The sequence below is a fragment of the Muntiacus reevesi genome, chromosome 5 (assembly GCF_963930625.1).
Source record: "Muntiacus reevesi chromosome 5, mMunRee1.1, whole genome shotgun sequence".
Taxonomy (NCBI): Eukaryota; Metazoa; Chordata; class Mammalia; order Artiodactyla; family Cervidae; genus Muntiacus; species Muntiacus reevesi.
The window spans coordinates 53,337,230-53,479,085 of NC_089253.1; the positions used below are offsets into that span (position 1 = coordinate 53,337,230).

The window sequence follows — 141,856 nt, forward strand, 5'->3', positions numbered from 1 at the left end:
TGTAATTCAGACCGAAGATAGTTCTCTTGATTGAGAGTTCAAGAGGCTGGGCTATGGTTCAGAGTATGGGCCTGAAGGAAAAGAAGGTGAAAGTGAAGTCACTCTGTCATGTCTGATTCTTTGCGACCCCATGGACTGTAGCTCACCAGGCTCCTCTGTCCATGGGATTTTCCAGGCAAGAGTACTGGAGTGGGTTGACATTTCCTTCTCTGAAGGAAAAGAGGAGGCATGCAAAGGAGACATTAAGGAAGCAGCCAGAAGGCACAGGCTGCCTGTCTCAGGGCTACTGAGGAAGGCCTGGGTGACAGGACGGACTACGCACCTAGAGAAGTGTGCAACCGAGGGAGAGGATGTTCTCGAGAGGGACTAGTAAAAGCCTAAGAGTAACCAGCAGAGTGAAGGCTGGAAACAACCAGGGCTGAAAGCAGGGCATCTAGTCAGCCAGTCACTGGGATATTCTAGGTGAGGGAAAGCTAGGGCAGTGGCAGGGGAGATGGAGAAGAGGCGGGATACAGGAGGCCTCGCTGAGATAGAAGCAGCAAGGACTGCCAACCAACAGGATGTGGGATGTAAGCAGAGGGGAGAATAAAAGGACAGATCTAATACAGCGTCAGGAGAGTCCTTAAAAATCAATTAGATCCATGGTCCCCAGTGTTTTTCGCACCAGGGACTGGTTTCATGGAAGACAGTTTTTTTCCATGGTCTCAGGGAATGGGGAGGATGGTTTCAGGATGACTCCTAAAGGAGATCAGTCCTGGGTGTTCATTGAAAGGACTGATGTTGAAGCCGAAACTCCAATACTTTGGCCACCTGATGCGAAGAGCTGACTCATTGGAAAAGACCGTAAGGCTGGGAGGGATTGGGGGCAGGAGGAGAAGGGGACGACAGAGGATGAGATGGCTGGATGGCATCACCGACTCAATGGACATGAGCTTGAGTAAACTCCGGGAGTTGGTGATGGACAGGGAGGCCTGGGTGCTGTAGTTCATGGAGTCGCAAAGAGTCGGACACGACTGAGCGACTGAACTGAACTGACTTGTAAGGCGTGACCAGCTGAGATCCCTCGCCTGTGCAGTCCACAGGAGGGTTCCTGCTCCGACGGGAGTCCAATCCACTGCTGATCTGACAGGATGAGGAGCTCGGGGGACGGTGTGCGGAACAGGGAGCAGCTGCACATACAGGAGAGGTTTCGCTCGCTCACCCTGCCGCTCACCTCTCACTGTGCGGCCCGGTTCCTAACAGGCCACGAACTGGTGAGGGACCCCTGAGCCGGGTCAGGTTTGCAAACCAAGCTTGGGATACCTTCTTCAGCAAAGCCATACGATGTACGTGGGAGGCAATGTGTTTTTCTCACTCTCTTTCCTTGTTCAGGACTAGGGCACAAACCGGAGTTGTATCACAGAAGACAGCACAACTGTTCTATGCAAGGATTTGGGGGCGGGGGGCGGGGGTGGATCTCTGCAGGGCCAGCTTCAGGGGTGTGTGACTCGTGTGTTCACACAGGGACCCCTGTGTGCTTTCGGAACCCAATATTTGGTTTAATGCTCTGCGGTTGCTCTCTTGAAATTCTTCATAATTTCTGGATAGTTTCCTGAGGACAGCCAGGGTTAAAATGAGTGTGAATGAGAAGCATGTGGATCATAAGAGCTGCAGCCTATCTCACAGGCTTGCTACAAGTGTTAAATGAGCAAATATATATAAAGAGCTTGGAAACAGTGTCTGGCACGTAGTGATCACCATGTTCGTGTTTAGTGTTAGTATTATTCCCTCCCCAGGTGGATTCCTCACCTGACAGCCTCAGGTTGATTATTCACAGGATCGCAGTTAACTTCTCATATTCACATTGTTAGACTGGCACTCACCATCCAGCCCCAGGCTTATGATTGTCTTTGGGGGAAAAATAAACCCCACAATAATAAATACCACAGTAAATAAATGCATGATCTCACATCCTCTCATCCCTAGTGTAGCTAAATAGTGCTTCGGGGTGCATCTGTGTGGGATGTGTGTCTGTGTGTGTCTTTGCATCTGAGCGGAAGCTTTTTTTTTTTTATCTTAACTCAAAATTAGAGGTTCTCTCTGGTGGTTTAATTTTCTTCTTTACCTGCCTTCTTTTTTGTTCATATGGAAAAGACTCTTGAGCCACCTGCTTCCTCCCTCCCTCTGCGTGTCCTCAGATCCCCAAGGGGAGGGAGGGATGAAAGGAAGGACAAGTCAGTACTGTCATCAGGGTAATGGCTCCCTCCCCCGCTTCCCTCCACTCCCATCTGAGTCCCCAGAGCCTCTCAAGTGTCCAACCTTTGTCCTTGGTGCACAGCTCCTTTGACTGGTGATAAAAAATTAAAATACTGGCCTGACACTTCTATTCCATGAACCTCTGTAATGATCAAAGTTTGGAAGCTGTTCCCCCCTGCCCCATCCTAATCTTGGATGGTCCAACCCATTCCCTGTAAGTGGAGCTCTCTCTTACTGTCCTGGGGTTTCAGGTCTGCGGAGGACTGCATATTTTTTCCTTAGCAGAAATAGTTGTGGTTTTTCCTAACAACTTTGCAAGTTCCCCATAGAGTTGGAAATTCCCTTCTTGGTTATGGCTTTTAGTGGATGGGCAAGAAACCTGATCCGGTCCTATCTTTCCTTCTGTGTGACTCTAGGAAGTCAGCTGAAGGTCTCTGGGCCTTGGATCACAAGAATTTCCTAGACTGGAACAGATTGGGGGCTGAGAAGGGAGGGATTGATTTTTGGAGGACCCTGGGAGAAGGGATTTACAAACATCCCTGTGGTGAGAATAACCATTTGGGGAACTACCAACCCATTTAAGATTCCTCTTCTTGGGGGGAAAAAAAAAAAGAGTTTAATAATTTCTGTTGGTAATTCCTATCCCCTACCCTTGCCTCCACGCCTGCCTCCACCCCCAGCTGTTGACCGATAGAGCAGATAAGCTGTGCCCTCCCCCTCCCACTTACACACGCACTTCTGGGAGGCCCTAGATAAATAGGAGGCAGTGGCAAGCCTGAGGAACTATTATTATCATTATGATGATTATTATGTTTTCTGCATGAGAAACAGGAAGTGAAACTGACTAAAATGACCAGTGATACATGCCTAGCCCTGTCTTCCCAGCCAGACCTAAAGGCCAAGAAGCCAAGAAAACTGGCTCTGCCGCAGGCTCTATCAGCCTCCAGTGCGTGTGTGTGCAGGTGTGTGTGCGCGCGCGTGTGTGAGTGAGACAAGGAGTGTCTTTAAATAACTGGTTTCCAGGACTTGCAATCTTTCAACCTTATTCTAATGCCCATGCTTCCCACTTCATGTGATATCCTCAGGATCCTTTCTTACGACTTCCTTCCTCATTTCCTAGACAGAGCTTCCCACAACTGTCGGGTGGTAAAGGACACGTCCCTAATTGGTGATTAATTGGTCCCTCTGCACACACACCTTATCTGCTGAGGCCAGGTCGGAGCTGGGTGCCTTCCCCGGGAGCCCGTTTCGTCCCCAGAGCAGATGTTCCCTGAGCCAGAGGTCTTTCTGAAGGGAGAGCGTCTCCCTTCAGGGGAGCTCTGTCTCCTCCTCTGGCCTGGCTGCCCCACACTCCATCCCACGGCTGATTATTCACATCCTCTGTCGTTCTCAGGAATCGACTGAGGATAAAAGGTAGTCATAGAACAGGGCATTGGGAGAGGTACTGGCCCCACGTTGACATTTCCATTGGCAGCACCAGTGCCCCTGGAAACTCTGAGTAACAGTAGAAATGACCCGATTCTCTGACTGCCTTGGTAACTCCACTTCCCAGGGAGAAAAGAGCCGGCAGCTGCGTGGGGCGAATATGAAGCAAGCTGGTGTTTCGGAAATACCCCCGCACCTGGACAGTGTTTCCCAAAACGCAGAGGGAGCAGCAGAGAAAAAGCGTCAGGATGGGGAGCAGAGGAAGGAAGAGAGAGCAGCATGCTGGGCTCTGCTTCTCCTCCCAACACCTTTAATGGACCAAGATCTTGATCCAAATGAATGGACTGTTGGAATTGCGGTGTGGGAAAAGCGTAACTGTCTTATCGTGACTTTTTCCAAGTCCAGGACAGGGTCCAGTGGCGCCCACTCGGGTCTGGGGTGGGGGTGAGGTCAGAGCCAGGCTCCTGATCGGAGAGGAAACTCTAGCAAAGAGTCTCATGCCCCAGGCTCATCTGCCTTTGGGTGGCCCCTCTCCCCACTCCCTGTCTTGGGTTGGGTCCCAGCTTCCTGCCTTCAGATCCCGACTCCAGGCCTTACTTCAAGGCACTTAGGTACACTGGGCCCCTGAAAGGGTATTAGTAATACTCACCTTGTAGGGCTCTTGTGAGAACTGATTGAGTCAACACACGGTGGGCACTTAGAACCACTGGGCGTGATCGTTACGACGTTGGTCTTTCTCTGAGTGGCAGGCACCATCCTGCATTCCGTCTGCCCAGCACGAGTGACTGTTGTGTTCCGGGGCCGACAGTGGGCACATCACTGGGGGTGGATCCGAGCCTGTGGAATACGCGTCTCTGCGAAGGCTGCACTTTCCCCCGGGTCTCTGACCCTAACACGGAGCGGCACGCGAAACAGGGGGTGTCACCTTGCCTCCAGTTCCTCCTGGCTCCTCGCCCCGGGTCCCCCCTGTGTGCCTTCATTCGCTTCTCGCCCGCTCTCTTTTTCCCAGCTCTGCAGAAGACGGTCCCCTGTGTCCCAGCGCAGGCCGCCCTGGAGTCCTGCTGGGCCCACCCCTGACGCGTCCCAGTGAGGACACCCACCGGTCTCCCCACGCAGCCCCTGTCTCCTTCCAGGCCCCAGGTCCCCCCACACTCCCTGGGGGCGCTGCAGGAGAGCCCTGTGGCTCCATCGGCACACTGCTCGGTGTGAACGAGAACCGGATTCCCCCGGGAGTGACGCCGGCCGGGGCTGGAAGAAACACCTCTGCTTGGCCCGGCCTGTCTGGGGCAGGCCCAGGGGATGGCAGCCCGCACGACTGGGCTCTGTCTGAGTGACCGGGGCCTTGGCCCCAGATGGCTCTGCTGAAAACAGGGGAGCAGCCGGGGGCCAGCCTCAGAGGCTTCTCCTCTTGGGACCAGAGCTCAGCCCATCTCTCCTCTTAAGGGCCTGGCCTCACTCTGCCCGTCCCCCTGCTGTATATCCACTTCCGCCCAGGCCGTCCCCGCCTTCTTCCTATCCCTTCCCTACAGAAGCTAGGAGAAGCTCAGAGGGAAAAGGATGACCTGGTCCCAGGAAGCTCCAAGTGAAGGCTCTGCACCGTCCAGGCCTCTGAACTTGGGTGACACGGTGGGTCCAGGGCTGCCTGCTTGACTTTGGAGTTTAGGATCTGATGTACCGGGATTCAGGCCAAACCTAATCCATGCCAGTTCCTAAGTGAAAGGTTGGCCTGGCTCAGATACCGCTGGAAGGATGCACCAACGAACGGGGCGGACAGTTGAGTGACTGAGGGCTTCGAGTAGGATGGAGCTGTTTATTGCATGGCCTTCAGGGTCCCTGCACTGGGTACCATGCGGATGTGTTAAAGTTTCCAAAAGAGAGAGAGAGAGTATTCTGTACTTTTGTAAATCTTCTACGTGTTGAATATAGAGAAGAGCCCTTTGGTCCTCTCTTCAGGGCAGAAGGGATACTGATGCTGTCGCACTGGGGAGGCCACATCTGGACCCGACTTCAGGCTCAGAAGGAGCTGTCAGAGGCAGATGGCTGCTTGGGGAGATTTTCTGAGCGTGTGAACCACTTGGAATCTTGAACTATGATGCGACACATTGCTAAATGCAGTGGTCCATCCTGGCCTGGAAGGCCACTCTCCTATCTAATGGACTAGTGGACGGTTGAGAGGAGAGGAGAGGGCGACAGAGGGGAGCCATTTGGGTGCCTTTGCACTCAGAGCCAACGTGGTGGGGTTGGCCAGAGCTAGCACCCTGGGGACCCATCCTGGTAGATGCCAGAAGCTGCCTCTAATTTCCAGGTGGGACTTCCCTGGTGGCTCAGATGGTAAAGCGTCAGCCTGCAATGTGGAAGACTTGTGTTCGACCCTTGGGTTGGGAAGATCCCCTGGAGAAGGAAATGGCAATCCACTCTAGTACTCTTGCCTGGAAAATCCCATGGACAGAGGAGCCTGGTGGGCTACAGTCCATGGGGTCGCAAAGAGTTGGACATGACTGAGTGACTTCACTTAGTACATTTGTTTCTTTAAAAACATTTCTTTCTTTTTCATCCCAGACTCTTGCATTTATATCCTGTGTTGAAGCTTGTACAGCACTTTCACATAATATCACTTATGGATCCTGTCGTCCAAAGTCCAAAGCCTTAGTGGAGTGTTAGCCCCTAAGCCTGCCTGTCACCTCACACCTTGGCACCCTCCCCTACACACCCCATGCTGACCACCTGATGCTTCGGAAGAGGCTGTGCAATTTCTTCTCTCCCTTTGCTCCATTGTTAGATGTTTTCCTTTTCTCCTTTGCCTGGAGAATTCTCGCCCTTCTTTAGATTCCTAGGTCAAATGCCATTTCTTTGGTGAGAACTTTCAGATGATTCTCTCTTGTTAGTGAGTCCAGAAGACTCATGCTTAAACCCTCTCAATGCCACACCAATTAGAATGGCTATTACCAAAATGCAAAAACAAAACACCAAGAAAATAACAAGTGTTAGCTAAGTAGAGAAATTGGAACTCTTATGCATTGCTGATGGGAACGTAAAATGATGCAACTGCTATGGAAAATAGCTTGACAGTTCTTAAAGAATTTCATGTAGAATTACCACATAACCTAGCAATTCAACTTCTGGGTATATACCTAAAAGAACTGTAAGCAGGGACTCAAACAGATATTTGTACACCCGTGTTCGTAGCTAGCAAGGTAATGCTCAAAATCCTTCAAGCTAGGCTTCAACAGTATGTGAACTGAAAACTTCCAGATGTACAAATTGGATTTAGAATAGGCAGAGGAACCAGAGATCAAATTGTCAACATCCATTGTGTGTGTGTGCTGAGTCACTCAGTTGTGTCCGACTCTTGCAACCCCATAGACTGTAGCCCGCCGGGTTCCTCTGTCTATGGAATTCTCCAGGCAAGAATACTGGAGTGGCAATGGTGAAAAATTGAAAGCATTTCCCCTGAAATCAGGAACAAGACAAGGGCGCCCACTCTCACCACTACTATTCAACATAGTTTTGGAAGTTTTGGCCACAGCAATCAGAGCAGAAAAAGAAGTAAAAGGAATCCAGATAGGAAAAGAAGAAGTGAAACTCTCGCTGTTCACAGATGACATGATCCTCTACATAGAAAACCCCAAAGACTCTACCAGAAAATTACTAGAGCTAATCAACGAATATAGCAAAGTTGCAGGATATAAAATTAACACACAGAAATCCCTTGCATTCCTATACACTAACAGTGAGAAAACAGAAAGAGAAATTAAGGAAACAATACCATTCACCATTGCAACAAAAAGAATAAAATACTTAGGAGTGTATCTACCTAAAGAAACGAAAGACCTATACATAGAAAACTATAAAGCACTGATGAAAGAAATCAAAGAGGACAGAAACAGATGGAGAAATATACCGTGTTCATGGATTGGAGGAATCAATATTGTCAAAATGGCTATACTACCCAAAGCAATCCATAGATTCAATGCAATCCCTATCAAGCTACCAATGCTTTTTTCACAGAACTAGACCAAATAATTTCACAATTATTTTTTTATTTGTATGAAAATACAAAAAACCTTGAAAAGCCAAAGTAATCTTGAGAAAAAAGAATGGAACTGGAGGAATCAACCTGCCTGGCTTCAGACTATACTACAAAGCCACAGTCATCAAGACAGTATGGTACTGGCACAAAGACAGAAATATAGATCAATGGAACAGAATAGAAAGCCCAGAGATAAATCCACGAACCTATGGACACCTTATCTTCGACAAAGGAGGCAAGAATATACAATGGAAAAAAGACAACCTCTTTAACAAGTGGTGCTGCGAAAACTGGTCAATCACTTGTAAAAGAATGAAACTAGAACACTCTATAACACCATACACAAAAATAAACTCAAAATGGATTAAAGATCTAAATGTAAGACCAGAAACTATAAAACTCCTAGAGGAGAACATAGGCAAAACACTCTCTGACATAAATCACAGCAGGATCCTCTATGATCCACCTCCCAGAATATTGGAAATAAAACCAAAAATAAACAAATGGGACCTAATGAAACTTAAAAGCTTTTGCACAACAAAGGAAACTATAAGCAAGGTGAAAAGACAGCCCTCAGAATGGGACAAAATAATAGCAAATGAAGAAACAGACAAATGATTAATCTCAAAAATATACAAGCAACTCCTGAAGCTCAATTCCAGAAAAATAAATGACCCAATCAAAAAATGGGCCAAAGAACTAAACAGACATTTCTCCAAAGAAGACATACAGATGGCTAACAAACACATGAAAAGATGCTCAACATTACTCATCATAGAAATGCAAATCAAAACCACAATGAGGTTCCATTACACGCCAGTCAGGATGGCTGCTATCCAAAAGTCTACAAGCAATAAATGCTGGAGAGGGTGTGGAGAAAAGGGAACCCTCTTACACTGTTGGTGGGAATGCAAACTAGTACAGCCACTATAGAGAACCGTGTGGAGATTCCTTAAAAAACTGGAAATAGAACTGCCATATGACCCAGCAATCCCACTTCTGGGCATACATACCGAGGAAACCAGATCTGAAAGAGACACGTGCACCCCAATGTTCATCGCAGCACTGTTTATAATAGCCAGGACATGGAAGCAACCTAGATGCCCATCAGCAGATGAATGGATAAGGAAGCTATGGCACATATACACCATGGAATATTTCTCAGCCATTAAAAAGAATTCATTTGAATTAGTTCTAATGAGATGGATGAAACTGGAGTCCATTATACAGAGTGAAGTAAGCCAGAAAGATAAAGACCAATACAGTATATTAACACATATATATGGAATTTAGAAAAATGGTAGCAATAACCCTATATGCAAAACAGAAAAAGAGACACAGATGTACAGAACAGAATTTTGGACTCTGTGGGAGAAGGCGAGGGTGGGATGTTTTGAGAGAATAGCATCGAAACATGTATATTATCTAGGGTGAAACAGATCACCAGCCCAGGCTGGATGCATGAGTCAAGTGCTCGGGCCTGGTGCACTGGGAGGACCCAGAGGAATCGGGTGGAGAGGGAGGGGGGAGGGGGGATCGGGATGGGGAATACATGTAAATCCATGGCTGATTCATGTCAATGTATGACAAAAACCACTACAATATTGTAAAGTAATTAGCCTCCAACTAATAAAAATGAATGAAAAAAAAAAAAAAAAGAATACTGGAGTGGGTTGCCACTTCCTTATCCATTGGATCATAGAAAAAGCAAGAGAATTTCAGAAAAACATCTACTTCTGCTTCATTGACTACGCTAAAGCCTTCAACTGTGTGGATCACAACAAACTATGGAAAATTGTTAAAGAGATGGGAATACCAGACCACCTTACCTGCCTCTTGAGAAACCTGTAGGTAGGTCAGGAAGCAACAGTCAGAACCAGACATGATACAATGGACAGGTTCCAAACAGGGAAAGGAGTACGTCAAGGCTGTATATTGTCAACCTGCTTATTTAACTTATATGCAGAGTACATCATAGAAGTGCCAGGCTGGATGAAACACAAGATGGAATCAAGGTTGCCTAGAGAAATATCAATAACCTCAGATATGCAGATGACACCACCCTTATGGCAGAAAGCAAAGAGGAACTAAAGAGCTTCTTGATGAAAGTAAAAGAGGAGGGTGAAAAAACTGGCTTAAAGCTCAACATTCAGAAAACTAAGATCATGGCATCCAGTCCCATCACTTCATGGCAAATAGATGGGGAAACAATGGAAATAGTGACAGACTTTATTTTCTTAGGCTCCAAAATCACTGTGAACAGTGACTGCAGTCATGAAATTAAAAGATGCTTGCTCCTTGGAAGAAAAACTATGACAAATCTAGACAATGTATTAAAAAGCAGTGATGTTACTTTGCTGACAAAGGTCCATACAGTTAGAGCTATAGTTTTCCAGTGGTCATGTATGGATGTGAGAGTTGGACTATAAAGAAGCCTGAGCGCCAAGGAACTGATGTTTTTGAACTGGGATGTTGGAGAAGACTCTTGAGAGTCCCTCGGACTGCAAGGAGATCCAACCAGTCTATCCTAAAGGAAATCAGTCCTGAATATTCACTGGAAGGACTGATGCTAAGCTGAAGCGCCAATACTTTGGCCACCCGGGGTGAAGAGCCAACTCACTGGAAAAGACCTTGATGCTGGGCAAGATTGAAGGTAAGAGGAGAAGGGACGACAGAAGATGAGATGGTGGATGGCATCCTGGACTCAATGGACATGAGTTCAAGCAGGCTCTGGGAATTGGTGATAGACAGGGAGGGCTGGCGGGCTGTGGTCCACGGGGTCACAGAGAATCAGACACAACTGAGCGAATGAGTGGTGATGTTGATGTTCATCGCATCATTGTTCACGCTATCCAAAGGGTGAAAGCAAACCGAGTGTCTATCAAGAGGGATGAACAAATAAATAAAAGTTGGTATATATATATATACAGTCAAATCATCTAGTCACTCAGTCGTGTCTGACTCTTTGTGACCCCAGGATCCACAAAGTTCCTCTGTCCATGGGATTCTCCAGGCAAGAATACTGGAGTGGGTTGATAGTTCCTTCTCTGGGGGATCTTCCCAACTTAGGAATCGAAACCGGGTCTCCCACATTGCAGGCAGATTCTTCACCACCTGAGCCACCAGGGAAGCCCAATATATATGATGGTACAGCCCTGCCAAAAAAAAAAAAAAAAAAAAAGACATTCTGGCACATGCTACAACATGAATTTAAATACTTTGTGGTAAGTAAAACAAGCCAGTCAAGAAGAGAAATACTATATGATTTCACACATATGAGTTTCCTAGAATAGTCAAATCCATAGAGACAGCAAGTAGAGTAGCGGTTGCCAGGGGCCGGGAGGAGGATGGGAGTGGGGAGTTATTATTTAATCGGAACAGAGAAACAACTTGGGAAGCTGAAAAGTTCTAGAGGTGGATGACAGTGATGGCTGCACAACGTGAATGTACTTAATGCCTCTGAACTAGTTAAAATGACAAATTTTACGTTACGTATGTATAACCATCTATGTATATACACGTGTGTATATACATGTAACTTTTCAAGGCACTCAAGGTCTGTCAGGGCCCCCTGGGCATTCCTACGCCTAGTACAACACTTGGTCCTGAGTGGTGCTCTGTCAGTGTTTGTGGCTATGAAAGGGGCTGCAGAACTGATGGTGAGGGCAGGGGCAGGTGTCAGGACGGCCCACACGCCAACTTCTCTCTTTCAGCATATCCAATTTTCTCTTGCGCTCACCGCTCCAAAGAAGGGGCGGGGGCTCTGGACCTCTATCCAGAGGTGTAGGGAGACCCCTCACCAGCATCAATGAGTGAGCTTCCAGGAATGAGAGGGACTTGCCCACAATGTGTACTATATAGGTCATGCAAAAGAAAGAACTTCCTCTTGCGGTACAGAGAGGCACCGGAAGTTCTGAGCCTAGAGTTTCTCGGGTCACACACCTACTTGTCTACACACAGGTGCAGACAATCTGAAAGCTGACAGATCAGGTCCTTTTCCTCTCTACAATATTATAGTTTTTGTAACCTAAAGAGAAATGTGGGGGAAAAGGTTAGCTCCTACCTCTGTCACTTAAGAAGCAAAAAACAAAATGAAATGTGGGATATACCACATACTTCATATATTTAGGTCCTTTCTCAAAAGCTTGTACATCCCAAGACCCCAAATTCATTGCTGTTTAAATGACTTTCTTCATTGCCTTTAATTCTTGGTCTTGGAGGCAGAGGGTCTCTGGAATCTGATGATTGCAGACTGTTTCCTTCTTGTGAGCCATGAACACAGCCTGGGATGATTTCCCCAGAGTGGCCTTGCAGGTATCAGGGGCTGGACCACCTATGGGAGCATTTAGTAACATGGACCCTGACATGTGGAAACAGCAAGGGCCTGAACTCCAGCTTTTCTGTCTTGTGTGGTGACTTCAGTTTTCAGTGACTGAAATAGCGGAAACAATCCTAAGTACAGCCTTGTTGAGAGGACTGAAGGAGATGATGGGTGTTGAAGGCACCCGCTGCATAATAACAGGTCCCATTTATAGAGGCCAATTAGTGAGTGTCAGTAACAGCTCAAAATGTTGCCTGGGTATTTAATCTAGGGGATATTCTCACCCCTGGCATTATACAAAAAGAATGCAGAGCCACAGTTACTGTAGTGGTAAGTGGTGGAGGTAGAATTTGAACCCAGACTTCATTCTACCATGCTCCACCACTTCAAAATTATGGTCTCGTGGGAAGCTGCTTATTTTTATACCTTTTGAAGATCACTACCCAATACACACACACACACACACACACACACACACACACTCACATCTCTTCCTACCTTTCCTCCTTGCCCACCTGCATTTACTCATCTTAAGTGAGGGATGGAGAAAAATCCCAAGGGTCAGCAGGTCACCAGACGAAGACCAGTGACCCTTTGGGTTGACACACCCTGGTTGTGTCCCTGGATGACAAATCCCCTTTACCCCTCTCCCTTCCCCATTTCACTCTCCAGGCTGAATGAGCATCTGAATTGCAACTGACACGCCAGACATAGACTAGACTGGAGGGGCACAGCTTTTAATACGGGACAACAGCCTTGGACTGTCTTGACTATGGTGGAAGAATTCCCTCTTTCCTCTTCATTTCCTATACTAAGGCACAGAATTTACAATTAGGCGTCCTGTAGTCTTAAGTAGTCCCATCTGCAGTCCCCTTGGACCAGGTTTTGCCTGCTGATGTGCAGAAGCCAAGTTTCTATTCCCCCTTGGGTACTTCCTTCTTTCTCTTCCCGTTCCCATTCCCCCCCTCGGCTTCTGCTGCTCCCTGCTGTGGCATGAAACACTCAAAGGATGGGGTGCAGATAAGGGCATTGGGGTGGGGGAGCAGAGCATTTCTTCCCATCTGAGATGTCCTCACACAGGGCAATGCCCACAACATTTGCTTTGGGTAAAATTTCTGTGGGTCAGTCCCTAGCATTTTCAGAGAGTTCGGAAATTTTTGTGACTAATGATTCTTATATATCTGTCATTTTTGCTTTGGAGAATTTCTCAGTTTCTCAAAGAACGACTGGACTACAACATGAAGACTGCTTTCTCTCTCCCTGGCCTCAAGTCATTTTCTTTTCCAAGAGAGAGTTTTCAATGAAGAGACCTTTTCCCGTGAATCATGCTCCCTTCTGCAGTAGTTTCTGTGTCCCAGCAGTAGACACAAAGATCCATATCTGTGTGCATATATCTGTCCAACAGCTTGTGGATAATCCTATCTCATCAAAAGCGTGTCATCTGAAAATCTGCAGGAAGTTCACGTCCATAGATTTTCATCCCCTGTCATCCATTCATAATGCCACATCACAGTAAAATAGGAAATTTTTACTCTCTGATGGTGCGAAAGCATGGCAGGGGAAGCTGGAGAAGACAGATTGTCACAGAATCATGATTAATCCTATGATAATAATCCAGCCATGCAAATTAACACAGACCTACACTCTGTAACAGATTAGGCCAACATTGAAGGAAATTGAGGTGTGGGAGATTTAAAGTTAATCTAAAATGGAAAGTATAGGTCATGCCTCTTTAGTCCATTTCTGCCCGGAAATGGCAGATATCATATTTCTGAGATGGAGAAGGATGTGTGGGTGTATGTCTTCTCAGGATTTACAGTGGGGGCTGTGAAAATGGACTTTGGGTTAGAAAAACCCTTGGAAAATTATTCAATTTCTCAAGGACTCAATTTCCTCATTTTAAAACAGATACATGAGGACAACAGCACATACCTCAGAGAGCCATGTAATAGAATGGGATTAGAATGTCAGTGGAAGAAGACCTAGAACACCAGTTGCTGTGATCAGAAGGACACTTACTTCTATCTCCTGTGAGGGCTGGGTGAGTTGTTCAGGGTTGATACAACAGATCCAGACTCCATCTTCCAGCCAGGCCCCTTCTATCCTTTTACTCTGTCATCCTCAACTGTAGCCTCCACTTTGTGATTCAAGGCGGCTGCTCAAACTCCAGCAATTACTTTAGAAAATTATTTACTATTTATTTATTTTTGGCTGTGCTTGGTCTTCATCGAGACAAGCAGGCTTTGTCTAGTTGCAGTGCGTGGGGTTTCAGGGGCTTCTCTTGTTGCAGAGCACCCAGCTCTAGGCACACAGGCTCAGCAGTTATGATGCATGGGCTTAGTTGCTCCAAGTCATGTTGGAGCTTCCTGGACTGGGGATCAAACCTGTGTCCCCTGCACTGGCAGGTGAATTCTTAACCACTGGGCCACCAGGGAAGCCCCAGCCATTACATTTTTATTCTAGCCACCAGGAAGGAGGAAAGAGGAGGAGAAGGAGGAAAGGAGGCTGCTGCTTCCCTTAATAGCTTTCATTTACAAATCATGAACACAACCAGCTGTAATGGAGGCTAGGAAGTGTAGTTTTTATTCCAGGCAGTCATGTACTTCACTAATTATTCAAGATTCTTTACTATCAAAGAGGGGGAAATGGATACTGGCAGAGACAACCAGCAGTCTCTACCACATATCCTCCTGAGATTTAAATGAAACGCTGGAGGGTTGAGCACAGTCTTGGACATACAGTATGCACTCATTAATCACCATCGCCATCACCATCTCATCAGGAGGAGGTGGGGAATACTCTGGAACTATGACAAGATGTTTCCTTATTTTAACCTCATCTTTCTGATAAAGTCACCATATCCATCTCCCTTTTAAGACACAATGAGCTTCACCTTTTTTGAAGGTCAGACACCTGTTCTGAATATTCACCAGAAGGAGTGATGCTAAAACTGAAGCGCCAATACTCTGGTCACCTGATGCAAAGAGCTGACTCATTGGAAAAGACCCTGATGCTGGGAAAGATTGAAGGAGGGAGGAGAAGGGAATGACAGAGGATGAGATGGCTGCATGGCATCAACCACTCGATGAGTTTGAGCAAGCTCCGGGAGTTGGTGATGGACAGGGAGGCTTGGGTGCTGCAGTCCATGGGGTCACAAGGAGTCGGACACGACTGAGCTGAACAGATGAAGCAAAACTACATAAATGGAAAGCCAAAGAATGACGAACATTGGATTCAAGATAATGGTTATCTTGGCCAGAGAAAACAGAGTTGGGTTGGGGGTGAATAGAGCAACCACCTAGTTAGATGCATGCTTTTTGTCAAAGTCCTAGTTTTCACTTTGGGTAGTGGATTCACAGGTGCCGACTGCATTGTTAAAAATAACTAGGGAATTACCTGGTGGTCTAGTGGGTAGGATTTGACACTTTCACCACCATGGCCTGGATTCAATTTCTGGTCAAGGAACTAAGGTCCTGTAAGCCACAAGACGAGGCCCCAACCGCACCCCCCCCACCTCCAAAACCAAAAAGACAAAAACCTAATAACTAATTAAATAAAAGCAGAGATTCAAGGAACAATGATTCAATGATGAGGATGTGCCATGAATCAAGGATTATATTTAACCCAATTCTTTGTACCTGAGGTCTTTAAATGGTCTTTGTGTATACAGTATTGCATGGCATATGTGTTTGTATGTCAACAGAAGTAGTACTTTCTATTTGCAGAGACTTTTAACATTTGAAGTGCTTCTACATAGCCATAAAAATTGTCTAAGTAGTTCATTACAGATGGTTGAACTCTGGGTTTCTATGTCCTAAAAAAAATTTTATTCTTCCAGTAGCTCTAAAGGGAGGCAGGGCAGATCTTATAGTCACTGTTTGACAGATGAGAAAGACAGAACTGAGAGGCATGGGACCTGCATGAGATTACACAACTGGTTAGGACTGGACTGGAACTTAATGCACTGCATCTCTTGCGCATCTAAGGTTCTTCTCTTAGCCCATCTCTTTCCCTAGTTACTCTTCATCCATCAGACATTTTTTCTGTTTCCGCTACATGCCAGGCACGTTGCACTTATGTGTCTGCGTTCATACATGTGTGTGTTTTCTGCGTGCTGTGTGTGCGCTTTATGTAATCTCTATGCACTGAGTCCTTGTGTGCCCCTTATGCCTAACTGGTCTTTGTAATTCCAGGAGGAAGCCCCAGCTGGGGTTTCAGTTGTCTAGTTACTCCTAGGTCACTGGGCTGCAGCATCTCCCTAGAGTCCCAGCTAGATAGGAAGGCAGCTCTGGTATCAGGGACAGATCCCCAGGTAGTGGGCATAGAGCAGAAGAGTAAGTCAACAAAGCTTCAGCTGCGATAAGATTCACTATTTCACCATCATTTCTAGTTTATGGGGAGTTTTCATGAACACTATCTCATTTAATTCTCACTCAACCTTGATACTCGAATGTATTATTTTTCTCTCTCTCTTTTTTTTCCAGATACAAAGAGGAGAGACTTGAATTTAGGTCATTTGTCTCTAAATTCTATTCTCTTTCCACTGTGCCTCTGTCTCTGAAAGAGCATAAAGAGCTTATCCTCTTTCTAGCTTTGTGGAGAGAAGCAGGTGAAAACTCAGTGACAGGCAGTAGGAAGGACCCAGTGACTCTCTGCAGAGGGAGAAAGACCAACTCCCAGCCCTGCACAGCCCCAGCCCCAGCTGAGATGAGACGAAGAAGCTGGTGTTTCCGCCTCCCCATGCCTGCATCCTTCTCTCGGTCTGTGGGCATCTTCCTCGTGTGCCCCAGGGAGGGGACAGCGGTACTGCAGAACGGGTGAGGTGTCTTCCAACCTCTGCGCCCGTCTTTGAGGAGTTAGAGGAATGGGGAACTGTCTAACCTGTCTGCCCTCCAGCACGAGAGGAGGCTCCCAGTCTTGTAGACAGAGGAGGATCCCTCAGTCTTCCTCTCCAAGACTTGTGTGAGTGCCACTCTCTTGATGCTGTCTGCTTGTACCTGTCTTCTTCCCCACAGCTCAACACCATCCACCACTGCAGGTCTGAGCATGGCATCTTGCCCAAAGTCAAGGTGTTCACTAAATTAACTGCTGAGAAAGAGCGGGTACTGGTGTTAGGGGAACCGTACTTCTCCTTGACCCTGGAGTGAGCCCTGGAGGGGACTGTGCTCCTGTCCCAGCTACCCTTCGTGCCTTCCCTGCCTGGGCTCAGGCCCCAGGGCACCTGTCCTTAGGGTGTTCCCCCTCTGCTTCTCCCTGACCTGGGTCGCCCTGGACAAGAGGACTCCAGAATGTTGGGGGCACACATGAGGAGCCACGTGTGGCCTAGGTCAAGTCACTCTCTCTAATTCAGCCCTCTCAGCTGAGGTTTTGTCTTCACCTGTGTGGTTCCTTTATCTTATTTCTGAACTGTTTTACCAGTCAGTGGGGAGGAGGTCAGCAGGGATGTATTTCATGATCATCCTCAAACCTCCATCAGAATATGTACAGAGACCCTCTGTCAATGTATATTTAGGGCCTCTCCAACCTCCTCCCCTAATGTGGGCCACGTGTTTAGGTCTAGCTAGACCCTTGGTGGGCTTCCCTAGTGGCTCAGCTGGTAAAGAATCCGCCTGCAATGCCAGAGACCTGAGTTGGATCCCTGGGTTGGGAAGATAGTCTATGGGGTCCCAAAGAGTTGGACACGACTGAGTGAGTGACTTTCACTTTCCTTGGTGTCTTCCTCAGACATGAGGCTAAACTGGACCAGAATTTGGCTTCTTCAAAAACACCCATTTCTTTTTTTTTTCTTTTTCCGTGCAATTCTTTTTTTTTTTTTTTTTTTTTTTTTGAGTTGGAGGCTAATTACTTTACAATATTGTAGTAGTTTTTGCCATACATTGACATGAATCAGCCATGGATTTACATGTGTTCCCCATCCGGATCCCCGCTCCCACCTCCCTCCCCATCCCATCCCTCTGGGTCTTCCCAGTGCACCAGCCCTGAGCACTTGTCTCATGCATCCAACCTGGGTTGGCGATCTGTTTCACACTTGATAATATACATGTTTGGATGCTATTCTCTCAGATCATCCCCCCCTCGCCTTCTCCCATAGAGTCAAAAAGTCTGTTCTATACATCTGTGTCTCTTTTTCTGTCTAAAAACACCCATTTCTTACGGCTCTAGGTTCAGGGGCTAACTTTTCCATGTTGGAGATGAGGTACATTGTCTCTTTTCGGTACACTGTCTCAGGGAATTCTCTTCACACCCTGTTCTTGCCGCTGGGAGCGGTGCACCGACTAGCCAAAGGAAAAGGCCGCCTGAATTCAGGCAGTCTGAACTCCGTCCTCTTCCTGCTCTGTATCCCCTTTTATCTAATTGACCTGGAAAAAAAAAAAAGTTCAAAAGCATAATTACCAGTGTTCATACAGTAACAGATCTTTACTGAAAAACAAACTTGTGGGAAAAGAAATGTAAAACTCAGAGGAAAGTGTTCAAGTTAAGAAAATAGTCCGTGTTTGCCTCACCCTATTCCGGGGACGAACGGCTTCTGTAATTCCAGCTCACCCCCGGCGGTCTCACCCCCGCTCATACTCACGAGTCATGCCTCGCCTTGAAAAGACACCCGCAGCGGCTGCTATCTTGAGGTAGACAATTGGAGAAGGTGGATTTTCTATCTGATAATGCACTTTCATGCACCTCCGTTTCCCTTTGCGCGGCCCTCACTAATGGACAACTAGAGTTTTGGATGAGATGGTTGGATGGCATCCCCGACTCGATGGACATGAGTTTGAGTAAACTCCGGGAGTTGGTGATGGACTGGGAGGCTTGGCGTGCTGCGTTCCATGGGGTCGCAAAGAGTCGGACACGACTGCGCGACTGAACTGAATTGAACTGAGGGATTCTCGGTGCGGCGGTCCTCACTAATGGACAACTAGGACTTCTCGGTGAGGCGGTCCTCACGCCCGGTTCCCAGCTCCCGGCGGCCCTCGGCTCTCGGGACGCCGCCGCCCTCCCCTTTAAGGCCAGCCCCGCCCCCACGCCCCCACAGCCCCGGCCCCACCCCCTCGGCCCTCCCCTTTAAGGCCCGGCCCCGGACGCAGACGCGGCTGTGACGCGGCCGCCGGCCCCCGGGCTGGGTACTCTGTTGCGCGGCCGCTTCCCCCCGGCCGGGCCCCGCGCGCCGTCCCCCGCGTCCCGCCGAGCGCCCGGCCCCCGGGGGGAGGGCGGCAGGCAGGCAGGCAGGCAGCAGGGCCGGCGGGCGCCAGCGGCGCGCAGCGGGGACCCACGGAGCCGCGCGACCCGCCGAGCCTGGAGCCGGGCCGGGGCGGGGAAGCCGGCTCCCGCCCGGAGCAAACTTCGCGGCCGGGCGGGGGGCGGCGGGGCCCGCGTCCGGAGCCGGAGGCGGGGCCGGCCGCCGCGCCCGCGCCCGCGGGCACCATGCTGTCCGGCGCGGGCGCCGCGCCCCCGCCCGCCGCTGCCGCCGCCGCGGCCGCCGCGCCGTGCTGTCCGCCGCCCGCGCCGTGCCCCGGCCCGCCGCCCGCGCTGTGCCCCGGCCCGCCGCCGCCCCCCGCCCCGGCGCAGCCGCCGCCGCCGCAGTTCCCCCAGTTCCACGTCAGGTCGAGCCTGCAGATCAAGAAGAACGCCATCATCGACGACTACAAGGTCACCACGCAGGTCCTGGGGCTGGGCATCAACGGCAAAGTTCTGCAGATCTTCAGCAAGAGGACGCAGGAGAAATTCGCCCTGAAAGTAGGTGGCGCGGGGCGGGTGGGGGGCTCCCAGGGCGGCGCTGGCGCGCTCCCCGGACCCGCGTCCGGGCGGCCGAGCAGTGGCCGCGGCCGGGCCGCCCTCCCCGCCCCGCTCGCCCCGCGTGTGCCCCGCGGGCGGCGGGGGCTGCGGGCGCCGCGGGAGGGTTTCCGGTCACCTGCAGGGACTCCCGGGGACTTGTGAGGACTCGGGCGTTTGGAGTTTGAGCGCCCTTCGTCCAAGTCGCCCCGGTTGGCTTCTGGGACCACTTGGGCTCGTCTCCCCGTCTCAGGAAGCGGTTTTCGGGGGGCTTGTGGTTCCCGGTCCTCTCCTCCCGCCTCTCTCTTCTTTCCGCGGGCACAAAAGGCCCATTACTCATTGAGCTGGTTGGTGGGTTGGTTTGGAGAAGTCGGATCTCAAGAGGTTTATTTAGCCTCGCTCCTTATTTGGGAGCCGGAATGTGTGATTTCACTTCCCTGGGCCTTGTGAGAGCGGCTGTGCCGCCTCGGGGCGCGCGCCGGCCGGGGAGGTGCAAGGCTGGAGATTCCGGGCGCGGGGGCAGGGATTGTTTTGATCGGGAGCTGGCCCCCTCCTACCTTCAGTGCCCGCGAAGCTCCAGATGGGAGGCCAGCAGGCTCCAGCTCGGTGTCTGCTGTTTCCATAGTTCCATTGATCATTGTAAACAGGATCTGGAAAACCACGGCGTGGATCTGAGCTGATTCCACAAATCGGAGATGGCCACTTGAGTCTTGGACTTGAACGATTGGTGGACAGTAGGAGGGAGCGTTTTCCTGGAGCTGGGAAAAGCCAACCTCTTTTTATTGTGTTTTTTTTTTTTTTTTTTAAGGAGCCTGGTGTGGGGAGAAGAGGGATTTCAGTGGGAATATCTACTTCGAAGTTAAAAATAATGAACTTGGAGGTCTGATGAGTCCCTAGTGCAGTGTGAGCAAGTGTCTAGGGTCACTGAAAAGGTTTTCCCCTAAGAGGGGTTTCAGATCAAACCGTATCTCTAAAGGTGACACATAATGCCTGTTTCCCTTGAGGTGTCTTTAATGATTGGAGGAGGAGAAAAATACTTCCTGTGTTATATTTTCTCTTCCTCCTCAACCCCTATGGCTAGCTGTGTTTCAGCTATTCATGCACAACTCAGATATGTGTCATGGGTGGGGCTGTTGGAATATATAATTAGATATAATAAAACTCTGGTACTTGAGGTTGTAGAAGGCAAGCATGTTTGATTTACAGATTTTAAGGTCTCTAAAACTGATTTCTTGCAGCTTTCATTCTTCCTTTCCCAGGAGAACTTCAGCTAGCCTCAACACTGTCAGATTTCTTTGGTTTTTTACTACAAGCTATTGCTTTGGACTTTTGGAGAAGGAATGCATCAGTATCCTGAATCCTTTAATATTTGTGCCTTAGACTGTTCTTCCCATACTCAAAACTGGGGAAGGGAGGGGAGAGTGGTGGTTTGACCGTTGCTCTGACCTTGGAGAGTGGAGTTGAGTGAACACTGGTGGACCACAGTTAACCTGTACCATTGATGAAGTGACAGATGTTCTTTCCAGGAGAGTTTTCTGTCCCCTCTGAGACGCCATCTGCCTTCACCCACCAGCAGTTTGGGGACACTGGCTGCTCATTTTCTTGGATAGTTGGAATATGGTATAAAGACTCAGAACAAAAGCTCTCAACTTCTTTTCCTTACTCTATTTGATAGACACACAAAACTACCCCCTAAAATGCTTTTGGGTGGCAATTCAGATTTCTCTTGTAATTAATAGGAGAGAGATTTGGAATTTTTTCCCCTTTAAATAATTTTGAAAGGGAAGATCCGGCAGTATTTTAAGTAACACTCCTAGTTTGCCCTTCTCAGGTTAGAAGCAGGTGACGATTGAAGTCAGAGTGTGTTTTGACAGGCAGCCTGCTCCCAGATCTCACAAGTTGACTCAACTGTTAAATTGTAGATTTCCCACACATCTTTGTGTAAAAACTTAATAATAGAGGAAGAAAGAAGGGATGAGGCATTCAGAGACTGACAGCGGTATCAACAGTGCCTCCACGTCCAATGCTGGGTAAGACGTAATTACAGCTGTGGGGGACGCCTGCCTCAAACAGCTGTTCCAGAGACACGCCAAAGAGATTTCCAGATCTTGAATCTTGACTAACCTAACCGTAGGTGCTGAGTAGTGAAATGATTTTCAAAACCAGGAGTGTTTTGATTATGAAGCAAGGGAGGAAGATGTGGGGATTGCCTCATCGGAAAGGTGCCTGAAGAGAAAGGGAGGAGGCCTCTGCTCCCTGTAGAGCGTGAGGCCATCCCTGGGGTTTAGGGCAGAGAGCTGCAGGGCCTCTGACGGGGTTCTAGTCACTGCTATCTCACAGCCCTGCGACTTGATGAGAGGTGGCAGCTGCCGTGGTGGCCTGCTCCTCTCTCTGTGGTCTGGTGACCCCTTAGTCCTATTAAATGTAATCAGTGCTTTTAAAAATAGCCTCAACCCACCCTGCTGTTTCTCTCCATCCACCTGAGAGATGCAGCATTTAAATGCTTCTTGGTTGGTGTGATGACCGTGGCTCATGGTCTCTCCTGGCTGCTTTTGCTAAGGCCTGAGTCACACTGATACTTCACTCAGAGTTGGAAGGACAGTAGAGGTCATCTCATCTATCTCTCTCATTTTGCAGATGAGAAAGCCAAGGCCCAGAGCAAAGGCTTTCTTGAGGTGAGACAGCCATGCCCTTGGCTGAATCAGGATCAGAACCCGGGATGTCTGACCTCTTCCCACTTGATAACTGCAGTGACATCAGCGGGCTTGGTCCTAGGACTGGCTGCTGCTCCAGAGCCCCTCAAGCCCCAGGAACTACTCCCACTGCAGGCCCCTCCTTGACTGTTGGGTCAGGAGTTGCTGGGTGGGGTTATAAACCAACTCAGCAGCTCAGTAAGTTTTAAATCTGGAGTAACAAATTTTTTTTTTTTTAAACCACCCCCTCTTTTTGGAAGTGTTTGCTAGAAATCTTATTTACTATTATTATTTTTGTGTGTGCAAGAACATGAGAGTTCTGTTCACTATTTCTTTGGTAGGGACACCTAGTCTCAACCCACTCGTGCATTAATTGATCCTGTTCCCTGCTGCTTCCTGCTTCATTGTGTCATGGTGACTCCTAGGTATTAGCTGAACAAATTTAATTAAAGCTAGCACCCGTTGTCCCCCTCTGCTGTGTGACTGATTTGGCGAAGCATGTTATTGCTTTACAGAGTGTAGAATGTTGTCGTCACTTATCGCTGTTTGTCTTTCCATTGTGTGAATTAGAGGAAGCAAAGTCCTGTTCCTTCTCCTTCCCTTTCTCCAATCCTCCCTCCCCAGGTGACTCGTGTCGCTGCCATGAGGCTTCCTTGGTGTCTGCTGATACCAAGGGCCGCTGATCAGAACCTCTCAGGGTTGGTCTGGACACTGTTAGAGAGAAAGCAGGGCTGCCTCATCCCCGCACGGCAGGCAGCATCCTCTGCTGTGTGCCTGTCAAGGAGCAAGCGAGTTAGTGTAGCTGAGTGAGGGGCAGTGTTCCAGATGGGGGTTTGCTGGATGCAATCACAAGGTGATGCAAGGTTCACTGACCGGCCAGCCTCTTTTATCTCCACTGTCATTACAGGTAGTTAACAGTTCTCTGAGCATTCTACCATATGCTTTGTGTTGTATGGAGGATTGCAAGTGACCTTAAAGTTTGGAGGTCCAGAAACTTTTTTGGAGAAAGTGAAATTATGCAATTAACAAATGTAATCTTAAGGCTGTACTGTCCACTATGGTAGCCAGTGCCCATGCAGAGCTGTTTAAATTAAAATTAGTTAAAATTGATGAATTAAATTAAGCTAAGTTAAATTTAAAAGCCAGCTGCTAGCCACATGTCAAGTGTCAGCAGCTAGATGTGGTTAATGGCTACTGCAGTGAACAGTGGAGAGGAACGTCTTTGAACTGGTAAAATATTCTACCGGGCTTTGCTGGTCTGGGCTAAGCTGTGTGATTGGAACTAGAGGAATTTGGGAGAGGGCATCGGTGAGTACTGAAGGCGCCGAGGACAGTGTGTTGCCTGGCCCCTGAGGGGTGCACGCAGCTACCTGCGGGAGGAGATGGTGGTCGTGCTGGTGAGGAGCACGCGGGGCTGGGGGCTCAGTGTGGCGCCTAAGGGATCTTTGTGTTAAAAGCGGATGTTAAAGTGTTTGAGGAGCATGAGGTAAACTAACAGGATGTTATAAAGAAAAGTTGCAAATTTCTGAGGTTGGGGCCTGTGGTTTTTTGGGGGGAAGGTCTGGCTTCTGGGTTCAGAGACCCTGCGCCTTTGGGCTCTGCCTGTTGCAGCAGGGCTCTTGATGCCCACTGTCGCAGGGTCAGAGCTGGGCCAGCACGTGGTTTTTTTCACTTAAGAGTTCTGGGCTCTGACAGAGCTTGAAAATGATCTCCAGCTAAGATGTGGGGTCAGCGGCTGACAGAACTGGGGAGAAGGGCAGCCTTAGGACCAAATATTGATGGGTGTCTGGGAAATAACGGGGCTCCCCCCACCTTTTTAAAAAAATCAATTTAATGTCGGATGGACTAGAATACAACCAGATTCTTTTTTCAGTTTGTATCATGGTTGTGGCTTTTATTTATTTATTTTTATGATCTTGTTTACTTTTTATTTTCGACTGATTCTCTCTTGCTGAGCACGGGCTCTCCTCCGTTGTTGGGTGGGGGGCTGCGCTCTGGTTGACCTGCGCGGACTCTCATCGTGGCCTCTCTTGCTGAGCACGGGCTCTAAGGCACAGACTCAGCAACTGCGGCCCCGGCTTAGTTGCTCCACGGCATGTGGCGTCTTCCCAGACCAGGGAGCAAACCTGTGTCTCCTGCATTAACAGGTGGATTCTTTACCACTGAGCCTCCAAGGAAGCCCTTAGGGGCTCCTTTTTAGGGGATGAGGGTATTGGTGTTCCTGATTAAGGTGTTTGGTTGCTTGGAATCTGAGTTGGGCCATCATCAGTTGATGATTTTATTGGGAGAGGCCTGGAGGAGCCAAGCTCCAGGACTTCTGGAGGCGGACTAAATCCCTGGAGTTGAATGAAATCCCTGGATGTCCTGGGGCTGGGGGAGGTCCCCCTCCCCACCCACAGAGCCCGGGGATATGTGGATTCTGTGCCCAGAGGAAGGTCAGGGCGTCAGCCTCTGCGTCTGAGTTCTTTCATGATTCCCAAGTGGCCCTTCTGTGCCCTGGTGCAGGACGCGCCTGGTGGTTTGGTGTCTGCGGCACAGGATTTGTACTTCACTGCCTGCTCCTCCTCTGCTTCAGGCCTTCTCCAGTCTCCTGTGGAGGCTCTTCTTTCCCCTCTGCCCTGTGCTGCACCTTTCTCAGAGCTGCCGTGACCTGGGCAGAGCTGCTCTTCGTGTCTGAAGAGGCGTCAGCTACTCTTGGTCATGATGAAAGGCTCAGGGACCCACCTTGAAGGGACCCACAATTTGTAGCTTAGAGTACACAACACTCCCTATTCCTCTTTCTTGACCACCTCACCGAGGAAGAGGCTGGGCCGTTCTGGAAAGGTTCAACCACACATCCAAGATCTTACCTGGTGTCAGCATCAGAGCCATGTCTTGGGACCCAGTTCCCCGGGACCTTCTCTGGGTCTGGGTTCCTGTGTTGTTTGGTTGCTGGAGGGAATGTGGGGACTGTGGACCTCGCAGTGCCAACCTCAGTCTCCATTAACCAGTCACTGGGCCCTTTCTTCATCAGGCGGCTTCGAAATGGGGACTCTGGTAAGGAGATAAGGTCATGCCGCTGAGTATCTTGATGTGTACCAGATATGAAACCAAAATTAGATTTTGTATCTTTTCTAGTCTTTCGGGAAATAACTGATACTTTGTGTTTTAAGATATGTATGGATACAAATACCTAGGGATGACCCCATTACCATGGGTTATGTGCTAGATTAGAAAGAAAAGAGAAAGAAAGATGGATTTAGTGTTGGTGCGCTGCTAACTAGTTGCGTGATGTTGAATAGGTTAGTTAAGCTTCCCAGGCCTCAGGGTACATGTCGGAGGGTCAGGCTACCGGTGACTCCTGGGCACAGCAGTGCGGGGTAGGCGGGCCGTGCTGGAGGCAAGAGGCAGGAGAGCTGGCGGCCGTGCTCCACGTCTGACCATCAGCAGTACCATCCAGCGTGGATGCCCTTTTGACAGGCTCCCTGTTGGGTTCCAGGGCGGGCCCGTCCAGTTAATTAATAACCATCACGGACCGGCTGTTCCTTCTCTCGTGTGGAGACTTGGTCTGTGTTCCAGTCAGAGCCTCAGCGGAGAGGATGGGCTTTGTAACTCCGTGGGCTGTGAATCCTCTCCTTCCTTGGAAATCGGAAGAACCAGTGCTGTGTGGCTCTGGGTAGAGCTGGGAACTCTCCCTCTGAACCTCCTTCCCGTCCGACGCTGTGGGGCCTGACGCGGCCGCTGAAGTCGGCCGTGCCTGCAGTTGGCAGGCTCTGCCATGGTGTGTGTCTGCGTCCATCCAGATGGGCACCTTCTAGTTCACCTGAAGGGGTGGTGTGGGTTTGGGGCTGTTCCGAGGTGAGAACTGGGAACTGATTCCCAGAGCTGATGGGAAGTTAGGGTACATACCAGGTACGCCTGGGTACCCCTTCTTACCCGTGGGAATGTGAGGGGCTGAGGAGGCAACTGGAGAGGGAGATGCCTGGTGATACGAGTTTTCTCTTCGCTTCTTCAGGCCCGCTCAGGGCTACTGCAGTGGTTTCAGCCCTGAACTTTGGACCAGGGTCCTCAGTGCCAGGCCAGGCGATTCGGCTGAAGGAAGGGAAGACTCAGCGCCAAGGGGGCTACGGTTGTGCTCATTCTCTGGCAGTGTAGAGTTCTCGAGGGTCTCTCTTCTCTGACCTGGTAAACACCTTTGTGTGCTATCTGGCAAGGAGGAGAGGCTGGGACGTGGCCCCAAGGTCACCCTTTATCGGAAGCAATGTTCCCTTCTAGGACCAGCCAGGCTGTGTGTGTGTTCTGCCCGGAACCTGAGCTGTCCAGAAGGGTCATATGAAAGGGCACCTACCTCTTGAGGGATGTTCACAGGGCCCTCCGTGGTCAGTGGCCTTCCAGCACTCTTGCTGGGAGGTGACGAGCAGTGAGCAAAGGCAGAAGCGGGAACATCTCTGGGTGGCTTATCTCTGGGGTGGTTCTTTCGAACGTGAAACAAAAGCAAAATCTCTCTAGTCCCAGGTACGGGGACCTGGGAGGGGACCTCTTGATGCACCCCCACCAGCTCCTACCCCCTCATGTTCCTGGGGGGCTTCTCCCCGCTTCCCCCAACATCCCCCCCACCACCAGGCAGGTCTCATCGAGTTGACCGCTTTGCTGCCATTTTGATTCTTCATGTTGTCGTGAGGCTCCCAGCCCGCACTGGATGTTTGTCACCTGGCATCCCGCCTGGGGCCCAGAACTGTCACTCAGCCCCTCTTGTCTCAGCCGCTAAAAATAAACCTGCCCTGCTGCCGTCTCCCATCACAGCTCGGCCCGCCGCTGGTGCAGGTCCTCCTGCCGCACTGCCGAGCTGTTTCTCACACTCACTGGTACCCCCTCCCCATTTGCTCTCTTCCAGCCCAAGCTTGGTGGGTGGCACAGGCTGGCCGTCTTTTCCGAGTGAGCTGCGGATGCTGGTCTCCAGGTGTTGAGATATGTGTCCGGAGGTTCTGTGGGGCCAGGGGGAGGGTTCGTCAGCCGGGGCAGGGGCTGAGGTGCCGTGTGCCGGCCTCCAGCTCCGCCTTCCTCCAGCCCTGTCTCAGGGGGCTTCCCTGGGTGGGGGTGTGCAGAGACCAGGGCAGCTGCCAGGCCCTCACCCCAGCCGCCCTGGCACTGAGCAGCTACCTGCCCCTGCAGGGCTTGGCAGCCCGGGGCTTCGGGTTACCGCATCCACAGTGTGACCTCATCCCCTTGGCTTCCAAGAACAGCCTCTGTCTTGAGTCAGGCACACCCCCCCGGCCGCCCCCTGGGCCACCTGCAGGGTGTCACCGAGAGCTGGGTCTCTCTTCCCTCCTGACTGGGGGTCAGGGGTCTTGGTGATCTGTGTCACTTGAGGCCCATCGAGGCCCCCTCTTCTGCTGCCCGTGGGTCCTGGTACCCCAGGTGGTCCTGGTACCCCGGTGTCATAGAACCGCGTGAGGACATGGGCTCAGGTAGCTGACGTTCCTGGTTACAGGATAGATACTGGGCAGAGTGTTCTCTTTAGCTGGCTTCGACATTTTCTTCTTTTTCCGAATTTCTGGAGGGTGTCGGTACCGACCGCATCGGACAGGGGGCTTCTGTGTCTGTTTTCTGGTGTGGGGGCTTATTTGGGAGAAGGGGTGCCTTGGGGGACCCTCCGCCTGCAGCTGGAGTCCGATCCCGAGCCTGTCTCCGTGACCGCCTGCTCCTGGCTGTCCTCTGGGGCCAGGTTTGCTCCATAGGGAGGGATTTCTCTGCCAAGGCCCACTGGCCTCTGGAGGGGAGGAGCTGGGTGTAGATTGCTAAGGGTTTATTTTTAACTCTGACAGGAGTCCCTGTCCTTGGGGGAGCCGTGCCCTCCCTCTCCTCCCCCGATCCTGGGCCTCCGGGCCTGGCTTCTGTAATTCTTAGGGGAATGGCTTCTGTAATTCTTAGAGAAAGATGAGGAAGAATTTTAAAGGCAGGCTTCCAGGAGCCTTAGGTGAGGGAGGTCTTTCCGAGGGAAGAATCTGTAGATTACTTGTCCTGTCTGATTTCTGCAGAGTTCAAAGGGTGGAGGGTGAGGCAGGGAGGAAGATGGGGAGTCCAGGGCACTTAAAGCCACATGTATGGAACTCAGAGCATCTGAGGAATGCAGGTGGACAGGGGAAGAGCTCGTGTGCCCTGGAGCTCGCTGCAGTCTGGCCGTGAGTCTGTATCTTTTCTGTGCTTCGCTCTTCACAGACACCCGGCTCTGAGGAAGGGCATCACCTCTCAGGCTTACAGAAGCATCGTTTTGTTCCTCCGATTGGCTGCCGCTCCCCAGCACCGTATCCCTCCTGCTGGACCCCAGCGGGGCCCTCAGGACTCCCGCCTCTGTGTGCGCCCCCGTGGTCCTCGGCCACTGGTGCTCTCAGGGAGGAGGAGGGACCACGAGCGCCCTTCGCCTGTGCTCAGCTCTGCTGCTGTCACGGGCACGTTTGGTTTCCTTGCTTTAGATGCTTAAAAGGAAAATAAAAATGAGTTTGAGGTGTAGTTAGAGGGCTGGCCGTGGAGTGAAGTCTTGGCCCCTCGGTTCCTTGGTGTGCGTGGGGATTAGTTTGCCTGAAGCACAGATCTGATCATGTCGATTCCCGGCTTAAACGGTGGATTCGTTTTGACTGCAGAGCTCAGGAGGTTTCCACATCCTTCTCAGATCTGACCTCAGTTTGTTTTTTTCTGAATGTATGCTGTGCTTCAGCCTGAGGGACGTATGTCTCCTGTTTGCTCACGGGACCCTGCTTTCCAGCCCCTGCTCCTTTACCCAGGGTCTGTCTCCCGCTGGTCCTGGCTGTCCTGGCCCCCGCCTCGCCCCAGCCCTTGTCTGGGTCTGCCTCTTCCGCCCTGTGCACGCGCTGCTCCTTCCTTTCTGACCCCTCTCAGGCCAGAAGCAGGTCTTCCCGTTCCTCCCCGGCACACTTGCCAAGATGCTCTTACCTTTTATTTCCAGTTTTAAGTGTAATTCTCCATGTGCAAAGTGCAGATGTTGGATTGTAAGTTCTTTGAAGATCTACATCTCCATTATTTTCGTATTCTCTTATTTCTACATAGTGACTGTACACCATCATTAAAAAAGTCTCAGAGTGTTTTGGCCTTGTACATTATGCCCAGCTGCCTCACGGAGATGTGATTACTGAGGAATAGCAGATGCTGCCTCTGCAGCTGTAACGTGCTAGCGGTGGTCCTCAGGGTTGCAGGGGGTGACTGGGTGAGGGACAGGGTTGGCCTGGACTCTGAGAATGAGTTGGGGCTCTAGTGAGGGTCTCCCTAAGGGTCTCTCCCCGCTCTCCCTCCTGTCTGCTAACAGGCCATTCAGGACAGCCTTCTGGGACGCCTTCCCCTCACCCACTGGGGTCTGCTGACTCAAGCTGGAGCCTGGTGTTTCTGCTAACGGAGTTCTCTTTCTTGTAAGGGCCCTGACCACAGTTTCCCATTGATGCCTCTCCTCCTTGTTTCAGAGCTCCTCCGTTTCCTGTTGCGCTGTGGAGATGACCCTCCTGCCCTTTGGAGACCTTTAGCTGAGGGAGGGACAGGTGTGGAGCTTGCCAGCTCCCCCACAGTTCCTGGCGTTTTCAAGTCAGCCCCGGACGCACAGAGACACCTGGATGCAGTCCGAGGTGATCTGCTGTCTCCTGGCCTCGCCCTGTGTGTTGCAAGGGGACCAGCACTGGGCACCATGCTGCCGGGACTGGGGCTAGAGGTTTGAGCCTCAGGGAACCCCTGAGTTCCACCTGGCCTCTGCGGCACCCACCTGGCCGTGTGGGTCTCAGCAAGTTCCTAAGCCTGTTGGGGCCTCACTTAGCTTCTTCATCGTAAATCCAGGCGCTCCTGTACTGGGGGTCTCTCTTTGTCACTGCTGCTAACACCCCTCTGCTGGGAAAGAGGTGGTCAGCCCAGGCTCCAGGGATTGGGAGCCACCCTCTCTGCCCTCACGTTCTGTAGGCCAGTGTTCTTTCACCCCTCCCTGGGCTGTAGTAGTTTTACTCGTTCAACCGTTCTGCTTATGTTTGTAAATGTGAATTCTCTCTGTGCCTGCCTCCTGTCTTCCCTGCTGAGTGGCCATCAGGAGGCCCAGATGGCAGGACTAGCCTGGAGGGGCCACCACTCTGGGTCATCCTCTTGGGTTTAGACTCCTTTAATACCTCTGCTATGTGAGAAGAGAGGGGTGTAGAACAAGGAGGGTTGATTCTTTTTTAGCAACTTAGACTGGACCCCTTCCTTTCTAAGTGGAATTTGCCCCAGGGTACCTTCTAGCCCTCTGAGATCCAAAGCAACTCACTACTCAAGAAAATGAGCACTGCCAAGGATGACTTTTGCCATCCCGCTAAGGATAGATCAGAACAGAAGAATGAGTGATACATACAACAGTATTCTGTCTCCTTCAGATCACTGTCCAAAGCTTAGCAACACTGTGAAGGTTTTCCAGATTAATAGCAAGTCTTTATGGAGCAGATATTATGTATCAGGCATTGTATTAAGTGTTTCACTTACATTCTGGTTAATCCTTAATATTGCACAGTAGGAGTCCCTGTTTTACAGAAGAGGAAACATGTTCAGAACCATTCAGTCCCTAGCAGTTATTATTGAGCACTTACTAAGTGCTAAGTGTTATTTCAGGCTCTAGGGATACCTCAGTGTACCAAAAAGACCAAAGGGAAAAAAAGAGGCAAAATCCTGCTTGTGTGGAGCTTGCATTCTGGCATGGGGAGGCAGACAAAATACAGTGAGATAAATGACACAGCTTGTCAGATGGCAGTAAGGAGAAAATAAAGGAGGGGAGGAGACCCTGGAATGCTGGGAATGCGTGTGTGGTGTTGAAATTTCAAATAGGGGCTCAGAGAAGGCTTCACTGCAAAAGTGACATTTGAGTGAGTCCTAGAAATATTTGGGGGAGAGGAAGACAGAAGGAATACAAGTGTGGAGCCCTTAGGCTACTAATGCTGGGTGCGTCTGGCCTTCAGACCTGGCTCTGTAGAGTTTCCAGTACTGCCTTAGTAGTTCTCCCCTGACTTCACTGTGATTCAGTACTTAGTTGATTCAGCTCTGTTTCTTCATCAAATGTTTATGGAATGCTTACTGTGTGAAAACTGCTACAGTGATCAGACGGGAGCCCCGCCTTTGGGAACTTAGAGTCTAGAGGAGGAGCGGACGCCTACGTGTATAAAGGCATGGGGATAGCCTGACCCCGCACTCTGTACTGTGCACGTTCACAGGTATTCCCTCTCGATGCTTTCCAACAGAAGCAGTGCCTCCAGGTGGTGCGATTCCAGGTTTTACACAGAAGAGGTTCAGGGAGCTGGCTGGGGGGAGAGTGGTAGGATCCGAGCCTCAAAGGAAACAGAGTCGGGTGGGCTCCTCCAGGACGGGGGGGGGGGGGGCGATGGTCCTTTGTGCCTGGTGCGGACTTGCACCTGTGACCCTCCCAGGGACCAGTGCACACAGGCGGCGGGGCAGCAGGAGGGCGAGTGCGAGGCTGCAGGCGGGACTCCCCTGGGGCTCCCATCTTCCGCTGGCCGAGGTCTCCCGTGGGCTGTTTCTGTAACAGGAGGTGCTTGGGATCACGCTGGCCGGCCATCCATGGAGCTGGGAGGATGGGGTGATGAGAACGGGCCGCGGTCCTCTGGGCCCTCACAGGGCTCCTCCCTTCCCCGGAGGAGTCACGTCCTTCCTACAGGGGCCTCTAGGTGGACCGGGGTGCCGGGAGGCTCTCTGTGCCCTTGGTCTGGCCGCCTTGCCTCCTGCCTCTCGGGCGCTGGGTGAGCGGAAGTCCGGGCCCAGGATGGAACAGGCCGTTGGTGCGGATGGGAAAGTGAAGCAATGGTCTCGGTCGCTTCTTCCTGAGCATGTGCTGTGACAAAGGAAGTTGCAACATTTTTTTTTCCTTTCTTTCTTTCTTTTTATAGAACAAGAAGGGGAAAAAAAACAGTCTTCCAGTAAACTTCAGAAAAAGATCTAGCCTTTGCTGGATGGTTCTCCCTCCCCCACGGTGCTTTTTTAGTCTGTGGTCTTTCTCCCATCCTGCCTCCATCCCTGCTGGCCTCCCTCTTCTCTGAGGGCCCCTGTCCCTGAAGCAGGATAGGTACCTCTCCCAAGATGAGACAGTCAGCAACTTGGTCTGTGGGAGCCTTGAGGGAGCGTCATGTCCATTGTCCTCTCCACATGCTGGGAATTACTTAAATACAACAGGTGTTTGCAGACGCCCACCTGGCCTCTCTCACTGCAGCTGTGGTCTGTGTTCACTTAGTGCCCCAGAAGGTTGAGGTGATACCTGTTTCTTGGCTCAGATAACCACCCCCTTTGATAGAGTGTATGTCCAGTCAGATGCTGGGGAAAGAGGCCCAAACGTGGGAGCAAGAAGCAAGCTGAAAGACCGCATGTGTGAAGCTGGAGTCCTTGGTCAGGTTGAATCTGGCCTTTGTGCTGCGCCTAGGTGGGGCTTTCTAGGTGGGTCAGTTGTAAAGAATCTGCCTGCCAATGCCGAAGTTGCAGGTTCGACCTCTGGGTCGGGAAGATCCCCTGGAGAAGGTAATGGCAACCCTTTCCAGTGTTCTTGCCTGGGAAATCCTATGGACAGAGGAGCCTGGCGGACTACAACCATGGGGTCACAAGGAGTTGGACTCAACTTAGTGATTAAACAGCAGCAGCAGCTGTACTTGGGCAGGAATCCAGTTGTCTTTTTAGTATGCAGTTGATACATATTCCTGATGAAGACTATTGAGGTCTGGAAAAGTAGTGCAACTTTTTGGTGAGGTTTATTTCTTCTCCCTTGGATTTCTGTGGGGCTTCCCTGATAGCTCAGATGCGAAAGTATCTGCCTGCAATGCAGAAGACCCCAGTTCAGTTCCTGGGTCAGGAAGATCCTCTGGAGAACCGATAGGCTTCCCACTCCAGTATTCTTGGACTTTCCTTGTGGCTCAACTGGTAAAGAATCTGCCTGCAAAGTGGGAGACCTGGGCTCAATCCCTGGGTTGGGAAGATCCCCTGGAGAAGGGAAGGGCTCCAGTGTTCTGGCCTGGAGAATTCCACAGTCCACGGGGTCACGAAGAGGTGGACATGACTGAGTTGGACACGACTGAGCCACTGGACTGAACTGTACTGAGCATGTGTATAGATGCCCAATATCTACACTCCAGGTATACTATCCTGTATACCTGTGGTATACTGCAGATACACTACAGGGTATCTGTACTCTAGAACAGCCAAGAAGCTCCAATACAGATCAGATCAGAGACTTGAGCTTCGGACAGCTGAGGGACGTTCCAGGTCCTCCCTGAGCCCGGGGTCCGCTTGCTCTGGGGGAGCTGGGGGCTTGCAGGGCCGATAGGCCCCGCTGTCTTGGATGGGGTGATGGCTGCTAGTGTTAATTGCTCTCTTGGGCAGAGAAGGGCACAGCCCTGCAGGGTGAGGATTGTTGTTCAGACTTTTTGTTCTTTGTACCTGTTGTCTGCGGTGCAGCTTTCGCAGGGCTCCTCCTTTCCTGCCGTTTTCTCTGAATTTCATCTCCCCGTCACAGGTCGGTCTCTTCGGGCTGGAGCTGAGCTCCACGAGGTGGTGGTGAAAGGAGTGGTCAGAACTGACTTCTTTGTGTGGATCTCAGAGTGAATGCGTAAGCCCTGTTTCACAGCTCATTGTAGTGCTGGTGCAGTAGCCACATGTGACTGTTTAAATTTAAATACTTAAATAAAGTTAAAAATTAGTTTCTCCGTACCGCAGCAGCAGGCACATGTCAAGTGCTCCAAAGTCACACAGGGCTAGTGGCTGCCGTGTTGGGCAGTGCAGACAGAGGACGTTGCATCATTGCGGATGCTCTTGTACAGTGCCAGACTCTGAGGTCATTGTTCTGCACCCCGGCAAAGACTTAGCAGAGCTGGGAGGGAATTTGTGTAAGAACATGAGGAGAGGTTTTGGGGTCCAGGGGAGAGAGTACAGAGAAGGTGATCTTTAGAAAGGGAGCTGCTGTTTGTCTTGTTTAGGACTGCCTCCCCGCAAATGGTTGTCTAGCTCAGTGGCTCCCAACCAAGTCGACTGTCAAAGTCACCTGTGTGGGTAATATCTGAAAATACAGATTCCTGGGCCCCACTCTGTGTGTTTTACTGAGTCCAAGATTGTGGGGGGGTGTTCAGGAATGTGTGTTTTTGTCTATGATCAATACCTCTGTTTGGCATCCTGTTGAACCTCTTCTTAAATTCCTCCAGTGATGGGGAGCTTACCTCATTTGAAGAAAATCTTACTCTTAAAAACATTCTGGTTTTATGTTTTTTTAAAGTTTTATGAAAGTTTGGTGCCCTGAAGGTGCATTATCTCTTGGCGCTAGCGGCGTTTTCCAGAGCCGCATGGAACATGTCAGCCCATCCCCACCCGGCCTTCTGCAGACACTTGTGCACGGCTGTGTCTGCCACCCCCTCGGCATGGCGGGTTTCCGATCACCCAACCTGCCGAGGGCCCCCGAGAGATGCAGGCCGTGATGTCATTCCTAGGATCCTGCTGATTGTCAGGCCTTGCTGAGAGACCGTGGCGAGGTGCGCATCCCGGGGGACCCTGATGGTGGAGGGTCCCAAGGGCCATGGAGCTGGCCATCCCCCCTCTCCATCCTGCTCCATGTTTCTCGGCATGGTTCACACCTGCTTTTTGAGGCCACTGTTCTGTGTTCTTCAGAGGCTTTCAGGGACAGCCATCTAGCCAGGTAGGACCGCAATTACGTCTGTTTAGAGACCTCTAGTGTGACACTTAAACTCCTAAATATGGTGTTCAGGCAACCTTTCTTCCCCTGCTCCTACCCCCAACACACCTGTGTGAGCGTGTGTGCACACACACACACACACACACTCTCCCTCTCTCTCTCTCTCTCTCTCTCTCTCCCCTCCTCCCAGGACAGGACTCCATCCCACCCTGCAGCGTGTTTCTTCTGCTTCCTGGTCGTCTCTGCCTTTCTCTTCTTCACCCTTGCACTCCTGGTAGAAGTTTGTTTCTACTTGGAAGCTGAGATTTCACCTGCCCCCCACCCCCAGTTCTGACCCTGTGTTAGTGGTAGTTCACACCCGCTCCTGCTCTGGATTTGAGTGATGGTCACTCGCGTGTCCTGGCCTCTGAGTGCCTTAGGACAAGGTGCGTGTCATCTGCTCGGTGCCCCCCAGGGTAAGCGCCGTGCTCGGCACTTGGCTGAGCTGCGTCAGACCCTGGGGACGGCTGAGCCTCTCGCCTGTTTGTCCTCATTTGGATTCTGAAGAGACGGCCACTGGGGAGTTGGGGCCCCTTTTCTAATGCCCGAGTTTTTACCACTGGTGTCCTCACACCACATCAGCTTCGGTGAAGAAACTACTGCTTAACAGCTGATAATTAACAAGCTGAGCGGAGCCTTAAACTGGTATTTAAACAATAAAGTTGCTAAAATCAAGAATTAAAGTGTCAGCTTCAGAAGAGCTACATCCAAACACAAACCCGCCCAGTTAGAGAAGATAAGTGGAATAATGGAGCCAAGGAGTTCTCTGTAGCATTGAGCAGGAGTCCAGGGGCAGGAAGCCCGGCGGGGAGGTTGGGGGGCTGGCAGGAGCTGGGAAGGCGCTTTCCTGCCTCTCTTCTCGAGGAATGGGGGCCTGGGGCCGCTCGGGGAGATTGGGGGTGCTTCACGGGAGAGGACTGTCAGTGTGCCCTTCACCCCCACTGTCCAGAGGTTGAGCTAGTTTTGCTGGGTGGGCAAGAAGAGGAATTTGGGGAAATAGGGTAGGAATAAACTGAACTTTTTTCTAAGGTGATAAAACATGCACATTTGTATTTGGTTATGAATGGAGACTGTTCAGTGTTACCTCGTGGGATCTTACCTTATTTTTCCTTCTGATGTTTCCAGGGTTGGCAGGGGAGAGCTGACATAGGGCCTCACCCCATCTCAGGTCAGAACCAGAGTCCTCGGAGTTCCCCAACCTCTTCGTGTTGCCCAGAGAAGAACCACAATCTCCATCTCCGCCGAAGGTGTTCTCAGAAATGTGCACGGCGGGAATAGCCTGTGGCTTCAGAACAAGGGCAGAGGCCGTGAGAGGCAGAGGTTTCCTGGGTGCGGGGTGGGGGGCTAAGGGCACCGCCTGATGCTCCGCTGCGGAGGTCAGCGGGAGGCACCCCTCCAGGGTGCGCCTTACTGTGAGTGAAGCAGGAAGCCTGCACCAGGGTACCAGAGGGGCTCCTGAAGGGGCTTTTCTACAAAACTACCCCAACACACACAGCCTCTAATTTTCCCAGCCCAAGGAAGGGTCTGTCTGAAAAACGAGGTTTTTTTTTTAGTAGGGGGACTACTTCCAGATCGAAGAGACAACATGAAATACATAGTTTGAATATTAAAGTATTGAAGTTTCTGGGAGATGTTGACGGTTCCTGTCATTTCTGAGTGTCTTTCTCCCCCCTGATGGGAGGAAGGCTGGGTGAGAACCTTTCTGGTCCAGCCTGGTTAGCCCGCTGTCCCTTCCCGTTGTCTTCATTGGGATCGGTGGTGCCAGCGGCTGAGGTTCCCCCGACCACGTGCGATACGCGCGGTGGTGGCATCTCACTGACCACCGGTGTGTATTCAGTGCAGTCACCCAGTTACTTTTATGGCCAACTGCAAAACAGCGGAGGAAGGCTAGGGAGAGATTTGGTCCGGGAGTAAAACCAGCCGGTTCATCCGCAACTGAACTCTGGTCCTTGGTGGCATGAGCACAGGTGATTCGGAGCCAATGCTGGCTTGAGCGGATGCAGAGGTTCAGTCTTTTGAATGAAGTTTTAGTGGTCTTTGCGGAAGCTTCGTCACTGGTTGAAGCGAACTGTGAAGGTCCCACAGCACGCTCGTGGATCTCTTCATCTGCTCACTGGCAGCTTACTGAGAAGGAGGCACGTAGCAGAATGTTTCTCGTATTTCACGTAGTAGAAGCGCTGCACGAGGGGACCGAGCATGGAGCAGAGTCGCCCGTCTCCTCAGACACCAGCCATCTTGGGTTGTGGTGGTGGACGCAGTCCTGAGACGCCCGTCTCCCCAGACACCAGACAGCCTGGGTTGTGGTGGTGGACGCTGGTCCTGAGACGCCCGTTTTCTCAGCCACCAGACATCTTGGGTTGTGGTGGTGGACGCCAGCCCTGAGACGCCCATTTCCCCAGACACCAGACATCTTGGGTTGTGGTGGTGGACGCCAGCCCTGAGACGCCCGTTTCCCCAGACACCAGACAGCCTTGGATTGTGGTGGTGGATGCCAGGCCTGAGACACCTGTGATCAAGTGAAGCTGGAGACAGTCTTCAGCACACATTAATGTTCTAAAGGCGCTGAGAAGTCCTGTGGTAGAAGACTCTGTTCTGCTTTGTATAAGCTGGTGCTTCTGACGTATGTTGGGTCCCTTTTTCTTGATACCTGTCCCTTATTAACATCCTGCAGAATACTATTTGAGAAACGGCGGTGAGGTCTCCGTGCTCCGGGAGAAGTGTCCAGTGATTCAGAGAAAAATTCACCTGACTGTATGTTAACACACGTTTGAGAGGCTTAAGAAATTGTCTGTGTGCATGCCGGGGGTGTGGCAGAGAAGGGCCCCCTGGCAGGTGGCTTCCATTGACGTTGGCCTTTCTGCATTCCTGCTGGCTTTCTGCTTCTGGAGAAGGCTTTTGTCCTGTCTTGAACACAGTGAATAGCAGTTACATCTGTCATGCCTGGGAAGCGGCAGTGTGCAGCGTAGCGGGGTGGGGAGCAAGCAGTGGGCGGTCACCCCCGCTCGAGCCGCAGGCTACTGAGAGCTCCTCGCCCTTGGAGAAAGGGCCTGGTGATTCAGAGGCGGCTGCTTGCCAGGTCTGAAGTGCAGGGGTGCAAGAGTTAGCTCCCTTACCTCTGCATGGCCTCCTGGTCTGATGGAGTCTCTGCACCCTGAGGTGGCCGTGGGAGAGGCTCCCTTACCTCTGCGCACCCTCCTGGTCTGATGAGAGTCTCTGCACCTTGAGGGGACCGTGGGAGAGGCTCCCTTACCTCTGCGCGCCCTCCTGGTTTCATGGGGTCTCTGCACCTTGAGGGGGCTGTGGGAGAGGCACCCTTACCTCTGCGCGCCCTCCTGGTCTGATGGGGTCTCTGCACCTTGAGGGGGCCGTGGGAGAGGCAGATGGACTGTTTCCTCCCCTCCTCACGGCCAGGTTGGAAAGGCACTAGGCAACCTCTGTCACCTGGGGGAACTGAGATGTGAAGGCATTTTGGCTTTAAGTAAGGATTCAGAATTGGGAAGTGGACTTCCTAAAGTCTGTGGAATTTTAAAATTCAGGAGTCCCAGCTAGAGTTGTTGTCAGACCATTGGTGACTGGAGGCGGATGTGAAGGTCGGTCCCCTTGGCGGCGGCTCCTGAGGAAGGCCTCGGTGGCCCCGCCGGGCTCTTCTTGCAGAAGAGCCTCACTCCACACCAGAGCCTGCTGCGTGCCTCTGCGCTCTCCCGGGGCATCTTGCTAGGGGGCCATGGTTGTTTACGAGGAGGCTAGCGGCTGAGGGACAAAGGAAATGTTGGTGGGAGTTGGTGACGCTTCTGGCCAATGTAGGTAGACCTCTGTGTCACGAAGGCAGGCCCTGGACTTCCTCCCTGTTTGTGTATTTGTATTTTTGAGTCACGTCTCCTCTTTTGACCTTCCCAGAGGGAAGGGAGGTAGTCTGTCCTCAGGAGCTAGTGTGCCTGTCCCTTGTCTCCCAGCTTCCCAGGCGTCTCCCTGCCTTTCCTCGCTGCTCAGGTGGGGAGGGGCAGCCCAGCCCCCGGCCGTGTGAGTGGGGGAGGTGAAGGGCAGTTGCCCCCCCCCCCCCCCCCCCCCCCCGCCCCCGCAGCCCCAAGAAGCCAGGAGCATTCCGCCAGCCAGGGCTGTGTTCGCAGACTCCCAGGCTCCAGTGTCCCTAGAGAGACCAGTAACTCTGAGCCCCCAGGACTGGTGGCCCTTAGGAAGGAAGCCCTTGCCAGGAAGCTCTGAGCTTACTCGAGGTGGGCGTCCATCAGGGCCACAGAGAGCTGGGCAGCCAGGGAGAAGGGGTGACTCCTCCCTCCCCCTCTCGTCAGCTGGAATGCATCACCACTGCTGCTGGGAATGCTCTCAGGCCACTTGTAGGCAAATCGGTCATTATGGAAATTCTTTCTGACCCCGGGGTGGAGCTTTCCTTATTTAGAAGAACCTTCAGCTGTGCTCTTTCCGGGTCCTGGCACTGTAGGACAGAGCTGTTGACCCCCTCAAGGCTAGAAGGCAGGGCGGGGTCTGAGTCCCACCCTGTGGTCTCTTTCTCTGGTTCCCCTTCTGCCCGGTCGTCCCCTGTCCCGTCGCCCCCTCTCCTGTCACCCCCCGCCCCGTCGTCCCCTCTCCAGTCGCTCCCTCTCCCGTCGCCCCCTGCCCCGTCGCCCCCCACCCCGTCGTCCCCTCTCCCGTCGCCCCCTCTCCCGTCGTCCCCTCTCCAGTCGCTCCCTCTCCAGTCGCTCCCTCTCCCGTCGCCCCCCGCCCCGTCGTCCCCCGCCCTGTCGTCCCCTGCCCCGTCGTCCCTCCCGTCGTCCCTTCTCCCGTCGTCCCTCTCCCGTCGTCCCCTCTCCAGTCGCTCCCTCTCCCGTCGCCCCCCGCCCCGTCGTCCCCCGCCCCGTCGTCCCCTCCCGTCGTCCCCTCTCCCGTCGCCCCCTCTCCCGTCGTCCCCTCTCCCGTCGCCCCCTCTCCTGTCGTCCCCCGCCCCGTCGTCCCCAGCCCTGTCGTCCCCTCTCCCGTTGCCCCCTCTCCCGTCGTCCCCTGCCCCGTTGCCCACCCCCGCCCCATTGTCCCCTGTCCCATCGCTGCCTGATTCTGGCCTGGTGGAGTAGGCAGGGGTTGGGGGCAGCTGGCCCCATGCCCCCATGTCCTCTCTCCCACGCTGGCCTTGTTGGGTCTGCATCTCCTGCACTGCCCTCTTTGTAGCTGGGGCACTTCTGGACCTTGACTGGGTGTCCTGTTGTCCGGCCTGATGAGGATTCCAGATTCCCCCTAGGAGACCGAGCAGTTATTCCAGGAGAGGAGTGGGATTTCCCCACCTGCAGGCACTCCGTCTCCCTGGAGAGTCTTGACCTCTAAGCGGCCTGCCCTCACGCCCCACCTCAGGAGAACGGCAGGAAGGAAGTCCTGCCCGAAGTTGTTTTTGGTTTGTGAGGTAACCTTGGTTTGAGAAGCATGGAACATACACCTCTCCCTTTGAAGATCGGAGGCCAGAAGCTCTAGCTTCTCTGGTTTTCAGAGAAACCAGATAGGTCAGGCAGGGAAAGAAGGGACGGGTTATGGGAACTGAAACTCCTGAGAGGTTCCCGGGCTCTCCTGTACTTTTCTGGGAATGTGAGTGGTCTCCTCAGGGCGCCCTAGGTCGTAGCCCTCACTCGGTCAGCAGCCGGCTGTGGACCCTGATGGATGTGCTCAGCTCTCTGCACCCTAGTTTTTCTGCACCCGAGTTTCCACGCATTTGAAATGAAGATCATGTTGCTGCACATGGTTTATGACTTTAAAGGGCTATGGAATATATAAAAATTAAACGCGTTTTCGGGTTGTGTTTCCTAACTTAGAAGAGAATCATGTTGAAGAATTTAGCATCAGAAGAAACCTTGGTCTCAGGTAGTCTAGGCGTATCCTAGAGGAGGAGGCTGAGCGCAGGTGCCTCGAGTTCAGGTTCCCAGCAAGGTGACTGCAGAGCTGGGCCGAGGACCAGGAGGACCAGGCCGCCCAGCTTTCCGGCGTCTCCTTTCTCTTGGCCAGCCCCAGGACGTGTGTCCTCGGTGCGGAGAGCCACAGTGGGTAAATCACACCACAGAAAATCTGCCAGTCTTGTGTACTGTTGGTTTACATGGTCTGTGCTGTTGCAGGTAGGGCAACAGGGATAGTCAAGTAGGTAATTTTCAAATTGTTGAAATTTGACTTTTCAAAATATCTGTTAATCTTTTTTTTTTTTTTGCTCCAGCAAATCTGTCTTCTTAATTCTCTTGAATTTCCCTAATATTCTGTGTCCCAGAAACCTGCGTGTGTTGTGGGCAGGGTACAGTGGTTCCTGTATTGGTTGAGTGTTGGCCGTGGATAATCTACAAAGTGGATAACTCACATGCAGACAGAGCTAGTTAGTTGCACCAGTCCCTTTTTTAAGGACATGCTGGTTTGATAGCCATCTCTGTGCTGTAGGAAACTGGCTGGTGCTTGCTGCACCTGTAACTGCATCTCTGCCTTCCTTGGCTCCTGTCTGGAAACATGGTTTGCACAGATGGGGTGAATAGTTGGCTGTCAGACTGCTTCCTTCACTGTCCAGGGGAAAGGACTGCAGCCAGAGAGGGGCAGGGCTAGGGTCAGAGAGCGATGGAGCCGGCCCCATGGGAACAAGAACTTAACGCCAGCGAATGTCTGAGCACGCTTACATATGCTCCATCTTGGCTAAGATGTCCTACCCCCAGGTTGGCTGGGTCTTTTGCAGTTCTGCCCTTGAGAGGCCCCTGTGTTGACTGAAGCAGTCCCTGTCCTTCCCCTTGCTGCTGTCCTGCCATGACCTCCTGGCCACTCTTCTTTCCCCCATGCTTCTTACTGGCTGTTGCTTCCTGCATTCTCCCTCCATTAGGAAACACTTCAATAGGCCGTGAACTTGAGAGAATTGTGCAGCGAGCACCCATGTACCCAGCGACCTAGATTCTACCCTTAACATTGAACTCTACTTGCTTTCTCTGTCTTTCCTTTCGTCTGTCTCTCTACTCATTTATCAGCCTGTCTTATTTTGGAATGCATTTTATAGGAAGTGGCAGACATTAGTACCCTTTTCCCTTAAACATTTTAGCATGTATGAGCACTGGAGTTCAGTATTTGTTCATGCATTTAACTAATTATTTTGTGGTAAAATTTATATAGCAGTGAAGTGCTCAGGTTTTAAGTGTATCATTTGATGACTTTCATCCATGTAATCCAAACCTCCTTCAAGACAGAGAACAAGCATTTTTATTACCCTATAAGTTCCCTCATGCTCCTTCCCAGGCCATCACAATTCTGGTATTTTTAGCACTAGGGATTTGTTTTGCCTGTTTCACAATGTCATGTAAAAGACGATTAATCATGATGACCTCTCATGTAAAGTTCATCCACCTGGTTACCTGTATTGGTAGCTTATTCCTTTTTGTGATACTACAGTCCTCCGCTCTACCAGCTGAGCTGTCGAAGGGTGCATAGCTTATTCCTTTTTATATGGAGTAGTTTTCCATTGTATGGATGTGATACAGCTTGCTTACCCGTCCTCCTTTGGAGCGTTTCCAGTTTTTGGCTGTGAATGTTCCTGCACAAGCCTTTTTGTGGACATAATGTCTTCATTTCTCTTGGGTCAGTACCTAGGAGTGGGATTGCTGGGTCAAAGGAGGCAGTTACTTCTTGTTCTTGAAATGATGCCCTGTGTTGCTGGTCAAAGGAGGCAGTTACTTCTTGTTCTTGAAATGATGCCCTGTGTTCTGTAGTCAAGATAGTGAGTATTAGACAACCCCTTGTTGCTCATCTACATTGTTCTTTCACTCTGTCGATTCCCCCGAGAGCCTCTGCATGAGTGTTTCCGGGGTAAGGAGCTTACCACCTTACAAGCCCCTACTGTTGGGGGACGGCTCCTTGTAATTTCTGCCATGGGGAGTCACATAGCCCTCTTCTCTGTGACAGCCCTACAGAATTTTGGGACTGTTATCACATCCAGTCTCTCAACTGCTCAGAATAATTGTCCCAGTTTATTGATCCATTTGTCCTGTGACTTTGTTCCCAGACCTTTTATGCCCTGGTCATTATTTTTTGGAAGTTTAATAGTTTCCTTTTGCTTAGACATGACAGTGGATTCGTGTGATGTGAGAAGTGCCGAGTGTGGCTGGGTCTGGATGCCTGTCTTGATCTAGGTACTTTATCTGCCAGGGAGCTGAAGGTGATGCTCACTCTTGGCAGCTGCATCATGACCACATCATGGCATTGGATCAGATATTTGTAAAAAAAAAAAAATTACCACAAATCTAAGGTGATGTTAAGGTACTCCTGTAGCTTGAAGTCATTTAGAACCTTTTATAGTTAACAGCATCTTGTGTATCTTCTACTTGCCATCTTCTCATTTTATCTTTGCCACCACTTTATGAGACAGATGCTATTAAAACGAACTTAATAAAAACTGGTTTAAAACAGCATTTGTCAGCTTGGGTACTGCTGACTCTTTGGACCAGATAAGCCTGTTGTGGAAATTGTCTGGTGCTGCTTAGGAATTAGCATCCTGGTGCTCTGCCTGCCAGATCCCAGATGCAGCCCTCCCTGCCATTACAAGCTGCAGCAGTCAGAAATGTCTCCAGAAGTTTTCAGATGTCTCTTGGGGAAAGTCATGTCAGGCTGAGAACCATTCCCACAGTGTAGAACTTAGTAATTGAAAAAAATTTAAATAATGGAGCTCTTCCTGAAAGGTAACCACTGTTACTCTTTACATGTATACTTCCCTATTATGTTCATTCATTGTGCAGGCAGTCCTTGCTTTTCACAGTTCCAGTATACATGAATTTCATTTACTACAGCTTAGTTAAATAGCATCAGTCCCAAAACAGCACAGTTCCAGCCCGAGTTGTTGTGACCTGTGAGCTCTGAGTAATTGTATAGAGTACAAGCTTTGCTGCTAGCTCTTCAGTTCACAGATCCCTGTGTACCTAGCAGATGTGTGTTAGGCTCACTGACCAGTCACAGCCCTTCTTTGCGTCTGTTGGTGGAGTTCACTGCCCGTCTGTTGTTGAGTTCACATGGGCAAGTGTGCAGCTGTTGTGTTGCTTCCTTGTCTCCTAGCAATAAACTCATGTGATGTTTTACAAAAATGGATAATCAAAAGAGGAAATTGCCCAACATTGATGAAATTTCAGCAAAGAAATGAAAAATGGTAGTGCTGAAAGTGAAATTCCATAACTGAACGTAAGTGGAATTATAGAATAAACAGCTGACTGCAGAAATGTTGACATTGCCACTGTTTGAGACTCTGCGTATGCAGCCGGAGGAGTTAAGTGAAGGCAAATTCCCTGACCCAGCAATTGTGACGCAGAGGACGAAATGCCAGAGGAAGTGACACTGGGAAAAAGTTTCACATGGAAGGGACTCTTGGAGGTATTTTGCAACATTAAAAGCCCAAAGGATAAAATGTTGGAAACATTCAAATTTACAAAGAGTGTGACAATTTGTAAAGGCTTGGAAAAGATGTTTGCTCTGTCTTGTGTGTTAAACCTTGAGAAGGCAAGCCCTGTTCAGCCTGCTCTGCATGAGTTTTTACAAAGAAACAAAACACTCATTCTCAGTGTCTCTATTTTTTAGTTACAGTGTGCTAAATCAGTATTAGTTTTATACTAGTTTCTTCTTTATTCATTTATAACTGACAGTAAAAGAGTTTTTAATGTTTTGACAAAAATTTCTAAAGGTCATGGAGCAATCAGTTTTTCCCACTGATGATGAAGATTATTTTGTATGGTCATTTGTATGGTTCCATGTTACTTCCCAGGTGGCCCTAGTGCTAAGAATCCGCCTGCCAGTTCAGGAGACACCAGAGATGCAGGTTGAATCCCTGGGTCTGTAAGATCCCCTGGAGGAGGGCATGTCAACCCATTTCAATATTCTTGCCTGGAAAATTCCATAGAGGAGTCTGGCAGGCTGCAGTTCATGGGGTTGCAAAGAGTTGGACATGACTTGAGCGTACACACACACTACTAAGCAAAGGCTGTCTATATTTACAATAAAGTGGGTAAACACACACATACACACACACATCTGCCTTTTCTTTTTCAAAACATTTTGCAAAACTGGGACCAGACTGTATGTATCAATCTACAGCTTGCCTTTTTTCATGGAAGAATATTTTTTTTGGAGAAATTTTGATCTCAGTTTATCTAGATCTACCTCCTGTTTTATAATCGCCTATTATTTAATGTACCATTATGGGTATACCATAATTTATTTGACCAGTTTCTATTAGTGGGCATTTAGTTTATATCATTTTTTTTAACCTACTTGAAACATACACTAAGACACTTGACTCTTGAATAGTGTGAGGGTTCGGGGCACTGACCCCCGTGCAGTTAAAAGTCCACATATAACTTTGCAGTCGGTCCTCCGCACCTGCAGTTCTGTATCCTTGGAATCCGCCAACTGGGGATGCTGTTGTCCTGTAGTATGTATTTATTAATAAAACCCCGCATGTAAGTGGGCCTGTGCAGTTTAAACCTGTGTTGTTCAAGAATTAACTGTAATGCTAAAGTGAATCTCTCTGACAGATAACTACCACTAGCCCCATTTAATGGATGGAAACATTGGAGATTAGAAAGTAAGGGAATTCCCTGGCAGTCCAGTGGTTAGGACTCTGCACTTCATTGCTGGGGACCTAGGTTCTATCCTTGGTCAGGGAGCTCATAAAAAAAAAAGGAAGTGAGATAACTGCCTAAGGTCAGGCAGCTATTAATACTAAACTTAGAGCTGGTTTGAATTTAGGGCAGTCTAATTGTAAGGCCCTTGCTTTTAACAACGATGCTTTATAGTTTCTCTTAGAAGTAATTTTTAACAACAGTAACAGCAGTGTCATCAAGAAACAATAGTAGAGTTTAATGAATTGCCCTATGAAGTAGGGACTGTTATTATCCCTGCATTGCAATGAAAGAAACTGGAGGTGTAAGTTAGGAAACTTCCAGAATCTCACGGTTAGTTGGTGAAAGAACTGAGACTCATACAGGCAACCCGCCTTCAGAGCCTTCACTCTCACTCATCGAGTTCTGTGGATCTGACTTCAGAAAGGTCTCTCATCACGTGCTATTATTTTAGTAGATGTTTTTTGAGCCCCTACATATGACATTTTCAGGGAGTTACTTTGGCCCGTATTTTCACTTACTGTGATCTTTAAAACAATCTGTTACCTAGCACGTGCCCAATATTTGAGTCACCTGCAAGTTTGATGAACTTCCTGTCTCCTATGTCTTTAGCCAGCGTATTGGTAAAATTGTAGGCAAAGCCAAGGATGGCATTCTGTGGTTTGTCACTGGAGGTGTTCTCTGGGTTTAGTCAACAAGCAAGTATTTATTGAGTACGTCCATGAATCCATGTATTAGGCCCAGGATTAGGAATCAAAAAGTGAACAAAACATGGTCCTAGTCTCCAAAAGGCACCTGGTCTGTATAGCAGAAGGAGGACCAGTCTTATAAATAGCAGCAGTGTGTGTGTTGAAGTAGGAACTTAACAAGAATCTTGTGGGAGCAGAGAGAAAAGAGGGGCTGACTGTGCCTGGAAGTCACTAGCGAGGCTTCACAGAGGAGGTGACACTGCAGTGGTGCTGGAAGGATGCGAAGATGTGGCATCCTGACAAGGCGTGGCGTGTTTGAGGACAGTGGGGTTCAGCGTAGCTTACGTAGGATGAAGGCAGAGGTATTATGGGCAGGAGCTAGGAAGGACCAAGCTAAGGAACTGGGATTTTATCCTCTTAGCCAGTGGTGATGTTTAAGGAAGAACATGTGTCTTCTCAGGTTTGCCTCTTAGAGGTTGATGTGGGATGTGTTGGAGAGCAGACTAAGTCTAGAAGCTAGTTAGAAAGCATGGAAGGGCAGAGGGGCCCAAGCAAGTGGCAGGCAGACTGGAAAAGAGAAGATTGGGGAGATCTTTGCGTAGACAGAGGTGGATTGGCTCTGCTGGGGGCGGGTGGAGAGATGCTGCAGATGACTGAGTCAAGATTGATATTCGGGAGCCTGGCTACATGTGAATGCATTGTCATTTACCGAGACCGGGCAACAAGTCAGAGTGAGTGCCAAGTTCAGTTTGGTGCATGTTCAGCTTGTCCCCAGTGGCTCAGCAGTAAAGAATCTGCCTGCTAAAGCGGGAAGGACGGGTTCGATCCTTGGGTCAGGAAGATCCCCTGGAGGAGGAAATGGCAACCCACTCCAGAGGAGCCTGGAGGGCTATAGTCCATGGGGTCGCAGAGTCGGACACGACTTAGCGACTGAACAACAACACTTAGCCTGTCCTAGATCCATTAAATAACACTTTAGTGTTGGTCATTGACAACAATCACAAATAAACTCAAAGTATTCTGTCATCTCACTGCCTCTTTCTTTATCATCCCAAAGTTCTGGAAGGAGACTTTGTCTGCGTCCTTTGTAGAAGCCCAGGGCCCATGCATTAGTATCTGTTGTTTGTTTGGCCTGTAACTTAGTGAGCCTGCTGGGAAAGGTAACGTGATGAGTGTGCCGTGACGTCTCCGGGAGCTAGCCCGGGTTGTGACGGCCTAGTTCACCACCTGCTCTAGAGCTTTGCCAGAGACAGATGTGAAGTCATATGGTCCTTATTAGCAATTCTGTGTGCATATTGTTTCTTTCTCCTTGACTCTGTTTCCTTCACCAGACTGAACTCCTTGACCCCCCCCCCCCGGTGCAGGGCGGGCACTGGGGGAATGCCAGCTGCCAAAAAGCCGGGCACTGCGCGTTTTCCCCACGGCCCCTCGGTGATTGCCACTGGTGGTTTGGGCATCGCGCCTGCAGGCTCCTTCTGATTGTGGGGGGTGATTCTTCTGAGATTGGGACGTGTCTTTTAGCTCAGTCATCTTTGGGTGCTTATAAGTTGGTTCTTGGGCGAGGTTGGATTTGAGGTTTGCCTTAAATATGGTCCAGTTTGAAGAGCTTTCTCCTTGACAGAAAAGAGGGGGCACAGCCGCTATCACCTGGGTAGATGAGAGCCTCTGTCCCTCCCCACGAGGGGCTCACTTCCTCCCTGGTTCTTCCAGCTTTGTCTGTAGGTTTAAGACTTATTTCAAGTAGCTCTTGCATTTTCATCAGTTCTGCTCATCTGTTCTTTGAGCTCATCTCACTCTCGTTGGGACTGTCCTGGGTTCGGGCAGTTGCTCGTGTCTTTGGACACCTCCTCAGCCCCCTGTGCTGTGACCTTGCCTTTGGCAGCTGGGGATTATCATGCCTTAGATGCTCAGAATCCACTTGTTGGAGACCAGGACTCGTCTTTCCAACTGAATTCCCTTTTGGGATCTCTGCTTATACTGTTCCTTTGTCTCAACTTCTAAACATTGATTTTTCAGGAAGTCTAGACTAAACAATTGTTTCTGTCTCCAGGCTTTTTGTTCCCTCCTTTGAACTCCAGACTGATGAGGTTATCCCCCAATGTGGTATTCTTGTTGTTGTTATTTTGTTGTTATTGTTTTTGCTAATTGAGGTTTTTTTTGTTTTGTTTTGTTTTGTTTTTAAATGTAATTTAGTAGCCTTTGCTTTCTGGTTAGAATCGAGTTCTGGGTAACAGTTCCTTTCTTGCATCTTCAGCTGTGTGAGAAGTGAACTCCTAATGAGGTAAGATAGGAATGTGTCAGGGAACCCTGCTCTTGGCAGAAAAGGACTTCATCTCTCTCTCAGATGTCCAGGTACTCGTGGTGGGTGGCTGGAGCTCTGTCTTGCGTCTGTCCATTTTCATCAGCTGTGTAGCGAAGAGCAGTTCACATCTCTTACCGCGTCGTGCCCCACATGTTACCACAGTGCCCACTTCTTGTTCTTTTTTGTTCTGCCTTCACCCAGCTGTCTCACAAGACCCTTCTCTTCTACTTTCTCTCTCAACTCCCTCCACGTCTCCCCAGATCTGTTGGTTAGGGCACACATTCCTTGAATCTCATTCCGCTGAACTAGCACGATGAAGATGAGCGGCATTTATCGCTTCCAACTCAAGGTTTATATTTGCTTTCTAAGCTGTGTAGGGTCAGACGGATGGGGATCATGTGTGGACCAGAAGTGGTGTTCACGACCTCCTCTTGTCTTATTTTCTCTTGATGGTTTGCCCATCTCTGGATTTCGTAAAATCATACCTACATACTACAAAGAACAGGGCGTTTCTCTCCCCGCCACTCGGACTTTAGCTTACAGCAGACTTGAATAGTCCCGTGTGTTGCCTCCCTGCCCCATCCACCTGTGTCCGGGGAAGCATGCCGTGCCTCGTGCAGGAAGCCTCAGCCTGTGCTCCGTCCGGACCCGCGATCCCTGTTTGGTCGGTGCGTGAGTGTTGCAGCTCCTTGGCATCGAGCTCTGTGCTGGGCCTGGGGGACGCAGAGGTGACTGGTGCCGACCCCAGACGAGCTGGGAGGGGAGGCCTTTGGGAGGAAGGAGACAGGGGAACAGGCGCCAGTGTCCGCAGCCCAGGGTTTGTTGTCAAAGCCTCAAGTGTCGGGAACACTGGGACCTGGAGGTTAGGCTCTGAATGGGGTTGCATTCTGGCTGTCGTCACTGGCTGTGTGACCTGGGGCAAGTTGCCTTACCTGCCCGGTCGTCACACCTGTAAATGTAATCAGCAATTGACTGTTTCCAAAGGCCTGTGCGGAGAAGGCAATGGCACCCCACTCCAGTACTCTTGCCTGGAAAACCCCATGGACGGAGGAGCCTGGTAGGCTGCAGCCCATGGGGTGGCTAAGAGTCTGACAAGACTGACTGAGCGACTTCACTTTCACTTTTCACCTTCCTGCATTGGAGAAGGAGATGGCAACCCACTCCAGTGTTCTTGCTTGGAGAATCCCAGGGACGGGGGAGCCTGGTGGGCTGCCGTCTATGGGGTCACACACAGTCGGACACGACTGAAGTGACTTAGCAGCAGCAGCAGCAGCAGAGGCCTGTGAGGAGGCTTAAATACAGCGTATTTTCTGTATATAGAGTACACCTGATGCCTGGTTGGTGTGGTGCATGTGAAGATTCATCTTTCTCTTTCTGTCTGCTGGAAGAAACAGAACTCTGTGTCCCGTGACTTTTCTGTTCCTTCCCAAGATTCCCTCGTGGTTGACGTCCACGCTGCGTGCAGGACTTTTTTCCAGATGAGTCAGAAGTGGTCAGCAGTGGTGGTCTGGGGCCTCGGCCTGCTATTTATCATATTCGGGTTATTGTTGTTGTTCTCCAGTCGCTAAGTCAGGTTCGACTCTTTGCGACCCTATGGACTGTAGCCCACCAGGCTCCTCTGTTCATGGGCTTGTCCAGGCAAGAATACTGCAGTGGTTTGCCATTTCCTCTTCCAGGGATTGAACCCATGTCTCCTGTACTGGCAAGCGGACTCTTCACCGCTGAGCCACCAGGAGGGCCATATTCGGGTTATGTGCTCTCCAAGAGGACGGCAAGTCTCATTACCTGGGCTCCCGTCTGTGTACCCTCATACTCTGCGTACCAGCAGGGCTCCCCCCGCCGGCTGTGGTCCATGAGGGCTCCCCATCTCCGCTCCTCTGCTCTAACAAGAGGGTGGACTTGCTTCTGGGGGACTCAGGCTGGTGGTCCAATGTAGGACCAAAGCATACGGCACCTGTTGAGAGTGCCTAGACTTAATTTTTAAGAACTACATGTGGATGATAGAGATCCAAACAATACAGAAAAATATAAAATGAAAAGGGGGGAAGATGGAAAAATATAAGCTTCTCTCTAGTAACCTGTTCCTTTTGGTCAGCACTGTGGATGTTTGTGGGGGAGGTAATTTAGCCTCCAGAAAGGTGTTAAACATCCACGGGTCTGTATCTCGTCTCCCTCTGCCTTAATCAAAACAACCACCCACCGTGGTATATTTTACATTCTGTTTAGTACTTTTTTTATTTTTGGAAATTTAAAAACCGCAAAAAAGAAAATGTTGCCTGTGGCACCACCATGTATGCTTATGGCTTGCGGGCCATCGGTGGCGGGCACGGCATCCACCCTGCTCAGGACGGCTCCTCTGCCCGCCACTGATGGACCTTTCGGTGTGGTTGCTGCTTGTGTTTGTGAACATACGTTAAAAGTCACCTAAGCAATGTGAATTCAGCTCCATTAGAAAAAATAGACCATAAATGAAAACACAGGATCCTCCCTTTCTCCTCTGCTTTCCGGCTCATTAACGCCCGGTCCCCTCCCAGCGGTGAACGCGGCCCTGCCATCCCTGCAGCAGGCTGTGCCCGCCTCGGTCCTGTGTGCTACCTCTCTGATCAGTTCCTTAGTGGTAGACGTTTAAGTTATGACCAATTTTTTTGCCATTAAGATGCTTTGGGAACATATTTGTTGATTGATTTCCTAGCTAAGTAGTTACTGGGCCTAAGGTTTGAACATTATGATTTTGATAGACATAGCCAAAAATATACTGGTTTATATCCCTGTTGTGTGTACGAGAGAGTGCCTTTTCCTCAAGAATCTTTGCACATGCTCAGGAGTTTGTTTTTTTTGGTTGGATGGCTTGCAGGGTTTTAGTTCCCTGACCAGCCATGGATCCTACGCCCTCCGCAGTGGAAGCTCAGAGTCCTAACCACTGGATTGCCAGAGAATTCCTCCTTTTGTTTTGTTATTGGTCAAACATTAAAAAAAGAAAATTTGCCATTCTGGTGAAATTATTGTTATATTTTATAAACATTTCTCTTTTAATGAGTTGCAGCAACCTTCTTTCGTTTGATATTCTCTTCTTTTGAGCTGTCTATTCTTTGGCCAGTTTTATGTTGGATTGTTAATCTTTTACAATTGATTTGCAGAGTTAAGTTAACCTTTGGCTAGCACATGTTGCAAATATTTTTTAAAATGTGTCATTTATAAGCATAACTTGTAAGCCTTTTGCCTTTTGATTGGAGGCTGGTTCTTTCTGTCTGCCCAGGAAGGCGAGAGCGAGGCTGAGGCTGAACCGCAGGGAAGGTCACGTCCTCCCGGGCAGAGTGGCTCGGGGCTGTGAAGCCTTTGGGTCCTGGGTTCCCCGCCGTAAGTTTTAGCTTTGCTTTGGGTTGGGATATTCCGCTATTACATTAATGAAAATCAGTAAACAATATAGAAAATCACTTTTACCTCCCAACCAAATGTTTGGGAATATGTGTGCCAACATGTAGGACCCTGATGGTGTCCTTCCATGTGCCTTTTATTTCAGTGACTTTCTCGCCTTCAAAGATTGAAAAAAAATGTGCTGTTCGATTTCTGTTTTGATCAGTTCCTAGGGGAGGTCCATCAGTTTCTCCTCTCTGAGCTGGGCAGAGGTTCTAGACGGGGATCCTTCTCTTTCTGCCTCTGTGGATGTAGCGGAAGACCATCATTTCACCCAAGACTTGTCCATGTCTGCTGTCTCCTGTCCTGAGCTGAGCTGAGTGAAGAGAGACTAGAGACACCTCTGCAGCCTTTCATCTCTCTCAAATCTGGGGAAAAGAGGTTCCTGGTCAGCAGCACTGCTGCTTCTGTGACAGCACATGACTTATGTCCTTTATAGCACAAATCATGATGTGTAATTTTAAAAAAATAAAACATTTGTTCGTCACGTGCTTCCTGCACTAGGTGTAAGCCCCGTGGGGTGCAGGCTCGCACTGTCGTGTTCTCCGTTGTGTCCAGCAGCTTCCACGCGGCACGTGACGCATGCCGGGCGTTCCACGTGCGCCCGGTGACAACCGCCGGGGGAGAGGCGGTCAGGGGATGCAAGGGCCGTGTGTCTCCCGCCCCCGTGATGGCCGCAGACCCAGGGAGGGGGACCCCGCTCTTCAGGGAGATCGCACGTGGTACCAGGACAGCGTGCAGCCTTGTGACTCCGCAGGCCTCCTTGTTCGCCGTCCAGGGCTGTGGGGGCCGTTCCCCCGGTTTCAGGCTGAATGAGAGGAGCGGTCCCGTGATCTTTCAGCCGGACACGAATGCCCCGCTCCCAGCTGGGGCACTGGGGAGGCGAGGGGGTGCCGGGTGCCCTGGAGCGGGTAGAGCGTGGTCGGGTGGCTCGCACTGCAGGCCTGCTGTCTCCTCTCCGCGGGAGCCTGCGCGGCAGCGGGTGCCTGCCGAGCACAAGCCACTGCCTTGCTTACGACTCCAGAGCGCAGCCCCTGTCAGAGCCGCCTGGGCGCCCACAGCCGCTGTTCCCCGGCCACCGGGCCCCAGGGGTTTGAGGGACAGCCTCCAAGTCAAATGCAGAGAACTCAGCTTCTCTGGCTCCTTAAAAAGTATACATGCTAATTATGAGTCACTTAGAGAATAAAGATACAGTGAAGAAAATTAAGGCACCTGTTGTCATATCTTTCAGATACATCGTTACTAACGTTTTACTGAGTGTGACTGCCTTTCCATGTATATGTGTGTATATACACACATATGCATGCTAATTTATACATTTGGTTATGTACACATACAAATATAAATAAATATACATATGTATACATATGCAAATATACATATAAGACTGCACTTAAAAAAGTTTTTTTAGAGGATCATTTTAAGGCTTTTAGTTGGAGGAGCACCGCCCTACAGTGTCGTGTTGATTTCTGTGTACAGCACACTGAGTCAGCTGTAAGCGCACAGGTGCCCCTCCCTCTGAGCGCCCCCCCCAGCTCACTGTGGGGGCCTAGGCTGGGCGCCCTGTGCTGCAGCCCCCACCGGCTCTGACCTCACGTGGAGCCCAGGCTGGGCGCCCTGTGCTGCAGCCCCCACCGGCTCTGACCCACACGCGGAGCCCAGGCTGGGCGCCCTGTGCTGCAGCCCCCCACCGGCTCTGACCCACATGCGGAGCCCAGGCTGGGCGCCCTGTGCTGCAGCCCCCCACCGGCTCTGACCCACACGCGGAGCCCAGGCTGGGCGCCCTGTGCTGCAGCCCCCCACCGGCTCTGACCCACACGTGGAGCCCAGGCTGGGCGCCCTGTGCTGCAGCCCCCCACCGGCTCTGTCCCTCATGCGGAGCCCAGGCTGGGCGCCCTATGCTGCAGCCCCCCACCGGCCGTGAACCTCCACCCGTCCCGCCTTCCCCTTCCTGCCGTGGCCACAGGTCCACTCTCACGTCTGCGACTCCGTTCCTGTCCTGCAGGGTTCATCGGTATCGTTTTTCTGGATCTCATATATATGGTTTACTAGGTGATATTTGTTGTTCTTTTTCTGACTTAACTTCACTCTGTATAACAGGCTGTAGGTTCACCCATCTCGTCGTTGCTTTTTTCACTGACTATCAGACTTAAGGAAACTTCAGATGGAGATGTGTGCTGCAAAAGAAAAAATAAAGTGCTACTGTTGGTAGTGTCAAGGTGACTAAAACTCTTAGAGACCCATTTCCCCTTAAATATTCTTCTGAAACATTATTTTAATGATTGAAGATCATGTAGATAAACTCCTGAAAAAGCATCTCTGTTGCGTGTTGCTGGGCATTCAGTTTGTTACTCATTTCTGGTTAAAGTAAGCAACTCTTAAGAATATATATAGTGTTAAAGCTCCTATGATTAGTGCCATAGGGTAAGATTCTTGAATTCTGGGATTTCGGGGTTAAAGAGTTGCTTTGTGCTTTCAGGCTTGTGTAGTTTTCAGCCCCTGATGGTGGCTGTTGGTATCATGGATACTCTTGGGCAGATGTTTTGCTTACCCTTCCTCAGGGTGGTGGGAAAGGGCCTCTGGGCGCATTGAGAGTGGGGCTCAGAATCCAGCGCTGCTGGGAGCAGCCAGCTCAGAGACTGCGACCTGGAGCTTTTTCTCTCTGCTCGCGTGTTTTCTCACTCAGAGAACAGGATGCGTCCTTGTGGGGCGGGTGTGTGGGCTTCTGCTGACTCGGGGGGCTCCCCTTTCCCGGCTCCTCCGAGGCTGCTGCTTGCTTGCCGCCAGCTCTGTGCTCAGGCGCTTGCTGGGACTCGGCCTATGGCAGCAGTCTTCCTCCCCAAGTCCTCCCCTTTTCTTCTGGCCTGCTGAGCGCCCAGGTAGCCTCCTTCCGTGTGGGTGAGCCTGCCCACGGCAGAGGTGCCGCCCTTCTGCTGGAAGGGCAGAGAAGGTCTTACTCACCAGGGCGCCCCACATGTGGGCACCCCATTCTGTGCCTGAGTCAGGCTTTTTCATCCCTCCCTCTGGGCACTCAAATCAGTTGTGGGGAGGATGGACGGCTTCCTTCTCTCTGGACATGTGCACCCTGTCCCCAGCTGTCTAGGTGGTGGGAAGGGAGACGGCGACCCGGGGCTAACATGCCAAAGCCCACTTCTCTCCGGTGTTCTGGGTGCCACTCTACCCAGCGCCTGGAGCCGTAAATAGCACCTTAAATGAGACACATGTGGGCGGGGTCCCCGCTGCCCATCCCAGGGGGACTCGTGGAGAGGTTTGGGGCAGAGCAATAATAGCAGCACTATGCAGTGCTTACTCTGCCAAGCACCAATCTTGGTACAATAATTCACGTAATGTACACCTGTTAATTCACTTAGTATAGGTGGGTATTGTTATTATCCTATTTAGTAGATAAGCCTGGACAGCATGTTAAAAAGCAGAGACATTACTTGGCTGACAAAGGTCCGTCTGGTTAAGGCTATGGTTTTTCCAGTGGTTATGTATGGATGTGAGCGTTGGACTATAAAGAAAGCTGAGTGCCAAAGAGTTGATGCTTTTGAACTGTGGTGTTGAAGACTCTTGAGAGTCCCTTGGACTGCAAGGGGAATCCAACCAGTCCACCCTAAAGGAGATCTGTCCTGAGTTTTGATTGGAAGGACTAATGCTGAAGCTGAAACTCCAATACTTTGGCCACCTGATGCGAAGAGCCTGACTCATTGGAAAAGACCCTGATGCTGGGAAAGATTGAAGGCTGGAGGAGAAGGGGGCGACAGAGGATGAGACGGCTGGATGGCATCACTGACTTGATGGACATGAGTTTGGGTAGGCTCCAGGAGTTGCTGATGGACAGGGAGGCCTGGCCTGCCGCAGCTCATGGGGTCGAAAAGTGTCGGACACGACTGAGCGACTGAACTGAGCTAGTAGATAAGGAACCTGAGGCATGGTTTGCGCGGTTGGTAACTGGTGGAGCCTGTGCGGGAGTGTCCGCAGGCACCCGGGGCTCGTCCTTGCTGTCTTCCTCTGCTCGGCCTTGCTGGTGAGCCGCGCTCAGACCCCGGCCTCTGCTGCTTTCTGCTTCTCTGGCTCATCTAGGCTTAGGATACTGACTACCCCGCATTGTCATGCGGTCCCACGGTGGAAGATTTATTTGGTGGGGGATGTAAGGCAGACTGTCCTTTTTGCCTCCAGAGTCCAGCAAGGACAGAGGCATGGAACAGTTTTGTTTTGGACTAAAGCTTTTTGAGTTGGAGCATAGTTGGGTTACAGTGTGGTGGTAGTGTCAGGCGCACAGCAGAGGGACTCAGCTCTGGGTGTGTGCATATTCACTCCTTTGTGGATTCTTCTCTCATGTTGTTTATCCCAGAATATTGAGTAGAGTTCCCTGTGCTATGCAGGGGGTTCTTGTTGATTATCTACTTTATATATAGCAGTGTATATTTGCTGATCCCAAATTCCTAATTTATCCCTCCCCTTCCCCTTTTCCCATTGGTAATCATAAATTTGTTTTCTGTCTGTGAGTCTTCTTCTCTTTTGTAAATAAGTTCATTTGTATCATTTTTTTTAGATTCTACATATAAATGATCATATGATATCTGTCTTTGCTTTACTTAGTGTGATAATCTCTCTGCCCATCCATGTTGCTACAAATGGCACTCTTTCATCCTTTTCATGGCTGAGTAATATTCCATTTATTTATGTACCACATCTTCCCTGTCTTGGCTGTTGTAAGTAGTGCCGCTCTGAACCCTGGGATGCATGTGTCTTTTGAACTGTGGTTTTCCTGGACAGACACCCAGACAGGGGATCGCTGGGTTGTGTGGTAATTGGCCGGCATTTGGGAGAGGCTCCCCCCAGGCTGGCCCTTGGCAGTGCTGGGCTGGCCTTTGGCTCCTGGCACACCTATAGGCAGGTGGCCTTGCCTGTTGCATTGCGGTTTAGCACATGTGACAGTTAACCCTCTTCACCAGGGAAGGGGATTTCAGAGGCAAACTCTAGGGGGCTGAAGCAAGTCACAGTATCCACTGCAGGCTTAGCATGGGCTTAAAATACTTTAGAATCCCCTCAGGCATTCCTTGTCTTGGGGCCTCTGGCTTTTTGGTGGGAATACCCTTGCTTCCCTCAGCTCTGGACCCTCGGGGCTGCGGTCCTGGGCCTTTGGCCCCTCCTGTCCTTGTCCAGGCCAAAGGTGGAAGCCTTCCCGTGTGACTCTCTTGGCTCCTGGTCGAGCCTGTTGCGTTCCTCTGCTGGTGGCCCCTGGCAGTGCGCCAGAATCCTGTTTTCTCTCCCCGACGCTCCTGGGGCCAGAGCTCAGCACCTCCCCTGTGGGTCTTTACTTAGCCCAGCCCTCCAGATTAGCACATTCCTGCCTGCCTCTCGGCGGCCTCGTGCCCCACAGCTGTCCACACAGCCTCTTTGGCTCTTCACGGCTCTGCCCCGTGACATCAGCCAGCCTGGAAGCCTGACCAGGTCGCAGGTCTGTCTTTCACTGTGGGCTGATTTTTATATCCATTCAAGGATGTCTGATACATCCCTGGCTGTCAGTTACTGGTGTTCATGGGGATTCTTAGGCTGTTTCTCTTAGAATTTGAAAGCACTGCTCTGTCCAGTTCTCTTGTTTTGACCAGCTGAGGAGTGCAGAACTGGGATGCAGATTGTGTGATTCCCAGAGCCAGGTTTGTTGTCCTGCATCAGTCCAGGTCCTCTGCCAGATAAGGGATGAATTGTGTGCACATCTGAAGGCGGAATGTGAACCCAGGCTTCCTGGCCACATACGCAGATGTGCTAAGGTAGAGAGCAGGCAGAACCTGCAGTGTGTGCTCCGAGTTCAGGAGGGGCTGAGGGGTGTGCACGTGGGTTTGGGCCTCGGTGGGTGCTCACTTGGAGAAGGAAATGGCAACCCACTCCAGTGTTCTTGCCTAGAAAGTGGATGGAGGAGCCTGGTGGGCTGCCGTCCATGGGGTCGCACAGAGTTGGACATGACTGAAGTGACTTAGCAGCAGCAGCAGTGTGCTCACTTATTAGCACAGCTGTGGAAAGTTTGAGCAGAGCTGGTTTCTAGGCGGTGGTCACGGGGCTGCAGACACAAACCCAGCCTACGGTCTTGCTGGTGACTTGTAACATCCGGGTTTGTCGGTTATATCGGGGTGTTCCAGCCTCACTAAGAGGTGACGGAGAGGGCCCCTGTGCTGTGACAGTTATGCTGATGGTCTGCAGAGGTGAGCGCCTTTCTGATAACAAAGCGTGCTCAGAGGTCATTAGGAGCTTGCAGTGGCTCTGTGAAGGAGGGGGGCAGATATTCTAACCCCTGACTTGTAGATCTGGAGCAGGCTCAAAAGGTGACGGTCTCTCCAAGGCTGTGCAACCGGAAATTGACAGATTTCGGACCCTATCTGCAGGACCCAAGTCTCTCCTATCTGCAGATCCTTGACCTCCTGTTGCCTCCGAGTGAATGTGACAGCTTGGGCTTCAGCACTGTGTGCCTGTAGAGGGCGATAGAGGTCTTTCTTTTTAGGCTGTTCCGAGAACTTTTCTCTTGAACTCTTTGAACCTAGCAGTCTCACAGCAGGTTATCTCACTGGGTTATCAGCATTTTCTACGTGGCGACCTCCCCGCAGGCCCCCTCCCCCAGTTTGAGTTCTTTCAGGCGTTGTTCAGTTGTGTCTGACTCTTTGCGACCCTGTGGACTGCAGCCCATCAGGCTTCCCTGTCCTTCACCATCTCGCAGAAGTTGGTCAAACTCATGTCCAGTGATGCCATCCAACCGTCTCTTTCAGACTGACTCTTCTTTTTGGTTTTGACATCTAGCACGATGTGTGGTCCATAGTAGGAGCTCTATAACTGCTTGTTGAATTGAAATACTTGCAAATGAGATCGGCCAGCGTCTCTTCCTGCTTTTCATAGTGTGTGGGAGGGGAAAAGAACCTTTTTGAATGAATGAAGTTGAAGGGAGCAAAACTCAGGATCTGTGGTGTGCCTAGACGGCCACCAGGTGGCACTATGACCCCACGGTGACTGCTCCCTAGGAGAGCGAGTTATCTGGGCACCTGTCGGGGGTTGGGTCTGTGAAACCAGTTTGCATTTGGTGATCTGAGACTAACAAGTCTTGGCTCCCACCTCTCCTCTAAAAGTTGCATGGTATTGTGGAAAAGGTTTAGGCTTCAGAATCCTCGTGGCCTGGATTCCAACCCTGGCTTTCCCCAGGAAATGAGCCTGGGACACAGGCTTCTCTGAGCCTGTAAAATGGTCAGCTGTTGCAGTTAGGCAGAGCGCAGCATATCATAGACCACAGCATAACTGTTAGTTTTATTGTTGGAAGTACCTGGTTTGCTCTTCTCTTCCTGTGTAATCTGGCCCCTTCCTGGCCATCTGATCCTCCTCACACAGACTCGTGTGCTTCCCAGCAGGGACCGTAGTGCTCCGCTGTATCACCCCCACCTCGAGGGGCCCCTTGGGCGGCTGCCCTGGCGCCGGGAGCCACGCGCGGGGACGTGGTGCCCTCTGAGCGCCGGTCTTCTGCAGTGCCACCTGACCAGTGTCGGGTCTTACTGAAGGGCTTGGGATTAATGAGACCGGCTTAGACTAGTCAAGTCTCGGCCTTCGAGGCAGGTCAGGGAGCTGGGCTCCTTTAATACCTTGGCCAACTGGTCCCCTAAAGAAGAGGGGACAGGAATGGGGCTCACATAAGTGACTTGCTCCAGGTTGGGGATCTGTTAAGAACCAGGAGTTAGATCACACCGGCTGGCTCCCGAGGCTGTCTGCTGTTGAGAGGATATGGCTGTGGATTTGGTGTGCTGGCTTTAGGGATCTTAGAGCTTCCTTCCCTAACAGATCTGGAGGCTCCCCTCTCTAGGCCCCTTTCCACGGTTGTCTGGATTTTCCTGTCTGTCTTCCTACCCAGGTGTCCTGTACCCTCTGCCTCCTAGTGCTCAGCCCTGCCCGCCTTTTGGAATAGACTTCTCGCCCTTAGCTGGGGAGAGGCCCAATAGTCTTTCCCTGCATGGTCAAGGGTGGTCTCTGGTCGGCTGTGGAGACCTCACAAGGGGTCATCCTGTCGTTTCTTTTAGAACAGATAAGAGAGCTGCAGAGCCCCAAGTCAGGCTTGGGAGGGGTTGTGGGGCCGTGACAAGAGGATTGGTGCTGGGCCAGGGCCGGGGGGCGGGGCAGGGGGGTGGGTGGATAGCTGCCGGTGGGGGCTGGCGGGCACACGGGCCGGGCCAGGGGGGTCCAGGCGGGGCAGCCCCCGCGCTCCCTCAGGAGGTCTGGCTTGCAGATGCTGCAGGACTGCCCCAAGGCCCGCCGCGAGGTGGAGCTACACTGGCGCGCCTCGCAGTGCCCACACATCGTGCGCATCGTGGACGTCTACGAGAACTTGTACGCGGGGCGGAAGTGCCTGCTGATCGTCATGGAGTGGTGAGCAGCCTTCCGCTCTGGTTCCCGGCCCAGCCTGACCCTGCTCCCCGCCCGCGCCCCTTTCCTCCTGAGGACCGCCGGGTGGGGGCGCTGAAACTCAAAACGCAAGCGCCTCATTCCTCTTGGGGGGGGCAGTGGCAAGCACGCTAGTGCGATGTCATGGTCCCCGTCTCACTGTGGCCTTGTTTCAGTTTGGACGGCGGAGAACTGTTCAGTCGAATCCAGGACCGAGGAGACCAGGCCTTCACGGAACGAGGTAGAAAGGGTCTGTCGCGGGCCCGGCTGGGTGGCAGGGCAGCAGGGCTCCAGGGGCCTGCTCTGGGGAGGTGCTCAGGCCCGCCTCCCCGCCTGCTGCTGGGCTCTGCCTGCTCCTGCGCCTCGCCTTCTGGGGCGGGTGGGGGCGTCGGGGGCCTTAGGCTTCCCCGGGGGGCTCTGGTGTCGGCTTTTCAAACCTAAGGACACGTCTTGTGACTTGGCTCTGTCTCCCGGCTCCCGTCTCCTCTGCAGAGGCCTCAGAGATCATGAAGAGCATCGGCGAGGCCATCCAGTATTTGCACTCGATCAACATTGCCCATCGGGATGTCAAGGTACCCTCTATTTATACTGCAACCCCCAACCCAGTGGGCCTGGAGGCCGTGGGGGTCAGGGTCCCCAGGGTCATCCTGCGTTCCCGCGGCCTGGGTCCTGGGGGAGGGTGGGCAGAGAGCCACTCTCTGCCCCGCAGGCCATGCCCTCTCTGGGCAAACCCCCCTCCCGGCCGGGAAGCCTTCTGAGGCCGTGCTCCTCAGTCACCCCCACAGCCCCTCCTCCGGTCTGTGTCCCTGTGGTGCTCACCCTGTCTCTGCGTCAGTGTCTCACTCCCATGCCCACTGTGAGCCCTCAGGAGGCGGGGGCTGGGGGTCCCGATGGCGTGCTGATGGGACAGGAGGGGCCGGACAGACGGTTGCTGAAAGAGGAAAGGAAGGGAGGAGTCGTTTCCCTGCGGGTTTCTGACGGCCACTCACCAGTTCAGCAGAGATGCTCCTTGTCTCTCTCTCTAGCCTGAGAACCTCTTATACACCTCCAAAAGGCCCAACGCCATTCTCAAGCTCACTGATTTTGGCTTTGCCAAGGAAACCACCAGTCACAACTCTCTGACCACTCCTTGTTACACGCCATACTACGTGGGTAAGTCCGGAGAAACCCTCTGGAGCCCTAGGAGAGCCTGTCTTTGCCCGGAGCTTCTCCCAGAGCCTCCTCTTGCCGGTCTCAGGGCCCCAGGGCCCAGGAGAGATGTGTCTCCCGGTCCTTTGTAGCCCGGTTCTGAGGTGACTGACCTGAAGTAGGCTTAGCAGATCTCAGCTGGGCCTGAAGTGGTATAGGAAGTTATATGCATGAGGTTACGGGTGGAATTTTGTGCACATGTGCACTTTCACTGAGAAGAGCTCTTGTTCCCATCAGACCCCCAGGGGGATCTGGGATGTGCCTCTGGTCCAGGACCCCCAGCCGACTGCACAGAGGAAACTCTCAAAATGTGTTTGTCAAACCAAAAGGCAGTCTGAAAGGCTCTTGCAGTTCAAGACTTGCTTTATCTTGAGATTCTGGCCCTTGGGCTCCCCCAGGAGGAGCGTCTTTGGGTCTCCTTTACCCAGCCCTGGGCCTGGGCTACCACTGTCCCCATTCCGGGCCTAGCTGCGGTCCCGTTGTGAGGGGCTGAAGGGTCGGGTGGGGACACCACCCACAGAGCGCCTGGGTGGATCCTGGCGTTCTGAGGACCAGGCCCACTGCCTTCGTCTTTGTTTCCAGCTCCAGAGGTGCTGGGCCCAGAGAAGTACGACAAGTCCTGTGACATGTGGTCCTTGGGTGTCATCATGTACATCCTGTAAGTGTGGGGAGGGGCCTGGGGACGCGGGCTGGGCAGGCGTGGACGGAAGCCTCTCCCTCTGGGGTGAGAGGAGGAGGCCTCGGTTAGCATCCCCTTCTGGATAGGGGGTGCCCTGGAGGTCCTGCGTGTCCCCTCTCAGTGTTGAGTGGACTCGGACAGCACAGTGCTACAGATTAGCTAAGGGGCAGGAAAATGTGTGGCTTAGACACTCAGCATGTTGGATTCCTGGGCCCTGTCCCTGACTTTGTACCTGAAGCAGGGAGTCCCGGTTTCTCTGTGAACATCGCAAGAAGTCCTGGTGCAGGATCCTAAATAACATCAGCTCTGTTCCTCTCTTCTCACTTCCTCTCGGCTCAGGCTATGTGGGTACCCCCCCTTCTATTCCAACCACGGCCTTGCCATCTCTCCCGGCATGAAGAGTCGCATCCGAATGGGCCAGTATGAATTCCCCAACCCAGAATGGTCAGAAGTATCAGAGGAAGGTGAAGAGCCCGTGTGTGTGTGTGTGTGTGTCTATGTGATCTCCCATTAGGGACATGACTGTGGGTCTTCACCGAGCCCGCACCTGCTGGGTGTGTCCTGCCTGTGTGTGTGTGTGAGGATGATCTCCCATAAGTGACGTGGCTGTGGGTGTTCACCCAGCCCACACCTGCCTGTGTGAAGGGCCCAGTAGGGCCAGGGCTTGGTGGCACTGTCTGTCATGGTCTCGGGGCCAGCATCTTGGGTGGTCTGTGTCCACACCCCCTTTGAGTCTGGCTTCTCCCTGAAAATGGGAAGGAGCAGGAGGGGAGGGTGGCCCCTGAGCTGTCTCTGTCCTCTGTGGGCACCCCATTTTCCTCTCACAGTGAAGATGCTCATCCGGAACCTGCTGAAGACCGAGCCCACCCAGAGGATGACCATCACCGAGTTCATGAACCACCCCTGGATCATGGTGAGCCCGGCAGGTTGGAGGCACCTGGGTCCATGGGGCCAGTCCCTGCGGACCCCACCCCGCCCCAGGTCTTCACTCGGACCCTTTTCTCTGCCCCCAGCAATCGACGAAGGTCCCTCAAACCCCACTGCACACCAGCCGGGTCCTGAAGGAGGACAAGGAGAGGTGGGAGGACGTCAAGGTGAGGGGACGCCGGGGCGGGGCAAGGGGGGGGTTCGGCGGTGCTCATGGAGGCGGCTGGCCCTGCATCCTCTCGCCCCAGGTCGTCTGGTACCACAGGGACGGCTACTCGGAGCCGCTTCCCCGATCGGGCTGTGGGCAGAGGCTTCTGCGTTGGTTTGAGGTTGGCTGTGGCTGTTTCCTGTCAGTTGTTACACTCCACCTGTGAAAGGGCCTGAAAGGCCGTCTGCAAAGTCTCCTCACTTTGCAGATGAGAAACTGAGGCCTAGGGTGAGGCCCTGTTCACAGTTGCCCAGCTAATGCCTGACTGGAGCAGATGTGAGTCCAGGTCTCCCGGCTCCTAGTTGGTGCTGTTTTGCTCCCCCAGGCTTGCTGGGGGGCTCTGGGCTCTAGAGGGGCTCTGCTGACCCAGCTCTGGGCTCACGGCCGGCTTGCCCTCCGTCTCCTCTCCCGCACGTCACCCCATTCCCACCCCGCGCTGTCTGTGGTCTCTGACGTCTCTCCCGGTCGCCACCCCCAGGAGGAGATGACCAGTGCCTTGGCCACGATGCGGGTCGACTACGAGCAGATCAAGATAAAAAAGATTGAAGATGCGTCCAACCCTCTGCTTCTGAAGAGGCGGAAGAAAGCGCGGGCCCTGGAGGCCGCGGCCCTCGCGCACTGAGCCAGGCCTGCCGCTCCACTGGAGGACAAGCAATAACTCTCAACCCGGATGGATTTTTTAAACAGAGAGACCCAGAGCCGCCTCCTCCCGCTTCCCCTCCAACGCCGCCGCGTGGGGCCGGGACCTCTTCAGAGGCAGCGTTCTGCCTTCGGTTTTGGCCACCTGCCTGAGAGGGGGCGCCCGGGAGGCTGCGGCCCGGGGAGAGGGAGCACCATGCTCTCGACCCTGTGCTCATTTGGCAGTTTTATCAGTAATTTGACTTAGAATTTTTACGAACCTTCTTTTATCGTTCTTGCCCTCACTCCCGCCCGTGTCCCCCAATCCCCGTCCTGTCTGGAGACTGCAAGGGTTTGGGGTGTGTCCCAGGGTGTCCGTGGAACCCTCCCGAGGGGCGTCCCTGCGTGGCCCTCCTGGTACCCTGACTTCCCCACTACGGCCCGGGTCCCCATTGGCTGAGGCCTGCCAGGAGCTGCAGACCGTGGGGGCCGGGCCCGGAGGCTCTGCTGAGCCCTCGGATGTCCCCGGTGTGCCAGGCGGATAGGAGTGAGTGAGTGTGTGTGTGTGTGTGTGTGCGCGCGTGTGTGCGTGTGCGCGCGCCCGGATCAGTGCCTGTGCGCGAGTGGCCCCTGATGTGCTCGGAACCGTCCCCACCCCCCCACCCCCGGGCCCATCCTGCTCGCGCTGGGCCTGCCCAAGTGCCTGGGAGCCTGTCCGGGCCCTGTGCCAGGCCGCCCCCGCCGCCTGTGTGGGCCGCTCGGGGCGCAGGCGAGGGCGCGCCGACCACTGGCGCAGCGCCAGGAAGGAGCCCTGCTCGGAACCCTCCGCCCGTTCGTGCCGGTCCTAGGCCTCCGCCGAGGCACCTAGCTACCCCTCTGCGCCCCCTTCCCGCCGTCCTCAACCTGCTGGTGTGTGTGCTCTCACGTCTGCAGCCATTTTGCAGCAGGCCCGCCCTCAGCCCATGTTGGTGAGCTTGCGTTTAGAGTGCCTCCCGGGCTCCGGGGCGTCGGTCCGCAGCCCCCTGGGGGCGAGGGCGGCACCGCAGTGGCCTCTGCAAGTGTCCGTGGCGCGGCCCAGCAAGCGGGTGGGGGAGGCTTCGCACCAAAGATGTCCCGACTCTGCCCCTCTCCCACCAGCCGCTCCCCCGCCCCCTGCCCCAAACAACTCAGCGACGTGTCCAGGCCAGTGTGGGGTGGGGAGGCACCGTGTTAACCGGAGAGCTGTGGGGAGGGCCCCGGGGCAGGGGGCAGTGATGCTCCAGCTCTCATCTCCCTCGGGCGGGGCTGGGGTGCCCGGGGCCTTCTCGGGGTGCGAGGGCAGGGCGCCGATGCCCGCAGCGCCTCCCCGCCTCTGACGGCGCCCAGCTCTCAGACTGTTGTAAACTCTTGTCGTTTTGTATGAGCAAAATTGTCTTTACTAAACAGATTTAATAGTTGAAAGTCTTTCTCTCTTCCTTCCTGAGGTTCAGCCACTTGACGCCCCCCACCTCTCGTCTTCCTAGGTGTACTGAGGGGTTCCGTGTGTGGGGAGGGCAGAGTCGGGGTATCCTGTGGCGGAGAGGCGAGCCTGCGGCCCGAGGGAGCCAGCGCCCGCCCTGTCGGGGGCCTGGGGGACGTCTCTGGCCTGGGCATGGGCCCTGCTGGAGAACCCGCACGCTTTGCCAGTTACTGAGTCAGGAGCCCGGCCGCTTCCAGCCCGGTCTTAGACCTGTTAGCCACCCCAGACGCTGACACCGTCATCCGGGGGTCGGGGTCGGGGTCGGGGTCAGGGTCGGGGTCAGGGTCAGGGCTGGCTCGGGGACTGTGAAGAAGCTGGTGGTGGTGAATTGGTCCAAATCCTCAGGGAGTGTCGAGGAGCAGGTGGACGTAATTCCTGAAAGCTCCAGTAGGGGGTGCCAGGGCCCAGGCGGAAGGCAGAAAACAAACGATCAGCTGGAAGAGGCCTCAGCGCTCCCGTGACCATTCAGTCCGCAGATGCGAAGAGGCCCGGGGTATTTGAGATCGCACGGTGAATTGACTCATGGTAGCGCCTAAGGAAGAAATTGACTTACTGACCTCACTGCTCTCCCGCCCAGTCAGGTGGAAAAAGAGGTGTTGCTGCTTCCCTGCATTTTCTCACATGATCCTCAGAGCTGTCAGGGAGAGGGGCAGGGCAGGACGGCTATCCCTATTTTATGAGTGAGAAAAGCAAAGACAGTGAAGGGATGCGCTGGGGGTCCCCCTGCTAGTGGGTTTGGACTGGAACTCAGGATCCAAGGCCTGGGGTGTTCTTGTCCCAAGACCACCTCCTGCCTGGAGGAGAGGCCTGCTCACCCTCAGTCATCACTGGGGTCCCGTCTCACCTGCCCAGCCTCGTGGCAGAGACAAGGCCCCTGCAAACTACCTCTCAGAAGTCCTGAGTGTGGTTGGCTCCTGCCTTGAAACTCAACCCATGTCTAGAACCACTGCTCAAATGAGCCAGCGGGAAGTTTTCCTGTCAGAGATCTCCAGTCATGTTGTCTGCACTTAAAGTGGGTATCAGAGGTGATAAGAACCCAGGGAAAGAGAGGCTAAGGGGTGATGGGGTGGGAGTTGGGGTGCAGGGGGACGTTTCCCACTGCACTGCTCTCTTTGGAGGCCGTGCTAGTTTCCTGCTGCCGCTCTAATACCACACGTTTAATTGTTAGACTTCTGAGGTCAGGAGTCCGATGGTCCCCTGGTCTGAGATCGACACGGGCTGGCTGGACTGTGTTTCTCTGAAGCCTTTGCAGCTTCCAGAGATGGCTCCATTTCTTGGCTTGAGGCCTTCTCCCTCCGTCTTCAAAGCCAGCCACGTCCCATCGCTCTGACCTCGCCAGGAAGGAGCTTCTGCTTTGAAGGACCTGTGTAGTCAGAGGAGGCCTCTGCAGACACTGCAGCGGCCCTTTGCCTCAGTCCCACTGGCAGAGCCCCTTTGCCGTGAGGCGGCGTATTCCCAGGCCCCGGGGTTGGCTGTGAGTGTCGTGGGGCCACTGCCCCATCCCTGAGGCCCGTGTCGTGTCACCTCCTCGTCCACCTGCCCCATGTTAGCCCCACGTTCTGCTTCCTTCTCCGCCCGGGTCAGCTTGGTTCACAGACTGGACCTGACATGCGGGGAGGGTGGCTAGGGTGAAGGGCAGGAGGGGCCTGGCTTGATGAGAATGGCCTTACCACACCTCTGTACCCTCTCCAAGCCCCTGACGGTCCACGCTGGCATCACCTTGCGATTCTCTGCCTCTGGGAAGCACGTTATCTCCTGCTAAACTCCCGGGGTAGTGGGGAAACTTTTGTACCTAAAGGCAGATGCTGGCTGGCAGAGTTGGAGGAAGCAACATAGGATATTATCATCAAACACCCTCAAGTGGTGTGAGAGGTGGGGAAGGCCTGTGGACACTCTTGGGCACCTAGGAGGACCTGGTGCTGCGCTGGGCGATCCCCTGGGTCTCTTCACAGTCATAAAAGGTCTCCGGGGGAGTCGGTCTAGCCTCCAGCTGACCTCAGAGACGTAAAATGAAGAAGAAAACTCAGCCTCAGAGGAGTGAAATGACTCTCCCAAGGCCTCATGACTAAGCAGAGGTCAATCTGATTTGGATCTCCTGCTTCCAAGTTTAGAGCTTCTTAAAAAAAAACAAAACCCCACCAAAGATAAGGGGAGAGGGGTCAGGCAGGGAGACAGCAGGTTTCCTCTCCCCTGGGCACGTTTCCGTTTCTGGCGAATGGCGGTGGCTCTCCTCAGTCTTGGGGGCATTGAGTGACCTGAGACGGTGGACTTGGCCGTCTCATCTGGCCGGGCGGCTCTCCTCACGTCTGTGTCCCGCCCTCTGGTGGGCTGCCCTGACGGAAGGGCTTGGGAAAGCCCAGGTTTGAAGCGGAGACTGTGGTCTAGGCTGAGACCACGTTCCTGCTTGGCTTGAGGCCGCTAGGTTCGTAAACAATAACAGAAAATGTGGGGTTTTCCTCTGAGGGGTTGGAGACAGGAAACGCGGAGACGGGTGGGTAGAGCTGGTGGGCTGAGCAGGTCCCCGGCTGCTCAGGGTGTGGAGGAAACAGCTATTCAAGGAACGAGGGTGGAGCTGGTGAGGCTGGGGAAAGTGACTGTCTCCCCCGCCAGCTGAATGTCCGCAAACCTGCTGGGCCTTCTCCAGGCAGCGGGAGGCGGCCTAGGTGGGTGGCTTCTGTAACCCTCAGACTTCCCTAGTGACTCAGAGGTCAAGAGTCTGCCTGTAATGCTGGAGACACAGGTTCGATCCCTGTGGCAAGAAGATACCTTGGAGGAAGAAATGGCCACCCACTCCAGTATTCTCGCCTGGAGAATCCCATGGACTGAGGACCCCGGCAGACTGCAGCCCATAGGGTCACAAAGAGTTGGACACGACTGAGCGTGCGCACACGCGGCGCTCTGTGCCCTCAGCCCTGTGAGCACAGCCCCTCCCAGGCTCTGTCTCTGGAAGCCCACGTGCAGTGCCCACCCCCCCACCCCCCACCCCCCAGAGGGAGCCTGGCCGCGTTGGGGAGTAGTCTTTCGTTGGAAGGGGCCCCAGGCTCCGGCAGGGCCTTCTCAGTGACTTTGTCTTCATGCTAAGCCACCGAATGAATGCCCAGGCATTTCCTGCCTGCACAATGCTTTAGTGCAAAAACCAAGTGTAAGACCCAGTGTCTGCCCGATTGCTGGTCCTTGAGATACAAAATCTGCGTGCGACCCTCAGAGACCTTGTCTTTCCTTTCTCTGCGTCTGGAGTCCCGGACACACAAACTTTGTGGTCTGAATTGGTTCAGTCAAGACTGCCCCAGTGAGAGGGTGCAGCCCAAGCCCAAGTGGTCTCTGCGGGCCCTTGAGGTTTTGAGGTTGGCGGGATGGGTGAGGTCAGAAGGAAGAGCCTGGACCCTCAGCCTCTGTTGGGTGAAGTTCTCCCTGTGTGCCTTGCTGGGGGGGAACAGTGTTGGTCCTCCCCGACCTAGACATGTGAGCGTGCAGTGTGGCCAAGCCCGGTCTTCAAGAGTGGGGGAGTGCTGACCAGCTGCAAGGGTGACCCCTCCCCGGCCGGGCCGCCCTTCAGAGGCTCGGAGCCAGTCTCTGAGGAGACTCCATCCAGGAGCAGCAAGGCCACGTTCTGATGCAGCTCGTCCCCTGCCCTGTGCCTCTCCCAGGGCTTGGGGCCCTGGGGAGACACAGCTGACTGGGGGGGGCGTGGCGTCCAACCTGGCTCGGCCTGGAGGACGGGAGGGTCAGCGCCCTGGCCATGGTGGAGGGGGGAGCGCCAGGCCTGCAGACTCGGGAGCGCTGGAGCTGGCGGGTTTGACTGGCGCGGTGGAGGTGCTCCCGTTGGGTTTCGGCTCTGGTTTCTGATCGTCAGAGTCCGAGTCTGCTCTTCCTCTCCCTGAGTCTGGGCTCACCCCTCTGGCTTTTGGTCTGCTCATCACTTCAGCTGGACCTGTGGCCCCAGAAGACCTGACTTAGCCCCGACTGTGGGGCATGCTCCGTGTGTTCTGTCTGCTTTCTTGTTTCAGCCCCTTCAACTTGGATTCCCCTCCTTCACCATATTTGTTTCCCCCAAACTCAAATTTGGAAACGTAGCCTGACAGGGATTTCCCCACATATTTTTTAAGCAATTGCGATGTAGGTGGTTTACAGTACCATGTTTCAGGCGTACAGTACAGTGATGTGCAGTGTTTGTTAAACGTTATACTCCCTCTAAGTTATGTAATGTTGGCTCTGTTCCGACAGTAATTCCGGTTCTATTCTATCAGCACAGTATATCGCTGATTTATTTTACACTTAGTAGTTGGTGTCTCTTAATCCCCCACCTTGCCCCACGCCCTTCCCCCTCTTCACCCCCACCCAGGCCCTTATCTTTTCCTGTTTGGCTGCACCGTGCCTCGTGCGGGATCTTAGTCCCCCGGGATTGAACTTGTGCCCCCTGCCCCACAGTGAAAGCTTGCACCACCAGGGAAGTCCACCTCACCTATTCTTAAGTTCCTTAATTTTTCAATAACCATGTAAGCATGGTTATACCTTAAACTTAGATCATTTTTAGTTGTGCATTCTACCCATCATTATGGAAAAGGGTAATGTTACAGGAGATTGGGGGGCCCTGGAGAATTGGGGTGAATGGTTTTCAAGGGCTTCGCTGCTCTTTCCCCTCTGCTGCATGCGAAGTCACTTCAGTTGCGTCCGGCTCTGTGCGACCCTGTGGGTTGTAGCCCACCAGGCTCCTCTGTCCACGGGATTCTCCAGGCAAGAATACTGGAGTGGGTAGCCATTTCCTTCTCCAGGGAATCTTTCTGACCCAGGGATCAAACCCATGTCCTTTATGTCTTCCCACTTATGACCCACTGACAGGTGGGTCTTTACCCATGAGTGCCACCTGGGAAGCCTCTCTGAGTGTCCCTGAAAATCTAGAGTTCTTTGCAGGTCTTTCTGATCCCTGTTTACCATGGTCCCTACACCATGGGCTTCAGATATGTTAAACCTGAAGCCCTTAGGAGCTTCCTTGTAACAAATACACAGTTTAATGTACCTAAGCTTCCATACTTCTTATTTTGCACACACCAGCATCTCAAGCCTGGGTCTACCTTATGTCCATCCACCCCTTGGAGGGAATAATGATTGCTCTGAAGGGAAGTCAGAGCCGGTAATCAGGAAGTCTTGTCTGTTCTTCCTGCAGGATCTCAGGTGGGACTCTGGGGGGAGTGACTGCTCCTGAGAACAGGGAACCTGCATGTGATAAGTCATTTTTAGGGGGCAGGCTGCCATGCAAATGCATTCATTTGCATAACTTACTTGCTCTAAGGGACAGTGAAGTTTCCTACCCTATCCAGCACCCCTGCCAGGATTTGCAAGTGAAATACTGGGACTGGCTTTCCCCCTTCCTTCATGAGTCCTCCCCGCCCCCCCCCCCCCCCCCCGACTTTAGTTTCTGTCCCCCAGGTCCTGTGTGTCTTGACCTCTCTGAGCCTAGGGGAGGAGTGTTCCCGGGCCCTGAGATGCAAAGTACCGCGAAGGCCATGCAAATGAGCCATCAGACGGGGTGGCTCTGGCCCAAGCGCAGACCAAGTTGCTGGCTCAGGCCCCTGGTGTCTGGGACCATATGAAACATGATCGTGGTCCTTCCTCAGTTTCGGCAGCTGCTAGTCTCTTGTTCCTCAAATAGTTAGAGCCTCCTGAGGCCGCGAGGCCTTAAGGTTCAGAAAGAGCTGAGTTCTCCCAGCCCTTAGCCTCTGATTTGAAGGCCTGTGGTTCTGAATTCGCCAGGCAGAGGTTTACTTTTCAAAGAAATCACAATCTCATCTGACTCTGAGACCAGACCTTGGTTAGTTGTGACTGGAGCCTGTGCTGCAGGAGGTCTGGTTTCTGTAGTAAGACCCAGAGCGGCCGAGCGTTTTCTGGCACTCAGCTGTCTCTTTTTCCGATCAGAAACCTCTTTTACGGAAACGGTCCTCATAGTGCGATTCTAACACGACCTCTCACTCCACCCACCCAGCCACAGCCGGCCGGACGAGGGCAGACCATTTTCTGAGTCTGCGAGGAAGAGGAGGAATCCAGTTTCTTCCTCCTATTCCAGGTTCTGAGGATGGCAGCTCACCCAGCACAGGTGTGTGGTCCTTGCTGGCTAGATGAGTGCATCTAAAGAACAATTAACATAAGCAAATCCAATCATTCAAATAAATTATGTGTGCTAAGTCGCTTTAGTCGTGTCCAACTCTTTGCAACTGTATGGGCTGTAGCCCGCCAGGCTCCTCTGTCCATGGCATTCTCCAGGCAAGAATACTGGAGTGGGTTGTCACTTCCTCCTCCAGGGGAACTTCCTGACCCAGCGAGATTGAACCCACATTTCTTACAGCTCCTGCATTGGCAGGAGGGTTCTTTATCACTAGCACCACCTGGGAAGCCCAAAGAAATTATATACACATGTAATTACATGCACATAGAGTGAAATGTGAAAGTTTTCTCTTTATAGTCTCACCCAACTATGCCAACTCCCTCTTCAGAAATAACTATTTTTTCTACCTTTTTTTTGGCTGCACCACATGGCATGTAAAGTTTCCTGGACCAGGGATAGAACCACAGTAGAAGTGCCGAGTCTTAACTACGGGACCACCAGGGAAGTTCTGAAGTAGCTACTTTCCACAGCTTGATTTTATTTTGATTTGTCTATTTGTCTACATATATATATGCTTAGAAACACAGGTGAGAAACTTCTATGAAGCCTATAGCAATTGAAAATGGAATCACTAGGCATATTGTTCAGCAATTTGCCTTTTAAAAAAAATTGAGGTGAGGGAATTCCCTGGTGGTCCAGTGGTGAGGATTCAGCACTTTCACTGCGGGGCCCGAGTTTGATCCTTGGTCAGGGAACTAAGATCCCACAAGCCGCATAGTGCCGCCAAAAAAAAAAAAAAAAAATTGTGGTGCAATATACTACACATAACATAAAATTTACTGCCTCGGTGAAAAGAAAAAAAAAAAAAAAAAAAAAAAATTTACTGCCTCCACAATCTTTAAGTGTAGAGTTCAATAATGTTAAGTATATTCACATTGTTATGCAACCCATCTCCAGAACTTTTTCATACCCGTTAATCATGCAACTTGCTTTTTAAATTTAGCATCTCTTAGTGGGTGCCTGTGACTGAACTCAGAACAATCATATTCATTTTTAACAGCTGAGATTATTCCATAATGTGGATGTACCATAATTTATCTGCTATTGATGGATTAAAACAAAACTTATTTAAAAAAAACTTAGTATTAATGATGCAAAGATCTTGTACAATATCTATATGCACATGGTAAGGGGTTCTAAGGCTAGATTCCTAGAAGTGGAATAGTTACATCAGTGGGTATTCACATTTTAGGTTTTGGTAGCACTGCCAAAAAGACAGTATCAATTTATGAATGAATGCACTTGGCACATTGCTTTCTGAAAGAGAAGTCCATGAAAGAATTAGCTGTCAGCAGTGGAGCAATCTGGGGCTAGAGTAAGTCAGCTGATAAGAGAGCGTTCGAAGCACTTCTCCAAAAAACAGATGCATACCACCTTGCATTGTGGGCGACTGGAAAAATCAAATCTGGAAGGGGCAAGGGGATTCCTAAAATCTCGTCCTGCATCAGCAGCTCTGCTCACTCAATTACGATTATTTGCATAGGTTTTGGATGTGTAGGCAGAATGGCTCAAAGACAATTCTGAGGTTCAGCCTTAGTTCAACCTTCTACTGATGTTCAGACAGGTTACCTGACCCACTCCGGAGGCTAAGCAAGTGCCCCTGGTGGGAACACCAAGTAGATGATAGTGTGACAGTGACTTTGATACAAGAAAGACTGGCGTGCGCTGCAAGAGCCCCATGTGGGGTTATCGAGGAGGGAGGGTCCCTCCAACGAGGGAGATTGGGGGAAGAAAGGCTTCTGATGGCAGAGATGGCTCTAACTCATGATACCCGGTATTATGGAGGACTCAGGAGATATGAAAGGATTTTTTCCTTACTATTCAGGAGCTCAGCCTCATTTCCCCTGAAAACCCTTTTTGGGATGCAGTTTGTATGCTCAGCCTTCTGCTGATTACCGAGTCTGAGATCTGGCATGTGACGCGGTGGTCAATAGCTCAGATGCACACTGCACAGAAGTCTGTAGTTGTGCTTAATTTTTTTTTTTTTTTTTTGGTGGTGTAGTTGTGCTTAATTTGATTCCAACTATGGACAGATAACTTGACCTCTGGGCCTCAATTTACCAACAATGGGGATAATAATTGTGGTGCCCCACAACTATTGATTAGATATCTATATTTATAACAATTATTAATTGTGAGACTGTGCCTCACAGGCCTCTTTTCCCAGCCTGACTGTCCACGGGCCCCACGCGCTTGCTCTGAAGCCCCTGCTGGCTCTGCCTGGAGGCCATCCTCCCCCAGCCAGTGGCTGGGCCCAGCAGGGATGCTAAGGCACCTGGGTTTCTGGGGGAGCCGGAGCTCCAGTGGCTTTGACTGGAGGCTCCCTGGCGACTCTGTGGAACCTCCAGGACACCTGTGCCCAACCATTTTCCCCTCGCTCCTCGATGGCATCAGGAGGGGTCTGAGGCTCTCTCTGCCTGACCTGGGTCCCACCCTATTTTCTCTTGTAAAGGCATTTCCCCTCAGTAAACCGCTTGCATGTTTAAGCGCTTTTTGTCATCTGCCTCTCGGAGGACTCAATAATACCACTGACCTCATTCGGTTGTTGTGAGAAGTGAAAACTACAAAAATAATGTAAAATCTCAAGCATAATGCCTGGCACACAGCACTTGCTACCAAGAATCATAGGAGGTCATCTTATTACTGTATCAGTGTGAGCAGGTTGACTTAACTAAAAAGGAGAGTTTGGGGTTGGGGGTCTGGAAACGTGCCTGCCTTCCCCTCCCTACTGCGTTCTTCCCACGCTCTCCCCCTGCCGACCCGCGCCCTTTCACAGTGGTGGCAGCTGTCTCTGCGGTGTCCTGGGCTGGCCCCTGTCGCCCTCTGCCTGGGGACAGATGATGAACGCTGTGTGGCTTTGGTTGAGCAAGGCTACTGCAGGGTCTGCAGCGGGGATGTTGAGACCCACGGACTCTGCGGCTCTCCAGCCCTGCAGAGAGGACCCCTGCCCACACGAGGATGTGACTTGCAGGGGGGGCAGCCTGAGTAGCCGGCGGGGCAGGGGGTTTCGGGGGGAGGGTGTTGGCAGCCAGGCAGGGCTGGGGGCCAAGGGAGGCTGATGGGAAGAGGGTGTACCTTTGAGTGAAACAGGGCCCGTGAGAGGTGAGGGTGAGTCACGGAGTTTCTCTCAAAACCCTCATGCCCGTGGTATCTAGCATGAGCTGAAAGTGGAGCCTGCCAGCCCCAGCCTCATCCCCAGTTCTAAGAACGCGTCTCCTTCCCTCCCCTCCCACATCTGACAAAATTAATCAGGCCCCTGACTTCAGGGGTGAGAACCACCGGGTTATATCCCAGCAGAGGAGGCCACCGAGACTGGGGCTGATGGAAAGGAAGTGTGAGAGAAGCCGTGTCTAGGTTGGGTTTCAGAACCCAGTTCTTTGTGCTCACGCCAGCAAATACAGTGTGGCTTGAGGGATTGAGCGGCAGGGGGGTTGCGGTGTGGCGTGGACCACAACCGGGACTCCCACAGCCCCGGGTCACGTTCCGGCTCTCCCGCTTACCAGCTCAAAGCTTTCAGCCTCTGTGAGAAGCCTCCCTTTCCCATCAGTGAAACAGTAATGGAAAGCGCATCTTTGTCATGCTGTTTTGTGAGAATTAAATAGCTAACCGCTGTAAACGCTGGGCCCAGTTCCTGTCACACCCTGAATGAAAGAACACACCCAGCCCAGCTCAGAGATCCCATCCCCCTTTGTGACTTCTCTGCTCTTGGGGATTTTGACCTCCAACAGCCCTGTGAGATAGTGGTATTATCATCCCCATTTCATGGATTTGTAAGTGGAGGCTCAACTTGATTGAGTACCTAGAAAAGAATGCTTTGTAGTTCAGGACCCTGACGTGATATGCAGGGGTTTGCTGCTTTCTTGGAATGTCTGCCCAAAGGCCAAGAGCAGGCAGTGATATCAGCTGAGGCTCAGAGAGGCTCAGGTTGCTCATCCTGGAGGACCGCAGCACTCATGGCCCAGAGCACTGGAAGGTGCCGCACCCCCCTCCTGCCCCCCAGGCTCCCCCTCCTCCCCCAGGCCCCCAGGGTGGAACGCTCCTTCTTCAGATGTCTGCGATGTGTTTCCTTTACGTTCTGTTCCTGTGTCACTTTTTCAATGACGTCTACCCTGATCGCTCTTCTTCAAACAGCCGCTTCCTCCCCGCCCCCCACCCCTCTCTCTGGGTGCTAGGTTCCTTTCCGTGACTTTATTTTTAAACATCATTATTATTGAAGTATGATGTGCATGCAAAACAATCACCCCACTTAGACACCTCCCTCCCCCATAGATCTGATCACCTTCATACAAGCTGCATCACTTATTTATAATGACTGGAATGTGAGCTCCACGGAGCGCAGGCGCTGCGTCTGCCTTATTCCCGACGCCTCCCCCGCGCCTGGCCCTGTTCGGTGATTGTTGGCGGGAACCTGGGAAGTCCTGGTATCGAGCACAAGGCAGAGAGGCCCTGCCTCCCTGACAGTTTCGAGGAGGTGCCTATGACTCAGCGCCAAAGGGTGTGGCAGAGACTGCGGCACGTGCGGCCGCGGAAGCCCCCCCGGGCAAGGGGCGGTGGGCACCCGACCCTGCCCGCCCTCCTGCCGACCGAGCCGGCGCCTCCATCCCCCGGAGGGCAGCCTGCTCCCTGGCAGACCCCCGTACGCCACCCGCTGACGCTTCGCCCGTTTCCTCCTGTTCCGCCCTCAGTGGGTCCTGCGGCAGCAACCACAGTAACCATGTCCTCCCCGAGCGCACTCCTTAGCCTGGCCTCCCCGCAGGCCTGCCAGGGGCTGCCACAGAGCAGCCACAGACCTGTGTGGCCTACAAGGGGCACGTGGAAAAATGTGCCCCTGGAGTGGGGTGAAGTCCTGGAGTCACCGTCCCTGATTCCTGTCGGGAAGCTGATGTAAATAATGGGTGAGCCGATGATGCTGCTGAGGCTTAAAAGATGTCCTGAGAATTCCATTTTTTAAAGGCTTTCTTTTAATACTTGATCTATGTCTTGAAATTGCCCATTTTTGAAAGTGAAAGTGTTAGTTGCTCATTGCATCTGACTCTTTGAGACCCCATGGACTATAACCTGCCAGGCCCTTCTGTCTACAGGATTCTCCAGGCAAGAACACTGGAGTGGGTTGTCATTCCCTTGTCCAGGGGATCCTCCTGACCCAGGGATCGAACCCAGGTCTCCTGAATTGCAGGCAGATTCTTTACAATCTGAACACCAGGGGAGCCCTGAAAATTCCTTTTAATACCTAGCATCTGTCTAGATTTCAGCAGCTACATTATTTAGACAAGTTTTTGGTCATTTCACTCTATTATTTATTTGTATTTAGTATTTTGAATCAGGGATCAAGTTGCCAACATCCATTGGATCATAGAAAAAGCAAGAGAGTTCCAGAAAAACATCTGCTTCATTGACTACACTAAAGCCTTTGACTGTGTGGATCACAACAAACTGGAAAATTCTTCAACGATGGGAGTTCCAGACCACCTTACCTGCCTTTTGAGAAATCTGTATGCAGGTCAAGAAGCAAGCATTAGAACCAAACATGAAACAACAAACTGGTTCCAAATTGGGAAAGCAGTACGTCAAGGCTGGAGATTGTCACCCTGCTTGTTTAATGTCTATGCAGATTATATCATGTGAAATGCCAGGCTGGATGAAGCAGAAACTGAAATCAAGATTGCTGGGAGAAATATCAATAACCTCAGATATGCAGATGACACCACTCTTATGGCAGAAAGTGAAGAGGAACTAAAGAGCCTCTTGATGAAAGTGAAAGAAGAGAGTGAAAAAGTTGGCTTAAAGCTCAACATTCAGAAAACTAAGATCATGGCATCCGGTTCCATCACTTCATGGCAAATAGATGGGGAAACAATGGAAATAGTGACAGACTTTATTTTCTTGGTTTCCAAAATCACTTCTTTTTTTTTTTTTTTTTTTGTTCTACCAGTTTATTGCTACCAACCCATCTCCCTCCACCCTCATGCACACATGCTCAGTCATGTGACCCCATGCACTGCAGCCCGCCAGTCTCCTCTGTTCATGGGCTTTTCCAGGCAAGAATACTGGAGTGGGTTGCCATTTCCTTCTCCATCAAAATCACTTCAGATGGTGACTGCAGCCATGAAGTTAAAAGACGATTGCTCCTTGGAAGAAAAGCTATGACCAACCTACACAGCATATTAAAAAGCAGAGACATTACCTTGCCAATAAAGGTCTGTATAATCAAAGCTATGGCTTTTCCAGTAGTCATGTATGGATGTGAGAATTGGACCATAGCAAAGGCTGAACACTGAAGAATTGATGCTTTTGAACTGAGTTGTTGGAGAAGACTCTTGAGTGTCCCTTGGACTGCAAGGAGATCCAACCAGTCCATCCTAAGGGAGATCAGTCCTGGGTGTTCATTGGAAGGACTGATGCTGGAGCTGAAGCTCCAGTGCTTTGGTCACCTGAGGCGAAGAGCTGACTCACTGGAAAAGACCCTGATGCTGGGAAAGATTGAAGGCAGGAGAAGGGGACAACAAAGGATGAGATGGTTGGATGGCATCACTGACTCAAATGGACATAAGTTTGAGCAAACTCTGGGAGATGGTGAAGGACAGGGAGGCCTGGCATGCTGCAGTCCATGGGGTCGCAAATAGTCAGACATGACTGAGCAACTAAACAACAACAATTTAGTGTTCTATTTTTATATCACTTTTTTTCCAAATAGAAGCTTCCAAAACCGTATTCACTATGGTATAATAGAGCTGAATAGAAATAAATAAAAATCAAGGAAAAAAGAAAAGTGGGACAGTAAGTACATCCCCAGAAGCTCTGGGCCACAGTAGGACTGGGTCACGCTGAAGCCCAGACATTTAAAGCCTTGCTGTCGTCTATAAGAGGGTGGAGCATCACAATTCTTATGGGATCCCATTGTTGTTTAGTCACTCAGTTGTGTCTGACTCTTCTGTGACCCCATGGACTGTAGCCCACCAGGCTCCTCTGTCCCTGAGATTCTCCACACAAGAATACTAGAGTGGGTTGCCATGCCCTCCCCCAGGGGATTTTCCCAACCCAGGGACCAAACCTGAGTCTTTTACATCTCCTGCATTGGCAGGCAGGTTCTTTACCACCAGTACCACCTGGGAAGCCCACTTTTATTAATATACAGCTATCAAAATGTGGAAATGGCAGTGGTGTTACATAATAAATGTGCTTCTTTACTAATGCATTAATTAACAAGATCTAGCGGTGGGCCAACAAATTGTTGACTTTTCTAAGTAGTGATGAATGTTGAGATATCTAAAACAGCCAGCCATAATGGGATGCAGAATATGTGATTTCTATCAGCAACAAGGTCATAGGCACTGTTAGTGCTACAGTGGTCTGTATTTGTTTCCTATCCTCTTAATAAAAACAAGAGGTTACATCTTGACTAGAGGTTAGTGAAAAGATAAGATGTGACTTTTCCCCATTCTCCTGCCAGGTTAGGAACTCCTGTGTTAGAGCATCTCTTCCGTTCACCCTGCCCTGAGGTCCCGGAAGAGGTCCCAAGAGATTAAGCCTGTTCCTGCTGGTATTCATGGGTCATCCAGCTCAGTGTCCACACATGGGAGACTTGAAGTTTGTTTTGGCAATTAAAAGGAAAAGAATTGAGTACATCCTTATTCTCCTAGGTTAGGGCTCAGTGGTGTCTGACTCTTTGCGACCTCATGGACTGTAGCCTGCCAGGGTTCTCTGTCCATGGGCCCATGGATTCTCCAGGAAAGAATACTGGAGTGGGTTGCCATTTCCTTCTCCAGGGAATCATCCCAATCCAGGGATCGAACTCACATCTTCTGCACTGGCAGACAGATTCTTTAGCCTGGGAAGCAAAAAAGAAAAAAAGTCAGCTGCTTCCCTGTCTGGTACATCAGAGAGCAGGTTGGGTGATGGACATTCTAAGAACGTCCTTGAATCAGAGAATCTCAGGGTTGGAGGCCTGTGGAGGGATATTGCTGCTTCCCAAAGTTTCTAAAATCGTGCAACATCAAATAATACTGTTCACACTTCACGCTTTAAACCTGTTACTTAAAAAGTGTCCCTGCCCTAAGTCACTGAATAGCCAAGTACAGAGCAAAAGCAAAGGAAAGTCATTCCTTTAGGGATATGGTCTCAAAGAGGTAACATTTTATGTTTCACCAACAGAAAATGTGTAGCAATATTTCTGCCAGTTCTTACAGCACATCTGCCTTTGTTTACATAGGATCTGGGCTGGAGTTCCGTGAACTTCATAGCTTGTCACCAACATCCGAATTTACCCCCACGCCCCAGGAAGGAGTTTCTGTAGCCGTGTCAGAACCCACGCCCCTTTTCTCTTGGTTCTTCCTCGGTGACCCTGAAAAGGGGCAAGAGGTGGCCAACTTAACAATCGTCCTGTGAGACCTTTACAGGGAAGCCAACGGAGCTTCAGTTCAGAGCCCTGACTGGCACAGGCCCTTTTCTAATTTGGGACCTGTTTCCTTTATTTTTTCTTAAAGACAGCTTCTACATTACTCAGGCTTTGGGCCCCACAAAGCCTAGATTGCTTGCTGCTTGCAATCCGCCATGGCAGGGAAGGCTGACCCGAGCCACGGGTTCCTACCCCTTCCACAGCTGCCCAGCTCACGACTGCATTTTACTCAGCGACTGAGTTCTAATCGGTGCAATGTGGGCAGAAAGGAAATACCCGCATTCCCTGCTTTACCTGTTAAAAACCTCCCATCAATCTTCCGTTTTCCTTTCTACCTTCACTTCTGGCCTTGGTGTGGACACTCAAAGCAACTATGAAAGCTGTGTGTTGCTGAAGCTAAGTGAATGAAGAGTCTGACTTGTTTTTGATGTTTGACTGGGACATCCTTGGAGCCTAGCCCTCCCCTCGCCTCTTCCGTCTCCAGGAAACTTGCCCCGGCCTTTGGCATTAGCCAAAGGAGGTGCAAACCATGCGGGTCAGCCTGAGCCTCAGAGCCCTTAGCAAGTCCCCTCACGTAAATATCACCAGCCCCCAGCACCTGCTGTCTCCCAAACCATTCCTGGGCCTGTTGCCCAGCAATGAGGAAGTCTGAGAGGCTGCCCTGTTCCCTACAGAGAGCCGTGTTATGTGAGCAGTAAACCTTTCCATATCCTCTTGAGCTGTGTGTGTGTGTGTGTGTGTGTGTGTGTGTGTGTGTGTGTGTGTGTGTGATTATCAGTGTGAGCCACATGTGGGTGTGTTTGGGGTCCACCCCGTCTCTGTGGGGTGATTCTGGCACAGAACCTCCATCACCACGGATGACGTGTGAAGCAGGATTCTTGTCTGTATCTCTCTGCAACCCTCTTGGTGCTGACCCCTCCACACACGTCCTTTCCGGGAGTGACAAATACATTTCTATCGTGTTAGGTTACTGAGACCGCAGGGTTTACCTCTCACAGCAAGCTAGTATTACCATAACTACCACAGGCAATGACAAAGGTGACTCTCGTTCTAGTCACGTCTGTCAAATTAATCCTCACATCGTAAGAAGCTTCTGGGAAACGGGGGGGGGGGGGCGGGTGGGAATCACTGGATGTCTTCCTTTCTGGCTTGAGAGAAGGTGCTGACTCCTTATCTAGCAAAGAGATTGTGGATAGTAAAGCCATTTGATCCAGGACGTAGGAATAAAGATGCTGTGATTCGGGAATGATGAATTATTTATTCGTATTAATATGACTTTACTCATTCATAGTATTTTCCCATGGAAATAAGAAGGGAGGGAGGAGGTTATCATGTGTTACAAAGCAATAGGAGAAGGCAAGGAAAGAAAGAATCCAGAGCAGCAAAATCAACTCTCCAGTTAGCAGTCCACTCAGGCAGTCTCCACAGCCCGAGAAAGCTTCAGGTCAGGAACTTCCCTCCCCTCCCTCCTCCAATTCAAGATTTCACCCAAAACAGCGGTTTCTCGAAGAAAACATGGACTTACATTCGTCCCCTCTCCTACTGAGCAAATTTCAGGTCTGTGACGTGTTTTTCTTGATACGTGAGCATCTTCCCTCTCTCAGTCTCCCACTCCCAGATTCTGTCCCAGGCGCTGTCCCTACTGCCTGCCTCCACCCTCCGAGGGGAGAGGAGCCCCGGGGTTATGAAATGGTGGTGTGCGAGCAAGCAGGGGAGAAAGCAGCCGTCACCAGGACTCAATCAGTTTCACCGAGGTTTCACCTGTAAGGTTATGATGCCGTTTGTGTTGTGATGCGGCTCTGGGAGACATCTGAGACCAAAAGGGTCTGCAGATGTGAGTGCAGAGTCAGATTTTAGAGGAGCCCCAAACCCATGCCGAGGAGACAAAGTATCTCCGATATGCAGGCCGGGGCAAGACTGTGGGTCAAAGAAATTCAGGCTTACTCACCAAAACGAGCAGACGCTGTTACACGGCAGCTGTCTAGTGTGGACGGGGCAGATTCGAGGTCTTTCTGCTCTAAACAAGCTCCTTGTTTCACGTGGTCACTGGACTGGTAGATATGGACTTCCAGGATGCAGACTTGACCTCATGGATTTCATCAAGGCATCTGAGAAAGTCTGACATGGTCTGTTTCTGGATGAGCTCCAGCTGTCTCTTATTTCTAGCTGGCAGAAGGACCTTGACTGATATCTGACATGCTGTGGCCTTGACATACCATGCTTAATGTTATATCAAATTGGGAAAAGATAGAGAAGCCACATTTATCAAAACCTAGGTCAATTGTCCCAAATATTTAAGAGTAGAGGAGGCACGGATGAGCACACACCATGGATTTAATGTAAAAATCTTCTGTGTACAACACAGAATGAGGATGAAGTGACTTGGTCATGGTTCAAATGTAAAAGATGGGATTTTAACTGACTCCAGGGTATTAGTCCCTAGGGCTTCTGTAAAAAGTGGCCATAAGCTGGGTGTCTTAAAACAACAGAAATGTATCCTATCACAATTCTGGAGGCTAGAAGTCCAAAATTAAGGAGTCATCAAGGGCTATACTCATTGAAACTCATTGTCACCCTGCTTATTTAACTTATATGCCGAGTACATCATGAGAAACGCTGGGCTGGAGGAAGCACAAGCTGGAATCAAGATTGCTGGGAGAAATATCAACTACCTGAGATATTCAGATGACACCACCCTTATGGCAGAAAGTGAAGAACTAAAGAGCCTCTTGATGAAAGTGAAAGAGGAGAGTGAAAAAGTTGGCTTAAAGCTGAACATTCAGAAAACTAAGATCATGGTCTCCCATCACTTCATGGCAAATAGATGGGGAAACAGTGGAAACAGTGACTGACTTTATTTTTGGGACTCCAAAATCACTGCAGATGGTGAATACAGCCATGAAATTAAAAGATGCTTACTCCTTGGAAGGAAAGTTATGACCAACCTAGACAGCATATGAAAAAGCAGAGACATTACTTTGTCAGGTCCGTCTAGTCAAGGCTATGGTTTTTCTAGTAGTCATGTATGGTTGTGAGAGTTGGACTAAAAAGAAAGCTGAGCACCAAAGAATTGATGCTTTTGAACTGTGGTGTTTGAGAAGACTCTTGAGAGTCCCTTGAACTGCAAGGAGATCCAACCAGTCTATCCTAAAGGAAATCAGTCCTGGGTGTTCATTGGAAGGACTGATGTCCTTTGGACCTGGAAGGACTGAAGCTGAAACTCCAGTACTCTGGCCACCTGATGGAAGAACAGACTCATTAGAAAAGACCCTGATGCGGGAAAAGATTGAGGGCAGGAGGAGAAGGGGATGACAGAGGATGAGATGGTTGGATGGCATCACCGACTCAATGGACAGAAGTTTGGGTGAACTCTGGGAGTTGGTGATAGACAGGGAGGCCTGGCCTGCTGAGATTCATGGGGTCGCAAAGAGTTGGACACGACTGAGCAACTGAACTGAACTGATTGTGTTGGTTTCTGCCACATATCAATGTGAATCAGCCATCGGGACGCATATGTCCCCTCCCTCTTGAACCTCATTCCCACCTCCCACCCCATCCCGCCGCTCGAGGTTGTCACGTAGCATCAGATTTGAGCTCCCTGGGTCACATGGCAGATTTCCACTGGCTGTCTAATTTTACATAAGGTAATGTGCATGTTTCTGTTCCTCCTTGGTCCCCATTTCTGATACCTCTTCCTCAGTCCACCCATTAAACAACTCTTAGATTCTCACGCTATGTACTTTTTATGAGTGAGCTGACTTCCCACAGTTTCCGTGTTGATATCCCAATGACTCCAAAATCTGTGCCAGTGTCTCCTGAAATCAAATTAGATGTCTCCATCTAGATATCATAAAGTGCCTCACCTGAATACATCCCAACCTGGGATGTATTTGCAGCTTCTCCTTCTTTAAAGCCTGGGCCTCCTCCAGTGTTTCCAGTCTCAGTCTGCGGCATCACCATTTGTCTATGATGAGATCCTTGATCTCCCCCTGTTATTCTTTGCCCACATCCAGCCAGACATCAAGTCTAATTGATGCTACATCTGAACTATTGCACAAGTATGTCTCTGTAATTTCCTTTTTATTTCACTGCTATTACCTTGGTTCAAGTCACTGATTTTTTTTTTTGTTTTTGTTTTGGATAACTGTAACAGGTTTTGAATTGGTCTCCCAGACTCTGATCTTATTCTCAGCTAATTTGCTTTCCACACAGCAGCCAGAATGCAAATACAATCATGTTATTTCCCTGCTTAAAACCCTTCAATAGACTCCCAACTTCTTTAGGATATGAGTCAACCTCCCTACCGTGGTCACATAGAAACAGTGTGGCCTGATCGTGGCTTACGTCTCCAGACTCACTCCTCGCTGTTGCCTCCTCTCCCTCCCCCTCCTTTGCTTTACCGTTCAAGTCTTTGTACCTGCTTTCTGTTAGCATGCACATTGTTCCTTTCTCTCTTTGCCTAATTAACTGATACTCACATTTCAGGTCTCAGTTTAAACGTTCTTCTCGTACGGAGGCCCTTCCTGATCCATGGCTTGGTCCCATCAATGACTGGTCTACCACATTGCACAACTCCGAAGGGTGAAATGTGTGTTGTGCTGTGTGTGAATGCTGCCCGGACGTTGTGCAACGCAGTGACCCGGCACACATAACGTGGTTCCTCACTGTCCTTGTCCATTCGGTTCTCCTCCTGGGACTGCAGGTTCCACCTCCGATCCTCGGCTATACTCCTGGCACACAGGAGCAGATCAGTCAACACTTGTGAAGTGAGTAAATGAGGCATGAGAGAGAAATGACTCTCTTAATGAGTGCATACAAGGAAAAAAAAGTGTGGGAATGGAAAAGATCCTGGAAACTATGCTGCTAAGTCGCTTCAGTCGTGTCCGACCCCGTGTGACCCCACAGACGACAGTCCACCAGGCTCCTCTGTCCCTCGGAAAGGAAACTATACCTTTAACAGAAAAATTTAAGAACCTACGGGTAGTTAGCCTGAACAGATTAAGACTAGAATAGATAGAACAGCTGCCTTCCGTATTTGAAAGGCTAATCTATGTGGAGATGAAATACATTTATTCTATTTTATCCCAGAAAATTTAAATGAAACAATTGAAGGCAAGCTACAGGGAAGCAAACTTGGTCCTGATAATAACATTCGAATAGCTTTTCAATAGCGAAGGTGCTCCAGAAATGGAGTACCTGGCACAGAAAGTGGTAAGTTCTGCTTTATCGCCAACATTGACGTGTGAGCCTGAGGTCCGTCTGTTAGGATCGTTGTGGCTGGCAGTTGGGCAGCTGAACAAGAGAGCCTCTGAAGGTGTAACTCAAAATGTTTGTGATTTAATGACTATAGAGAAAGCTTTCTTTTTCATTCAGCTCAAGCATTTATTTAATGGTTTTTCAGAGCTTGACACTGTTGGGGATACAGGCCTGCCAAGATCCCGCACTCAAAGGTTCACCGTTGGACGCAGTGGGGAAGGAGAGAGTGGGGTGAGCTGAGAGTCGCACTGACATAAACACGTTACTGTGGGAAGACAGCTGGTGAGAAGGTGCTGTAACAGCAATGAGAGCTCAGCTCATGGCTCTGTGACGACCCGGGAGGGTGGGCGGCGGTGGGCGGGAGGGACGCTCAGGAAGGAGGGAACATACGTATGCACGGAGCTGATTCGTGGTGGTGTTCAGCAGAAACGGACACATCATTGCAAAGAAGTTATGCTTAAATTAAAAAATGAAAAAAACCCATTAAGACAGTTTCACAGTCAGGTTTCAGAAACAATGTCAAGCTTAGGAAATAATTAGAAGACAAAGCCTTTCAGATTGTCATCGATGGTCTAAACGTGTGACACAGAGCTGTGGTCAATGAGAGGAGATAAGAATGCTGTCTTCCATTGTGGTAGAAGAGGAATCATCTGAAAAGGCCCTGAGAAGAAGGGAAAGAGCTGTAAAGTGGTTCCATCTCATAAGATACTGGGTGAGATGGTAGAGCTCTGTGAGAAATGCAGATGCGGGGAAGATCATGCAGATGTAGGCAAGATCGTGCAGCTGGGGCTCCTCACACACTTCATTGCTGGCATCAGGCTGTGGACTTAGCTCTGGTTTCTTTAGATGAAGGCAATCAGAAGGTGGGACATGGGCCGGCCTAAGACTTGGCTGCAAGGGAGGATTCCTGTCTTGTGGTGAAAGGGAATGAACTCCTTCCCTGTCCTGAACTCCCTCAAATGCTGGGGGTTCAGTGGATGAGTCAGAGGTGACTCAGCCACTCAGAAAGAGGAAGGGATACGGGGAGCCTCGAGATGGAGGAGACTGGACTGCTAATAGCCCGAGAGGTCACGCATATTTTTCACGCAGATTTTGGCTGTAACCGCAAACTCAAATAACAGTGAGTTAGTCAAAAGGAAAATTATTATCTCACATATTGAAAATTCTCAAGTGATTCTCAGAATTTGATTGGTTAATTGATTGATTGGTTAATTCGTGGGTTTTACAAAGTCACCCAGGTCCTAATTCTTTCCATTGTTCTGTGTGCTATTTTCTGCTCGTTGATTTATCTTCTCAGGCTGAGTTCCCTCTTGGTCTCAGGAAATGTGAACAACAACCAGAGGGATAAAAAGGTCTAGCTTTTCTTGCTCTGGAGAGTAAGAAACTCACTTCTCAGTACTCCTTCTGTCTAAATCAGTCACTGGACAGGGGGAATGGAGTTACAACGGGAGGGGCCCAGCTCCCCTGAATTACAGGGAAGCCTGACAGCGGAATTAAATCAGGGTTCTTTCTCATGAGAGAAGAGGAGAATGGCAGCCACTGGCAGCTGCCACATTTTCTTCCTAGGTACGATGCTGAGTTCTTTAGGTTTGGTGGAGAGATGACCTGGCTGGCCTGAGCTGCGGCCTTGTCAGGGCCTGTGGTTGACATGTTGCTGCGGTCCTGTGATTCTCATTGGAGCAATGAGTTGTGGGCTCAACCCCCTGGTTTTTAAGGCAGCTCACAGTCCTTACTGTGGGCCTGGTTCTGTGCCAGGCCGGTAGCACAGTGTTTCATATAGTGCATATCTCAGTATGCAAATCAAGGGCTATGTCCCCTACCTTCAGATAAGGAATTGAGATTAGCCAATTCACACAAGTCAATGGTAGGTGCAGAGTAGGGATTTGAAATCAGGCTAGTCTAACTATAATATGTGTATTTTTCTTTAAGTGAAGTGTAGTTGATTTACAGTTTTGTATTATTTTCATGTGTGCAGCAAAGAGATTCAATTATATATATATATATTTTCCAGATGCTTTTCCTTTATAGGTTATCACAAGATACTGAATATAATTCCCTGTGCTACACAGTAGGCCCATATATATATATATCAGTTCAGCTGCTCAGCTGTGTCTGACTCTTTGCAACCCCATGGACTGCAGCATGCCAGGCCTCCCTGTCCATCACCAACTCCCAGAGCTTACTCAAGTTCATGTCCATTGATTCAGTGAGGCCATCCAACCATCTCATCCTCTGTTGTCTTCTTCTCCTCCCACCTTCAATCTTTCCTAGCATCAGGGTCTTTTCCAATGAATCAGTTCTTCACATAAGGTGGCCAGAGTATTGGAGTTTCAGCTTCAGCATCAGCCCTTCCAATGAACTCCCAGGACTGATCTCCTTTAGGATGGACTGGTTGGATCTCCTTGCAGTCCAAGGGACTCTTCAGAGTCTTCTCCAACACCGCAGTTCAAAAGCATCAATTCTTCAGTGCTCAGCTTTCTTTGTAGTCCAACTCTCACATCCATACATGACCACTGGAAAAACCATAGCCTTGACTAGACAGACCTTTGTTGGCAAAGTAATGTCTTTGCTTTTTAATAAGCTGTCTAGGTTGTTCATAACTTTTCTTCCAAGGAGCAAGCGTCTTTTAATTTCACGGCTGAAGTCACCATCTGCAGTGATTTTGGAGCCCCCCAAAATATATATATAGACATAATTTTATTATTTTTTGGCAGTGTCATGTGTCTTGCAGGGTCTTTGTTCTCTGACCAGGGATGAAACTGGCCCCCAGCAGTGAAAGCTCCAAGTGCTAACCACTGGGCCACCAGGGAATTCCCAGTAAGCCTTTGTTATTATCTGTTTTATATATAGTATGTATCTGTTAATCCCAAATTCCTAATTTATCCCTCTCCCTCCCCTTTCCCCTTTAGAAATCCTAAGTTTATTTTCTATGTTTGTGAGTCTGTTTCTGTTTTGTAAATAAACTCATTTGTGTTTATATTTTATGTTTATAAATACAAGTTCATATTTATGTTTATATTTTAGATTCCACATAGAGGTGATATCATGTGATGTTCGTCTTTATCTGACTTTGTTCACTTAGGGTGCTAACCTTCATGTCCATCCATGTTGCGATGAATGGCATTATTTTGTTCTTTTTTTGGTTAAGTAGCATTTCATTGTATATTTATATGTATGTAGCATCTTCTTTATCCATTCATCTGTTGATGGACACCTAGGTTGCTTTCATGCCTTGGCACTTGCAAATAATGCAGCTATTAACACTGGAGTGCATGTATCTTGCATTTCTACCATTTGTATCTCACTGTCTCTTTCTTCTAATTTAGACTTTACATGGGTCTGGGAATAAGCTTTGGTGTGTGATTTAGAGCCTTGCTTTGACTAAGAAGAGCTTCCCTGGTGGAGGCCCGGGTTCTACCCCTGGGTCAGGAAGAGCCCCTGAAGAAGGGAATGGCTACCTGCTCCAGTATTTTTGCCCAGAGAATTCCAGGGACATCGGAACCTGGTGAGCTACAGTCCACGGGGCCGCAAAGAGTCAGACACGACTCTTTAGTTAGCAACTAACATACTTTTTGCCTAAGAACCAGACTGAAGAAAAAATTCCAATCCATTATGGATCAATATTTTAATAAACACCATAAGAAAAATTACTAGGAAAATGAAATAAAAATGATAAAAATATATAAAATGCAAACCCCATTTCAGTGACTCAATCTAATAAACAAACAAACAAAATACCCTGTCGAATTGCTATGCAGCTTTTTAAGCACTTACTTTTTGTTTCTTTTCCTCCCTTGCCAGAGTCTGACCACTGCTGGTAGACCAGACTGGTCTTCAGCCACAGTGAACAGCACTGATTTAGGCAGTTTTTTGCCCCCATTCTCTTTCCCTAGACTGCAACTCAGGATGTTTGGTGCTAATGCCTCAGTCGAGATGAGGATGGGAGAATTACCGGTTATAATGTTGGGCCCAACATCAGAGGAAGAGGTTAGATTTTGCACTGTTGTTTTCATGGGGCCTTTTCTTTTCATTAAGAGACAAGTTATACTTGGGAAAACACTTTTTTAGGTAAATTGTTTTTGGAGCACCGTTGCTTTACAACATTATGTAGGTTTCTACTGTACAGACAAGTGAATCAATTATATGCACACATACATCCCCTCTTGTTTGGATTTCCTTCCTATTTAGGTTACCACAGAGCACTGGTGATTTTCTGTCCTCTTATGATGTAGGAAAGATTGATACAAAAATGTAGCATGTGAGCTGAAACAGACTTGTGTTGGGGCTGTGGCAAAGAGCGTGCTCACTAGGGGAAAAGATCTGTGTTTGGAGGTTCCCAGTTGGACGTGTCACTAGATGATGATTCATCTTGGCAAAAAAAAAAAAAATACACTTCTTGATTTGAATGACTCCAGGGTTGATGCTTGAACACTGTTATTTTTCTGACGTAAAAGTGACTTCAGTCTGGTGAGATATGTTTATAAATATGTTAGTCCTTTTATTTATTAGGAAAGTCCAAGAAATCTATGTTTAGGGAGCCTTCTAAGAAATCTAGATCTAAGATTCAGAAAATCTAATGTGTGCAGTGAATGAAGCTGACAGCGGTTCGTTTGTGGAAATAAGGATCCGCCAGCTGCTCCGGGACCCTCCAGCACCTTCGCTCTCGCTTTCACCCGTAGATGACTTGAGCGCCTCTCTGTACTCCTCCTCAAACCGCCTCTGCTGGCCTCCCTTCTACTGCCGTGAGCCTGAGTAACTTCGGTGCTCTTGCAGATGACTTACCCAAAATGTGGCTTTTCAACTCCATGACCTCTATGTTTCCAGTGATCTTTTCTCTGCCTTTACTCAGTCATCTGCTGTAAGATTCACAGCCTGGACTTTGTCATGAAAGCTACCCAACCTCCCAGATCTCGCTTAGTCTTTTCACTCTGTCCCCTGCCTCTTCTCGGCGTTTCAGATGCTACCGCCAGCACTGTTCCCTGATCTCAGCGCACCCTCCTGGCTCATCTGCAGGATCTCTTTTCATCACTTGTTCCCTGTCTTCACTCCCTTACTAGTCCACTCTGAATCCTGGATCCAGCTTTCCAATCCGGCTTTAGGAGTCCTCTCGGTGTCCCGTGTCCCTTGTCCTTCTGGGATACTCACGGAGCAAGACAATCCCACCTTCTCCAGGCTTCCTCTAGGTTGCCAGGACAGTCCTGAGAAAGGTGATACAACCCGGCAGGACACTTCAGTTCCTGCTTGTTTACCGCAACCCGGCTCCGCCCTGCCTGGAAGGCGGGAAGGCTGCCGTATTTCTTGCGAGTTGTTTGCTTCCCACATTTTTGACAACGTCGTTTCAAACCTTTGTTTCTCCCCTCAGACCCTCTTGTGTTCTCTGGTCCTTATTGACTCTTTAGAGAGAAGAGAAACTGTCTGATGGGAACAGCCTCAGCTTCCTGCCAACGAATCTTCAGGCCAGACTGCTTCTGTACTCGCTGTCCCTGCTTCCTTCCTGTTCTTCGGTGGACGTGTTCCTCCTGCTTTCAAAGGCCTCCCCGCTTGCTTTTCCCTTCATCCCACCCGCTCCTGCTTTCTGGAGACTCTGTGTTCAGGGGCTCTCCCATCTCACTCCTCTGCCTTCAACTGCTTTTCCCCTCCGACTGGCCCAGCATCTTAGCAGAGCTGTCCACCCTTGTCCTCACTCCCCGCCGCATTTGTACAACCCCATCTATCTGGCCTCTCACCGCTCCCCTGCGGTCCTGGAGATGGCGGCACCAGAGCGCCCACTTGCTGCATCAGTAGAGGCCATTTGTCTCGACATTACGTGACTTCCCAGTAGCTTTTTACTTGACTGACCACTTCTTGCTGCTTGGCACAGTCTTTCCCTTGTCCTCAGGGATGCCACTCTTCTGGTTATTTCTTTTTACTGCTCAGGTCACTCTTTCAAGTTGATTTTCAGCCTCTCCTGCTCTGAATTATACATATCTGGCTTCTCTGGGGTTTGGTTCTGGGCTCTCTTCTCTGTCACTCTGCACTCTTCCCCTCGGTGATTCCCCCCAGGCCGTGATTTAACTTTCTGTCTCTACAGCAGTGACACCCGGCCTACTGCAATTTATGTCCAGACTCCATGTCTCTGTCCAGCTGACCACTCAAAATCTCAGAGGCAACTCCGACTCAACAGGGCCAATGTAGAAGGTGTCACCTCAAAAAAAAAATAAGAAAGCACAATGTGAGAGTTGCAAGTTGAGTTTTATTTGGGGCAAAATCAGGACCATCGCCGGGAGACAGCACTTTAGATAGTTCTGAGAAATTGCTCCAAAGAGGTGGGGCGGGGTGGGGGAGGGAAGATCAGTATATGTGTCATTTTGGTGAAGGGGGCATTCACGCAATCAAGCACTTATCTTACCAAAGTTTTCTGCTAGTCACGAGGAGCAGATGTCATCATGAAGGAATTTGGCATGTTTCTAGATTTGAGGAGATGCAAAAATTGGGCTCATAAAATCAGCTCCTAAAAATATCCAACCATCTGGAGACCTGCTGTGCCAGTTTTTCCAGGGCACAGAGTGCCTCATTCCTGATTTCCGCCCTGACCTCCCAACACAACACACAACTGCCGTGTTAAAGCTCAGCAGTTACAGCAGCACATGATTTAATCCTTGGAGGGGTAGATGGCAAGCACCCTTGGCAAGTGCCAGTTTGAAGTTGACAAGTGTATCACTCTCCTCTGCAAACCGGCTTCTTCTCCACCCGGTTGTTCAAGTCAGAAATCTGAGGTTTGTTTTGGTCATCACCTGCTGTCACCACTCATCTAAGTAGCTGCTGAATATCTGATCACTCGCACTTCTCCCAATTCCTGCTTCTTACCACCTTAGTCCAGACTGCAATTTCCTCTTGTCTGGATTGCTAGCAAATGGCCCCTACATGGTCTCGTTCAGAAAATACTTATTTTTCTCTCTGCCTAATAACCTTCAATAGCTTCCCTTTGCTCTTAGGTTAAAGTTTAAGAATTTTACCCCTGCCCATTGCTTCAAGCTTATCTTAACGCTCTCTCCCTCAAGCATGATGTCCCTCACTTATCGGGCTTAATTTTTTATTTTCTTAAACAGTTTAAGTTCTGTCCTACTTCCAAGCCTCAGATTATGAGAGGGTATGGAGAAGGCAGAGGGTCCTGAAAGGGTCCCGGTCCAGCTATCAGTAAAATCACCCTTGCTTCAGAGACACCTGCTTCCCATTCTTCTCAGTTCTAAGGGGTCTTTACTTTTTTTAAAAAAAATTTTTACATTTGTTTGTTTTTTAATTGAAGGATAATTACTTTACAGAATTGAGTTGGCTTCTGCCAAACCTCAACATGAATCAGCCAGAGGTATTCATCCGGGCCCTCTCTCTTGAACCTCTCTCCCGCTTCCCTCCCCCTCCCACTCTGCAAGTGGTGTTTAATACATGGTTCTCCCTGCTAATGATCTCGTCATCTCCCTCTTTGTTGGCCAGCTCCCACTCATTCTCTGTGTCCAGGTGAATGTCACGTTCCCATGGAAGCCTCCCTCTAACCTGAATCTAGGTGAGTTGCTGTTAGAAGTTCCTATTTCCCATTTAGTTGACATCACAATTATAATAAAATTGTGTTGTTAACTTTGCAATGTCTATTTCCACCCCTAGCTATGAAATCCATGAAGGTGGATTCCATGTCTGTCTCGCTGCTTTTTTCTTCAGCACTCAGCATAGTACTTACAGCATAACAGCTTCTGAGTGAATCAATGTACCTCTCATAACAATTCTGATTTGAGGCAAAGTCCAGAGAGAAACCCAGTCTGCCTGTTTTTATTTGAACCTCATCCTTGTCACATATGTATGTAGAAATTATTCTGTAAGGTGACTTGATTAGTTTTTTATGCTGCATACTAAGCTCAGTTACTAACTAAACCTGGTGGAGATATTTGATAGGATCCAGTTGGGGAAATGATATCCTCCCCTGCCCCCCGCCGTAATCCAGGAAGGTGTCCTCAGATAGACATGCCGTTCCAGGTTGTATATGGCACAAACTGTAGGCTCTGTTATACAATGGCCTTATGATCTTGGAAAAAAAAATATTTTTCTTAAATAGTGGTAAAAGAAAAAGCAGGGTAGTAGGCTGTCTCATTTTTCAGGTTGTTAGCAGGGAAGTAGCAATGATGGGTAATGAGCATGTATGAACGAATCTCAATGTTGTAATCAAGTGAAACTTTCTACATAGTTAATCTAATCTATATTTAATGTTATGTGCAACTACTATTGCTCTGAATGAAATTAGGTGCTTATGTTAAGCAGTTCACTAGATTTATGCAACTCTAATGACTGTACTTCATATGTATATTTTTTAACTTTATCAAGCCAAGTATTTCTGAGACCAACTTCAAGCACTCAAAAAGCTATCATTTCCTTTTTTCTTCTTAAGTGGTTCATTTTTGCTTCCTCTTAGAAGTGGTGAGTAGGGAGGAAGAAGGTGTTACAATGAAAGGTATAGGTCTAGTGGATGGCGCACAAGGGATGTCCAGCTCTTGTTTATGGTGTTAGCACTGATCTTACCATCTCTCACGTGAGCGTTTTTCCAAATGTCTAAAGAACATGCTGGGCTGTCAGTCATGTCTGACTCTGTGACCGGGGGCTGCAGCTGCCAGGCTCCTCTGTCGTGGGACTTTCCAGGCAAGAATACTGGAGCAGGTTGCCATTTTCTACTCCAGGGGATCTTCCTGACCCAGGGGATGAACCTGCATCTCCTATGTTGGCAGGTGAATTCTTTACCTCCCTGGAAGCCTGGAGCTGCTTTAATTAGTTACTTTGTGCTTTACATGTATCCACACCTTTTTCGCTTATGACAACAGCACCTTGCAGGAATGATTGTTCTCTCTGTATTACAGAGAATACTGAAGTAGGTCGTGTGGCTTGCAGCCAAGACTGAGCGGATTCCAGAGCCTGCCCGTGTCATCCGGGTGCTGTGGAATAAGAAGTAATCTGTGTTTCCCATATCCTCTCCAGCCACAGTGCTGAGCTTCTGGAAGCTCAGGGCTCTGTGGGTGCTCAGTCCTGCTTGGGGAGGGGAGCTGTTGACGACACACAGATCAGTGGGAAACTGTTTGGAAAATCCCCAGTGCAGACCTTGTAGACAAAGGAGCATGTCCTGGAGGAGGGTTTAAGTGGCAGTGGGGCTGGCTGCCTGCAGGAATCTGATGCTGGGATTAGGAACTGTGGGCTTGAAGGGAACTTACAGGTTTTAAAGCTTTTGACCACAAGGGACTGTTGGAACTAATTTTCCTCAGGTACTCTATTTTAAACTATTTTGACTGGTTAAATGTTTTTTTGAGGAAATCATTCTATTTTCTGATTGTTTATCAAAGGTGTGATACATAACGACCAAGGAGAGCTTTCAATCAGCAAGAGGTAACCTGTTTTTCCATACAAAGTGGCTATTACTTTAACCAAGCACGTACCATGGCTTTTTTGGAGTCTGGACAGACTTATGGGAGGTAGGGGTGACAGATGTACAATTCCCAGTAGATTTCTTCAAATTTTGGAAATTGTTCAAAGGCAATCCTCTCCCAGTCCATGAGTCCCTTCAAAGAACCCACATGAATGGCCCCAGTCAGAAACCATTGGTCCAGACCTAGTTCCTTACTTTATTATTGAGGAAAATGAGGCCCAGACAAGGTACGTAAAGTCATCAGGTGAGTTAGTGCCTTAAAGGAGTATTAGATAATGGGACATATACCACCTGGGACCCACCAGCCACTAAGAGACACAGAGTTGACTGGTTCATTCTGCAGCCAGTTCTGTAATTTGTTCGAGTTCAAAGATCTTTCTGCCATTTTAAATTCTGGGTGTATATTCTTATGATCCAGCTCCTGTTTACTTGTAGTGTGACGTCTGCTTTTCCCTAACTCGCCCCAGGCCTAGAGCTGGTTCCCATGTTCAACAGTTAAATCCACTTACCGAGTGTTTTGAGGGGAAACAGGCCACCGAATGGGCGGTTCTGCCATCTGGCCGCTCCTCCTCTTTCCTCTTTCTGCTCGTCTTTGACCTCATTCCCTTCCTTCCAGATTGTGCCTTGCCCCCAGGGTGGAAGAACATGCTTGCTTTCTCTCTGATTCTGCCTTTGTTCAGACAGGTAACCACCCTGTCATCACAGATTTGGGGAGCTGATCTCATGGGTTCCACCCTCCTCTCCTAGGCAGCTGGGACCACGGACAAGCGGAGTCTCGCTCTCCACTGACAGCCAACCTCTGCCGTGAGGGGCCCGGCGGACACGGGATGAGGGGAGGAGGTTTGCTCCTCTTAGAGAATAAAGACAGGAAGCAAAGTCCCCATCCAGGCCTCATCTCTGCACCTCCTATTCAAAACACATGGACGTCTTCCTACCCGACACTCCACTTGACTCTGACGTCACACCTGGTGTGTTAGTCAGCTCAAGCTGCCACGACAGAGTGCCAGAGACTGAGTGTCTTCAACAAAAGGCACTATTTTTCTCAGTTCTGAAGGCTGAAAGTCCAAGATTAAGGTGCTGGCAAAGAAGGTTTCAGCCCAAGGCCTCTTCTCCTCACACCATATCCTTTCTTTGTGCTTGGAGGAGGGAGAAAACTCAGAGATCACACATGCATGAGCTCTCTGCCGTCTTTCCTTATCAGGACCCTAATCTCATCACAAGGTCCCCACCCTTATGACCTCATCTAACTCTAATTACCTTCCAAAGGCCCCATCTCCAAATGCCATCATATTGGGGGTTAGGGCTTTAACACACACATTTTGAGGAGACACATTCAGTTCACAACACCTGGAAAACAAGTTTTGCTCATTTTCCAGATGAGCTGCTGAGGCTCAGAGACGTAATTATGTTAGATTGAACCTATGAGAGAGGATTGAAGGGGATAGGATCCTTGATGATGACCTGTCCACGCACTCTGATGTCTATCCAAATCTCCTCCTTCCCCGTAACAATTCAGATGTCTGATGGATTGTTCAAAGCAATTCCTTCTAAATTCTTAGAAGTTTTAAAACATGTTCACAGATTCTCCGATGCTCTGTCATTCCAAAGGTGGAATCTAATCCCTCTCCCCTGGAATATCCTTAATGATGTGCCTCTAACAAATGGAATGTGGCAGAAGTGATGGTATGCGATTTCTGAGGTTAGGTCAAAACTATACCGTGACCTGCCCTGCCCCGCCCCCCACCTTGGATCATTGGCTCAGGTAGACAGCTGCCGTGTCGTGAAGATGCTCAGGAAGCTGTGTGCAGCGGCTCAAGGAAGCCAAAGCCACCTGCCAGTGGTCAGTGATGCACTGAGGCCACTTGCCAACAGCCCTGCGAGTGTGCTGTTGGGCATGTAATTGTCCAGCCCCAGTCAAGACTTCCAGTGACTGCTTCCCCGGCTGTCATTTTGACTGCCACCTCCTTTGAGACCCGTGCTGTCCCAAGATCCTGACCTACAGAAACTGTGAAATAGCAGACTTTTGTTGTTCTGATCTGCTGCACTTGTGGAGGCGGGGGCGCAATGAGAGGTAATTGGTCCAAAGGGAAAGACTTTTCGTGCTGCTATTCTCACTGGTCCATTCTCCACATCACTCATGTGGCCGAGCCGGATCAACATTGTTGAGCATCAGTTTCTTTTTATAGAAAACAACAACAAAATATCATCAAGTGTAACTGATGCATATTGTGCATGGCCTAGAATGGATTGGCTCAAATGAAGTGCTCAAGAAGTCATAGTTTTTGTCAGCATCTTCGCAGCAGTGTGGCTTCTCTAGGTGAGTTTCTTTCTGTTGGTTTCAGATGCCCACTTCCCTCATGTGAGGTGTGAACCTCAAACCAAAGTTAGACTGCATAACCTGTCAGCAAGCCCAGCCACCTGAACTTTCCCCGTGAAGGGGCTCCTGGCTGCTTCTCCCTTTCAATAGAGAGAGCCTCTGTCCCTCTCTCACTGTCTTCTGCTAGCCTCCATTCTTTTTTGTTTTTTAACTTTTTATTTTATAGTGGAGTATAGCTGATTAGGGCTTCCCACATGGCACTAGTGGTAAAGAACCTGCCTGACAATGCAGGAGACCTAAGAGAGGCAGGTTTGGTCCCTGGATGGGGAAGATCCCCTGGAGGAGGGCAGGGCAACCCACTCCAGTATTCTTACCTGGAGAAGCCCGTGGACTGCGGAGCCTGGCAGGCTACAGTTCGTAGGGTCGCACAGAGTCGGACATGACTGAAGTGATTTAGAATGGACGCATAGCTGAGTAACTATGTTGTGATGGTTTCAGGTGGCTGAAGTGACTCAACCATACATACACATACATCCATTCTCCCCAGACTCCCCTCCCATCCAGGCTGGCACTTAGCACTGAGCAGAGTTCCCTGTGCTGGACGGGAGGTCCTTGTTGCCTAGCAGTGCGTATACATCCAGGCCAAACTCCCTAGCTATCCCTTCCCTCATTCTCCCCCACTGTAACCATAAGCTCATTCTCTTCGTCTGCGAGACTGTTTCTGTTTTGTAAATACGCTCATTTGTACCATTTCTTTTTAGATTCTGCATATAAGAATTGTCACGAGATGCTTCCCTCTCACTGTCTGACTCTCTTCACTGAGGGTGACCATCTCTAGGCCCATCCACGTTGCTGCAAACAACCTCATTTTATTCTCTCTAATGCTAGCCTCTGTTCTCAACCCTAACCTTTCATCTCAGAATTTCAGCTTTGATGCTTCCCACTTCCTTCCTATGGTTACTTTAACCGGAGTGAGTCAGGTTTTACTGAAAAACTGACCACAGCCGCCCGGCTCCCACCCTCCCCCAGACCAGGGCTGCCTGGGCAGAGAGTGAGGGGGGTCGGGGTTCCTCAGCGCTTCTTTCCCCTCTCTGCCTCGAGTCATGGGGCTTTGGCAGGGCTTCCCCAGCCACCATGCCCCTCCCAGCAGACCGCAGTCTGAAGCCAATCTCAGGTTTGTCTGGCAGCTCAAGAGAGCAGAAATGCAGGGGCTTGAATCCTTGGGCCGCCTTGCTTATATTCCACCCTACTGGGTCCAGCCTATTGCCTCTGAGCTCAGTTCAAGGAGAATTTGGTAGAAGATTTTAGGTGTGAATACTAATAATAGCCAATTGTGTGCACTAGGACCATCCACTAGTGTCCGGAGACATGTAACCCTTTATCTTAATCCTCACAATAACCCAGGCAAATTAATATTCACCTCTGGAACTTTGGAACTTGAAGAAGCAGAAAAGAATAACAAAAAACAAGAAAAACAAAAACCCACCAAAACCCCCAAACCAGAACAATGGGAAAATTCCTCTGCCTAGCTTTTCAATTTTGGTATGTACAGAATCTCATCCTTAGCCTTGAAAATTAGCACGATCATGAAGGATGATTCTTTAAAGGATTGAGTCTATGGGAAGACTATGGTCTATGGGTGGCCTTCACTCTTGGCATTTGAAGGGGTGAAGGCATTTGAAGCTTTTCCCTGATCAGGTTTGGAGGCTTCCCTTTTCTGGGAGATGGTATCCAGCTTTCTTTCCCTGGAATGCAGAATTCATTCATCTTCTCTCCTCTATCTTGGAAACTTTGAGGGAACATTTTTAGCCAGACAGAAGTCAACCGACAGCATAATGTGGTTTTAATGACTCATTTATTTATTCAAAATAAAATCTGCTATGAAGACAGACAAACAATGTAACATTCCCAGAGGAATTGAGTTGTTTCTAGTTCAAACTGAGTTCTATTAGAACCAATTTTAGGTTGTTATAAATAACAAGCTGACCACAGCTTTCAAGAATGAAGTGGTTGGGGAAAGAGGTCAGGGGAATCCCTCAGAGCCACTGGAATATTAATCGTCAAAGGGGCTCCCTAGCTTCTCTTTCTAAGAGCATAAGAGTCTCAATAACACTCGGGGAGCCCAGGGACCCGGGTGGGTCCAGGGACAAGAGAAACTAGAGGGCGGTCAGGGAAAACAGCCCAACAGCTGGCGAGCATGGTCAGGCTTGGAATGGAAACTGCAGTTGGCTCCACAAGGAACATTTCTTTATATAACTTACAATTTCTCTTTAAACACTAAAATATCATAGGGTATTTCACCCTATGGAAACAGCTTAAACACAGGTGAAATGAATAAATATTGAAAAAGGTATAATATTTGGCTTCTTCCTAAATAGTTCACAGAGAAGCTCAGTAAATAAATAGATGTAGGAGCTGAGGTATTAGAGGTAATAAATATTCTAGGAGAGAGGTACAGTAGAGGTCTCCAGGGAGCTGGTTCTGGTCTTCCAGAGCCCTGGATCGGACTTCAGAGATCTTCCGTTTATGTCATAGAGTCTGTCGAGTCACCATCCTGGAGGTCTTCTTCCCTAGAATGCTTCAGTTTTTCATCTTCATTGTCATGTAGGTTTCTATGTAGTTGATGAAGATGTCAAACTCACTCATGGCTTTGTAGACACCCCTCTCTTGGAGCTGTGTGGGGAGAGAAGACGTGTTCAGTGAAAACTCCCTCTGGGCAAGTGAGTGGGTCCCCGCTGAGATGGTCATGACCCTGGTCCCAGAGGCTGCGCTTGCTTGCATTGGGAGATGGGCAGACTCTGGGCATCTGGAGAGATGCCCGACTGTCAGCAAAGGTTGTGCATTGGCCTGGACCTTGCCCAGTGGGCAGCAAAAGAAACAGTCACTTTGCAAAGCGCAGTTTTTCGAATGGTGCCTTTCCAGCAATTTTAAAGGTCATGTGTTCACATGACGCTTATTCAAAATCTGATTAAAACACATTAGCAGAACCACTTTGAAAAAAAGACAATGAGAGAAGGAGAGAGAGAGAGAGCGAAAGATAGCCTTGCTCCTGTTTATGTTTCCCTGCCCGTGGAGTGAGCAGGTCCAGCTCTGCTGCTCTGGCCTACTGCAGGGGGGTTCATGGCCCCGATGCTGGAACCTGCCGAGGGTCTGTCCCCAGCCCATGAGGAGGACACAGGCCCCACGGCTTCGGGAAAATGGGGTAGAAGAGCTCATGGACAGTTGGAAGTGAGAAAGCCCACTTGGTTTGAGAGCTGGGATTCTCAGGCACCTTGTGTGGTGTGGCTGGTGGGTGGAAAGAGAGGGGGGCCAAGTCCAGGAAAGTTGAGCTCTGCTTCCTGCTCTGGGTTCAGGGGCGTTCAGGCTGCACCCCTGGGTGTGTTTGTAAGTGCACGTTCACGTGTCAGCTTCCTGCACGTGTGGCTTCAGACTGGATTCCCAACAAGCTACTTTCTGTTTCCTCTGTCACTCTCCCCAGCACCCCGCTCACTGTGTTCACAGCTGGCTGGCTGGCCCAACCCGCAGGCCTGCGAAGGCAGGGTGCAGTCATTTAGAAACCCCCAAAGACACTTCACAGAAAACAAATATAACTGAGGTGGCAGCCCCTCACTGGATGAAGAGGTCACCCCACTTGCCGGGTTCCCACACCCCCTCCGAGCAAAGTTCAGGGCCTGCTGAGCACCCGCCCCCCTCCGCCCCTCCGGGAGTGGACGGAGGTCACGGTCCGCAGGCCCTCCCTGCCAGCAGCGCAGCTCACCTTACTGAAGACGCTCTTCACCTGCTCCACCGCCTTGCTCTTGTTTTCGCAGGGCAGAAAGCGATGCTGCGGAAAAAGAGAGAGTGTGAGCACCACGGGGCCGGGTCCCGGGTGCTCCGTGCTTGGGAGACAACCTGGGAGCAGGAGGAGACCCGCTCATCTTGAACGCCTGCCCCCCCAGCTCGGGGGGGGACTGCGCCGGGCCCCCTTCCCCGTCAGGCAGAGAAGACACAACACGGGCAGGGGCCAGGCGACCTGTGTGTCTCCAGGAGCTCCTCCCCACTGTCAACGAGGCTGCTTCATCTAACACCTAACACCTCGGGCTTGGAGTTCCCTTCTGGGCACATCCCGGTGCCACCCAGAGGGCTGAGCCAGCCCTTCTTCCGTCCTGTCCTGCTTCTGGCCTGTCCCCTTCCTCGGTCCCAGCCACAGGGACCATTTCTAAGCCCCGTATGGAGCAGAGACACAGGGTCAGTCCTGCCAGGCAACCCCCTTGCCTAGTGCTGTCCTGCAAATAGAGCCCAACCGATTTCTCAACATCAGCGAGGGGGCCGAGGAAACCAGTGGGGAGGGTGTCACTGCGGTTGGAGGGGTCAGGAATCCTGGGGCATTATTCACAGACACTAGCCTGGGACCAAGGAGACCCCTGGCCCTTCTACAATACCGGGACAATCCTGGCAGTCAGCCGGGCCCCACCTGAAGCTCTGCTTTGAAAAGGTCGAGAGGAAGAGGAAGGGGCTTTCCCTCTCCCGGGCCCTCCGCCTCTGCCTGCTCCCGTGGGGCCCAGGGCCTCGGTCCCCAGCGACAAGGGAGCCCAGGCTGAAGCTCTGGGCCCCTTTCACGTCGAGGCCGGGGACTGGCTAATAACCCACGAATGACTCACAGATAACAGGAAAGCTATTGCAAATCTTCACATGTAAGCACTCAGCAGCCACCCCCACCCGCGGCTCAGAGAGAGCCGAGCCAGGCCTGGGGCTCTGGAGGGGCAGGGTGCCCGCGGGCCGGGTCCCGGGGTCCCGGGCGAGTGCAGGGCTGGAAGAGGCGGTCTCAGGACGAGCCCAGAGGAGCCAGAGCCGGTCTGCTACTCACACAGCGCCTCAGTTGCAGCCGGAGGGTCTTCAGCTTCTCCCCCAGCGAGTTCACGTGCTCCTTGATCTCAGGCCCATGGTTCTCAGCCTGCGGCATCACCTCCTCCAGGTAAAACTGGATCATTTCCGACAAGGCTTGGCAACCCAGGTAACCCTAAGGGCAGAAGCCAAGGCGGGTGGTGACTCGGGAGGAAGGGCTATATGGCCTGAGAGGACGGCTTTGTTCCCCAGGGAGCTTTTTCAGTGGCCACCTCCCCCTGGAACGGAGCCCTTGACAACACCCAACCCCCTGCCTCCGCCTGGCTATGTGCTGAGTTAAGGTCTTCCCACTTCTCCTTTTTTGAAGTGAAGGAAGCCGACCCAGCTCCCTGCAGGCGAAGCAGCAGAGTCTCCCTTAGTCACACTGCATGCTCCCTGCACACCGCCCCCCCAAACACACTCACCCCAGCCCTCACCTTAAAGTCATCCAGCAGAGACTGGGTCAACAGCAAGCTGTGCAGTTGGTCCTTCATTTGCTGCAAGAAGAACACAAGGAGAGTGAACCCAGGGTTTGGAGCAATACTGAGAATGATTGTCTTTCTGATATCCTTTTATGGAGAGACTTTCTGATTTTTAATCAACAGAGCCCTGCCTCCAAAAGAGAAAGGAGGGCTTTCGAAACAGGACATTCAACAGAGCTGGAGCCCTTTCTTAAACCAGGTCTCCTTCCTCCGGGGACCAAGTTCTTTTAAAAATCTGGCTGAATTTGAAGGCAAGGCAGAAGCCTGCCTGGGTCCCAGTCTACTTTCTGTAAAGCTGTGTTATGTGTGCGGGGACCCCTGTTGCCAATACCCCAGCGCCCTTTGCTTTTCTGTCTCCTCCCTGCCTATATCCAGCTGCAGCACTGACAGTTCTCTGAAAGTGGCATGCATGTTCTGTGGCAGGTCTCCCCCTATATATGCTACCCCCAACCATCCGTCTTTCAGGTTCTTTAAGCCCTCCAAGCTGAGGCAACTTTTGTATCCCTGCCATGGGGTATGGGAATATCTTCACCTCCAATCAGACCCTTTGTGATTTCTCCCAGCCAATGAGGTACTGAGCTCCAGAGAATCCTGTACAGATTTCCTAGCATAGGTGGGATAATGCCTTTACAGTTTTTAAAGACAACTTTTCTTGCACAATCTGCTGCATCACCAGAGCTCAAATTAACTCACTGAACCCACAGTTTGACCAGGGACTCTTGAGAATTTCAGCTTCGGGGGGAATGGATGCTGAGGGTGGAGGTGGATGGAAAGGAGGCTCTTGTGAGCTCCTGCAGAATGGCTCTTCCTGCAGTCCTAGGGGAGGGAGGAAGGAAGGACAGGAGGGCTTTATACTCACAAAGAAAGTCTTCACCCTGCCGAAGGCAGCTCGGAGCTCCCGCAGCATGTGAGGCAGGCTGCCTGGGAAGTGGGTACAGCTGCTGTCAGACGGGGCGCTCGCATCTCGGCTGGCTGCCACCCCAGCCAGGAAGACCAGGCAACAAAGCAGGGCTGAGCTTCTGGGCATGGCGGAGCTCTGTCTTCTTCGTTGAGTCGGACTTGTGGTTTGGTTTTGCAAGAGCAAGCCCCTGTTGTGTTGACCTTCACCTACTGTGCCCCCTTTTATATTGTGCGAGGCCTCCCATTCACAAAAAGCCACAGTGTCACAGATTTCCTGGCAAAGGTTTCTCTGCCCCTCCCTTCCCTCCCTAGAGCTCTCCAACTTTGCATTCTTACTCAAAACTTTAAAAATATTGCTTCGTAAGCATAAAACATGAGGGTGAAAAATGAACTTCTGCATATGGCTATTTTTAGGAGAAGCTACCTCTCTCTCCCTTTTAAAATAATTTTCAACTTCTCTTAATAAAAAAAAAAGTTGATTTCCTGGGGTGAACAGCTGTTCTGTACGCAGGGACCCACAGTTGTGGGTTCCATTCACGTGTTTCTAGATCACAGTGACGTGGACAAATTGGCCATTCCAGAATACAATGTGATTGAGAAATAACTGGGTCCCCTCCTCAACCTGGGTTGATACTCAGGGCTTCTTGCTGGGTTGGGAAGTTACCTCAACTCTCCAGGCCTCAGTTTCCCTAAATGAAAGCAAAGATGTGAGCTAAATGTCCTCAAAGCTGCCTTCTGGTTCTTTTATGTTCCAAGACTACTCCTTAAAGTGGCCAGCTTCCTAGAGCTGGCATGGGGTGTGTTCCAGACTCCTTCCCTGGCCCCGGGTTCATTTAGACTCTCAGATCTATGCCTCTAACCCCCTCCGCTAGCCCCATCCTCAGGGGGAGTTAGGAGGAGTAGTCCATGCTTACTGGAAGCTGTGCCTGCCAGTCACTGTGACCCTCACCTTCCCTGTATAGTGAACAAGCCGAGGCACAGAGGTGTTAGGCACCCTGCGTGTGGGTGCCGAGGGAGGGAGCCAGAATCTGCACTTAGGTCTGCCAACTATTCCCTATTCTACACTGGCCCCAGTGTGCAGAATGGAAACTTTGGATTAAAGAGGCATTAGGTTTCTTCTGGGTTGTGAGTTGCCATGGCTAGAGACTTACACTTGAAAAATAGGGATAAAGAAGCAGAAGTAACAAGGAAAATAAGTTGAGATTCTATGGAGGCTGGACATGAGGCCTCTTTCTCCCCTCTTCCCTATCCCTTCTCCTTCCAAAGAAACCTTAGTTGTCTTTCTTTGGATTTGCACGTTCGTGTGTGTGTGTGTGTGTGTGTGTGCGTGCGTGCATGCGTGCAGGGGTACAGTGACCAGATGTAGCGAGGAATGCTGCTGTGCCACCAGAAGGAAAGGGTGGAGACTGTGCCTTGACTCCTCCTTCTGCAGGGGCTTCTCCCTGCTCCCCCGTGAAGAGCTCAGATCCAGGGGCCAAGAGGCCTGGGCGCTGCCACGCTTTCAACCCGTGCACGTCGCTTGACCCTCCTCTGCCTGCTTTCTGTCCATCCTGAGGGTGCCCCAGTACCTGCCTTCTGCCTGCTGGGGGTGCCTTTGGGCTTCACATGGGCAGGGGATCAGGGAGGTAACTCATGGATCCAGACGTCGGGTATCTCCAGTGTTTCTGTTATTTCCTTGCCTTCCTGTGTCAGCATTGGTTAAAGCAGCTCACTGCACCAGACAAGGAGGGCGGATGTACCGGGGCTGCTGTGAGTGGGCGGGGGCAGGAGGGAGGGAGAGGGTCCAGGCCCAAGCTGTACCTCATGGGGCAGGAGCAGCAGGCTGCAGCCTTGCTTCCCACCCTTTGGGGAACGTCAAGGCAGAAATCTAAGACTCATGAAGGGAGAAGGAAGCTTTAGAAACAGGCATGAAACTATATTCCGTATCCAGTGATAAACCATAATGGAAAAGAAAATGAATAAGAATATATATATATATGTATGTATAACTGATTCACTTTGCAGTACAGCATAAAATAACACATTATACACTGACTAATGCATTAGTAAAATTAAAAAATTATGCAGGTGTAAAGCTGACTCAGGAATTGCGTCTCCTGCCATATTTACACTGGGCTCAGCTAAGAGTTCTGACGTTGGCCACTAGGAAAAAGAGCGAAGGGGTGGGACTGGGCTTTGCACCCCTTCTGCCCTGCCCCTCAACTCTTGGCTCCTGGGTTTTCTGGGTTATGTCTGCTTTAGCCCGCAGGGCTGACCGTTCTCTGAGCTGGGTGTTCTGTGTGCAGACTCAGCCTGGCCGGCCCGTCAGGCCGGAGGACCTAAACCCGGTGGCTGCTTCTGGACCCAGGTGGTGCAGACGCCCCGCTTGCCCAGTTTGCCACTGTGCCCCGCGCCCCTCTATGCTACTCAGTTGACAACTGCTGCTATAATCTGTGTACACCACTAGTGTAACTCTGCTAGTGAGCTCTCTGAGCCTGGCGCTGTTTCATTATCCTGTATTTTGGGTGCCGAGTACAGGCTCTGGCCCGCGGAGTGTGCTAGGCACATAGCTTCCTCTTTCCTGTGTTGGGCCGGGCATGGGAGACTATCCCGCGAGCCCTGACTTGGGCTGGAGGATCCTGAACCTGGGCAGGTCTAGACACAGGCAAGCACTCAGAGAAACAGGGTCAGCAACTCAGGAAGGCAGGCTGAATCTCTTCCACTTTCTTCTTATAATTTCACATATTAAAGACACACTCACACAGACATGCACACGCACATATGCATGCAATGGCAGGTGAAAGGAGGTGGAAAGAGCCATTTTAATCTTTCTTTCTTCTATAATCCATTAGGTAGGGTGAGGGTTAGGTTCTGCCTTCCTTGTTTTGGAATGTGTTGCCAGTTACTTCAAGTCATTTGTTGAATCATTGATCTTCCTCCATTGATTTGAAACCGTTGTTCTCTCTCCTCTCAAAATTTTCACAATCTGAATGATCAGAGACCATTAAGGCAATCTCCTTGATGCTATTACTTAATTAAAAAATGGAGACAACAATATCTTCCCTATCCATATATCTCATAGAACCGACACGTCAAAATGATACTTGAGAAGAGGTATGCACATTTTGGGGAAAGTTAAGATCCTCTGCTTATACACTGACCAAACAGTAAGAACAACAAAGATGACGCCTGTGTCTCAAGGCCGTGAAGGTATCATTCATCTGAAAAGTCATTGCAATCCACTGGGAGAAGTCCCAAACTCACAGAGTCACATAGATGAGACATAAATAAATGTCAGCAGTCTGTATGTTCGATTTGGGCTGGCCTTTCCAGCCCAGGGAAGAGCCCAAGCAGCCGAGGAAAGGAGTGAGCACACCCCTGTGGGTGGATGGTGCGTCATCTGGGCACATTCGGCCTGTGGCTCTCAAGATAACACAGACGCTGCTTGTTAGACCGTGGGGTCCTTGAGAACAAATGACCTGAGCCCAGTTACCCCTCAAGTCTAGACTCACGGCAGATGTCTGATACCATGGGGAACAAAGCCATCCTCTCAGGCCGTATAGCCCTTCCTCCCGAGTCACCATCTGCCTTGGCTTCCGCCCTTAGGGTTACCTGGGTTGCCAAGCCTTGTCGGAAATCCAGTTTTACCTGGAGAAGGTGATGCCACAGGCTGAGAACCATGGGCCTGAGATCAAGGAGCATGTTAACTCGCTGGGGGAGAAGCTAAAGACCCTCCGGCTGCGACTGAGGCGCTGTGTGAGTAGCAGAGACCGGCTCTGGCTCCTCTGGGCTCATTAGATAGAATTTAAGCGAATCTTTTCCCTTGCAGACTAACTGGGAAATCAGAAGAACGTGTGGGAGGGGAAATGCCTCTCTCTTCTTCCCGTGCTCCAAAATATTCCCTAATGTCAGTATTCAGCTACAAATGAAAGACAGCCTGACTCACCAGGGCTTTAAAAGGAAAGGGATATTATTTTTTGGTCTCTGTTGACGCGAAGTTCAGAGGCAGATTGTCCAAAGCTAGTACAGCACCCATATGTCACCAGAACCAGCCTTTTCTGCCATCTTGCTTACCTACATGTTATTTTAAGATACCAGGGACAAGGGACATGGGTAGAGACCAAAGGCCCTAATAATTTTTCTGCAACGTTCCATTCATGTGTTTCACCACTTTAGCAGACAAAATGTGGTTAAATTTTGGAGGGTGCAGTCTAGAGTGTACAAGAGCTTACGAGGAATCACCTTGTGGCTACCCTCATGCTCAGCAAAAGGACAACCTTCTTGGTAGAATTGCCCTGTGTCTTGCAACAACTCTGTCCCAAGAGTGGAAAATGGATGGGGAACTGCATGGGCCTGCCCTTTGGAATCTTGGCTTGCTGGACTCAGGGTTCCACCAGTGTGTCTGTCAACAGGGCCACTACGACAGTAGCGGGCAGGTCAGTGATGAAAGCAGGGAAAGTGGGAGGGTGCCCACCCGGAACCAGCGGGCTGAGGACCTCCACCAAGAGCCCCTCGGGGTTTGGCCCCTGCTTGCTCATTTGCAGCTATTACTTCAAGGCTGATAACGGAGTTTCATTTCTTCTTCTTCAGGACATCTAGAACGTACCACAGTTTCCCCAGCGTGAAATTTCTAGTATTCCCTTGAATAACCTCCCTCAGCTCCCTGAACCGTTGGTTCCTCAGGGGCTGTGCGGCAACAGGCCCGGTCCAGAGCACAGACTATGGCATCACACCCACCATGTGCAGCGGTGGGGAGGGGGGGCGGGGCCCACGGGGACAGGGTTCTGCCTGTGACTTTGACCTTGTGGTTGAGGTGCTTCAGAATAAAGACCTGGTGGGTCAGAGCTTTAAGAGAAGCCCTGGTTGGGGCTGGCCCCTCGGCTGAATCTAGCAAGGGTTATGCAAACTGGAGTGGGCGCCCTTCCGAGGACCTAGGCCGGCAGACACTGCAAACCACAGCGGAAGGGCTGATCTTTGGACAGCCAACGTGGAATTCCCCTTTGTGCAACGGTGGCGCCAAATCAGGCAACTTGGATTTTCCTTAGGGGACAGACACTGTGTTCTGTAATTTCTCACGTGAGAAATTTGGCTACAGGGGCCAGGACACCAGGTGTTGGGGACCCCGCCACCCAGAGAATGCAGCTGTCTCTGCTCCGTCTGCATGACCACCTAGAATAACAAGTGGGCTCCTGAGCCTGGGGCACAGATGGGTCCCTTCAGCTCCAAGGCTGTCCCTCTGGTGGGATTCGGTTTTCTCACATTTCCCCAAATGGCTGACACCTCAAGCCTCTCGTGTCTGAGCAAGTCACGTGACTTGTGTAGTCACTCAGGGTCCCACGCTTGGCTCTGTCGTCACCGTCTTGAAATTCTTAACAACTACAGAACATTTTTGTTTTACGCTGGGACCCCAGTCGATGGGGCCCGTTTCTATCAGAGACTAAGAACATAGCTTCATCTCAGCTTCATCCAGTGACATGGTGCCCTCACCAAGGGATGGGGCCGCCGTCTAACCTAACATACATGCCGGACGCCTAGAAGTAACTTGTTGGTTCCTCTCTCTCTCTTAATAACCTATGTCCAATCTATTACAAGGTCTTGCAGAATTTTCTTCACAGACATCCTTTTTTTTTCTCTTAAGCTTAGGCTGCTCTGGTTCTTCCTTGCAGTGTGCAGGCTTAGTTGCCCTGTGGCATGTGGGATCTTAGTTTCCCAACCAGGGATCAAACCCACATCTCCTGCACTGGATTCTTAACCACTGGACCACCAGGAAAGTCCCCACAAACATCTTTCTAATCTTCTAACTTCTCTCTATTTGCATCAGCAGCAGCAGCAGCAGCAACTGTCTGGTTCAAGCTAACATCTTATCTCTCCCGGGCTCCAAACAAGTGCCTGGTTGATATTCTAATATCCATTTTCCAAACTGTTCTCCTCTTTGTAGCCCAAGGGATTATTTTCAAGATACCAGTCTGATCATGACTTGCCCCTTGGTTAAACCCTTCAATGATGTGCCACTTTCCCTTCCTGGGTAAAATAAAGACCCATGTTCTTAATGCCGTTTACAGCCCCTTGTATCCTCTGACCCTGAGTGTTCCTTCTGCCTCATCTCCCAGCACTCTCCACTTCTCTCTGCATCCCAGCCTTACCGGCTTTTGTCTTTTATTTTTTCTCAAATGATCTATGCTCTCTATCCTACTCCAGGGCTTTTGCACATGTAGTCTCCCCTTTCTGGACTGAAAGAGATTAAAGAGGGGGGAATTAGAGATTCCCCTCTCTTTATCCTTCAGTTCTCAGCTGAGAGCTTACTTTGTCAAATGAGTTTTTCCTTCTTCCCCTGCCAAGGTTGAGCCACCCTGGTGTATCTCCTCAGGACGCCTTGCTCCTTTTCTCTGTAGCACTGATGTCGCCTTGCAATTACTCGCGTGGCTACATGGTCACCTGCTTGATCTCCATCTCTTCCATCAGACTGCCCTCCACAGGGGCAGGGCGCATGTCTATTTTTGATTATCGTTGTTTGCCTCGTACTCAGCACAATTCCGGGCACATCCAAGGCTCTCACTAAGTACTGTCTATGACGGAGCATGACGGAGCATGTGCCTCCTAAACTCTTTTTGGCTGTAAGTGGCTACATTTGTCTACTATCTCACATAAAGTGGAGGGTGATAGTAGCCTAACAGGCTGCAGTCCATGGGGTCACAAAAGAGTCGGACAGGGCTTAGTGACTAAAAATAAAATCCATGTCCCTCATTTTACAGGTGGGTAAACTGAAGCCTAGAAAAGAAAGTGATTTTCCCAGGCACTGCATGTGTGCATGCTAAGTCGCTTTAGCCGTGTCTGACTCTTTGCGACCCCGTGGACTGTAGCCCACCAGGCTCCTCTGTCCATGGGATTCTCCAGGCAAGAATACTGGAGTGGGTTGCCATGCCCTCCTCCTCCAGGGGATCTTCCCGACGCAGGGATCGAACTTGGGTGTCTTATGTCTTCTGCGCTGGCAGGCGGGTTCTTTACTACTAGCACCACCTGGGAAGCAGGTACTAGAGACAGTTAACAACAAAGGTGAAATCAGAACTCGATTCCTTTTGCATTCTTCTTCTCAAATCAGTACTTAATTCCATGACTGACATGAGTGTGAAATTACCAAATTCTCACGGTCAGCACCAACAGCTGGGGGGAGTTGTCACAGATGTGAGCAGCAGTGATGAGGAGAAGCGGGAAGTCTTTGAAAATAAGCTTTTCCTCCACAAAGCAGTGATAACTCTACTATGCACTTGCAGGGCACATAGCCCTTATGCTTAGGAGCTGGAGATGGGGGTGAGAGTTGCTTAGATATTTTTCTTTTAGGGAGATATTTCAGGCCCTCGAGTATTTGCAGACAGAAAGGAGTTTCTTCTGTATCTTGTCTCTGAGATGTGACTGCAGTGACATAAAGGCGTAGTTTGGCTCACCCTCCTCCCTGGCACCCTTGAAGCACAGCCTCCTTCATGGACCTTATTTAAGGGAGCTGAGGGCCTGCCTTCAGCTTCCTACTCTGACCATCATCTGTAAGATGGACCCCGACTCTCAATCCTCAGCCCCCTGCACATGTGCTTAGGTGCACAGACGCACTAACGCGGGACAAGCCAGCCGCTTCCTCAGTCCTGGACCTGCACCACTTCTGTGAGTGCGGCATTCACGTGCCAGCCCGAGGTCGTCCATTCTCCAGGGCAGGGATGGGAGAGGGCCGCTGTGTTCAGTGTGGTTCTGGATTCCCTTAGTCAACTCTTCTCAAACTATTTGGATTCAGGACTGCTTTACCTTCTTAAAAAGTATTGAAGACCTCGAAGAGCTTTTACTTTGTTGGATTATGTCTATTGATAGTGATCATGTTAGAAAAGAAAACTAAGAAATAAAAAAAAAAATCCATGTATGGAGTTCTAAAGAAAAACAATAAAAAACCCACTACATGTTAAAATGAATAGCATACTTTTAATGAAAAATAACTGTATTTTCTAAGTCGGAACACATTTAGTGAGAGGAGTGTACTGTTCTGACACAGGGTCGCAAAGCTCTTTGCATACCTGGTTTAACAGAAGAACTTTCAGTCTGACATCTGTTCCTACAGCCAACCCACTGTGCTAGGTTTTTGAGGTGGAAGCATATGGAGAAAATCCAGCCTCACAGAACTATACAGTTAGAGAATGAAAGTCCTCATACAAGGTGTCCTTGGACCAGCCTTTGAGATCTGCTGGCTTAAGGAGTTGAACCTTAATTAAGACATTTAGCAAAAATGTCCGTGTGAGGATGAACGGGAGGTGGGTGATCAAAGTGTGGCCTCCGAGGGAGGAGCAGAGGATGCAGATGGAGGCCCCTGACCTGCAGCGAGCAGGGAGACACCCACTGCTTCTCTGCTGTCTCCTTCATGCGGAGTTTCCCAGTAGTCTGTGCGGCTCTTCAGCATGACATCGCCTCTGAGCATCACGTACGTGCCTCACATGCGCACCTGTGGTTTTGAGTCAGAGCCCCTAGGAGTCTGGGGGCTGCTTTGCCGTGCCCTACCTGTTGCTGTGAATCCCCTTCTTCAAGGGGCTGGGGCCCCGGGATCAGGCTGCGAGGGCTGGGGACAGTCAGGGGCGCTGGGCGGTAGGAGGGACTCTACTGCAGACTTATTTTTGACTCTACTTTCCATTTCCACTTTTAATTCTTCTCTCACTCTTGCTCTCTAGTTCTCTCCTCTTCAGTTCTGAGGGGTGCTTAAAAACCCTGCTTTCTCTTTGGCTAGACTTGGGCTTTCTCAGTTTTCAGAAAACCTTGGAAAATAAAAGCCAATATTTCCCATTCTAACAGGCCAGGATTCATCTGATCAAATCAATACAATTTGATTTCCATTCTCTTCTGACCAATTGCACAGTTGAGTGGCAGATGAAGGCAGAGGGCTTTGATTGGTCTGGTTAATTCAGAAATCGCTTTGAAAGGCAGGCACCCTTTGAGGAACTGGGTCAGACATGGTGTGCTCAAATTAAAACTTGGTACCTGCTTGCCATCTTACTATGGGAGACTCTACAGACTGAGTGGAAAGAAGTTCTTTTTAAAAAAATTTTTAACAGAGCTGTACTAAGAAGTCCTAAGATGTTTTAACCTTCAAGTGTATTTCATAGTAACGTATTCACTAAACCATGAAAGAAATCTGAGGAAGTCCAACAAGGTTCTGATGCTTTTATGGTTACACACATCAATGCTTAAGAACATCATTCTTTCAAAAATTGAACAGAATCTCTTTGTGCCTGGCTTTTGGGTAATTCAGGACTGTTCCCCATCACATGCTTCAAGCAGGAGGTTGGATATAAAGTAGTTGACAGACTGGTTTCACAGAAGCGTGGTAAGAATCTTGCAGTCAAGCTTCCTTGTGTGACAGACCTGAGATGCCTCTGACAGCAAGGCCGGCTCTTTGACAGCAAAGCACCCAGCTTGCCCACTTGCCACCACACTCCCCCCACCCCACGCCCCGTGGGTCCAAGTGTTCAGTTACTGGAAACCACTTGATGTGCCCTCCCTTTGGGCTGGTCTTTGCAGAAGGCAGTGGTGGTTAAATGTGTAGGCCCTCGAGTCTGACTAAATTTGCAACCCAGCTCTGCCCCTTAGCACTGGTGTGACCCTGGGCTGCAGGGTCTCCAGCTGGAGATGATGACCAAGCCCACGGGGCTGTTGCAGGGACTGAGTGAAGCAGCGCTTGGACACAAGAGCCTAGGTGAGCGCCTGGCCCTTGACAAGCAGTCAGTACATCTGAGTTGCGGTTGACTCTTTTCTGTGGGCCTGTGTCCCTGTGAGAGCCGGAGGTGTCTCTTCATGGACTGAAAGTCTTGGAACAAGACAGGTTCTCCACCCCAATGTTCTGAGGCTGCTACAGGGGGCGGAGACGTCAACTTCATGGTCGAAAGAGCTCTGGCTGGTGTCCAGAGGATGGCTTCCAGCCTCGGCTTCCACTGTGAATCCTGGACCCAGCCTTTCCATCTATCGACTTTGCTTTCAGCGTTGGTACGTGGGAGGTTTGACACAGTGGTTTGTTTTCCTAGGGTACTTTTCAGGCCTCATATCCTAGCATGTTGTGATGCTCCTACTCCCCTCCCCGGCCCCAGCTCCCCTCTCCGGCAGCAGTTAGCTGGTATGGGTGACAATGATGCACACCTTCCCACCCACTCACCAGATCTGCTAGGTCAGCCCGAGAAGGGGCCCCTCTGGCCCTTTCCAGAGATGCTGCCCAGCTCTGGAAGTGCCATTCTGTAAGAGAAACAAAAACCTTTCCCTTGGGCAGCTTTTGCGTGTGTTCACCTGTGTTTCCTTCTCGCAATCCTGGCCCCCAACTTTCTTGAGGTTGCAGTTTCGTTGTGAGTCAGATGCTGAGAGCAGTGGAAATGAGAGAGGCCTCCGCTGGTCCGGAGGACATGATGCTGCCTTTTCCTCAAGAGCGAGGCCTGGGGGGTGGTGGGGGCGTGGGAGGGACATGAACACCTTCCGGAAGTGGATTTCTCACAATGACTGTCTCTGGGAGGAAAGAATATTACTGGAAAGCCCTAGAGATCGCTTCGGCTCTCTCAGAAGGGCCTTTATGTTTTCACATTATCTGCCCCGGGAGGTAAAATGTCTGTCTTTCTGATGCTGGCCAGGAGCAGGCCGTGGCCAAGGAAGCAGGGTCCTTGATGCGTCTGGCTCAGGACCGGAGTCTTGGAGAATGGGTTTTCTCAGTGGCGGGGGTACCACGGCAGGCTGTGGTGGATGCCCATGGCAGCCGGGTTGGGTGCTGCCTCAGATTGCGGTTTCCCAGTGCCGCAGTCTTTGCAGCCATGAGGAGGTGTCTCAGACCCTTGGTCACAGCTCATGAGGAAAGAAAAGGCGGCCAGGTGGAAGGCCCAGAGCTGGAAGCAGGCTATCCGACCATTGCGTGGAAACCTCTGCGGAGGAACACTCACCTCCTGCAGGCTCCAATGTGGAGGACTCACAGAGTCAATGAAGGCAGCTCCACGGAGCAGAGAACCAAAGATCCATTGGTCAGAAACATGCAGATGGGGGCCAAGAGACAGCAGGCCACCCTCAACTTAGGAATGCCCATTTAGACAAACTCAGAGGATGCCCCTATATTCGTTCTTGCCTTTCTGAAGTCAGGAGTGCCTTACTCCAGGATTCTGCTTCTGAAATGTCTTTAATGAAGCGACCAGTTGCTTCTGAGGGCCTCCAGGGCAGATTCAGGGCTGGGAAGCGGTGGTGGGGAAGAAGCAGAGCAGTTAGGGTGCTGACCCCGGTGGCTGGGCTCTGCGTGTGGCTGGGTCGTGAGCTGTGATGGGTGGATCAAGACCAAAGGTCACCTGGGAGCTCTAGGTCAAGCAGGGTGGAAGGCAGGGGTTTCAACTGAGCAATTTCAAGTGAGGATGGCCTCAGAGGGGAGAGTAACAGGGACCTCCCAGAGTGGGGTCTCAGGGCGAGGGAGCACAGTGTGAGAGAGGTGACCCCAGACAACCCAGTCCGTTTCAGATGTTGCCTGTGCATGCATGCTCAGTTGCGTCCAACTCTTTGTGACCCTTCGGACTGTAGCCCACCAGGCCCCTCTGTCCATGGGATTCTTCAGGCATGAATACTGGAGTGGGTTGCCATACCCTCCTCCAGAGGGTCTTCCTGACCTAGGGATCAAATTTGTGTCTCCTGCATTGCAGGTGGATTCTTCACCTGGGGAGCTGTGAGGAAAGTCCCCAAATGTTGCCTGAGGCTGATCATATATCCAATAGGAGAAGGAATCTTTCTTGTCAATCTTGTAGACCCTAGCTCCCAAGAACCTGAGCTGAGGTTGGTGCGATTTATAGTATAATATAACTACATACTAGGCTAAGAACAAATCAGCATTTGAAAAATGAGTTTCTGTGATGACACTGTTCCAAAAAAGTGGCTCACAAACACCTATGTCTAGGCCAAAAGCTTACCTGTGCTGAAATGCACAAACACACAGCTAGTCAAAGGGGCTGCCAGGCGCGCTGTGTGTCGGGAAGGGATGGTGATGGGGACTGGAGGCTGGGCATATGGAGGGCAGGGGACAACTGGATACCCTCAGTGGGGTGTCATAGGCATCTGGCCTGGCGTCTCTGCCCCTGGAATCCAGAGCCCCACCTACACATCTCCCAAGGAAGCCCTATCATATCTGTGAGATGGAAGAAATGGTAATACCCATCTCCTGGTCATGAGAAGAAAGTGACATCAAAGCCTGTCCCAGTGCCTGGACCGTAGAGGATACTCAAGGGCCATTAGCTGGCGGGCAGTCCACGGCTTCTGCATAGCTCTGCTATAGCTCCCGCACCATGACTACCAGGACGGCTATGACTGGTGATACTACCACAATTTCGCTTTCCCTTCTGGGCCTCTTGAAATGACTCTGAACATCCAGACAGTGGTGCTAGTGGAGCAGGGCAGGCGGGGGGTGGGGCAGGGAGTGAGGGACTAGTGAGGGCCTTCGGTGGAGGGAGACACACTGGGGAGCAGTGTGTGAGAGCTTCTGGTCACTCTGACCACAGCTGGGGCTTCTGTTTCATTTCAGGTAAAAGCAGAGGGTTTAGAGTAAACTGGAGGTGAGGAGGAGGAGCTGGGGGCATGTGACAGGCCACAGGGAACCAGGGCTTGCTCCCGCACAGGCTGCTGTGGTGGGAAAGCTGGGTTTGAGGCTGCTGGGGCCACAGTAGCTGAGATCTAGGGCTGCAGAAATGGTGAGGCTGCTGCCCGTCACAGCGACCCCACGGCGGGTCCCCTGCACTTTCCACGTGCGCTGAACTAAAGGCCACATGTGGGTTCAGCTGTAGGTGGTAGTTACTGCTATCACCCTGCTAAGGACAAGCAACTTAACTCTTTATGTTGATTGTTCCTGATCAACCCCAGGCCACCAAGAGAACAGATGGAGTTCTTAATGTCGTTTTTTATTTTTCCAGAAAAATTTTTACAGGCTCATCTCCCTAATGTATCAATATCATCACCAAACTCCCATTTGCACGAACTGTCAATGGCTGCCCAGGTCCTTCAGAACAGACCCCAGCCACCCAAGCTTGGCATTCACACTTCCAAAAGCCTTTGCAGCCTTCTTTCCCACAGATTTTCTGCACATGGTCTGTGGGCAAAACAAAGAAGCCTGTTGTCAGAAGATGTCCTGTTCACTCTCAGCATCTGGCTTCCACTCACAGTTTTACTGGTCTGCAGTGACTGTACCCCTCCCCACTTTCATCCAACTGAAACTTCCAGAGCCACCTCTTACGTGAGCCTTTCTTTACCAATCCAATCCCACTGAACTCCCTTCCTTTTTCTCTCTCTCTCTCTTTCTTTTAAATCCTCTACTGCTTTTGTTGTTGTTTAGTTGCTAAGTTGTGGCCAGCTCTTTGAGACCCCATGGACTGGAGCCCGCCAGGCTCCTCTGTCCATGGGATTCTTCAGGCAAGAATACTGGCTTGGGTTTCCATTTCCTTCTCCAGGGATTGAACCCGCGTCTTCTGCTCTGGCAGGTGATTCTTAACCCCTGAGCCGCCAGGGAAGCCACTGCTTGTGACCGTACGTGGCCACCCTCGGTACCACCACCTGAGTTGTGAATACATGCACCAGCTTTCCATGTGCGTGCATGTTTGTGTTTTGTCCTGGGGCCTGGACCCATGTTGACACATGCCAGGGATGGGGAGGAGAAAAATCTAGCTTGAACAATCTTAGCAAAATACTTTGCTCTTTTTGACTAGCAGATGAGTTTAAGATTCTCAAATGGCAGAGATCTGGGTCCAGAAGAAGGTGACCTGTTTGAGTTTTAGCCTTTCTTCCGTGTGGCTATGGAGATGTCTTCCAACTTCACTGAGCCTCAGTTTCTGTCTCTGTGAAATGGGGAGACTCCTCCTTTGCAGAAGATCAAAGATGACTGCCCATAGGTTGAAATACTTTAAGGCCACAAAATAGCCAAGGATATGGAAGAGTTAGCCCCTTTGTGGTCTTATCCTTGACGCAAGGAGGGAGGCCTTGCTGGCTCTTCTCAGAACCAGCAGCAGGAGTTGAAACTAGGTGTGTCTCCTCCCTCACTAGGTCGCAGACCTCCAAGTCCCAGAGCCCTCTCCTGGGCTATATCCTTCCCCCACCGTGTGACAGTCTGTCAGGCCTCACTTTCCTTTCTAGGCCACATTACAGCCATGGGGACTTGAGTTTTTCAGAGAGCTTCCTTCTAAAATCCCCCTCTGCCCAGGGCTCCCAGGGGTGCCAAGGACCTTCCTTCTTGTGACATGGCTGGGGAATCACACTGGTCTGCAGACTTCTTATTCATCTTTCCAATCTGAGATGGCGAGTTTGAGCAATCCACTCTGTTGTGAGTGTGAGTGTGTGCTTGTGAGAGTGCATGGGTATGTGACTCTCTGCAGCTCTTCTATGACTAACTGATGCCAGCTGCCTGCTCCATGTCGTGTGTGTCCACTGTGTGCCATGGACTTGACATAGCCTGACCCGAGGGAAAGAGCCCTGCTGATGCCCACAGCTGACTATGGCCTGTCCTGATTGGTTTTCCTTTATTATTCTTTGATTCCTTACTGTGTGCCAGGAATTTCTTTAACATTATTTCATTTTAAATTTCACAACCACCTCAAGAGTTTATACAATTTTCAATCCTATTTTATTTATTTCTTTTTAAAAAATTATTTGTTTGTTTATTTGGCCACGCTGGGTCTTAATTGTGACGCTATGGATCTTTCATCTTTGTCGTGGCACTGGGGATCTTTAGTTGTGGCACATGGCCCTGCAACTGGCCAGTGATTGAACCTGGGCCCCTTGCATTGGGAGAGCAGAGTCTTAGCCCCTGAACCACCAGGCAAGTCCGGTCAATCCTGTTTTAAAGGAGAATAAAATGAGGCTCACGCTGGGTCAGAGAGTTCACAGTGATTGAGGCAGAATTGTGAAGCCAGACTTGATCCCAAAACTTAGACCTTAATAAATACTATACCATGTAGATTCTTACAAGAGCAAGAATGTTCTCAAAGTAGCCATACCTGCTTCCTGAACTCCCCTCTTGGGAAACTATTAAACTATTCCTCTACATTCCTTCTAAACCAAATTCACTCCCACTCCACCCACCCTCCCAACTCAGTGCTTCAGAAAGCATCGCCCAAGCAGTCAACAGCCTCTCTAAGCATCTTCCAGGAAGCCTCGCCCAAATTCCAATAAGCGGTAGAGATAAGAATTGGTCCAGTTCAAATCCAAAGGCCTATTGTCCATGTAGATGATTTTCCCAGCCAAAGCCTTAAAAATTCTTACACTGAAGAAGAAGTAGGAGTCATCGAGTCTAGATTCTTGGCTTCAAGACATGGCCAAACAGCTTGGCTCCAGCCTTTGTCTAGTCTTCTCCTGAAGTCTTTCAGAAAAGATTCCATAGTGTCCATGATCTTGTTGGTCAGAAAGTTTTCTTCAGTCCAAGAAACGTACTCTTCTGCTTTCCATCACCCTGCTGTTGGCTGCATGGGGCACCAGGAGGGGCAGATAACCAGAACCTGCTTCCGTTACTGTTTGCCTTGGTCAGTGGGAAGCATACAGTCTGCCTGTGTTGAGGGCGCTTGTGCGCTTACAGGTACTGTATCGTTCGATCCTCCCAGCCACCCTGGGAGGGAGGCCAGGCTGGGGATCTTGCTGCAGTCCTACAAATGAAGAAACTGTGGCTTTTTGAGGTTGGATAACTTGCTTGAAGTCAGATATCCAGGAGGTGTAGAGTTAAGACTTGACTCTAAGTGCTTAGCACTATTAGAACAGGGAGGGATTTTGGAGTTTATTTTCCAGTTGACTTCCATACTAATCCTCTCCTTTTACAGATGAGGAAACTGAAATTCAGAGACTTAAACGAGTCTGCCTGAGTGGCAGAGTAAGAAGTAGAAGTTTATTCATTCCTCTACCCCATCACCATACTGAGATAAACAAAGTAGGTTCAGTAATTTAAAAAAAATTTAAAAATGCCATTGCACCTGGAATTAATATGAAGTTATATGTCAATGATAGCCCAATTTGAAAAAATGCTGGGAAAAGAATCTGAAAAAGAATGACTATATGTAAATGTATAGTTGAATCACTTTGCTATACACCTGAAAATAACACAACATTGTAAAGCAGCTATACTCCAATAACATTAAGAGAAGAAAAAAGTAAAAATGTAGAAGGGTTTGGTTTCCCCCTCGCATCATTCTTTCAGTATCCTGGAGGAGAACCAGGCCCACGTGCACCCAGGTGCTGCTCAGCGCCTTTTTCTGGTTGTGGCCTCCCAAAGGCATGGAACAGCAGCCCCCTCCCCTGCAGTGAGAGGAAAATACGTGCCACCTCTTGAGTAGGAAGAGAGTAAGAAAAAACCCCAGGCTCGGCAACCATAGAAGATAAACCGCGCTGAATCTCAACGTGGCTCATCGGCAGAATTTTCCCCAGAGCCAACGAGCTGTGGCAGAGTGATATTTTCCATGTTGGCCACCGTGATTTGGCTGCGGTACACTTGCTTTCTTTCCTTTTGATGGAGTCAGGCTCTGACGCAGGTTCAGGGCCCCGGCAGGTGTCTGGGGTTTACATGGCCATCTCTGGCCTCTGACACCTCACCCTCGCCCCACCTCCTCTGGCTCCCTGACACAGACCCCAGCAGGGCAGAAGCAGCTCGAGGAGCTGGAAGGGCGTGAGGGATTGGCCGTCTCTAGAACCCCCTTAGAATGTGCCTGCAGCCTGAAGGCAGACCAGGCGGGACAGAACGGAGGCTGGATTCCACAGGAGTTTCTCTTAGAACACAGTACAGAAAGTTGAGGGGGATTTGATCAATGACATTTGATATCTTTACTCACTCCTTCTTGCTAAGTTCTTCTATCTCGTGTGGTGCTTGTGTGTGAGAGACATTTATGGACCAGAGGGCTTTTCCAGGGCTGGTCAGATTTACCAGGTACTGTAAATCATCGTCTCTGCTGGTCACCAGATGAACTATTGTCATACCCAGCAATAGTCAGGTTCCAACTGGTGGGCCGGGGTGGCCTCTTCCACTTCCTGCTTGGGAAGAAGACTGTTTCCTGGCATGGTGATAGCAGAGGATAGAGAGATCAGTGAACATTTGTCCACGGTTAGGGCAAGCCTGGGCACATTCCCAGCGGCCCTGCTGCGGGCTGTATCCAGGGGAGCACCAGGCCTTGACTTTAGTTCTCTGCATGCTGTGCTGGGCACCAGCTGTTCCTGGGTCCTGCGCCCAGCCCTCCGGGCCCTCTCCTCAGACTTCTCCTTCACCAAGACCTTCACAGTTACCAGGTGCACCCTTTTCTCCTCCTACAAAAACCGCGTTTTCTTGAAGGTTATTAATCAACTGAACACTAAAAAATAGGTTGTAACTGCAATTTCTCACCCTCCCACGAAAACTAATGCAGTTTTCACTCATAGTGTAACTAAGTAAACAGGAACATTCTTGGCTATGTGTGTGTGTGTGTGCGTAGACGTGCGTGTGAGTATTTGACGGCAGGTGGGGGGGAAGGCCCAGGGCCTTCCCAGGCTGGTTGGATTTACCATCTCAGTCACCCTCCCCAGTATGCAAGATGAGTAGTGCCAGTCCCTGGAATTGCCCTGACTGGTGACATCTGTGGCTTAAATGGCCAGGTTTGTTCTATGCTTTTGAGGAAGCCTGGGAAAGAAAAAAGTCCACCCTGGAAACGATATACAAGCAAACCACCCATCCACCCACTTCCTGAGTGAACGTGGCTGAGTCCTCCTGAGCCGGGGGCAGGGCTGAATTCCTTGGCTTCTCTTCTTGACCAGTCCCAACCTGGGTGTGGCCTCAGCCCCTTCCCCATCGCTTTAAACGCTGCTCTCAGACCCGCCTGGCCTAGGAAAAACTCGGCGATAAACACAGTTGTCCTGGCCGCCCCTTCAATGCAGCACATTAACGTTAGTTCTCCTGTCCCGCTTGCCGTCACTCTGTCAGGAATGGTGTGCATCCTAATGACAGCGGGGTGAAACGCTCTCAGGATCGATTATGGAGCAAACGATTATGGAGCTTCGTGCTGAGAGTGGGTTCGTGGGATGCCCAAGCAAGCCACTGACAATCGCCTGGGAGGTCCCGGAGTTGGCACCTGACTAGGCCTTCTGCGCATGACTTTTCTGGTTCCCGACATTTCAGTCTGTCCATCTCAGGTGGAGTTTGTTGTCTGAGGCGTTCGTGGGATGGGGACTGTGTTAAAAGGAATGTGAGGCAGCATGTGAGCTGAGTCCCAGGAGGGCAAAGCCATGAATCAGGGGTCATGTAGCAAGACAGGGTTTTCCTGCAGGCTGTTTTTGGTCAGCACGTGTCCACGGTTCCTTTGAGGGATTCCCCGACAACACGACCCAGCGGCCACACTCTGGTAGAAAGCCTCCAATTCCCCCATCTGGCTTGACTCATTCTAGCCCCCAGATTGCTCAGTGGTGCTCAGACCTCCAAAAGGTGTTGCTTGGAGACTCAAACAGGGCCCCAGCAGGCACCCCCTCACCCATCGCGAGGCTGAACTGGAGGCTGAGGAAAATGGCTCATCCTCTCAATTCTGGAAAAGAAAGATTGGGTGTCCTATTGACTCTCCAGTTCACACCGGGAACCTCAAAAATAGGAAAAAGCACAAGGGCTGGAAAAATATTATAATAATTATCAATGCTTTCTGAATCTCTGACACTTCTCGATTAGTCATAGCCGCAGTTTGGGTGGCTGAGATGATAGCACCTCGTTGACCTCCTTAACAGTTAGTTGGTGATGATTAATTAACCTCATCCAACCTCTGGGCAAGGGAGAAGGGCGCCTGGTGACTAGATGCAGACGCTGAGCACCAGACAAAGGAGAGTGGAACCAGCTTGAAACCTGGGGTGGCAAAGGTCCTTGAGGGAAGGATCGTTCTAGAGCTCCTGAGTCATGAGGGTGAGTCCCAAGGTCAGAGATCATCACTCAAAGTCCCGAAGACCTCTGGGGGGCTTCTGGACTGTGTCTCCTCTTGATGTTAGGATGCAGATGGACAGTATTCTCCTGCACCTGGGGCACCATGGCATAGCCAATCTTTTCCTATCACTGGTACCCTCAAGCTCCCCCCCAGTTTGGCCACTGACAGAGACACCTCATTCACCACCAAATTCATGTAAACACCTCATTTTCCCTCTCTGCAACATGGAAATATAGTTACCTACCACTCTTGTTGGGAGAAAATGAAATAACAAGTGGAAAGCGCTCGGCACCATGAATGGTACAGAGTGGTCACTCAGCAAATGGTGGTTTATTTCATCTCAGTTTCTCTCTACCCGGTCCCCGGCTCCCTGAGCCCCTCTTCCTGCCTTCCTGCCTCCAGACGTTCACTGATCACTAGCTGCTGGGCCACTGCCTCAGTTCCCAGGGACGTGCCCATCTCTGGGCCGCTTACATTTCAGTTTGGCCCTCGATCACTAAATAATAACTCCTAAGGTCCTCCCTACTTGGGGCGTGACCCCCCATGTAGGAGGTAACTTCTTAAATTAGGACCTGGGCTCATTGCCTCTTTTGATGCATGTACCCAGCAGGTCACTAAGAAAGCAGTAGGTATTTTAGAAGGGACCTGAGGGGGTAGGGATGGGTGTGTGGCAATGGAAAGTTACCTAAAATGATGGGGAAACCAGCTGGGGCACTTCTGTTTGGGGATTTCCCCGGACCATGTTTCATGACCTGTCCCTAGCCCCTTGGGCTTTATCAAGCTGTAATCCTATCACACTCCCTACTCTCTATACCTATTTTGCCCATGGTACCTGTTTGAATTGACAAAGATGCGGTGGGATGGAGAATGTTTGGATATGAGGGCAAAGGCCAGTGAGTGCATCCTTCAGGGCAGGATCTTGCGGGGGTCGGGGGGCGTTGCAAAAGCTTGTGCTCTGCTGGTTTTGAGCACATTGATTACTGGTTTCACTCAATGCCTCCTAAACTCTGCCCCATCTCCGTATCTATTGAAGCAAGACTGGCTGTCCCATTCTGGACCGTGTAAGTCTCTTGGGAGGGTCTCTTCTCTCTGTGCAAACAGCTCAGACCCAGGGGCCAGTCTAGGTCCAGACCTTGGGGCCCACTGAAGAAACTGAAAATTAGAGTAACATCTGGCCTGCAGGGCTGGGCAGAGGTCTGTGGGGAGGGGTCTGTTGTTAGAGGGGATAGATGAGTCATCTTAAAGCCACTGTGCATTTTTAGACCCAGCCCCATCTCCTTGACCCATTTGTTTCTTTGCATCCAGCTACGTTTATTTTGTCACTTATGCACGTTGCCCTCTGCTCTGGGGCTGCTTGACAGGGAAGATGCTGGAAGGTCCTGGAAGATGCTCGGTCAGGGGTGGGCTTTGAGTTTGTTCAGCTGCAGCTGAGGTGCTCAGATTATGCTCAGATTAGATGCCCCAAGAACCTGGCCTAGCCCCACCTATCTGTTTTCTACTCTACTCAACCCAACCCATGTGTGGACTCTTCCCTAAACATTAGGATTGTAAAATGTAGAATGCTGGAGCTGGAAGGGACTGTAGAGACAAGCTATTTTATCTCCTTCCTCATTCTGTGGGTGGGGAGACAGACCCAGTGCTTGGGTATAACTTGCTGGGAACCCATATGGCTTCCACACACAGAGAGCTGTGAGTTTGCCTCCCCTGGGATGAGAGTCCACCCTCAGGTTATGCCCCACAATTCATTCTCATCTTATCGGTTGTGCCTGAAACAATGCCTCTTACTCCTTATTCCTTTTACTACCAGTCTTAAAACTCGCCTACTCCAAGAAGCCTTCTCTGATTAATTCGGTTCATTCTCCATCCTGTATTAGGTGGGTGGCTTGAGTTATATTAATTTTCACTTAGTGTTGTTTCTCCTCCACAAGCTTCTGTAAGGCTATCTCAATGTGCTCTTTATTATCCTCTTTAGTCTGGCAATTCCTAAAGGGTAGAGTCCATTGGCCTGCTTCTCCCACCATTCTAGGGGCCCTTGAAAGGCATAATTTTCTTCCTGTGGATAGTCACCCTTTACCCAGCACAGGGCTACAAACCCGGGATGCTCAGAGTCCAGGAGCTGGCTGGCATTGCCTGATGACCCGGGTCACAAAGACTTTTTGTGCTGAGGGTGAGGCTGGGGTAACACTTCTAGGAAAACAAATCTTCTCTGACTCCTACACTGGGGTCAGGCTCTAAGTGTTAGGGCCCACCCCCTGCAGTGCAAAGGCTTTGTTGCTGGGTAGGATGTGAACATCCTCGATTTTTACTTAATGGTCAAATTTAAGTAACTTGTCTGGGGTCACACTGTGACACATTATTGCCAAACCTGTTCCTTTTGCCAAGTCAGTCCTTCTTTGTACTTTCCTGCCCAACCCATGTAGAATTCTAAAGTTCTCAGGCCGGAAGGGAATCTATGGTGGGGTTTGAGTGGGATGGGGATCTTGTCCAAAGTGGAACACATGGAAGTCGGACGTACCAAAGGCTTCCACTTTTACCTGTGGTCACCCATCTCAGCATTGCATGCCTCAGAAAGCTCAGCTGTTCTTGCAAATGACATTTCTGCTAGTATAATTTGATCTTGAGTCCCTTATTGTGTTTTTCCTGCCAAATATGGGAATGGACTGGTGTCTGCTCACTTACCTAAGGGTATTAATTGAAAAATTGCCATCCAACTTGAAGCACCTAAGTACCCTGATTTTATTTTCCTTGCTCAGGGCCCAACAGCTCTTCCTGCTGCCCCTTCCAGACTCACTGCAGTCACTCACAAACACTGCCGAAGACAACGGCAGATGGCCACGTCAGGCCACGTGCCCTCACGGATCAGGCTCCTTGGGACATGATGTGGGCCCTCGAGAGGGTGTAATGGTTTGTAGGAAGTGCAACATTCTGGGGTACTGCCTCTCACTCTTTCTCCAAGTGACTTGGAGATGAAGCAATTTCTGGAGAAGTTTAAGAAACTTGAATGTCCTTAAGCCCAACCTCTGATTTCAGTGATAAGAGCACTCATCTCAGAGTAAGCCCGTGGCAAGGGCTGGGGACTGACCAAAGCCACACACTTGGCTACTCAGAGAAGCCAGAGCCTGCCATGCTTGGCTGTGTTGAGTTGGAGCTGAAGGAGGAAGCGGAACACACCTGCCGTGGGCTTTGGGGACGGGCGGCTTCCCCGGGACCACCTCACTGCCTACCCCTGACTCTCCATCTGCGTCCTAAAGCTTCCGGGGGGGACAGTCCTCGCCTGCTTCCCAATCCAGAGACTCATACTGAGGGGCCGTGTGGCTTTGGTTCCACTTGTAGACGTGCTTTTGCTTTTTCTGAAGCTTCGGCACTGCCCTTAACAGCACTGGGCCTCACCTTGATCAGCTGTGAAGTGGGGAGAACTCCCCTAAGTTCCGTGTCGATTGCTCCAAGGCAGGACACCTGACAAATGCTTTAAGGTCCATAGAGAAGAGTGAGGGAAGGGGCGTCTCTGACAAAAAGGCACAACCCTCAGGAAAGTCAGGGGCCAGAGCATTCTGGCCCAACCGCTGTGGTCTGCAGTACTGACTCCCGTAGTGCATGGGCGTCAACCTTACAAGCATTTACTGGATTGGACATTTTTTTCTTGATTTATTTGCACAATAACTCCAAGAGGTGGGGTCTATTTTTATCTCAGTTTTACAGAGAGGAAACTGGAAGTTAGAGAGAAAGCTGAAATAACTTGGCCCAAGCTCACTCAGCTAAGTGGCTGTCATTCAAGCACAGGCAGCCTGACCATAAGCGCTCACTCTTGCTATGTTGCGTTCCTAGACCACGGCTCGAGGTGTCCTGCAGGATGGAGGGTGAGCTCCACTTGCCCCCTGGAACCACCACATAGAGGGGTTGTGTGTTCTAGGAGTTGAGGAAGGGGAGTGGTTTATGAGAGGCAGAGCAAGGAGATCCAGCTGAAACGGTTTGGCAATGGCTTGGTTAGAGGAGAGGCAGGAAGGGGAGGAAAACGCTCCTTTCCTTCCCTCTCCAGCGGCCTTGCTGACACTCTTCACCTGGCCCGGTGTCTCCCCCAGGCTCACCTCTCTGGCCTACAGGGGTCTTGTCCCAGGCATCACTTTCATGATATAAGTGCTACCTTCGTGGAACCACAGTCCTCTGGGGACTTCAGCTGGTATGGAGGTGACGAGGATGGAAGAAAGGAAAGAAGCTTAAGTTTGAGCTTCTGCCTCTTCTAAAACTTCAGGGTCTCCCACATGCGCCAGCCCTTTTCAAAGCCCTGGACCTAGTTGATATTAGTAATTATATATATACATATATATTTTTTTCTTTTTTCCTTAAAGAGAGCACCCCCCCCCAAAAAAAAAAAAGAGAGCACTCCCTCCAATTGTATAAGCCTCAGGGCCCCATCAAACCTGACTGTGCCCCTCCATCACCCGCTCAGCCAAATGTCAGAGTCCCACAACCTCCCTGAGAAACAGCACGGACCGCTCTTTTCCTCGTGGAGCCCTCCCACACAGTACGAACCTTGATTGAAGGTGTGATTCCCCTCTGAGTAGCTGGGTTGAGTTTTTGTAAAGAGGTTGCTGTGTGAACACGTTTGCAGACCTCAAAGCCACCAGAGGATGGGAGCTGAGACTACTTTCTTTGTAACGATGACTCTCAATGATTTTTCTCCATAGATAGATGTTTGAGTGTTCTCATAGGATTCCAAGAAGGCACAGAGGGAGCATTTATGTACAAGTCTGTGTCCTCACCATGGACACCTGTGGATGTGTGTAAGCTTGCGTGTGTGCAAATGCTTCTGAACTCTGTTCCATGGGGTGACTCACTTCTGTTACAGGGATCTTGGATGTAGAGTCAATGTCTGAGACCAGGGATACCCAGTTTATTCTAGGGACTTGAAAGACTGGGTGTCCGGACACCTGTACATCTCCGGGAAGGCCTTTGCCAGTGCAGTCTCTGGCCTCTGGGCTGCTGGGTAGGTTTAGAACCCGGGGGACCCCTGGATGGGAGATGATGAGGGAAGTGAGGGAATGTGGAGTGACGTGAAGGTCAATAAGCTCGGCACTCACGCCCCTTCTCCAGTAGCACCACCCTGGCTGTGGCCCATTTCTTCACACCTACAAAGATGTCTTCAAAATGTGCTGGCCACGGTGGCACAGTCTGGTTGGCTGAGACAAAAAGAGGGGTGTTTATTGTAGGGCACCTGGGGTGTCTCAGAATACCCGAGGGCAGGAGCGGCTGCCAGTCCCCGAGGGTGGGAACCAGGAGCTGAAGCCGTCAGAAAGCAGGCCTCTGCCTTTCGCTTGGTGAGGTCACCCGGTCACCCCTTTCTGCTTTCCTTGCTGCCCCTAGATACTGCTCTCTCCCCAGACCAGCTCTCTCTGCACCTCTGAGAAAAGGCCACAGCTACACAGCTCTGGAGACTATTTGTCTTTAGTCCAAGGGACCAGCAAGCACTGGCCAGTGCTCTGAAGGCTCCATCCCAGTTCCTGGGAGATACTGCAAGTGGCCACCCTCTGATCAGCTACATCCAGGGGACCCGGGTCATGCGGCTCCCAGGGTCACAACACACTGGGAAGACATTACAAACGGCGTCCCAAGTCAAATAGCTCAGCCTCCATGAAGACCCCTACCAAGCTGATGGAAGAAGTCTCTCTCCTGAGTTCCCATGGTACTTTACTTGCTCCCTTCTATGGCACTTATTGTTTCCTACCTTGTGTGAGTATTGCTTTTACAAACATCTTATCCCCCCATCCCATGTATCTCTAAGCTTCTCTTTTATCTTTATATACCTCACAGCTTGTGCAGAAAACCTGGGCATGTACTGAATACACATTTGAAGTCATGTTAATCCTCAAATAAAAAAGTTTTTAAGAGGCTGAAGTAACTTGGCCAAGTCATTTATTTCACTGCACTGTCTTGAGTTGATTCAATTCAATTCATTCAATCAATTAATTCATGCAATCAAATTTTATTGAGTTCCTTCTGTATACTTGGCACTGCTCTGGATATGCAGAAGCTACAGCACCAAACAAGACAAAGAAAGTTCTTAGCCCACTGAACATCCAAGTTGAGTGGTGGAGATCATCAGCACACTAGATCATACACGGTGCTCAGGGAGAGAAGTGTACATCTCCGGCTCTGCCTTGAGGAGCCTACTTTCCTTGGGCGTCTCAGACGAATCATCAGATACATTACTGGGTGACAGGACAGTGCTGTCAAAGGGTGAAGGAGAAGTGCTGAAAGACTTCAGAAAGAGAGTGATTTACCAGCTGGGGTAGAAGGAGGGAACTGAGGGAGGTTTCACCGAGAGCTGTGACACGTGACTGAACTTGCAGTGAGTGGGAGTACGCCAGGGAGGTGTGTGTGTGTGTGTGTGTGTGTGTGTGTGTGTGTGTGTGTGTGTGTGTGTGTTGAGGGGATTGGGGGCAGGGAAAAGAAGGGGAGAATGACAGTGATAAAACCCTTCCAGATAGGCAGATGCAAAAAAGATTTTAAGCATTGTGAAATGGATGCTGTTCCAGAGAAAGCTACAATTTGAAAAGGTACATGCATCCTAATGTTCACTGCAGCACTGTTCATGATAGCCAAGACACGGAAGCAGTTAAATGTCTATTGATAGGTGAATGGATAAAGAAAATGTGGCATATATATATTTACATATATATATTTACATATATATATATATATAAAATGGATATTACTCAGCCAAAAACAGGTTGAAATAACGCCATTGCAGCGTCCATCCACATGGACGGACTTAGAGATTATCATACTAAGTGAAGGAAGCCAGGCAAAAACAAATATCATGTGGTATCATTTATATGTGGAATCTAAAAAAATGACAGAAATAAACTTATTTACAAAAAAAAATAGATCCACAGACATAAAAAGCAAACTATGATTACGAAAGGGGGAGGGGGGAGAGGGGTCATTGAGGATTTGGGACTGACACATACACATGGGTGCTGTGTGCTCAGTCGCTCAGTTGTGTCCGACTCTTTGTGACCCCATGGACTGTACCCTGCCAGGCTCCTCTGTCCATGGGGTTCTCCAGGCAAGAGTACTGGAGTGGGGTGCCAAGTCCTTCTCCGGGGGATCTTCCCGACCCAGGCGTTGAACCCTTGTCTCCAGCATCCCCTGCATTGCAGACAGATTCTTTACCATCTGAGCCACCAGGGCAGCCCATGAATACTGGAGTGGGCAGCCTATCCCTTCTCCAGGGGATCTTCCCAATACAGGAATCGAACTGGAGTCTCGTGCTTTGCAGGCGGATTCTTTACCAGGGAAGCCCTCATATACATAATATGATATATAAAATAGATAACCAGCAAGGACCTACTGTATAGCACAGGGAACTCTACTCAATATTTTGCAATAACCTATAAGGGCAAAGAATCTGAAAAAGAATAAATATCTGGATCACTTTGATGTATACCTGAACTAACACAACATTGTAAATCAACTATACTTCAATTAAAAAAAAGGAAGAGCTGCTGGTTCTGGAATTTGGTGAGACATTCAGTGTGTATGGAACACGAGGAACATGGGGAAGAGAACGATGAAGTTAGCCAGAGACCTAGCCTAGCCTTGTATGCCGAGCCAAGGAGGTGATAGGTACGCATCAGTGGCCAGCTGCCCTGGCAACTGGAGGGCAAGGAAGTTGGCTGATTCTGGCATAGGCCCTGGCAGAGCCTGGAGACCAGCCATACCTCTGGGCCAGGAACACATTCTAGAAGGCCCCAGGATTAAGCATTGCACTGGCCTTGTGGTTGCTGACCACTGGCTCAGACAAAGAGGGCTGGATGATGAGAAGTTTTCACTCCCAAATTGCAACTTTCCTTGGAAAGCACTAAATTTTCCTACTTTTATTCCCTGGTGAGTGGAATGGGATTTTCTAAATTTTGCAATCGAATTTCAAGAGATCAAAAGAAAAGCTGTTCATTTGTAGTTTTTCTTTTTTTTTTAAAGCCAGCAGAAGTGGGAGCTGCCATACTCATATGTCTTACAACTTACAATCCTATGGTCCGTGACCCCTCAGTTCAGTCCAGTCGCTGTCGTGTCCAACTCTCTGCGACCCCATGAATCGCAGCATGCCAGGCCTCCCTGTCCATCACCAACTCCTGGAGCTTACCCAAACTCATGTCCATCGAGTTGGTGAGGCCATCCAACCATCTCATCCTCTGTCATCCCCTTCTCCTCCTGCCTTCAATCTTTCTCAGCATCAGGGTCTTTTCAAATGAGTCAGTTCTTCACATCAGGTGGCCAAAGTATGGGAAAAGACAAAAAGGTTTCTAGAAACTGCTCTGGTCCTGGGATGCTGTTCCTCATGGGACCGCAGGTCTGTTCTCTCTTGTCCCAAGATACCCGGGCAGGGGTGGATCGTGGCCAATGTCTCGAGACCGTTCTCTGGTCAAAGTCAACATGTTCACACCCTGGGCCCCTTCCACCTTCCCAGCTCTGCCTCCATCCCCTCCCAACTCCAAGTTAGCCTCCAGCCGTGTTGGCCCTCTTGCTGACTCCGATGTTCGGGTCTCCGGGACAGTTGTAGACAACGTTTCCCCTCATCTCTGTCTGTCAAATATCACTCCTGTTCCAGGCCAAGCCCAAAGGTCCCTGTCAGGGTGGAGACTTCCCCAGCCCATTCGACCCAGGAGCTCCCCCTTCTGTACTCTCTCAGCACTTTAGGTTCACCTCTGTTACTACATGTATTATAGCTTTTTGTTCCTATGTTAAGTCAACTGAATTTGTTGACTAAACCTCAATCATCTCTGTATCCCTAGGCCCTAGTAAGTGTAACTGACATACAACAGGCTCTCAATAAATACTGTTTTTTAAAAAAATTAATTAATTTTAATTAGAGGATAATTACTTTACAATATTGTGTTGGTTTTTGCAATACATCAACATGAATCGGCCATGAGTAAATGTGTGTCCACCCCTTCCTGAACCCCACTCCCACCTCCCTCCCCACTCTACTCCTCTGGATTGTCCCAGAGCGCCGGCTTTGGGTGCTCTGCTTCAAGCATCGAACTTGCACTGGTCATTTTTCTTACATATGTTTCAATGCTATTTTTTCAAATCATCCCACCCTCGCCTTCTCCCACTGAGTGCAAAAGTCTGTTCCTTTTGTCTGTGTCTCCTTTGCTGCCCTGCAGTAGGATCGTCGGTACCATCTTTCTAAGTTCCATACATATGCGTTATTACACAGTATTTGTCTTTCTCTTCTCAACTTACTCTGTGTGTTGATGAGGGGTGGTTTATCTCAGCATCTCATCTGTCAGGGTTGGGTAGTATAAAGACGACTTTGGGAAGAATTCCAACAGTAGAAAATGAGGAAAGGGCATTACAGGTGGAAGAAGCAGTATGAGCAAAGTTACCAAGGAGGAAAACATAGACAAACGTGGGAGCCTGGAGGGAGGGAGTGGAGAAGAGAGTGGCAAGGGCTAGGCAGGGTGCTGCGCTCCATATGCCTTGCTGTTCCAGGGCATGTGGTCCTGTCCGAGGCGCTGCTGTTCCCAGAGGAGGAGACTGAGCCATTGAAAGGTCAATCAGCTCCCGGGCTGGTGATGGAGATGGGATTAGATCAATCCTGTTAGACTCTAAAGCCCATGATTGATCAGAGCGTTTGGGAAGAGTAAGTGACTCAGGTTGGCTAGAGCCTAGAGTGAGGAGGAGCAAGAGGAGGGAAGTGTGGAAGGACCATATTACAGAGTTATATCACTAACCATATCTCATGTTGTTGGACTGCCTATCGTGTGCCACAGCCATGTCAGGCACCTTAAACATGTCACTGCGTTAAAACAATAGCAGTGCTATTATGGGATCAACCCCACTTTACAGATAAGAGAACTAAATCTCAGAGAGGTTCAGTAATTTGCCCAAGGTCACACAGCCAATACGTGATGGACCAATGACTAAACTCAGATCTTTCAATTCCACAACCCACTTCATTGGGAAAGAATTTAGCGAGTGAATCATCACTTAATACTTCAATTCTGAATGACATAATGGGGTATGGATTTTTTTTTTTTTTTTACTTTACATAGGCAAGCTCCAAGCTTAGGCTGCTCTTCCAACACCATCCTTTCCTTCCTGTATGTTTCTGCTCACTAGGCCTATTTTCTTGTGCTCTGCCCTCTGCCCAGATGGTCAGAGCTGGACTCCAGGCAAAGTGAACTGCTAGCTTTTTAAAAAGACCAATTTTCTGGCAGATTAGAACTTTTCTTGAGAAAGAGAATGGGTAGGCAGGTAAGAAAAATGTAAAAAAAAATAGGGGACCTGGCCCAGATCTCAAAAAGAGATAGAGCGATGGCTTTGGGAGGGTGGGGGAAATTGTCCCTGTTTTCATATACATTTTCTTTTTAGGCATTTAGTCCTGAATGGATGAAGTTCAAAATCAGCTTCAGTCAGAATTACCTGCTCCTGCTTGTTCAGAAGGCAGCTTTTCTGCCCTTACCCCAGATATTCAAATATATATATATATATTTTTTGGTGAAGCCCAAGAGTTCCTTCTTTCTAAGCAAGCACCCCAAAGAATGTACAAATAGAGAACACAGCCTTCGGTGACATGGTTACACCCATGGGCTTTAGCCGTTACTGTGGAGAAAATTTGAGGTGCCAGGAACTTGGGGCTGGATGGCTTCCAGGTTCCTTCCGCAGTCACAGGCATTGACCTGTAGGCTTGTGTAGGAGTCCCGGTCTTTCGGAATTAGTGATGTGGTTACAGCAGCAACGTGACTCTGTGGATGGAGGAAGATGCGTCGGATGTGAGAGTCTCCCTCCATGAGCCTGTGTGCGTCATCTCTGTCACAGCTTTACTCTCAAAAACAAGTCATTTTTGTTCCTGTCAGCATCTTGGCCTGCAGTGGAGGGCAAGCTGAGATGCAGGGGCCCAGACACAGGCTTCAGGTGATGCTTTGGGGCTTGGCTGGGGCTGGGGAGAGCAGGAAAGTATTAGTCGACCAGCTCTAGGTGATTAAAAAGTATGACTTCAAAAAACACTGCCAGAGGAGGTAAAAGATACCTGCTTGCTTGAATTTTAGGGATTGTAGTATTTTGGGTTTCACTTTTTATTACCAGGGATAATAGAGGTCAGAGCTCTCCAAGGAAGTCAGTTTCAACCTGAATGCACTTCCAAACAATCTGAAGCTTTAAAAACATGGAGCCATCCAGGCCTCACCCCAGATCTACTAAATTCAGGTTTTCTGAGCTGGGACTTGGGAATCTGAGTGAAGCTCCCGGGATTCTGGAGCAGCTGGACTGGCACCGCTCCAGGCACTGGAAGACACTCCAGAAAAGTGAAAGAGAAAATCAGCCCCACTTGAATATTGCAGAATCAGGTCATCTCTACTTGCCCCGTCTTTGTCTTTTCCTCTCCATCCCCACCATTACATGGCAGGAAGCTCAGAAAAGTCTCACCTCTCCTTTCTCCTATAAGGCAACACAGGGATTTGTCTAGCTGTGTACAATCCAGAAGCATTTGATGCATTTGGATATTGTACATATATTAATTTTCGTTACATTTCAACATGGGTTGCTTGCTAGTTACACTGGCCTGCTGACTTTGCGGATGACAACTGTAGGATGTGGGCTCCCAGGCCCTGGACGTCACAGAACCACGTTGGATGACTTCTGTTTGAGTCATGGTTTAGAGAACCCGCGCTGGGAGAGCTGGACAAATGAACCCTGAGGTCCTTCTAACACAGGCATTCCACAGCGTCAGTGTTCACAATTTCAAGTGTTCTTTTCTTTACACCTCCATGGATTCTTTACCCAGGTATAAGCCCCAGGTTGGGCTCATCGTAATCAAATGGGTAGTGAGAAGCTGAGAGTGACTAGAGATGGAAGGAATGAGAGCATATGAAGTCTCCCCAAGGGTGCATCATTTGAGTCATAGGCTGCATCTTTTGTCTCAATAACAAGCTCTTACTGATGTCATTGTCTTTCCAGGGACAACTCAGTCAGGAAGAGATTTAGTGTACCTTGAGAAAGTCACAACATAGAAAGGCACATGTACCCGTGTTCGTTGCGACACTATTTACAATAGCCAGGACACGCAAGTAACCTAAATGCCCACTGACAAAGGAATGGATAGAGATGTAGCACATGGATACAATGGAATATTGCTTAACCATAAAAAGGAATGAAACTGGGCTGTAGAGATGTAGATGGACCTTAGAGTCTTGTCATACAGAGTGAAGTAAGACAAAGAGAAAAACAAATATATATTAATGCATGTATTTGCATATATTCTCTAGACCTGGAATCTAGAAAAATGGTATAGGTAAACCTATTTTCAAGGTAGGAATAAAGATGCAGATGTAGAGAATGGACATGTAGACACCGGGAGGAGGGAAGGGGAGGGTAGGATGAGTGAGGACTGATGCATATGCACCACCGTGTGTGAAATAAGCATCCAGTGGGAAGCTGCTGTATACCACAGGGAGCTCAACTCGGGGCTCTGGGACGACCTAGAGGGGAAGGACTAGGGGTAGGGTGAGAGGGGTCCAGGAGGGAGGGGATGTGTGTGTCCATATAGCTGACTCACTGTCCTTCAACAGAAACTAACCCAACATTCTAAAGCAATTATACTCCAGTTTTTTTAAAAAAAGGTGTTCCTGATTAGAGACGCTTGATGCAATGACTCAGGAATCAAACAAGAGAGCACACCGCCAAAGAAACCCCCTCAGCCAGTCTCCTTGTTTGCTTTCTGAACCTTCACTGGGGGGTGGAGGAGAAGAAGATGTGCCGGGATTTTTTTCCACCTAAAATTTTCTATTTGTTTGGGCCCTGAAATTCCATTATAGGAAAAGTAACCATGCCCTTGAAGGACTGAACAGACACCAACTGCTGTGGGTGGTGTGATCTGAGCCCCAGTGGAAGGCTCTCTGGAAGGAGACTGCACCAGCCTCTCTCCTTTCCAAATCACACCCCTTCCTCAAAGTTGCACTCAATCCTGAGTTTGTCTGTGGACCTTGTTCTGATCATTCAAGCCCTAATTGATGTACCTGCCCCGACCTGGTTTTGATTCTACAGTACACTTGTATTCATACAATTCATTTAGCTCTTAATCATTTATGCTTTTCTGATAGTTCTCAGTTAGCTGTCTTGGATTTTTATGTATCTTTTTGGGCTAATTTACTTTCTCAAGGATACTGTGAACAAGTTAATGCATTTACATCATTTATTTCCATTGAAATAAATTGTTGAATTGTTGAGTGTCAGTTTACGGTAGCCATTGTTCAAGGTCCTGGGCAATATACATATATATAGATATATAAAGATATATATATTTTCAGATTGTAGATGCTATAAAGACAAAGAATCTAAGGGAAGTTAAACGATATGATAAGAAATGATCAGGAAAATGAATAATAATTTCATTCATTTTTTGGTTTACTTACCAAAAGTACCATATGCTAGATACTTTATAAAATTTACATCTCTGTGACTAGATTAAACCATTACAAAAAGGAAACAATCCAAGTGGAAAAAATACTATGAGGCTGAAAAACATGGTTATTGAATTAAACTGTAAAATGGAAGCCATGACTTACAAATGGACACTGCAGGAAACTAAGTCAGTGAGTAAAAGATCGACTTAAGATAAATTTCCTAGAACACAGAAGAAAAAGATAAAGAAATGAAAATGAAAGAACAGAATAATTGCGAAAGACAGATATCAAAGAGCCAACCCACAAGTAACAGGAGTTACTAAAATAATTTACAGAATAATTTGTAGCAGAAGCCATATGTAGAACATTTATTAACCTTCAGTAACATTTTGTTTTTGAAACTGAGACCGCTTATGGTATTCATTAAGAATCTTTGCTTTGTGTTAGGGCTTAAATGAAAGAAGGGATTGTATTGGTTCATATAATTAAGCCCACAGGTTCACCAGGAATCTGTCTCTCCAGACGGTTAGCTTCATTCTTGGGTCTGTTGTTCCCATAGGGTGGCTCCCTTTTGCTCCTATATTCTTCTAGGTTTCCAAGCCCAACGGAAGAAAGAGTTGTGTATTTCTAATACTTGTGACATTAACTTTGGGTTAATCCTCACTGATTCTGGTCTGGCTTGAGTCTTGTACTCACTCTTGAATCAATCCAGGTGCCCGAGAAGGGCTGCTGCATTATTTTCATTGGTAGCACACTCTCCTTCCTAGAATGAGGGGATGTTCAGACCTAGCTAGTGCCTACAAGGACTGGAAGTGAGGGAGAGACAGGTTCCCAGAGGATAATGTGGTTGTGGATTCCAGAAGAAAGGGTAATAGATGCTGGGTAAGCTAAATAACATCATCGGGGGGTAGATTAATAAAAGAATTGCTCTCGATCTAAATCTAAAAGATTACCAAATCCTATAAATAAGTATGCCTCAGATTTCTCCTTCTAACTCCTAACTCTAAATGCGATCTATCTGCTGTGTGTGCTAAGTCGTTTCAGTTGTGTCTGACTCTCTGAGACCCCACAGACTGTAGCCTGCCAGGCTCCTCTGTCCATGGGATTCTCCAGGCAGAAATACTGGAGTGGGTTGCCATGCCCTCCTCCAGGGGATCTTCCAGACCCAGGGATCAAACTCTCTTATGTCTCCTGCATTGGCAGGTGGTTCTCTACCACTAGCGCCCCCCTGGGAAGCCCCTGAATGCTATGACACAGGGGAATTCCTTCCTTGAATTGTGGAGGAAAAGTTGTGTGACTCAAGAATTCTTGGGCAAACTGATGCTCATAGTATATGTACTCTTAAAATAAAGTTCCTAGGACACTCCTTGACAAACTGGTAAAAATGTGTTCCAGAATAAGGATAAATTAAGAGTAAGTACATATCATCACCAAGTCCTGTAGTTCCACCTCTGAAACAGGTTCCCTTTCCACCATCATCTGTAGCCCAGTCACTATCATTTCCCATCAGGACCATTGCCAGTCTGTGAACTTGCCTTTCTCTTTCACTCGCAACCCTTCCAAGCCATCCCTATATATTACCCAATTGTCTGCTAGTAAATTAGATTACATGTCCTTGCTTAAAATAATTTATGGCTTTGTACAGTGTGTAGACTACATTTATGCTCCTCACCGTGGCTTTTGAGAACTAGCCTGTGCGGATTCAGCCTCCACGCATCACCCCCAACCCACTGTCCTCTGCTCACCTCGCTGCAGACACATGACTACCTGTCTGTCCTTTCTGCCAACATCCCAAGCTCCTTCCTCTGTCGGGCCTTCTCACAGGCTGTTTCTTCTTCTTGGACCTTTCCTTCTCTCAATTCTCCTTGGCTGGCTCCTCTTTCATGGAGTTTTAACTTACTTACACCACTTCCTCAGATGTTTTCTGATCTCATAATCTAAAAATAGGCTTCCTTTTATTTTTCTTGGCATCCTTATCTCAAATCACTAATCATAGTCTGCAATCATACATTGACTTGTGTTTACTTGTGTTATGTCTGTCTTGTCTGGGAGCCTGAATTCATGAAGGCAGGGACCATTTTGTTTGCCACAGAATTCACAGGTTTTAGTACTTTGTGGGATACAGGAGTGGTACAATATGTATATATATTTTAGGAGGCAGGAGAGAAGAACCACTGAAATGAGGCAGCTACATAGAAATAAATATATACTAAAAAGATGTTGAGGTAGTCAATTTAATCGTAATTTCTAAGGTGATGGCAAACATTTTTCCTTTTAAAGAGATGATGTAAAAAAAATGGAGCCGGGGGCAGATTTTAAAGTTCTGGATTAAATGAACAAATTCAGTATATAATGCCCGCTGTTCCTGATTTCGGGCCAGAAAAGTGGATATAGACTAATGTGATGCAGAAACTCAGAGCAGAACGAGCTGCGCACACAGTGTTTGTGACCTTGAGGGAAGGACAGGATTCAGTAAACCAAGGAGAGGTGAGAAGGCCCTTCCTTGTGAGTGTGAGTGTGTGTGCAGGGCTAAGGTAGGGCGAGACTAAGCAAGCAGAGCTCTGCGCTTGAGCTGAGCACGTGTGGGGACCAGGAGCCCAGCGAGGCTTCCGTCGCCAGAGCGCTCAGCGCGGGTTAAAATTCAGGAAATGAAAAGCTGCAGCAATGAGGGCGGCTTCCCTGGTGGGGCTCGGCGGTCCGGCCGAGTGCCCGCAGCAGCCGGGGCCTCTGGCGCCTGGACACCGAGGAGGCCTTGTAGGACGCGAAGAAGGGCCGGGCCGAGGCGGCAGCGAGGCTGCAGGCGCGCGAGGGGCTGCGCGCAAAGGCAGGCCGAGCGCGGGGGCGTCGCAGATGAGGGGCCGCGAGCAACCGGGGTGACAGGAGGGCCGGCCGGAGGCTGCGGAAGCAGACTTGCACGCGCCCTCACGAGCCCAGAAGTCATGGCTAGAGGGAGCGAGCAAAGCTGCTCTCTCTATTCCAGAAAGCAACCTCCTGTGTGTCGGTGTGTGTTCCTAGCGGTGAGCCCGTGGGTGCAGCCGCCCGCAGCCCCGGGCCCCTGCAGGAGCAGTGGAGAGGGACCTGGAGCACCCTCGGGGCTGGCCCACCGTCTCCGTCACTTCAGCTAGTTCACATCTTAGGACGGCTCTCCTGGCAAGGAAGGCGGGATGACGCTCCCACAGTCTCCCGTGTGATCCCCACCAAAGTAGGCTTTGTCAGCTGTGATGTCAGTTATGCTTGGTCCTGGATGGGGGGCGGGTAGGTGGGCACGAGTCTCTGGAGATGCCGTCTGTGGGCCTGGGCTCCGCGGCTTTTTTTTACTGCCGGGTCCTCGCTTCAGTCCAGCCTCGAAGGAAGCCCGTGCTGGCCAGCTGAGCAGGGCATTCCTCTGTCCAGTCTTCAGCTCTGGTGGGGACTTCAAAAGATGATTTCGTTTGTCACCCTGCCTCTGAGAAAGTCTGCAGTGCACCCATCCCAACTTCTGGGCGTCTGTCTAGTCTTGGGAGACTCCCCAGAAAAGGCGAACGTGTGACCTCTTCCCCAGGTACGGCAGCCCGGCAGCCCGGGAAGATGGGGTTATAAGAACATTTGCCACCAGGTGGCACCATAGCAGGCCCTGCACAGGCCGTGAGACCCACACAGACCAGAGACAACCAGGAGCCGAGGCCGTGGGCTGGCGGTGGCGAGGATACCTTTCCACTAGAGTGACTTGTAAGATGCGTTTCTTCAATTCTAATGAGCTTGACGGGAATTTCCTCAGATTAATCAGTGAATGGTGAGTTGTAGCTCAACCATCTCATCTGCTTTTGAAAATCTTACCGCAATTTTATCTGAGAGCAATATCCTTCAAGGGGATGCCCCTTCTCAAGACCCATCTCAACCACTCTTTACTGCCCCTGGACTCAGAATCAGGGTCAGATCACAGCTTTGCCTAGAGGAGACGAGTACAAAATCTGACTCAGGAAGAAATGGTTTGTATACTACAAGACGTGCAAGATTTTGTAGTGTATATTGGAAGAAACCTGGAAAATATACATAGGAGTATATCCTAAGGATGCTAGATTAAGGATGATAGAATACAGCACTTTATCAGATCAAACTTATTGGGTACATTTGTTAGATATTCTGGATTTAATGTATTAGGCCTTGCAACTGGAAATACCTCTAAAATTTTCTTGGTTGGTTGACTGAACCTTTTAGACTCAATAGTAGCATATGCTTAATAAGGCTGGAATGCTAGGATTTCCCTGATAAGATGCAGAGAAGAACATTCAAGGCTTAGAGAGGCAGGAATGATGAAGTGACTTTATCATATGAGATCCATACACCTACCCCCTACCTCTGAGGGCCCAGAGGACAATTCATTAAGACACTGAAAAAATACATTGCTGATGGTAACACTTGCATCTCTGAAAAACTCCCCAATGGCTGCTTTCTCTAAGCCAGATGTAGAGGTGAAATATGCCTCCACTGACTCAGGCTCCATTTTGACTGGAAGGGATGGGGCTCCCTTATAACAGAGTCCAAATAACAGAATTCAACCACCAGAGACAAGAGCATACTTATCCTGACAAGCAGCATTTTGAAACCTAGGGGTTTTTAGTGGGACTAATTGATCATGGTACATCTGGGAATGAAAAAGGCGACAGCCTACTAAAATGCTGTTTGGTCTATACAAAAAGCCTGGGTGTGTGTGCCTAGCTGCTCAGTCGTGTCCCACTCTCTGTGACCCAATGGACCACCAGCCTGCTCTGTCTATGGGATTCTCCAGGCAAGAATACTGGAGTGGGGTGCTGTGCCCTCCTCCAAGGGATCTTCCCAGCTCAGGGATGGAAGCCAGATCTCCCGCATTGCAGGCAGATTCTTTACTGTCTGAGCCACAAGGGAAGCCCCCACAAAGCCTAGTGACCAAAACCCTGACTTAAACGGCCTCTCATTCAGTTTCCAGACCTCGGGCAGTTCCAGACTCAGAGTCCCTTGATTGAAGGGGGCAAAGTGACCCGCTCTGTGTCTCTCAGTTAGGACTCCCCCCACCCCACCTCCTACCCAGTTACTCTAGTCCTGGCTCAATGGATCTGAGTGCCAAGCGGCCACACTGGCAGCGATGGGGACCTTTATGTGGGCTCAACAACATAGACTCGCCCTGATCAAGGCTTCTATCAGTGCCGCTGGGTGCCTAACTTGCCCTAAACTAAGCCCCTGATATGGCACCATTTTCCAAGGGGCAGCCCCTAGGGGCAAGTTTGCACCTCTTCTGTCATGGAGAGGAGACATGTATTCTAAGTACATGTTTGCTTTTCTGCCTAAAAATCTTCCTCCAGTACCATCTGTGATTACAAAACATGGTGTACTATACACAACATTACTGCTGATCAAGAGAGTCATTTCAAAAGAATGGCAGCCATGGGTTCATGCTCTGGGGATTATACCACATACCCCACATACCTCATCCCGCAGAAGCCCCTGGCCTAACAGAAGATCAACAACCTACTGCAGTTATGGTACCAGTTGAGAAATTATACTCTGGAAGGACAGAGGTTCTTCCTCAAACAGTGGAGATGACGTTTTGAATCATAGAAAAACATGTAGTCTTGTGTTTCCCACAGCCAGACTACATGGGGCTGGGAGTTAGAGGTGGAAGCATAATGGCTCCTCACACTTTTAAATCTCATAGTCTTCCCACAGATTTTTTTTTTAATTTAACTGCCAGTCCCTGTGACTTTGAGTTCTTCTGGTTTGGAGTCTTGATTCCCAAGAAACAAATGCTTCTACCAGGACGTGCACCATTATTGCATTGATTTGGCAGATGAGATTGCCACCTGGCCATTCTGGGTTCCTTATGCTACTGAACCCACAGGCAAAGGCAAGAGTTACTCTGCTGGCTGGAGTGATTGACGTTGATTACCAAAGGAAAACTGGGTTACTGCCACTCAGCGGGGTCAGGGAAATACCTGAAATTCAGGGGGCCCTTTTGTATTTTCACATCCAGTAGTAAAAGTTGATAGAAGATG

At 50.1% G+C, this 141,856-nt stretch overlaps 2 protein-coding genes across 2 annotated transcripts; one reads left to right on the forward strand and one right to left on the reverse strand.

Annotated features, from left to right (window-relative positions):
- The first annotated feature begins 19,110 nt into the window (after positions 1-19,110).
- MAPKAPK2 (MAPK activated protein kinase 2) lies at positions 19,111-65,667 on the forward strand. Its single transcript, XM_065938290.1, has 10 exons — positions 19,111-19,739; positions 60,462-60,601; positions 60,793-60,857; positions 61,109-61,188; positions 61,642-61,768; positions 62,387-62,462; positions 62,823-62,947; positions 63,311-63,396; positions 63,497-63,577; positions 64,097-65,667. Exons 1-10 carry the CDS (start codon positions 19,428-19,430, stop codon positions 64,238-64,240), a joined length of 1,236 nt encoding a protein of 411 aa, XP_065794362.1. The 5' UTR covers positions 19,111-19,427; the 3' UTR covers positions 64,241-65,667.
- A 33,477-nt stretch (positions 65,668-99,144) lies between these two features.
- Positions 99,145-103,714, reverse strand: IL10 (interleukin 10). Its single transcript, XM_065936694.1, has 5 exons — positions 103,503-103,714; positions 102,599-102,658; positions 102,145-102,297; positions 101,056-101,121; positions 99,145-99,971 (listed from the first exon to the last, which is right to left on the reverse strand). The coding sequence occupies exons 1-5, from the start codon at positions 103,668-103,670 to the stop codon at positions 99,879-99,881; spliced, it is 540 nt and encodes a 179-aa protein (XP_065792766.1). The 5' UTR covers positions 103,671-103,714; the 3' UTR covers positions 99,145-99,878.
- Between the last annotated feature and the right edge of the window lie 38,142 nt (positions 103,715-141,856).

What these genes read in the sequence shown, in the direction of transcription:
- MAPKAPK2 (XM_065938290.1), top strand. Translation starts at nt 19,428, where the DNA reads ATGCTGTCCGGCGCGGGCGCCGCGCCCCCGCCCGCCGCTGCCGCCGCC. An exon ending in AGGAGAAATTCGCCCTGAAA is followed by an intron (nt 19,740 to 60,461) that starts GTAGGTGGCGCG and finishes TCTGGCTTGCAG; the next exon opens with ATGCTGCAGGACTGCCCCAA. An exon ending in CTGCTGATCGTCATGGAGTG is followed by an intron (nt 60,602 to 60,792) that starts GTGAGCAGCCTT and finishes GCCTTGTTTCAG; the next exon opens with TTTGGACGGCGGAGAACTGT.
- IL10 (XM_065936694.1), bottom strand. Translation starts at nt 103,670, where the DNA reads ATGCCCAGAAGCTCAGCCCTGCTTTGTTGCCTGGTCTTCCTGGCTGGG. An exon ending in GGCTGCAACTGAGGCGCTGT is followed by an intron (nt 101,122 to 102,144) that starts GTGAGTAGCAGA and finishes CTTTTTCCGCAG; the next exon opens with CATCGCTTTCTGCCCTGCGA. An exon ending in TGAAGAGCGTCTTCAGTAAG is followed by an intron (nt 99,972 to 101,055) that starts GTGAGCTGCGCT and finishes CTCCCCACACAG; the next exon opens with CTCCAAGAGAGGGGTGTCTA.